This window comes from Culex quinquefasciatus, chromosome 3, assembly GCF_015732765.1.
Source record: "Culex quinquefasciatus strain JHB chromosome 3, VPISU_Cqui_1.0_pri_paternal, whole genome shotgun sequence".
NCBI classification, from domain to species: Eukaryota; Metazoa; Arthropoda; class Insecta; order Diptera; family Culicidae; genus Culex; species Culex quinquefasciatus.
The window spans coordinates 85,965,544-86,087,150 of NC_051863.1; the positions used below are offsets into that span (position 1 = coordinate 85,965,544).

A 121,607-nucleotide genomic window follows, 5' to 3' on the forward strand; every position below is an offset into this window, starting at 1 on the left:
ACCAGCTATCATGATATATTGTTTTTTGTAAATCATCAGAAATAAACTTTCAAACATTAGTCAAACCGATACAGTCATAATTTCAAGAGAGAGAAAATCCTATTCATAAGATTGCCATATAAAAACAAAAACCTGCTAGCTTCACAAAATTTTTTTTATGAACGTAACACATATAAATTCATAAGGTTTGCTTATGGAAAAATGATCCATTCAGTACTCCTATGAAATTTATATGGTTTTTGTATGGAAAATTTTTATATGGTACACACAAAGAAAAATTACTCTAAATTTAAAAAGATCGTTCGTTGGATTAAAAGTTCGCGTTGGTGAATATTCGTAGAAAGTTCAAACTTTTCAATTTAAAAGTTGGAAAGTTTTTGATACTACCATGCATTTATGGAACAAAATCGTTGTATTGGTAAAAATATTTTACTTTTAATTGGAAAAGAAACCTTTTATGGCAAGAATACACAACATTTAGCACTACAGGGATAATTTCAGAAAAATGTGCTTGGTTTTTTACATTTATTTAAAAAAAAATTAAACAGTATGTTAGAAAAACACTTTTTTTGTATTTAACGATTCTCCTCTAGCTTCTGCTTCATACGGTACGCCACCGGTCACTTCCGAATACCCCAGGCTGGACGGTTCCGGATGGAGGCTTCGACGCGCGACAGCAGTGTAACACGATGGTCACGTTTCCGGCCTCAATCAGGACAGTCTTGGAGGAGTTGGCCATTGATTCGGGAAGGGTGGTCGACGTTTCCCGGCTGGAAAGTAAAGTGCCTGAACGGGGAGTTCCCGATCCTGGAAGCGCATCCGGAACATAGAGTTGATGAGGCCCTCGGAACGGAGTTCGATTTTGAGCAGCTTCGAGAATGACACAGATTTTTTTTGGCTCACTGTCCAGATTCATTCGGCTGAAGCTGCGCCGTCGAGACGTGAGTGTTTGTGGGCGGGAAGTTGCTAAAAGAGATGGAAAGTAAGTGAAGTTGGCTAGCCACTGCACACATTCTCAATACTCACCGGTGCTGTAAACCGCCGGCACCGAGTGCAACATCTGCGCTGACCACTTCCGATTATGTAGCTTTTCGTCGTCCTCCTCTTCGTCGGAGGCCCATCGTGAAAATAAACTTTCGCGTACTTGTCCAAAAACCGGAAGTTAATCTTCTTCAACGCAATCTCGTTGTTCATGCAACGCTTGGCAGCGCCATCTCCTCGATGATCTCGCCCCAGTCCTCACGCGAATTGACCTTCAACCACCAATCCCGGGCCACCACCACCCAATACAACCGGTGCGAATCCACATTCCTACCTCTCATCCTACAAAAACAAACAAAATCAATCAAAAACCCCACAAAACACCCAAGCTTCCTTCTTACGCATTCCGGCCGTGGAACAGCTGCAGTTCCTGCAGGAAGCCGGCCTTGTCCTTTTCGAGCACTCGACCTCGTCCCGCTCCTGCACCACCCTCCTTCGAAGGCGTTCCGCTGCTGCTGTTTGGCTCACGAAGGTTTCCGCGTCCGAGTCCTGGCTGCTGCCGCGGTCGGCTTTGCTTTACGTCCTAGACTCACCAGCACCACCGGACCCACCAAAGTGTTTGTTTACATTTGCGACTTAGGCGTACACGGTTACACGAGAACGTCAAAATGAAAGAAATTTTACAGTCGAATTAAAAGTAAAAACTTTTAAATCAGTGAGCAATGAGATTTTCAAAAACTGTAGCAGTAAAAGTTTTCATTTTCAAAACAATGTAGCAAATTTTAACAACTTTTTAATTCAAAAGTGAGTTACTTTTGTCATTACCGTAATATTTTTTTTGTGTGTATCCTTATGGCTGGTAAAGGGTATTTTGGCTGAGTGTACCTGAACTCAAAAAATCGTATGAAAAGTGGGATTTGGAACTAAAAAAATCATGATTTTTGATAAGGGTGCTGGGTGATAAGGGATTTTTTTCTATTTACGCAAAATCCAGATAACACAGATCTTTGTAAAAAAAAATACACAGATTGTTGAACATGTTCTGTCAAAACTGTGTAGTTTAATATCACAGTTCTGTGTAAAAAGTTACACAGATTTTCGTTCAGCCTCCATTTCAAATCTGGTTAAAAAGTGCAACATTGACGGAACTTGGTAAGATTTTTCTGCTGGTTGTTGAAAAAATGAAGGGCTTTCGGTCGCAGTTAAGATTTGGTAGTTTACCTGACAAAAAATATGTTTATGCTGTTGCTGTTGAATTGCGGTGTAACTGCAAAATATAAAAGAAAAGAACAATCCTTGGAACAATCACTTCTGCTGGACAGATGTCTCGAAGGATGGAGGTTGGCATTCCTTGAGAAGGTTTGGTATCCAACGCAAACGGCAATTGCCGATGTTCACTTATGGATTCTCCTGTGGGAACCACAATCTACCGAAAACTGAATCTGATTCAATTAACAATTTGATACGGTTCTTCATTGATCATGCTGTTGCGATTTTGTAAACACATTTAAATAGGTCTAGGCCGGAGTGACCGGTAACTTTTGATGAATCTGTCTGTTTGGCTTATAAATCAATAGAGTTATCTACGTTCGCATGTATTGCGTGTACGTACACGAAATAGATTGAGGTTAAATTTTGTACCGGAAAGCAAAACAAATGATGTGCTAGTGTGCGTGAGCTCGGGCTTAGATAACTCTATGATTAATTAGCACCAGATGCACATTCCAGCACGAATACTACTGAAACTGCGCCCGGATGCCACCACATATTTAGGCGTGACGGCAAAGCTGCATGATTCGACCAAAGAAAACATCAACCCATAGCACGGCATCAAGTCTCCAACACCAAGCATTTCGACGGTAACATTTCAAAATGCATCATCCCAGTCTCGACGTTCTAGCAGGATTCTAGCAAAATTCTTAGAGAGCTGGATATTCTTAGAGCATTCTAGCAGAAATGTTCCACCGTTCTAGCAGAATTCTGAAAAATCTCTGCCATCAGCATTGCCTGTTTATTAGTGTGGTTCATGGCCCCTTGGAAATGCAAAAATGTCAGCTAGACCGTTGCATTGTTGATAAAATCATTGGTCTATGTCTACAGAAGCTCCCCTGAAATTTTCAGCCAATTTGGTTCAGGATTCATTGAAGCTCTTTAGCATTTAAGTTTGTATGCGATTTTCATAGAGAATCTTCACCTTTTTACATTTTCTGACCGCAAAAATCATCTACTGAACCAAAATGTCTGAAACCTAAGATATATATCAATTATAATATGGGGAACAATTTTCTAGAACACCCCAAGTTGATCTAAGCCGAACTGACTTAGTTATAAGTGGATTAAGTGAAGTTGTCGATGTTGTATTTTCCAAAGGGCCTCTTTCGCCAAATTTTCACCTGATGGCTCACTTTGATCGATGGCAAATCGTTTGACAACTTGTTTTGTTGTTGATGTCAGAAAAAATCGGAATGAGGGTTTCAACGTCTGTGGAACGATTTAATAAGCTTTCTTCCGTCTTTTTCAGGTTCCAGCTGGATATGAGCGTTTGGCCAGCATCGAGCAACAGTTGAACTCGATCTGTGAAACACGACAGATTCAAGGATATTTGATCAGCAGCTTAAACGGGCCTTCTTTAGTGAAGAAGGTGGTGTGTTTCGTGGTGGTTTGTTGAGGTGCTGACGTATTGTCACAAGCTCAATCGATGTTCGCGCTCCGGCAAAGTACGGACCGCTAGAGGAGCTTCAATTTCACGCTTCCGCTTCCACCCACTGGGTGGGGGAAAAGCGGGGCGAGGTCGTTTGGCTGATTAGTTGCTTATAGTTGCGCCTGCAATCTACGTCACCGGAGCAGTATTTCTTCTGCATTCTTTCGTGCCGGATGTACTTAGGGACGGCCAGCAGGCGTTACTAACTTTGCATATTCCCTCCTTGTCAAATCGACAGACCAATCTTCTGCTGACCCGGACATGTCGGAGAGGGTGCCTCCTTTACGATGATGGCTAGTCGACTGAGGATTGTCATCCTTGACGGCTATGGGCCGGAGAAGCGCCAACAATGGGGATGACATTATGAGACGTGGACACATGGCGGGACGGGACTCATACTGCTTAGGCTGACCAATCCGGGTGCACGCACGCTAACATAATCGCCTGGTCCCGCACTTCCATGTGAAGTCGACCTGCACCTGCACTATAACGTGCGTGAACTGTCCACGATCGAGGGAGTTGATGTCGAGGTAGGGACAATTGTACGACTCGTCTGCTCATGGTACTAGGGATCTTGATGACCCACACATCTTAATATTCTAGTCAATCTCTGTCATGCAGAGCGTCAAAGTTGACCGAGGAGCGCGCACGGACGAAAATGTTTCTAAGTTATGTGCACAAATTCTAAGTGTAAAAATAGGAATTCGGTGCCCTCTCCCCGTGCCATACCTTCACACTAAGGAGACCCGGGAGGCGGAGTCTTGTCGCAAAAAGAACGATACACGCCTGTGGTTCCGTTGACGAAACCGCAAGGTTTAAGAGGGCACCATTATAAGGTGTTACGTCGATTCCGTATGTGCACATAAAACTGCCACCTGACTATCAAAATTATTTTTTTTATTTATCAAAAGGCATCTTGGTGAAAGGCGCGGTCCGAGTGGACAGTTCACGCACGTTATAGTGCAGGTGCAGGTCGACTTCACATGGAAGTGCGGGACCAGGCGATTATGTTAGCGTGCGTGCACCCGGATTGGTCAGCCTAAGCAGTATGAGTCCCGTCCCGCCATGTGTCCACGTCTCATAATGTCATCCCCATTGTTGGCGCTTCTCCGGCCCATAGCCGTCAAGGATGACAATCCTCAGTCGACTAGCCATCATCGTAAAGGAGGCACCCTTTCCGACATGTCCGGGTCAGCAGAAGATTGGTCTGTCGATTTGACAAGGAGGGAATATGCAAAGTTAGTAACGCCTGCTGGCCGTCCCTAAGTACATCCGGCACGAAAGAATGCAGAAGAAATACTGCTCCGGTGACGTAGATTGCAGGCGCAACTATAAGCAACTAATCAGCCAAACGACCTCGCCCCGCTTTTCCCCCACCCAGTGGGTGGAAGCGGAAGCGTGAAATTGAAGCTCCTCTAGCGGTCCGTACTTTGCCGGAGCGCGAACATCGATTGAGCTTGTGACAATACGTCAGCACCTCAACAAACCACCACGAAACACACCACCTTCCTCACTAAAGAAGGCCCGTTTAAGCTGCTGATCAAATATCCTTGAATCTGTCGTGTTTCACAGATCGAGTTCAACTGTTGCTCGATGCTGGCCAAACGCTCATATCCAGCTGGAACCTGAAAAAGACGGAAGAAAGCTTATTAAATCGTTCCACAGACGTTGAAACCCTCATTCCGATTTTTTCTGACATCAACAACAAAACAAGTTGTCAAACGATTTGCCATCGATCAAAGTGAGCCATCAGGTGAAAATTTGGCGAAAGAGGCCCTTTGGAAAATACAACATCGACAACTTCACTTAATCCACTTATAACTAAGTCAGTTCGGCTTAGATCAACTTGGGGTGTTCTAGAAAATTGTTCCCATATTATAATTGATATATATCTTAGGTTTCAGACATTTTGGTTCAGTAGATGATTTTTGCGGTCTGAAAATGTAAAAAGGTGAAGATTCTCTATGAAAATCGCATACAAACTTAAATGCTAAAGAGCTTCAATGAATCCTGAACCAAATTGGCTGAAAATTTCAGGGGAGCTTCTGTAGACATAGACCAATGATTTTATCAACAATGCAACGGTCTAGCTGACATTTTTGCATTTCCAAGGGGCCATGAACCACACTACTGTTTATATAGTCCTGTCAACCTGTCAAACAAAAGACTATTGTGATTTCAGAAATAAATCGAAATAACAGCGCGAGTGTGTTTCATCTCGCGAAGCAATTTTGGGTTGTTTCTTTTCTGAGTGTATCTCAAATGTCACATTCAAAACCAAAACAAAATTTCGCCACGGCACCAAACTGAAATTTCGCAAGTGGAGTTGCGAAGACTAGCGCCGCAACCAAAAAGGATCAAGGAACCGACCTCAAAGTTCTGCCAGGAATCGCTTTATGGGCGTGAATTTGATGTATAATTCCATGAAGTACAGCCTAAAAAGGCTGATTACGACGAGTTCGGGTTTCAAAAGGTCAATCCAAATTTTATATTTTCATGAGCCCACCAAATCAGCAACCGGATCAACTCGTGACGGTACTAACGGACCAGATTGACGGTCACTCGGTAATTTTGTTGAGGCTAGATAGCAACCCAGCCCAAGATTGTGACTGTGATAATGAAAATCGAACACGTCTAGCTCGCTTGGTTACTCTCACAGAATGAGCCTTTATTCTCTCTCTCGTTGAACCCGTCAATCAGTCCCGTATACACTAGCAGTACAGAAGCATTAGCATTAGAGCACGTTACCACATCTCCCCCTTTTTAACAACTAATAATAGAAAGAGCACCTCCCAAATTAATAATCAAAAACACAGTCCTTGAACCTATTCGGCAACTTTCGTGGGCGTTGGTTTCGGAGTTGCTGTGTTGGTTCCTCGTTCTCCGGATCTCTCTGCCGGCTGCTGCATATCTGCCAAATCCAGCTCCTCTACATCTCGATCCACCTCCAACTCTGGATCGATCGTAACCACCTCGCCTCGAGGTACCGCTGATGACCTTTCGTCGGCTGGTAGCTTCTTAAGATGACTGGAGTTCCGATCGTAAACTCTGCCAGTTGTCGCATCCTGCACCGTAACTCGAGGACCTTGTTTGTTCAGCACGACCATTGGACTCGGATTGAAGTTCGTAGTAAGTTTGTTCCCCGGTAGTAAATTCTTCATCAGGACCTGGTCTCCAGCAGCTAGCGATGATGGTTTTGCTTTTCGCCGCAGATCTTCTTTCTCCTTACCATCTTCCTTCATTTTTGATCTCGATCTCTGTAGTCTGTAGGGACGACAGAAGCCGACGTATCTCGCAGCGATGGAAGTTTCGTACGGATCGTTCGACCGTACAACAGCTCGGAAGGAGTTTTTCCGGTAGTGCTGTGAGGGGTGGAATAATACATCAACAAGTACTTTCTGAGTTCCTCCTTCCAGTCCTGCTTCAATCCTTGGCTGATTTTGAGCCGCTTCATCATAGATCTGTTTTGGCGCTCAGTAAGACCATTTTCCTGAGGCCAGTATGGTGTCGTTCTGTTGAGGGTGATGCCGCGCTGCTTGCAGTAGTTGTCGAATTCTGAACTCACGAATTGCCGACCGTTGTCGAGAGTTATACTGTTGGGATAGCCGAGCCTTACGAATATACCTTCCAACTTGTTGACCGTCTCTGCAGCAGTGATCTTTCTTAGAATCTCAACCTCCTTATAACGGCTGAAATAATCGACCACCACCAGGAGGTAGTCTCCGGAAGGTAACGGTCCAAGAAAGTCGATCCTAACTCCTGCCAGGGGCTTCGGGGAGTTTTCTTCTTTGCATCGGTTCAGGTCGTTCGCTTTGACTCACTAAACGACAACCTTCGCAACGGTCCACAAAACGCACCACGTCCTGATCCATCCCGGGCCACCAACAATTGTTCCTCAACTTCTGCTGCATCTTCGTTTGACCCGGATGACCTTCATGACCTAGTTGCAGCATTCGTTGTCGTAAACTTCTCGGAACAACCAGTCGCGAGCCTCTCACCACTAGATCGCCAACCTTGCCCAGTTCCTGCCGAAAGGCATAATACGGTTTGACATGTTCGGACGAATAGTTCCAAATTCCTCGGTCCAGGCAATCCCTCAGTTCTATCAGCTCCAGATCCTCGGTAGCGACCTTCTCCACTTCGCCCAGGTCGATCGCAGCAAGTTCCAAGACATTTCGCACATAAATCTCCGAGTCAGAATCGAAAGGGTCCGTTTCCGTTGGTACTGATAACCTCGACAAAGGATCTGCGATGTTCGATTTACCTTTACGATAAACTACTTTGTAGCTGAACGCCTGCAGACGCAACACCCAACGCTCAATTCTGAGACATGGAGAAGAATCTGGAGAAAATATGGCTTCAAGTGGCTTGTGATCTGTCTCCAGTTCAAACCGGATGCCCAGTAGGTAGATCTTAAACCGCTCCACGGACCAAACCAACGCCAACGCTTCCTTTTCCGTTTGTGCGTACCGCCGTTCCGTCTCGGTTAAGCTTTTACTGGCGTACGATACCACCTTCGGCACTCCTTCCAGAAATTGGATTAGAACTGCTCCCAATCCAACTGGAGAAGCATCTGCGATGACCCGCGTCGATAGTTTTGCGTCGAAATGGGACAAACTGCTCGGTCTGCCAATGAGTAGCAGCAGACGATCGAAAGCTTCCTGCTCGGCTGAACCCCACTGAAACGCCACGTTGTTTTTGGTTAACTCTCTCAGCGGAGCACTGACTGTCGCGAGGTCTGGAATGAACGCACCAACGTAATTGACGAGACCGAGGAAACTTCGCACTTCCTCGCCAGTGGTCGGCGTCCGGAAATTCCGTATAGCTTTAACTTTGCTCTGAGCTGGGGACATGCCGTTCTTGTTGAATCGATGTCCCAGGAAATCAATCTCGTACATCTTGAACGCACATTTGTTCTTGTTCAGGAGAATATCGTTGCTTTTTACCACCTTAAGTACCTCTTGGAGCGCCACGTCATGTTCCTGTTCAGTCTTACCGAATACGATGATGTCGTCAATGAAATTGACCGTGTTGCCACAACTTGAGAACAACTGCTCGATGATCTTCTGAAACTGTTCCGATGCGCTGCTTATGCCGAAGAGCAACCGCTTGTACCTGAACAGCCCCTTGTGCGTGATGAAAGTTGTAAGCGGCTTGCTCTCGTCCTCAAGACAGAGCTGATGGAAAGCGTCCTTGATGTCCAACCGGGAGAAAACTGTGGCACCGTTCAATTTCCAGCGTATATCTTCAATCGTCGGGAGAGGATGTGTTTCTCGAAGAACTGCTTTGTTTACCTGGCGCATATCTATGCACAGTCTGATGTCTCCACTGTCCTTGAGTACAACCACCAGTGGAGACACCCAAGTACACGGTTCCGACACTCTCTCGATAATATCTTTGGCCAGGAGATCGTTCAGCTTATCTTCCACACGTTCCAGCGTGGCAAACGGAAGCCTTCGTAGTCGCTGTGCTACGGGTTGGACGGACTTGTCAATCGGAATACGAATTTTAACTCCGCGTATGCATGGGAACGGCCTGACCACATCGACTTGGTTAACCAATTGCTGTCGACTCGGTAAACCCACAATGAGAACGCCTAACTCGATCGCGGTTTTCTTGCCTATCGGAAAAGCAATGTATTCATCTTAACTGCCAAAACTAACCTAAAACAAAGCCGCAAAACTTACCTAGAAGTGGCTGAGGGCCACCTACCACAACATAAAATCGCGCCACAGCCTTAAGCACCTTGCTCCCATCGGCAATAGAAATTTCTGCGTCGAACATCTTGTTCACTGTCAGACAATCTTTCTGCGCGTAAGCCTTGAACTTCCTGTCCGGACAGCGTTCCGACCCGATTACGTCTACTCCATTCTGGATCATCATGTTCCATGTACGATCATCGATTATGTTCGATTGGACGCCCGAGTCAATTTGCATTTCTACCAATACTCCTCCGATTTTGGCCCACACCAACTCATCTGTGTCGTTCGCGGATGAAACCATTTCGACCAGCTCGACTGGTTCCTCGGCTGGGTTGCTATCCTCAGTGTCGTCAATCGCATGTACGCGTCGTGGTCGATAACTGAATCTACCCGTCCCGCGGAAAGACTTGGCAGCCGGACCACCTTGAGGCTGCATTGGCTTACGCTTGATAGCTTGCTGATTCCTTACTGGAACAGGACGGTGTGAGAACTGACTTTGGGGCCGCCGGAAGCACACAGCTCGGAAATGACCTCTTATCCCACAAAGTGAACAAGTCCTGTTCCACGCTGGACACTGATGATCGGATCCGTGTTCTAGCCCACAAAACTGGCATGGAGTTTGAATGCCCTGAACGGCCTCTGGAGACCTGAACGCACTAGAACCACCAGCATGTCCGCTCATTTGATCACTGGCGGAACGAGTTGTCTCGTACGCACCGATTTGTTTGACCACTTCATCCACTGTCAATTTCGTTTCTTGAAGCAGTCTTTCGCGAAGGGAGGCCGGTACAAACTGAAGCATCTTGTCGATAACCGCAACACATGAGCTTTCAAGGCCGGATTTCCCGAAATCACACTTGCTGGCATGCGTTTGGGTACGCATCAGAAACTTGCTCATAGGCTCCCCATCTTCCGGTCGCATAGCCCAGAACAAGAACCTTTCGTGGGCCTCATGACGTTGCGGTGCAAAATAATCCTCGAGCTTGCTGATCGCCACCGCATACGGATCGATTCCTTTATCTTTGTCCTCCTCTACGTCAGCACCCGGAATGTTGAAAAATATCTCCTGCAGCTCAAAACCACCATGAGCCAACAGCAAATCTTTCTTGTCAGTAGATTGTGTCACTTTCGCCGCACGCAAGCATATTTCGAATCCTCTTTTCCAGGTGTGCCATTTACTCCGACGCTCAGCGAGCGGAACTTCCGCGTATGTGAACTGTGGCAAATTTCCGAAACCTTTTCCGCTATCCATAATGAACTTGCACGCGGAAATCCGAATAGAACATCTGTAAATATTTCCATTAGCAAACCTTTCACCGCGTCATGTCGCGTAGCTTTCTTACCTAACCGCAAACAAGCTGCGTAATCAAAACATCCCGCGTCAGGCCGCGTAGCTCATTTCTCACGTCTCAAAAAGCTCTCCGCTCACTCGCCGCGTAGCTCTCCGCTTACTTGTCGCGTATCTTTTCTCTCGCTCAACGGAGCTTTTCTCCCCATCGTTCCTCTCTCACTCACCGCTTGCTTGTCGCGGCAGCAATCTTTTGTCTGAAGGGACGCTAAAATCGGAACAAGTTTTTTCCACTTTTCCCGCAATATTCCCACTCCAAAAACCTACCTCTTTCACATCTGTGCCGCGGTCACTATTTGTCCGTCTTTTGCCAATCGTCCAGCCAAAATTTTTTGCAAAAATCCCGTCCTCGAACGCCAATTTGTGATAATGAAAATCAAACACGTCTAGCTCGCTTGGTTACTCTCACAGAATGAGCCTTTATTCTCTCTCTCGTTGAACCCGTCAATTCAGTCCCGTATACACTAGCAGTACAGAAGCATTAGCATTAGAGCACGTAACCACAGTGACCAAAACTTTTGATATTCTGTGTCTCCTCCTAAAGCTGGAAACAAACTCAAAATCATCACATGACCCAACGAAAACAATTTGGATGCTAGTTTGAACCCCTAATGTTCCGGAACATAAGATTTTTATCACTAATTAAACATAATTGTCCCAATTTTTCGTAAATCCAAGTAGAACTCCACGATTTTTTTCAACGACTCAAGCAAAACCAAGCAATCAAAACAAAAAGCTAACACACTGATTCAAAACAGTTTGACAGATATTTCGCGACAGAAAATCGTCGCGAGAGTTAAACTCGCTTAATTCGGTTTAGTGCCGCAGCGACAATAACTGGACGCACTCAATTTTCACACTAAAATAATCACGTAGATATTTGGCCGAATGGCGCACTCGAGTCACGTTGAAATTACATTTCAAAACACATAAAAGCTACATGGATAAACCTAGTGGAAAAATACTATATGGTTTTTCACGTAACTTCAACGTGAAAACATTTTTTTGCCAGTACACTTTCACATTATTTTTACGTGTGTCACGTAAAAACGGGTCTAGCGAGGGAAAATCGTGGTTACGTGATTTTTCAGGTAGCATCAACGTGTGGATTATTTTGTGTGTCGGTAAAGAAGTAGTAAACAAACCGAAAATAGAACTGGGGTAGGAGGATGAGAGAGAAAGAGATAACATCATTTTTGCATCTCACTTTTTTTACGTTTTGCAGGGCCGGATCAACAACAGTAGGGGCCCAGCTGTAAAAAGAAATATAAAGTCTAAACTCAGCTGCAAATCAGCTGTAAAAGCGCATTTCCAGCAATTTCCATAACAATTCAGCTGTTATTTACTGCAGGCAAAGCGCTGTTAGTGCTAGACAATTACTACTTTTAGTGCTGATTGGTTACTTGGGACATCGACGAGAAATACCCTATCGCTGGCTCCGATGGAACTATCGTTCCAACCGGAGACACACGCACACGAAATTGCTGTATAGAGGTTTCTACGTGCGCATGTATTGCGTGTACGTACACGAACAAGATTGAGGTTAAATTTTGTCCGGCCAGCAAAATCAAATGGTGCGCTAGTGTGCGTATACGAAACGTCATAAACTGTCATAAAGCTCTATACATACACTGGAGCTCACGCATACAAATGAACTCATTTCTACAGGGCTTAGGGCATCTCCAGCGCTGGGGTGCAAATCAAATTTGCACCCGGCTCATGAATACCGAGATCAAATTTGCCACCTTGAAAAAAATCCGTCATCCCCACCGCTAGGGTAGCAAATTTGCCACCGAGACAAGCCCACCGCGAGGGGCAAATATGGGTTTTTATCATTTTTTGCTCTCGTTTACCTTCAAAATCAATACTTATGTGTTGATTCATGCCTAGAAATGCTAAAAGTTCATTAAACTTTTTAATCCTATTGAAAATTTCAAAGAATTTCATTTTTCAAAAATGTCGAAAGTTAAACCATTTGCTACCCGATTTGATTCCCACCTAATTTGCTCTCGAGTTTGCCCCCGAGTCTCCCACCGCGCGTAGCAAAGCAGGTATCAAATTTGATCTCAAGTTCATCTGTAGAAGAAAAATATGTGTCGGTACCTGTCGGGTACTCATTTTCTGATACCCGACAAGTACCGGCAAGCCGGGGCAAAGTTTTGAATGCGTGTTTCGGAGATTTTCTATGTCTGCTCTTGTAGGTGATTCGAAAATTCAAAAAATTCTAAAAATCCAAAATTCAAGAATTCAAAAATTTAAAAATTCAAAAAATTTAAAAATTTAAAAATTCAAAACTCAGAAATTTAAAATTCCAAAATTCAAAAATAAAAATTCCAAAATTTCATTTTTATTTTACTTTTACAAAATTTTAATTTGAAAAAATAATATTTTTTCAATTATTTTAGGCTGTTGCACATATTTTTCAAAGTTTATGTCGCCCCGGTTAGAAAAACCAGGCGGCAAAAAAATATGTTTTTCAAAAAACTTCCAAATTTTAAAGGAAATATAAGTCCATCCAACTGAAAACAATTAGAAATGCATTTTCCTGCGTTTAAAATCATATTTAGCATGTCTGGATTCGGTCAAAAATATTTTCAATTTTTGTGGAATTCCAATGCACAGCACCGCAAAAAGTATTTTTTTGGCGAAAAAAAAAATCTCTTCCCCCCTTTTTTTTAAATTTATTTAAATTTTTAAAATTTTAATTTTTTTTAAATTTTTAAAAAAAATTTAATTTTTTTTATTTATTAAAATTTTTTAAATTTTTGATTTTTTTATTTTTTTTTTTATTTTTTCTAGATTTTTTTAATTTTTTTAATTTTTTAAACTTTTTAATTTTTTTTAAATTTTTTAAATTTTTTAAATTTTTTAAATTTTTTAAATTTTTTAAATTTTTTAAATTTTTAAATTTTTTAAATTTTTTAAATTTTTTAATTTTTTTAAATTTTAAAAAAAATATTTTTTTTAAATTTTTCAAATTTTTAAATCTTTTAATTTTTTTAATTTTTTTTAATTTTTAAATTTTTTTAGATTTTTTAAATTTTTTAGATTTTTTAAATTTTTTAAATTTTTTAAATTTTTTAAATTTTTTAAATTTTTTAAATTTTTTAAATTTTTTAAATTTTTTAAATTTTTTAAATTTTTTAAATTTTTTAAATTTTTTAAATTTTTTAAATTTTTTAAATTTTTTAATTTTTTAATTTTTTTAATTTTTTAAATTTTTTAAATTTTTTAAATTTTTTAAATTTTTTAAATTTTTTAAATTTTTTAAATTTTTTAAATTTTTTAAATTTTTAAATTTTTTAAATTTTTTAATTTTTAAATTTTTAAATTTTTAAATTTTTAAATTTTTAAATTTTTAAATTTTTAAATTTTTAAATTTTTAAATTTTTAAATTTTTAAATTTTTAAATTTTTAAATTTTTAAATTTTTAAATTTTTAAATTTTTAAATTTTTAAATTTTTAAATTTTTGAATTTTTAAATTTTTTAATTTTTTAAATTTTTAGTTTTTAATTTTTTAAATTTTTTAAATTTTTAATTTTTTAAATTTTTAAATTTTTAAATTTTTAAATTTTTAAATTTTTAAATTTTTAAATTTTTTTATCTTTTAAATTTTTTTATTTTTTAAATTTTTTAAATTTTTTAAATTTTTTAAATTTTTTTAAATTTTTTAAATTTTTTAAATTTTTTTTATCTTTTAAATTTTTTTTTTATTTTTTAAATTTTTTGATTTTTTAAATTTTTTACATTTTTTAAATTTTTTAAATTTTTTAAAAATTTTTAATTTTTTAAATTTTTTTTAGATTTTTTAAATTTTCTAAATTAAAAAAAAAAATCCGTGCTTGATTCGATTTTCCGTGCATAATTCCATTTGATGCGGTAGCAAACAGGCAGAATACCGGGTAGCAAAGTGAAATCCCGAAGAACTGAGAGCAAATTTGCTACCGCGACAGGTACCGCGATGGGGTTGACGTCGGGTGCAAATCTGGAGTTTTTTTTGAAAAGGACCTATAAACCAAATTTTCAATTTTTGCTTTTTGGGTGTTTTTAGAACCGCCTTGAGTCAGGGATATTCAAAAACACCCAAAAAGCAAAAAATAAAAATTTGGTTTATAGGACCTTTTCAAAAAAAACTCCAGAAATTAGCTTTGCTTCGATGTTTGCACCCAGCGCTGGAGATGCACTTACGGACGAGAGAATTTCACGATTGCTCTTTCTCTTGCTTTTTGAGCAATGGGACTGGCTGTGTGAGAGATTTTTTTTTTCCGTCTTACGCATCGGTTTGTTGGTTGCTCGCAAGGTTGCTCGCTATTTCATCGGCGTCGTTTTCGCTTCGCTCTCTTGGTGCAGTTTTGGGAGAACGCCGAAAATTTGATGATTTGAGTGAGGGAAGACATCTAAAAGCCCTCGCCATCGGCGAGGAAACGAGAAAATACCATCCCTGAAGTGCAGCGGAATTATCTGCCACGGAAGCTGCTTGACGACCTTCCATCTGGTCTCACAAGAGTACATCTTCTTTGGCCCTATGTGTACAATTATTGTTAATGAAATGTAGTCAGTTTCAAACTTACAGTAATAAATCTTTCATGATGTTTCTTTTTCCTTTGCATCGTAAAAAATATTGTTTAAATAAATTCAAAGTTCAAAACAATAACTAAATGTAATTAGTTTACCCAGATTCTGTGTAATTTGTTACCCATATAATGGGTAAAATTTTACACAGATTGCTGTTTCAAAATTACAAAGATTTGACAGACATCAACGGCTGTACACAGTTCTGTGTACAAGCATATATACACAAGGTTACTGTAGGTACTGTCTTACAGTAACCTTGATATATACACAAGGCTTCTACACGGATTCTGTGTATTCCTGGTTTTGGGTAATCTGTGTCAAATTTTACACAGATCTGTGTTATCTGGATTTTGCGTGAAGGATTACTGAGTAAATTTTATTTCTTGATACACTTCAATCGTCGTGTAACTGTTACTTTGATCATAACATATGGCTGTCAAAGAGAAAATCAGAAAATCTATTCTGTTATCAATTTTTCTGTAAAATCGAAGGAAAACAGCTTAAATTTTATTATTAAATACGTATGGAATCGATTGACATTCAAATAAAAGGTAAAATTGTGCTTTACGATCCACTGTGATGTGAATTCTGGTAAATATTAAACTTGATTGTTTCCATCTACCCCACCCACTTGAACTAAAAATAAATGCTTCATAGTGCAGCAGTGTGTAGTGATGTCAAATTTTTGTGTGGTCGCATCTGGAAAATAAATCTGATTATTACTTATCGCAGGACTATTTTTTGTTGAAAACTAGAAAAAATCGTGAGCCTGGCAGTGTAAAGTATCATAAATTAAATCGCTTTCTGGTTTGCGTATCATAATAGTGAAAACATTGACGCAATTTACCGAAGGGGATGGATAATTCTTCTGTAGACCTTGTAGCTCAGGTGCGTTCTTCGGGTCGCAGCGGCAGAAAAATATGCAGTGCATCAACAAAATATCCGAACACTGCTTCTTATTTCAAACCTTCTTTTCAAATAAAAAAACAACTTTAGGTAAAAGCACACTACATTTCTTTCGCTGAAATTCAGTAACGTTTTACTGAATTTTGGTCACACTCGTCAAGTACCAGTTTTGGTTCAACCATATGTATGGTAGCGCTAAGAGAGTTTTCCCAGAACGCGGTTTGATTTCGTTTAATTTGTAATTTTTGTAATTTTGTAATTTGTTGATTTATTTAGTACGATAACTTGTTAGTTAACAATTTTGTTCAGGTCAAGGAAGACACTTTAGGAAATAGGAAAATTACAAACGAAAATAAGTTCTATTGTTAAGTATATTTGACACATTCCGCCGTGACGTTGCAACGCTTTGACTTTTCTTTTTTTAGTATTTCGGCTGTAACTCAAAAAATACATAAAAAAGGTATATATGTTATTACAGATTCGGAAAGGGCATTAAATTTCCTATAAGAAGCAGTGTTGAAACATTATTTTAGGTCAATATTCTATTTTTGAGAGGGGAATATGTAGCGTGACGTTGCAACGCGTGACTTTTTCTCAATCCTGACCCAATTTATGTTTTGCCATTAACTCTGCTCTGTTAAACGGCAAATTTTGAGTTCTCCTTCCATTTTTAATGTAAAATTGACCAACAAATCGAATGCAATCATTAGTTTTACGAAAAAATCAAACCTCGATTTTTAAAGACCACTTACATTTTGTGACGTTGCAACGCTTTGTTTTTGAAAACAGGGGTTTTCGTTGCGTTGCAACGTCACGAAATTTTAGTTTCAAAATAAATCGTAGTTTTTGTTAGTTTGAACAACTTTAGGTTAAGATTTTATTATAAGACATTAATACACAGTACAAGGACATGTGAATTGACTGGCCCGCCCATGTAAGACCCTCCCCTCCCCTATATCGCTTTCACAGTAGCAGTACGATTTACACAGTTTTACAATGCGTTTCAAAGTAAAAATAAATATTTGTATTATTCCATTATCACCCCCCCCCTTCTCCTCTCCTCTATCCATGTAATGGGACGTCCATGCATTACGTAACGGGGTAATATTAAGGGGGGGTCCAAGATTTATACAAAAAAAAATGTATCGGAAATGTATTCCCAGGGGGTGGAGGGGGTCTAAAAATATAAATGTTTTGTTACGTAATGCAAGAACGCTCCCTTAATATTTTAATGGTTTTGAGCAATTTACAAAACACGTGGAAAATTTAGAATGGAAGGGGGAGCTTCAAGTTTTCAGGAGGGCTGAAATTTATGAATAAAGTGCCCATATCGTGTGTTGATGGCCCCTAAGGGGTGATCTGCAAACAACGTAACTTATTTTGTTGACTTTTGTGCTTTTTAAATAATATTAATCATTTCGAGAAAAAATTTAATCTTGCGCTCCAATTAATCGCCGCAGAAAGATATCGTCGCAATGGAAAATCTATAGAGAAGGCTTCGACAAAAATTTTAAAAACATGTTGATTTTCAATCTGAAAAAAAAAAATCGTTGGGACTTTTGGTGATGGCTGTCGGTTTTAACTGACTGATCTTTGGTGACGGAATCTGCGGTTCTGCGACCTTTGCGGCCGGCTTGTTGGCATCCGTACAAGTGCCGGAATCTGCGACCTTCGCAACAAGCTGTGTCGTTCCGTCGAACGGAGGCTCAGCGGGCGTTGTTGGTTTCGTCGGGCAGGTTCCCCCCTCGTTGGTGAACCAGCTGCCCAGGCATACGCTAATCGTGGCATGCCCCGAGGAGAACCTCCATGAAGGTTACCCGGGCATGGCCTTCGTTTCATGCATACACTTATGGTTCTGGGGTCTATATGACCCAGAAATGTTTTTGGCTTCCAAAATTCGGAATCTCAACCGATTTTGGATGTCTTGGCCGCAAATGAAAGGTTAGGATGTCTTCTTTGCGATTCTGACTGGCAGAACCGGTTTTGGTCACTGTGGCAACAGGGAACCTACTACGACCGAAAAAAGTCATTTTTGAGGACCCGAATTTGAGGACCTGTATCTCCGAAACGATAACACCTAGCGGATTGCTTCCGGTTGCATTTGACGGGTTATTACCTCAACTTTAAGCTCCCGTATAGATAATTTTTCCAAAGTGCAACCCGTGGAATATACTAAAACATGATTTTTACAGCTTTTGTTACAAAATCAACAGTGGGCCAATTTTTTTCAAACGGATTTTTTTTTTTGTAAATCATCACATAGCTACACTACATACAGCCCCTGATAGTTTGAAATCGGTTCCAGCCAACTGTGGCCAATCCGGAACCGGTTCCAGGGAACCGCAAAAACGGTTCCAATAATGTTCTAGCTAGAAACTCATCATGTTGAATATTAAGCTCCGGAACCGGTTACCCGTGACCACTGGAGGACACTTCCGGAATGTGCGACAAATCAAACATCTTGGAATTGCAAAATATAATCATCTGTAGTAATGCCGATAGGCTGGTCACTCTGGAACCAGAAACAGGTGGCCACTGGTGAACACGCCCGCGTTCTGCCCCATTCGACCTGGTACGGAAACCGACATTTTTCTTAACATTTGTAAAAATGTGACAGCAATGGAAAGTTGAAATCAACACGGTTGCTGCGATGAATTTGAAATACGCTTGCGCTCCTATCTTTGAGACTAGAGACCCTAAATAGGGAGACTGGTCTAAGCTGGCTAAATCGATCTAGCAACGTATGTTTTGAGCTTGGCAACACTGATAAGTTTTGCTGGGCGTAAAGGCAAATGCTCGTTTGGATACGTCAAACTCGTGTCTGTTTGGGTACGTCAAATTCACTTCGACCAGTCTCCCTATTAAGGATCTCTATTTGAGACCCCTACAAGAAAATCACCAAAACTGATTTTTTCTCAATACGCGCAATATTTGAGGAAATAATAAAACTGTTTGCCTGCACAACATAACATATTTAATTGCGAACAACTAAACGATGCATACAACTTATTTAGGTAAGGGTTCGTCCAACAATAAAGTGACAAAAGTTTGTAAAAAAACAATCGAATCACGTGATTTTTATTGTTTAGTGAATTTTAATGTAATTTGGCCTACGTAAGGGTGTGGGATAAAAAAATCGTTGCGTTGTATTAGAATGAACCCTCACGTAAATCAGTTTATCATAAAGGAGCCATTCAGTTACCACGTGATTACTTTTAAGAAAGTTTTAGAATTTTTACCCTGGTCTATCGGTCTATTTTGATTTGTTCAACAAGTTTCATAAAATACCTACTTTTATTCGAGTTGCATACAAACTTAAGTAACGGAATTTGTGAATGACCCATGTACAATTCTTCTGTAAATATGTTCGGAAACATTATATAAAAAATATATAATATTTAGTATCCTTTTATTTTCAAAAACCAACTACGCATACACCTTTTTTGCCATGTGACTAATATGATTTAAAATTTCGTGACGTTGCAACGCAAACTTAAACCTGTTGTAACTTTGGATCTAGACAACCAATTTAGTCGCTCTAGGTTGCATTTGAAAGCTCTTTCCAAGTACAAAGAGCATCCAAAATATCAAAATGATTGAATGTTTAGTTTTCTGTTGGCATAAACAACTGTCCCTTTTTCGTGACGTTGCAACGCAATAAAATGGTAAACTTACACTAGTTCGAAAAAATACTTAACTTAAGATAAACTGCAAATCCATGACATTTCCGTTAAGTACATCTAAAAACCTACAAAATGCAATCAAAAGGATAATTTTTGGATTTTATTTCGCTGAAAACCAGGAGTTTTTAGAAAAATGTTTTTAATCGATGATTTTATCACGAATTGATGCAAAACTTAACCAACTTGTACAAAATGATATTCAAATGATCAATTAATGAAAACCATGATTTTTGAAGCTTCAAGTAGTCTAGAATCGAGGAAAAATGTCCAAATAGCTCATACACGCTTTTCAAAAATTCATCCCAAGGTGTACATTGCCGGAGAATGTGTCATTTATAATATAGCATTACAGTCTCTATTACAGTACATGTTGATAAAGTATTATAACTATATTAAAAACTCATCTGACTAGTAATTGAGTTATCTAAGCCCGATCTCACGCACACTAGTTTACCATTTGTTTTGGCTGGCGGGTACAAATTTTAACCTAGAAATCCATCGTGTACGTACACGCTATACATGCGCACGTAGATAACTCTATGTGGATGTGGATTACTCGTGCTCCTGCAAAAAAGTATGAGTATAGAAAGTCCTGCAAAACCCCACCTCCAACATTCTTACTCTTCGTTAGATAAGCGTTACTTTTTTTCATAACTTATTTTTATTAGGTCCTTTTAATTTAGGTGTTGCGACCAAGTTAGGACCGAGGAACGAAAATACAAAAAATAATAATAAGAAGATGATCATTTTCCCGCGCCATGTGTCAACAAGTGTGAGATCACATCAATCTGTTCCTCGGGTTTCTTGCACTGCCTCAAGCGAACTCTGTATTCTTGATAAATGGCCCACAGCTTCCGTTCACCTTGTTGCTCCTTCGGGGTTGCACCGGCGCCAGCGCCAGTATTTTCACGACGTAGCAGAAGAAAATCCGCAGCGGTAAACGCGGCTCCTGCCGGAGTTTGTTTGTCCTTCTTCCATGCTGGCGGCTTTGGCTTGGACGCCTGCTGCCTCGACTGGATGAACTGCGCATGTTTGGGACAGCTGCGGTCCAGACCCTCGTAAGATCCAGAGCAGTTGACACACTTCTTGGCTTGATTTTCTTCTGCTTTGCACTTTTCTACGCTGTGGGCACCCCCACAGCTGCTGCATCTGGGCTTGTGATGGCAGTTACTGGTTCCGTGACCGAACTGCAAACAGTTCTTGCACTGGGTCACGTGCGGTTCTTCGTTCCGGTAGGCCACCCACCGGACGACGACTGGTCCCACTTTCTTCACCTTTATACTCAACTCCTTGCCAACCTTCTGTGGGATCGAAGCAAGCCGTGCGCGCGTCGTGACGTTTTATGTTTTTGCTCCGCGTTTTTCGTTTCATTCTTTTAGAATTTGAAAATTGTTATTTCTAATTAAATTTTAGTTTAAAATTGTGATTGAATGGAAGTTCTCTTTTAGAGTTAACTAGAGTGGTCGGTCTTTTACTTTTGTGAGTGAATTGTTGTAGTGCTGACGGCCGTTTTACGGGCTGTTCCGGTTGGAATCCGGTTATTATTGTTCAAGTCTTCGATGTTCTCCGTGGTCATATCTAGTCTTGCGTGTAGCTTCTGTGAGGTTTGCTTTTGATGTGTTAGTGATTTTTAGAAGAGGATGCTAATTCGTGCATTTATGTAATAATTTGTAAAAAAAAAAACATGAAAAAGTTATCTAAGGCGAGTGAGCGAAGTCTACGGAAGAACGTTGCCTGGGGTGATGAGACTTGGTCAGCTTTTGCTTAATGCTGAATGGCGACAGTGCAGCGCCTGCTGGGATTTCAAGTTGTCAGGCGATCAACTCTGACCGACAAAAATGGATTATGATGGCAGATCGATTGATAAGCGGCTTGTGTATCCGGCGGCTAGTCGCTCATGGACTTGTGAGGTGTTTGTTTCTGAAGCAGGTATGCCAAAACTCTTTATATTTACTCCAGCCTTCGCCGGCTCGAGGGACAAAAACTTTCATTAAGATTTGTAAGTGCCTACTTTTCGTTTTTTTTTTTGCGACGAACATTTAATGTTGGTTTAACAATCTGCTTCCTTTTTCAAATAAACTAAATCATTAGTTTTAAATTAAGCTCTCCACTCTATTTTATTCTCATTAAACATTCTTGTTCACAAATTTATTTTCCTTTCTTTGCACTATTTTGCTTTTATTTTCTTTCATTTCTGTTTTGTTTTTATAAATATATAATAATTCAAATTTTCAACTCAATAGTTTTGGATCCATCTGGTGACTTCAGTTAACTGATTTTCTAAAAGAACTCTATCTAGTTACAAAGTAAATTATAGCATTGAGTTTTAGGAAAACTTTTGGAACCACCTTAGAAACTAGTAAAAATGGAATATATTTGATGTTATATCATGATTTTTTTTTTTAATTTTGGCATCACTAATATTTCAAAAAGTAGGTTTCCAACATCAAAAAAAAAAAAAGATTTTACGCGCAAACAGCACACTAATAAATAAAATTTATTGCGCTTTTTGAACTATTTTAGATGGCTAATTGTAAAGGATTTTACCTAGTTTCTATCGTTCATATTTTCTTAACAAAAAGTTAAATTAATTAATGCTGCCAAAATTGGAACTGTCTTTAACATAATATTTAATCTGAGCCTTGTTCCAAAAAACTATCACATTTGTTTCGATATTCCATTTAACATTCTTACCTTACAGTTTTTTGATCCAGTTACAGGATCAAGTCTTGATCAAGTTACAGGAAATAAATTTTACATTGATTTTCAGGACCACTTTTGGAGCCATCTGGGAGACCATCAATAAAAATATTTCAGTAGTTATTTCTTGTAATCTCTCCATTTTGGAATCACTGATATTTTTTTAAATAGTATTTTTCCAAGATTAAATCATTCAATATGATGAATTGCCCTTTGAAGCATTTTCAATAGTTATGAATTTTGTCTAGTTTTTGTAATATTGCTTTTTTCAACGGCAATATAAAATTGGTGCTTCCAAAATTGAGTCAGTTGAATAAATCCTTTGACCTTGACAGCTGTTTCGAAGCTTTTGTCATTTAGCCCCTTCAATTCCATCAGCTTTGGATATGTTTTGTTTCATGATCATCTTAATTTGTAAATTATCTTGTATTTGTATTTGTATAAAATTTACATCCCAAGATATGTCTGTCCATATAATTATGTTTGTTTATTTCAACTTTTTTGGACAATCTGAATCAATATGATAGAAGCTTCGAAACAATTTGTAAAGTTCTTCTGGCATATATTGATATTTGAACCATTATTTGTAATACATTATATAATTTTTTATTATTTTCATTATATTGATTATATCCATATTCCATATATTTCAAACGCCTTACCCCCCCAAAAAAAATACTAACCCCTCTCAAAAAAATATCCCAGGGCCTTCATATATTTTATGGACTGGATGAGGGAGTCGTGGATCGCCTGGCCCAAGTCACATGAGTGTCATTGTCTATTTAATCATATCATAACAAATGGTTGGATAGAGAATGATAAGCTTTTAAGGTCCTTAAGATATAAGTCGGTTACTAACCGAACCGTCTCAGTTGAAACATACTGTGGTCATGGCCAAGTCCTGCCAAGACGGGGGTACTAATACATACATACATACATACAACTCCTTGCCAACCTTCTGTGGCCGAATGGTTACGGGTTTCGCCTCATAAGCGGAAAGTCATGTGTTCTTCTCAGGGTTGCAGCCTTAGGTTTAAGTTAAGAGGTAGCAGCAACCGCATGAGTATAAAACGGTTGCTTCACGTGCTCTTCAAGCATGTGATTGATCTTGGGATATTCCTTTGCACCTCTTTCCCAAAATACTTGCCTCGTGTCTTCGCATGTAAATAATGCCCAGCTGATCGGTATAGAGGAGAAAAGCAACTCGCGGCAAAATTTTGAGGCTATGAATTTTATCAGGTATGATTTTCATAAAGTATACGCCTCCTTTTCTTTCCCACAGAAAACTGGGGACAATGTAGCTGTCAAACCAGGCCAAAAGTCACTCACAAAATGAACTTTGAGTGATTTGAGTTAATTTCTGACGCTACGATTTTCTCCTCTATAGAGGACATTTTGGCCTAGTTTGACAGCTACATTGTCCCCAGTTTTTCTGTGGGACAGAAAAGGAGGCGAATACTTTATGAAAATCATACCTGTCAAAATTCCTAGCCTCAAAATTTTGTCGCGAGTTGCTTTTCTCCTCTATTGCACTGTAGTCCAGTCGCATTGTCCAGATCAGAGCAAAGGGATTAAAAGGCTAAGCCTTAAGTTACATTATTTGAATTAAATAAATAAATAAGAGAAAGGGAACACCGCAAATATAGCACCATAAAAGACAATTGTCTTCACAAGACCCCGGGCGACAAATAATAGCTGCTGGGAAGAGCTTGAAAAATTACGATAAAAAAAAGTCCCCGCGGTTCTAGCGATACATAGCGCACAAGGCACAAGGAAAGGAGTTTACAGCATCTGGATGGAACAGCACTTTCCCTCTCAATAGGGACTGTGTTATAAATCTGGAAATGGGTCATTCCAGGTCAACTGAGTACACTTTTGGACTCGACCTTCACCGATTTGGACTAATCTTGGAGGGAACGTTCATCTATCGATAGTTAACAGAAATCCCAAGTTTGGTGCTGATTAGACCATCCCTCTATTTTTAGCACCGCACCTTTTTTTTGACGATTTTCTAAAAAAAAATTCTTTTAATCATATCTTTGCAACTATTTGAGCAAAAGACTTTCTACAGGTTGCATTTTATAGAAATTAGTCCAAGGAATGGAGCACCCGCAGTCGAGCAGTTTTTGACAGTTCGCTCCATAAGAAATACATTGTAGAAAAAAGCAAAAACTGTTCACATGGAAGTGCTCCATTCGATAAAAATAAAGTTTTAACCCTTAAAGGCCCACTAATATTATATTTTCAAGTTTTAAGTATTAAAATTCAATTTTAACCTATTCCTTATATTTTTATTTATTTGTTTGAAATAATATCACCATCGTGTTCCCCGGACAATTTTACATAATAATCAATGTAGACCTCAAACTAAAATGAACTATTGGCGAGATACAGCGATTGTACTGAAAAAAAAAAAATGATTTTGCGCAGCACTTGGATGTACATAGTGTACTTTTCAACAAAAAGGGATGAATCCCGCATAGTTCGGTTTTGATATGTGAAAAACATATTTCGGATTTGAATTCATAGGACAGAGTGCAGCGCAAAATCAAACTTTTTCAGTAAAATCGCTGTATCTCGCCAATAGTTCATTTTAGTTTGAGGTCTACATTGATTATTATGTAAAATTGTCTAGGAACACGATAGTGATAAAATAAAATCATAAGGAATTGGTCAAAACTGATTTTTAATACTTAAAACGTTAAAATAAAATATTAGTGGGCATTTAAGGGTTAAAACTTTATTTCATTGAATTCCTTGGACAATTTTCTATAAAATGCAATCTGTAGAAAGTCTTTTGCTCAAATAGTTGCAAAGTTATGATAGGTACTGGTACCACGGGGATGGTTTTTTCTGCTGCTCGGTGCGCATTGTTGTTGTTCTTGCTCTTCTACGCTAGCGGGCTGAACTTGTTGTTGCTAAGCATTTTCTTCACTTCCTGGCCATCGCCGACGTTTATCTCCCCCATAGCCTTCCTGCGGGTCGGGTCGAAATTCGCCCCCGTCCTCTCCTCCTCCTTCGGTCGCCGTCGCCGCCTGCGTTTTGGGTTGGAACCCGTCCGGTTTCTCCCACACACTTTTCTTCAAGGCCGCGTTCCAGTAGAACGGCTTTCCGTCCTGAGCCCTGTGCTCCGTCGACTTACTCCCTGCCGTCGCTGCCGTCGGCGAAAGTTAACAAAACACCGTCAAATCGCGCTAAGCTAGCTCGAAAGACGACCAAACCCAACGAAAGTTGAACAGGGAGTGTTGTCGGCGATCGTCGTCGTCAGCTGGAGCAGAACGAGACCGAACACTTCCATGGCCATCGATTCCTTACCGAACGTTTCCGCGGCCAGCGCGCAAAGGGCATCGTGCAGCGAACGATCCGCTTCGGCGAAGATCAGCTGGGTTGCCCCACGAATTACGACGGTACAGGCCTCTCCGAGGAGAACTCCGCTGAAGCGCAGTAGCGTGTCCTCGCCGATCATGACCTGCTCGATCAGATCGCAACGATCGAGACGAACCTGATCCGGGTTATCAACTTTTCCTTCATATTCTCCTTCTCGGCGACCTCCAGCTCGGCAATCTTCGCCAACGAGTCCATCTTGATGCTCGATCCAAAAACCTTGATCTCAATTCCCATCAGATCCATACAGGCGGGCCTTCAACTTTTTCGATAATGTCGGTTTGCAGCATTTCCATGATCTTAGCGTCCACCTTCTCTTCCATAGCCACCGGCACACGGAGGTACGAGATCAGTCTGGGAGGAACGCTTTTGTCAATGGACAACTTGACTTGAACGTTAGGGAACTTCGGAAACGGTTCAACCTTCGCGGTAATGTTATCAACACTGATTCCAACCTTGAGCACATGGAGTTCCTCGGATGTTCGTTTACTCAGAAGGCATTTCGTGGCTCCCTTAATGACGAAAAACTTTGCATAAGTGTGTGGCTTCCATGGGTTGACTGACACGTGAGCTTCGAACATTGTCAGCACGCACAACGAGTCCGGGCTTGCGTATGCCGTGAAGCTCCGGCTACAGTGTGACCTCTCATTGTACAGCTTAACCTTGGCTTCAGTCAGTTTATCACATCCTCTGTGATCGTGTTGATTGACGAACCGGAATCGATTAGAAATTCCACTGGATAGGAATCGATCATGCAGAAGATGTGCCCATCACTTCCATTGCTGCCAGAATCATCGACCTGTTAATCAAAATAAACGAAAACACACGCATCAGTCTCGGCTTCAATTCATTTTATTAATCGCCAACAGCAAAAACCGTTACGTCACTCACACTTTAATCACTCTCTTCCTACAAAACAAACAGTTTAACAAAAACTGCTATTCTACCTTAGAGATATCCTCGGGTTTCGGGCGCCGCGGGACCTCCTCCTTCCAAGCTTCTGCCTCGTCCAAAGCATTGGCATCGTTTTCCGGACGCCTCCATTCGTTCTGTCCACGACCGGGACACTTTCGAGCGTAGTGCCCGATTTTCCCGCACTGACGACAACGCAAACCACGTGCTGTGCAGCTGTTCGAGTTGCTGTCGTGGTTCCAGGAACCGCACCGGGTGCACACAACGCGAGGTCGACCCGTTCCAAACCGTCCTCTTGGCTTTGAATCACCACGAGAGCGACTGGGTCCAGCAGACCAACCACTTCCACGATGTTTTGACGTAGCGAGCACCTCCTCTGCCACAAATGGCTTTGTTTTCTCCTTTTGCTTGATAAGAATCTCACGATTGTTCGCGTAATTCGTCATTGCGTCCAGGTCCATGATGTTCTCCAATCCTTTGTCTCGCACTTTCTCGTCCTTGGCTGCCATTGAGATTTGCTGCAGAATTTCTTTGTCCTCTCGTTCATTGAACTCACATCGAGCGGCTTGCGTGCGTAGTCGCAGCAAATAGTGTTTGAAGTCACAGTTCGTGTTTGGACATTGTCACAGCTAGACGTGTTTCAAGAGCGAGTATCTAAAATCTTCCGATTCGTGACCAGCGTGCGCGCTGCCTGTTCTTTGTTATAAGAACAATAGTTCGTTTGGTTTCTTTTGTTATTTCGATAACGCGGAGTGAAAATGGCGGAAAGTGACCTCAAGACCAACTCCTTGAAGATTCGGTTTGCCGGCAACTGCCGAGAAACTACGGAACCGGAAATCTTTGATTTCATGCGCGGGAAGATGAAGCTGAAGGCGGACCATCTGCTGTCCATGTACAAGGACAAATTGGACGCTTCTGTGATCGTGAAGTTCAAAAACGAGGAAGAATTCAAGGCCACTCTGGCCAGGTTGTCCGAAACCATTGACACGGTGCTCGAAATAGCGTTATTATGAAAAAAAATATGCACTCCGAGATTTTGGGGTCTATCGATTCCTTACACCATAGCGCATCTCTGTGCAAAAAATAAAAACATTCGCTGATGTAGTTCTCGAGATACAGCCCTTTTAAGATGTTACATCCGATTTTTAATAAGAAAACCAAAACAATCAATACAATTTCAGCACTTTAAAGAATATGCATTTCGAGATAAAGGTGTTTTTTGCTTCATATGACTGTCAAGTATCTCTGGGCCAAGTTTCAGAGGGTTTGCTGATGTAGTTCTCGAGATACAGCCATTTTAAAATGTTATTTCCGATTTTTCAAAGAAAATCCATGAAATCAATTTAATTTCAGCATTTTAAAGAATATGCATTTCAAGATAATGATGTTTTATGCTTCATATGACTGTCAAGTATTTTGGCCAAGTTTCAGAAGGTTTGCTGATGTAGTTCTCGAGATACAGCCATTTTAAAATGTTATTTCCGATTTTTCAAAGAAAATCCATAAAATCAATACAATTTCAGCACTTTAAAGAATATGCATTTCGAGATAATGATGTTTTTTGCTTCATATGACTATCAAGTATCTCTGGGCCAAGTTTCAGAAGGTTTGCTGATGTAGTTCTCGAGATACAGCCATTTTAAAGTTACTTCCGGTTTTTCAAAGAAAATCCATGAAATCAATTTAATTTCAGCATTTTAAAGAATATGCATTTCGAGATAATGATGTTTTATGCTCATATGACTGTCAAGTATCTCGGGCCAAGTTTCAGAAGGTTTGCTGATGTAGTTCTCGAGATACAGCCATTTTAAAATGTTATTTCCGATTTTTTCAAAGAAAATCCATAAAATCAATACAATTTCAGCACTTTAAAGAATATGCATTTCGAGATAATGATGTTTTTGCTTCATATGACTGTCAAGTATCTCTGGGCCAAGTTTCAGAAGGTTTGCTGATGTAGTTCTCGAGATACAGCCATTTTAAAATGTTATTTCCGTTTTTCAAAGAAAATCCATGAAATCAATTTAATTTCAGAGTTTTAAAGAATATGCATTTCGAGATAATGATGATTTTTGCTTCATATGACTGTCAAGTATCTTGGGCCAAGTTTCAGAAGGTTTGCTGATGTAGTTTTCGAGAACTACATCAGCAAACCTTCTGAAACTTGGCTGAAAATGCTGAAATTAAATTGATTTCATGGATTTTCTTTGAAAAAATCGGAAATAACATTTTAACATGGCTGTATCTCGAGAACTACATCAGCAAACCTTCTGAAACTTGGCCCAGAGATACTTGACAGTCATATGAAGCAAAAAACATCATTATCTCGAAATGCATATTCTTTAAAATGCTGAAATTAAATTGATTTCATGGATTTTCTTTGAAAAAACCGGAAATAACATTTTAAAATGGCTCTATCTCGAGAACTACATCAGCAAACCTTCTGAAACTTGGCCCAGAGATACTTGACAGTCATATGAAGCAAAAAACATAATTATTTCGAAATGCATATTCTTTAAAATGCTGAAATTAAATTGATTTCATGGATTTTCTTTGAAAAAATCGGAAATAACATTTTAAAATGGCTGTATCTCGAGAACTACATCTGCAAACCTTCTGAAACTTGGCCCAGAGATACTTGACAGTCATATGAAGCAAAAAACATCATTATCTCGAAATGCATATTCTTTAAAATGCTGAAATTAAATTGATTTCATGGATTTTCTTTGAAAAAACCGGAAATAACATTTTAAAATGGCTCTATCTCGAGAACTACATCAGCAAACCCTCTGAAACTTGGCCCAGAGATACTTGACAGTCATATGAAGCAAAAAACATAATTATCTCGAAATGCATATTCTTTAAAATGCTGAAATTAAATTGATTTCATGGATTTTCTTTGAAAAAATCGGAAATAACATTTTAAAATGGCTGTATCTCGAGAACTACATCAGCAAACCTTCTGAAACTTGGCCCAGAGATACTTGACAGTCATATGAAGCAAAAATCATCATTATCTCGAAATGCATATTCTTTAAAATGCTGAAATTAAATTGATTTCATGGATTTTCTTTGAAAAAACCGGAAATAACATTTTAAAATGGCTCTATCTCGAGAACTACATCAGCAAACCTTCTGAAACTTGGCCCAGAGATACTTGACAGTCATATGAAGCAAAAAACATAATTATTTCGAAATGCATATTCTTTAAAGTGCTGAAATTGTATTGATTTTATGGATTTTCTTTGAAAAAATCGGAAATAACATTTTAAAATGGCTGTATCTCGAGAACTACATCAGCAAACCTTCTGAAACTTGGCCCAGAGATACTTGACAGTCATATGAAGCAAAAAACATCTTTATCTCGAATGATATTCTTTAAAATGCTTAAATTAAATTGATTTCATGGATTTTCTTTGAAAAAATCGGATGTCACATCTTAAAAGGGCTGTATCTCGGAAACTACATCAGCGAATGTTTTTATTTTTTGCACAGAGATGCGCTATGGTGTAAGGAATCGATAGACCCCAAAATCTCGGAGTGCATATTTTTTTTCATAATAACGGTATTTTGAGCACCGTGATTGAGTTTGCGTACAACAAGTACGAGTCGACGCAGGTTCGCCTGTCACCGGCAAACGCGGTGGTGAAGTACGTGCGGCTGTTCAACCTGCCGCCGGAGGTGGACGATCGTGAGATCGGGACGGCGCTGTCCAAGTACGGCCGAATCCAGTGGCTGATTCGCGAAAAGTACGGCGAGGAAACGAGTTTCCCCATCTGGACATCCGTCCGAGGAGCGTACATTGAGCTGAAGGAGGGTACGGAGATTCCGGCGTCCCTTCATGTGCGGAACATACGAGCAAGAGTTTTTTACGAAGGTTTGGTCAACAAGTGCTTCCTTTGCGGTGCGACGGACCATATCAAGGCAGAGTGTCCCGAACGGAAAACGGTTAATACCCTGTTGGATGCTAGCCGCGGTTCCTACAGGGAGCCGGGGGGGGAACAGGGGACTGGGGGGAACAGGGGTGTGGGGGGAAGTTTTGGACGACGTTTCACTGTGATTTGGTAGGAGAATAGGGTTTGCTTCTTTGCTTTTTAAACTTTAGTTATAGTTTTGTATAGTAGATTTAGTTAGTTTAGTTTTTGGTAGATTTTAATGATGAATTTCACTTACAAAATAGGATCTGTGAATTTAAATAGTTCGAATAGTTTAGTTAACAAACAGCTCTTGAAAGATTTTATTTATATTAATGATTTAGACGTTATTTTCCTGCAAGAGGTTTCCTATGATAACTTTTCGTTTATTTCATCGCATGCTCCCATCGTTAATTTAAGTCATAGTGGTTCTGGTACTGCCATTTTGATTAGAAAAACATTTGATTTCAGCAGCCCCTTCTCGACCCTAATGGAAGAATATCCTCAGTGATAATTAATCACATCAACTTTATTAATGTTTATGCATTCTTGGGAACTAACCGTAAAAAAGAGCGGGATGATTTATTTTTGGACAATATGACAATTCATTTGAATAAAGCGGGGTCCAAATTCTGTGTGGTTGGAGGCGATTTTAACTGCATTTTGAACGCGTTTGACACTGCTGGTTCGAATAAAAATTATTCTACCGGGTTGAAGCGACTAATTGAAGTATTTAATTTTAAGGACATTGCTGTTGAATTGCGCAAACATCACTTTACTTTTTATCGGGGTGACACAGAGTCAAGGCTTGATCGATTTTATGCGCCGAGCGCTTTTTTAGAGAATGTTTTAGATTTCACAACCCTCCCAGTTGCATTTTCTGACCATCTTGCGATTATTATGAAAATCAAATCTTGCAGTGATGAGTTTTCTTTAAAAGGTCGAGGATATTGGAAAATAAACAGTACGATTGCTAACGATAGTTCAGTTTCGGATCAATTTTCTGAATGTTTCGAAACGTGGAAGTTAAGACATCAGTACACCGATGATAAAAATCTTTGGTGGAACGTAATTGCAAAAAAAAGTTTAAACAATTTTATCAAAATAAGAGTTGGGAGTTAAACCAACAAATTTCTAATGAGAAATCTTACTTTTATAGAAAAATGTTAGAATGGATGGATAAGAAAAATAGAAATGAGGAAACTTTATAAGATATTAAAATGATTAAATCTCGTTTATATGAGATTGAATCGAACCGTATGAAACAATTAGGAAACAATTTAAATAATGGAAATATTTTGCAAAATGAAATGGTAAATTTATATCAAGTTTCTGCTCAAGTTAAAAGATTTCAGTCTAGTTCTAACTTAAGACTTAAAGACGGTAACATCTTAGTTGTAGACATAAATGTTTTAAAAATAAGGTTTATCAATATTATGCGAATTTATTTACCGAAGATAATAACAGTTCTCAGCAACTGAATGCAGAAGATCCTATACATTGTTTAAATAGTTCGCTAGATCAAGATGACCGAGATGACATTATGCGACCTATAACAGTAGTTGAAATCGAGGAAATTTTAAAAAATTGTACCCGTAAAAAGTCACCGGGCCCTGATGGATTAACATATGAGTTTTATATTAATAATTTTGATTCTTTAAAAGCTGATTTAGTATTTTTATTTAATGGATATCTTTCAGGTAATATGCGACCATCAAAAACTTTTACAGATGGAATTATTACGTTAATACCTAAAAAAGGTGCAAATAGTGTGCATTTGGATGATTATCGTCCGATTAGTTTGTTAAATTGCGATCTGGGTGCAGAATAGTTGTCCGCAAAGCGGCCTCAATTTAGTACTGTCAAAGCGGAACCAATTTACTGTTCGCAAAATAATACGAAGAAGTGGCAAGTATTGTGATCGATCTATAATTTATTTTGTCAGGAATAAAAAAAAGTCGATGGCGTCGAGCTATTAAGGTATTCAAAGTCAAAACATTTTAAGAAGAGGGTTGAAATCGAGATTGGTGAAACTGGCTCTGTGGCTTAATGGTTACGGCTTCTGTCTCCCAAGCAGAAGGTTCAGGGATCTAATCCCGGTCGGTACCTTTGAAATTTTTTAATCAGGAATTTGAATAAAAACTAAAATGAATCAGGTGGGATTCGAACTCACACCTTTGGATTGCTGCTGGTCTGGGACGCTAAGCAGTCGGCCATCAGAAGGGTTACACTCTAGCAGTGAATTGATCCGTAGTGTTGAAACATGTTATCTCTTCTTCTCATATTATTAAATACGCGCTGATCCCTGATTTGCCTGAGGGGATTGGAAGTCTAAATATAGATCGAGTTTCCTTCAGATGCTTGCTTCTATGTTTAGGCGGGGCCGAACAATGCCCAGCGACCTCGGAATTGGACCGCAAGGAGCTCTGTCATTCTGAAATGGGTCGTTGGAAGCAGCGCGAGGGCTATCACCACCTAATACCCGGGACTGAGATAAGTTGTATCAGCATTCGGCATATACAAAGTCTGATACAAACTATACTTTCCCATAATTTCGCTACCGGTTAGCGGGTATTGGATTGGACCACACACACACACACACACACAGGGTTGAAATCGAGATTGGCGTGATTCGTTGCTAACATTTCAAAATCGCTATGTCTCACGCAAAACCTATGTTTATGACACTTTTTGAAATGTTAGCGACGAATTATGAATAACTTTGAATGGTACCTGCCAAATAATATTGGATTATCTTACTCTGATATTATCACTGCACATCAAAGATACATAATCTCGGAACTTCCATTCGGTTGATCTTCTGATTCACGAAATTCCACCCACTTCTGACACAATTTTTCATCACTTGGAAAGCAAAAAAGGCCTCTTTTTGCCGCCCATCATTTAGTACACGAAGAAAAAGTGGGATGCACTTAATTTTTCATCGAAAACATCAACATCAACATTTCCAAAATGTTTCAAAACAATTCACTTCAGCAGCAAAAAATATGTCACGCTTGAGCTTGAACATAGCCTTCTACTTTGTTTATGTTTACAGCTGTAGTGCTGTTGTATTAGTGGGGAGCAGTGGGAGCTTTCGAAAATCACGTTACGCATTCTGTCTATTCAGCACCCAGATTGCGATTATAAATTATTTATGAAAATTATTGCTGAACGTTTGAAGTTTTACATGGGTAAATTGCTAGGTTTTGGTCAAACAGCATGTTTGCCAAATTCTTCTTGTATAGACAATTTAAAAGACATTCGCAGAATTCTCACTCGAGCATGTGAGTCTAAGCGTTTTAAGGGTTGTTTAGTAAGCGTGGATTTGAATAAGGCTTTTGATAGAGTTAATCACTCCTATCTATGGAAAGTCCTGGAGAAGTTTTGGTTTCCTATTCAATTGATAGATTGTTTGAAAAACTTGTACGCTAATGCAGCCTCTCGAGTTTTGGTTAATGGATTTTTAACTTCTGAAATAAATATTAGCAGCTCAGTACGACAGGGTTGTCCTTTAAGCATGATCCTTTTGTACTTTACATAGAACCTCTGCTTAGAAAAATTTCAGTTACTATTCCTCCCGTTTTAGTATATGGGAAATTCATAAATGTTTTAGCTTTTGCCGATGATATAGTAGTTTTTGTTAAGAATGATTATGAATTTGATAATTTTATAAAAGTAATTGATACATTTTCGAAGTATGCATCTATTAAATTAAATTTTGCTAAATCAGTGTTTCTTAGGTTGAACAATGCTAAAGTTGGTCCACAGAAATTCAAAGAGACTGAAGCATTGAAAGTTCTTGGGGTTATATTTGAGAAAAGTTGGTCAAGTACTGTGAATAATAATTATAAACGACTTGTCACTAATATCAATTTATCTATGCTTCAGCATAATGTAAGGTACAGACCATGAGTGAGCATCTGAAACAAATTCGACATCGATCGGCAATCCCGATCAATTTTTAGAACGATTTACTTTTTGCCTTTCTTACTAAAGAAAGGTATAGGTTTTACTTTAAGCCAGGACGTCATTTCCATCTTCGTAAATATGTCGATTCAGCATGAATTTTAATCGGAAAAATCGTCAAAAAATCACACTGCATCGATTTTCGACGCTTCGTCGCCAAGTCGACAAGTTGTCAAGTTGAGCTTCGAATACTGGCGCGAGAATGCTGGCGCATATATTTGCTGGCTCGACTTATACTCGTTTGTAGTAGCTTGTCTACCGATGTTTCCTACAACATGTAAGATATCGTAGCTTTTCGGTTTCTTTTGCCCTGTTTGTTTTTGCATAACTGTCCAATTTTTATTTAAAAACTTTTGTGACATAGGACATTCATCCGGCTACAATCTATTTGTTTTCCGTGGGCTCCGAAAATCGCCTAAAAGTAGACTCAATTTTTTCGTGATTTCGTAAGTTTATTTAACAGGGTTCATTGGATTCCAATAGGAGCTTTCTAAGCTTTTCATCGTTTATATCGTTTTCAAAGTTTTCAATGCTGGCGACGCCAATGGCTTTCTACCTAAGGCACTCGTGATTGAGTGTGTAGTGGTGCGGTTGTAAAAATAGCTATCTCTGACTCTGTCACATTCGTAGAAGCTGAATGGCTATCTTCCCTGCACCGTGCGGCACACGCGGTTCACTTATACCTCGGTTTTTCTTTGCGCCTACCGCGGTGTGCATTGTCACTGGCGCATGTGAAGCTTGCTATGCTCGTGTTTGTCATAAACGCTTGTTTGATTAAGAATATGTACGATTAAAAATATTCTTTTGGTGAAATTGGCGTTTTTTGTTTCTTTTGGAAATCATATCATTTATAATACTTTGCTTTCATCATAAGACTTTCTTCTTCTTCTAAACAAAGTCAATGTTATGAATTGAAAGAAGTTCTACCATCGTTATATTCTTTAGTAAGAAAGGCTCTATCTCACCCCAGGTGGGATTAAATCGGGTTTTTAAATTAGATAGGAAACAACTTTATTTAGATTTTTTCAAGGGAGGTCTTAGGCTTGTTGATCCAGAAGCAAAATATAAGGCATTATTTCTGAAAAACATTTTTTATAATTTAAATGCACATGGAACACAACTGGATGAAAGTTATTTGATAGATTTAGATTCACCGCAGAAACTTACACGTAATGCAAGGGAATGGTTGAATGAAGGGAAGGGAGTTGTTGCTAATCATAATTTAAATACTGTAAAATTGATGTATAATTATTTTGTTTCGCTTAATAGTGAATCACCAGCTATTGAAGGGAAATTGAGTTTAAAGTGGACTTTCATTTGGAAAAATTGTAGTGAAAGCTTCCTCGAAATGAAAGATCGCGCAAAAATGTTTGGTTTCGTAAATGATTTGTTACCTAACAAAGAAAAATTATTAAGTTACAATATTGGAAATTTGACGTCAGCTGTATGCGACAAATGTGGTGGAATTGATTCTAATTCACACAGAATAAAAGAGTGCCTAAGAGCAAAGGAAGTGTGGGAATGGAGTAGTCGTATTGTCCAAAATCGATATAAAATGAATGTAGTTGATTTAGAGGATATTCTTCAATTAGATCTCGATGAGAAAAGCGAATCAGAAAAGGCAGCTTTATGGCTTGCAGTAAAAACAATAAGTTACAATTTGAGAGTATCAGAACCGTAATTATTTGTTTCGAAAAAGGAAATAAGAGAGTATAGATGGAATGAGCGAAAAAACATAAGGATTATTTTTGGAAATAGTTTGAACATTTGTAAAGAGCAGGTTATGATAGTTTGTAACACGAACAATGGGTAAATAAACTATTTTTAAAAACCAAGAAAAAAAAAATAAAAAAAGGACTCGTCTGGCTTCTGCCTCAGCGAGCGGCAAATTTCGAGCTCCACCCGGTCGTTCACCATGCTGACGAAAAATTTGTCCAATCTCTTAATGGCATTGTCGTACTCAGGATCTTCTGGTGGCCTCATTGGAACCGGAACGACTTCCGGGATTATCTCATCCGGTACCGGCTTCAGGTTGTAAAAGATACGTTGCAAACCTCACCCTCCGAATGAGAGCAACCTCACGAACTTTTCGTGCTGCGTAAACACGTTCTGCATCTCCATCTCCAGCTCGAAGGCTCGTAGCCACTCCTTCCATTCCCGTCGTAAATCTTGTGAATCAACCGTTGCGTCGAACGGTGCTAGCGAGCAACGCAGCTTACTGCTGGTATCCATCTGTAATTGAACGGAACAAACAAATTTCATAATAACCAATTACTCTCATCCGTGCGAAAAGTATTTTGTCAATTTCAATGACAACTCTCAGATGATTCATCTTTACATCTGTGTCTTTAAACTTGTTCATGCTCCATCTGTACCGTCTGTGGCTGTACTGTCAGTTTCTCCTCTTTTTCTCTTTCTCCGGGCTTCATCCGGTACCGCTATCTGTATTGGTGGCGCTTCGGGCTTCATCCGGTCCCGCTCTTTTGTATTAGTGGCGCTTCGGGCTTCAACCGGTCCCGCTCTTTTGTGTTGGCGCTTCGGGCTTCAACCGGTCCCGCTCTTTTGATTCTTCTTCCTTTTCCATCCCAGGCCCCTCTAAGCCATCGAATGAAAATAAAATTCCGCAACCATTCTCCGCCCGCACACACGTCAAACCAATTCATTTCAAGAGATGAAAAAATACCTACCCTCGCCAATTGTAGAGACTCCTCCCTGGCGAGAGCTCCTCAAGCCTGCCGTTACCTGGTCCACCAGGGTCGAATGTCATCAGATGGCCAGCCGCGGCCACTGCCTGCCGAAAATCAAACTGTTCGGCGTCGGCCAGGTTGGCCGTCTTCGATTGGCGACGAGTTCCCTGACGTCACCAGCTGGTTCGGCGGCCCATCGCGTCTTGCAGAACGAGTTCATGCCGATTAGGTTCACGTACGCGTACGCATACAGCTGAGATTACCCGCCATTTCCTGATGATTTTTAAAGAATCGTTTTTAGATTTAGCAAGATTATTACACTGTCAACTTGCTTACCTACAGGGCAATCGGGATGTTAGTGCAACCGTTGAGTGCGTTTAAGCGCTCGACCAACTCGTAGTTGTAGATGGTTACCCGCGAGCCGTCCGGCGCCACCACCAAACCGTCCCCCGAGTTGAACGTCCCGAGCGACTAGTTCAGATAGGGTAGATTTCGCCGTTGCACTCCGACATGGTTTCGTTCTCCATTTCGTTCTTCATGTCGTGCGCTCCAGCCTTGTGCTGAATGATATTGGACACATGCTGGCGCAAAAAACTGGAGAAACTCGCGTGGGCGTGGGCCGTAGGTCCGACCGGAAGTCGTGCATGACCTCACAGAAGATTCGCAACAAATCGACCAGTTCGGCGTCTGAAGAGTGTGCAAACAAGAAGAAGAGCGAGAATGTTAATTACGACAGTCATGTGAAGCCGGGCTCGTAGCGACAGAGCACGTATGAGTACTCAATGTTGGGCAGTCCTTTTCGATTTGCGTTAAACTTTTTCCTAAGGGGTAACTTTTGTCCCTGATCACGAATCCGAGGTCCGTTTTTTGATATCTCGTGACGGAGGGGCGTTACGACCCCTTTCATTTTTGAGCATGCGAAAAAAGATGTGTTTTTCGATAATTTGCAGCCTAAAACAGTGATGAGATAGAAATTTGGTGTCAAAGGGACTTTTATGTAAAATTAGACGCCCAATTTGATGGCGTACTCAGAATTCCGAAAAAAATAAGTTTTCATCGAAAAAAACACTTTTTATTTAAATTCTCCCATTTTTCGTTACTCGACTGTAATTTTTTTTTGGAACATGTCATTTTATGGGAAATTTAATGTACTTTTCGAACAAAATTTTTCATTTTAAAATTTCGTGTTTTTTCTAATCTTGCAGGGTTATTTTTTAGAGTGTAACAATGTTCTACAATTACAAAAAAAGACAATTACAAAAAAAAATGATATATAGATACAAGGGGTTTGCTTATAAACATCACGAGTTATTGCGATTTTACGAGAAAAAGTTTTGAAAATGTTGGTCGTCGTTATTCATGCTCGTTCATGGTCACCCGCGACAGACACGGACGACGAAACAAAGAGAAACGCAAAAATTAACTTTTTCAAAACGCCATTAAATCGGGCGTCTAATTTTACATAAAAGTCCCTTTGACACCAAATTTCTATCTCATCACCGTTTCAGGCTGCAAATTATTGAAAAACACCTCTTTTTTCGCATGTTCAAAAATGGAAGGGGTCGTACCGCCCCTCCGTCACGAGATATCAAAAAACGGACCTCGGATTCGTGATCAGGGACAAAAGTTACCCCTTAGGACAAAGTTTCACGCAAATTGAAGAGGGGTCGGGGCAACTTTTCCCGATTTCGTGTGAGTTGATAGAGAATTACCCTTATACAAATATATTTCTTTTTTATTTGACATGATCAGAAAAGCTTGAAAAATTTCTTTGAAAATATCTTTAAAAACAAGAGGCGACAACAAATTAAATGACACCAGCCAATGTAAAATTTATGATAAGTTTTGAATTTCATGTTTAACATTATAAAAATGTATGCAACAAGTGGCAAAAAGAAGATTTTTTCAGCACGAGTCGTACATTTATCGGATAAATCTCGATTACTTTTCCAAAGGGTCTATGTACATAGGAAACTCTTGGCGCATTTGTTGTTTTGAAAAATTTATTTAGAAATACTACAAGTGCTGGAAAAATCAAGTTTTACAACAAGTTGCTTACAACATCTTTTGCAATCCCAAATAAACGCCTTTCGAATGAAATTTTTGCAAACATCCATGTGTTAAATAAAAAAAAAAGAATAATTTGAAAATTTTACTTATTGATACAAGTGCTAAAATGTTAAACTTTCACAAAAAAAAAACATTTGCAAAAAACATAAATTACAAATTATTTTTAAGTTACTACCGCCAACTAGGAAAAAACAGTCTAAATAGGTAAGTAGATTTTAGAACAATAAATTAAAAAATCGGTGTTTAGTGAAATTGTTTTGCTCTGTTCCTGTTTTAACCATAGTAATTCAAAACATCATGCAAAAAAAAAATACTAAATAGCTGTCTTAATTCGTTCCATTTGTCCTGACCACATACCAGTGTTTTTTTTTTCAACTTTTAAATCATAAATATAAGTAGATATATCAATCTTCTAAAAATATATAAAATCAAATATGAAATATTTAAAGCGCTAGGCATTTTGCAAATCGGTAAACTAAAATTTAAACAGTTTGCCCTAATAAACTAAATAAATGCTGATATATGCCGAATACAAATTATAATGTATTAAAATTATTATCGATTCTAAGGTATTCAACTGTTCATATATTTCCACAACCAAATCAGAATTTCCAGACCAAAATTTATTTTTTTTCGGGAATTCCCGGGACAAATTATAAAAAAATCCCGGTATTCGGGAATTCCCGGTTCTGGAAAAATACCTGGATTTTTGTCCCGGGAATTCCCGGGATGGACGCACTGGGCACTCTAATAAAAAGGGTGGCGTATTTTCAGTGTATGTCGAGATCCGAAAAAACTAACTGAACATTTGAAAAGGTGCTATGAAAAATTCATTTGCTGATTTGTCTCGGGACCAGTTCATATCTAAAAATATTATTCGCAGATTCTTTATAATATTTTACATCAAAAATCAAACTATTCACGACACCCAGGTCTTTTGCGGTCTCTTTTACAAGTTTCTGTTAGAACCTAGGAATCCGAAGGCTTGACTGGGGAGAGCACTCAAACCTCTTTCTACTCCAAGGAACCTTCCACACCAGGATGGAACTGACGACCTTTGGATTGCGAGTCCAACCGCCGCCAGCAATTCCATCGGAGCAGGCTTGGTTTGGTGTGTTGCTCATACTTATCCAGGTTTTTAAGCGAAGATGGCGTTCGAATGTTGAACGTCCGAAATGTCAATCGCGCAAGAGCACCAACATTAGAATGTTATATACTTGGTTATAATGTTATATACTATGTTTGAAGCACTTTAAAATGTGTTTTTTCGACTAACTTTCCAGGGTGCGGGGCAGAATGAGCCACCTTAGAAAACAAGCCATTTCATTAAAAACAACGTTGAAGGGTGATAAAAAATGACTAAAGTAACCTTTCCAACATAGTTTTCATGAACTTTAATCACTTTTATAAAAAAAAAGTCACTTAACAAAACAAACATTTTTGAAAAAAGTGTATATATGTCGAAATCAAAAACTATTTTTTGGCAAATAAACATCAAACAATTAAAAAATCAACAAATGTTGCATTAAACGTGATTTGTGAAGCTACCAGGAGTGAAATAATCCATTTAACCCAAATAATGAGGGTGGCCCATTCTGCCCCCAAGTGGGTTTTTAATTAACACTTCCACCACCAAGCCTCTAAATGATTTGAAGGTTCCGTTGTTGTTTGAGTACCTTCGTAATAGCTCCTGGTAACATTCTAAACATTGAACAAACTTTTTCAAACAATCTAACTTTCGAGAAAGCTTGTTTAAGAACCTTGAAATAAACAACATTTGTGTGGTTTTGTCAATAAATTTACATTTTTGCTCATAATTCGAAAAATACAATGAATGCAAAAGTCGTTTTTGGTGTGGTGATGTTATTTGCCGTCTTGTACAAGACCCTTGCCTCATAGTCGGTCTGAATCTATTCTAAAGTCTAAATCAAAGAATGTCCCCCTCCCCCCCTGCCCCTACACGCAATACATACGTGCGTAGATAACATAATTGAGTTAATCTAGAGTTTTTAATCGCGAAAATACGTTTTCCCCGACTCCAGTTTTTGAAATCAGTAAATAAGCCGTAAGCAAGCAATCTGTCGTGTATAAAAATTGATTTAGGTCGCATCGTTTTTTTATGGCTGGCGTCCAGTTCCACCTTAAAGTGCTAATAAATCGAAAGTTATCTAGATTCAATTTATTATTTTATATTTTTAATTGCGTTTTTTTGCAGACAACAACCAGGAATTGCTGGATATGGACTCTTTGACCGACAAATTTGAAATGGAATGTGACTCTCAGATCTCGCGAACATCTCCACCAAAAGCGGTAATCGATTCGAGCCCATTACAAACAGCAATGGATAAAAATAAAGAATGTATGTAATGTATTTGTTGGATGTCAGGGCCAAAATGTTATTAAAATCATTTTTTTCCTACAGCACTTAAGGTGAAACTATTAGTGAGACGCTCACTAAATCAGCTAGTAGAGCAGGGAATCATGCCATGTAAGTGGATAGCCATTGCTATTGCTATTATATGATTACATTAAATACTGTGACTTGTATAATTTTAGCTCCCAAAACCTCGCCGGCAATCTATGAACAAACGCGTCAGCTTGAACGAGCAAAAACAGGAGACATGCTTAAGGCTAAAATAAAACAACGGCCTGATAGAATGGAATTGGAGAGGCGGCATATTCTTGAGCATCAGGAGGGAAATATTGATCCCAGTTTGGCGGAGAAAAAGCGAATGCTAGAAAAGGCTCTATTGGTTGATCACCTGAATTCAAAAATATCGCATCGCCCAGGACCTTTGGAGCTAATTGAAAAGAATATTTTGCACGCAGACGAGCCGATTGAGCGTATTGTTAAGGAAGGTCTGGTCAATTATACACCAACGGACGAGGCTGTTTCACCAGGGCAGGCACTGCTAAGTCCCGAAAGTATGGTTTGCATTGAGGACGACTCACTGAGTTCGGAGGGAGAAACGCAACATTTACACAAAATTCAGCCTATCAACGTCATCTATCTGGCCCAGCCTCAGGCCACAATAACGTCCGAAGTTATCGCAGCGCCTTGCATTACTATCGAACCAAGCGCAGTTGCAGCAGATTTACCGAAGGAATGTTCTTTTTTCTTTCGAGCGCTTGATTCGGTCAAACCGGAGAGCTCTGAAAAATCTTCCGTAATTGCTACTGAAACCAGTAGAAAAACAATTTCTAGTAGCTCAATCAAAAATGATATTAAGGAAAAAATCAAGAAAAAGAGCAAAAATAAAGCTATTTCAAAAGCCAGATCAATAAAATTCCACGAATATAAAGGCCCGCCCAATGCGCAGAAGCACTCATCTATATCGGTGCAAAAAAGTGGCGAAACCAACTATCAGCTAATAATGAAGCAACAGTATGTTCTTGTTTTAAAAATTGCAATGAGAAGTAATTAAATTTTAATTTGTTTTCAGGTCTCTTTTAGAGTACTTGGAAGATCTATGCAAAAATCCACCAGCCTTGCCGGCTAGTTCCAAAATGTCATTTTCTGCTAAAGAAAAGGATACAGCACAAGGCGGCGAATCAAGCTCGTTGCATAAATTACCTCCCGATCCTGCGACGGAAAAGTTAAACAAACTGAAAGTTTTTCAGCTCAAACGGTACTGCAAAACTTATAATCTTCCCGTGTCTGGTTCAAAATCGAGCCTGGTGGACAGATTGAAACCATACCTGCACATGATGGAGAAAATCCCAGACTTTGAGGGTAAAGGCACCAGCGTGGAAGCTCTGTGTAGCAGTGCAGCGCACGATCCTAAAAATCAAGATACAATTGAGGAAAATTTGTTGAAAGAACAACAAAAACGTATCGCAGAGCTGCAGAGGCAGTTGAAAAAGAGTCAGGAAGAACTGGAACTGATCAAGCAGAATCAAAAGAAATCGGAGCAAGATTTTCTGACTCAGACGGTCGTACCCACGACATCGAAAGATGATCAACGTTCGGAAATAATGCAATTCAAGGGAGAAGAGATTAACATCACCCCACTTGCTACGGATAAAATTTTATCAGAAATGGACATCAAGATCACCGTGCGAATTGATCCCGACACCACGAGCACCTTGTTGAAGCCTAAATCCGAGCCCAACTTTGGCGACACTGAGATTATGGCGATCCAGCCTCAGGATGGCAAAGTCGACAGTAGTATCAACAGCGGTGCTTTCGAAGCATGGAAGGCAAATCAGCATTTGGAAGCGATTGGAAGTGCGAGTGAAACTGTGCCACACTGTAATGACTCGTTTGGCAAAATGGTAGATGATTACGTGTCTAACAATGAAACGTTGGATAAGTTGTTGGGCCAAGTGCAGCCGGATATTCCCAACATATGCAAGAGCGTTGAGCATAGCTACACGAATCATATTTCAACAGGTTCTTGTAGTCAAAACAGCAGCATGACAGCTGACTTAACATCAAATTCGCTGGAAAATAACTGTTTGCAAACACCACTTGTACTTAGCGATTATAACGATGTCGATCTTTTGGATTTTCCCATGCACATTGACGACACCTGCGATACTGTCTACTCATTGCCGAAAACTGATAACAGTGCTTTCCACCAAGCGATGGAAGTGCGCGAACCCGAGTGCAGCAGCAACCACTTGAAGCAGCTAAATTTTGAAGCGGAGATGCACACTGAAAGCAATGACTCTGAAAATAATGAAAGGTCAGAGGAGAAAAATATGTTCAATGATTTTGACGCACTTGTGCATAGTGAACCATTCTGCGACATGTTTTCGGGTGGCCGAAATGTTGGCAATCCCGACATGACGGAAGGGAAAGAGCTTACTAAAGTGTCTCACAGCATTAACGATATTAATCAAAATTACACCCCAAGCACCGCTGTTATATTGTCTACTTGCTTGCTCGGCGCACAACAGAGGCATTTAGAAAATTTCCTGATCCAGTAGCATGCAACACAGTTAAGCGCGAGTGGTCCCCAAGTGACATGTATTACGGGTCAGCCAAATACAAACCGACGCCGCCGCCACCTGCATGCATCCAGCAAAGTGTGCAATTGAACCACAATCACACCGAGTTGGTGAACATGACCGGTGATAAAATTAGCAATGGTAGGTTTAACTTCGACGGTAGTGAAAGGAATAGCAGTAATTTGATGTGTAATAGCAGCACCAGCAACAACAACAGCCACCCAGGGCAAGTAAGCCCGATGGACTTTGATAGCTTACTATCAAACATAGATCTACCAATCACACCGCAGGTTTGTGATCGAGGCATGAACGATGGAAGTCAAGAAAAAATGTTGTATGATCTACAGCAAAATGGTTTACTTGATTACTTTAACGATGATTATGGCATGCAAAATGATTCTTTCACATGTGAAATAAATAATACAAGTTACTGAAATCATGATGTTCTGCTTGCATGCAAATAGAGAAAGTTGGTCCGCTTTTGTGCATTTCCAGTTTGTGCTGCAGAATAGATTCGCAATAGATCCGAAATTCAGATTAAAATATTCAAACTACTCTTTATTACATTTTGTTCAAGAAATGAAAGTGTCAAATGTAATCTAAAACTAACTAAACTTCCACTATTCCGAGAAACCGCTCTAGCCGTGGTGTAACAATCTTTTCTAATCACTAGAAACAGGATCTGGTGCATTCATGGCGTATCCCAACTCTTGTAAAGCCCTCTTGATATCTTTAAACACCGTCGGATCCTCAATGGTGCCGGGTAGAATTACCCTTTTGTTGGCGGCAAAATCAGCCATTGATTTGCGCATCGTTTTGCCTGCCAAAGGTTTTCAGAGTTAGTAATGTTCTCATAACTACTAATAATATTACATCTATACCTGATCTAGTTCTCGGTAAGTTTTCGACCTTTCCCACCAGTCGGAACGCAGCGATTGGTCCAATCACTTCGCGAATCAACGAAATAAGCTCAACGGACAACTTGGTAGGGGTTTTTCTAACTCCGTTTTTGACAACATACAAACACAGTGGAATCTGCCCTTTTGTTGATTCTGGCACTCCGAAAACGGCCGCATCTGCCACATCAGGATGCCTTTAATGGGATAGAAGGGAATATGACACTGAGTATGTATTGCTATTTGTATATGAATGGCATACAAAATTTACCTCAATACTGCATCTTCTAAGCTTGACGTCGATATTCTATGACCGGCTACATTTATAACATCATCATCTCGAGCAGTAACGAACACGTATCCTGCTTTGTCTTTGTAACCTGCATCCATAGTGTCGTAGAATCCCTTCAGCAAAAAAAACATAAATTTGTAATCAATGCAATGCCAGCTATTAATAGACAGTGATATTTACCGGATATTTTTGAAAGTAGAGCTTTTCAAATAATTCATCGTTGCGATATAACGTAGACATTGTTCCCGGTGGGAGAGGAAGCTTCACAACGATGCGACCAAGCTCATTTGGTTCCGCCTCGGATCCATCAGGCCTCAGTACACGGACTGAAGAAAATAAAATAAAAATTGTTGAAAATTACTTTTTATCGGACCAATAATTTTTTACATTTATCTAATGAGTTGTTCTGAGTGCCTCTCACAACCCAGTAAGTATTATAGGCCTAATCGTCTTGGGGGTTAGACCTGTATCGACCCTACATTTCTCACTGGGTTCGGCTAGACACTCGAAACCAGACATGCATCGGCGCTAAGAGCTCTTTTTAACGGCAGCTTGTTTTAGATGGTATTTTCGTTTAAAGTAATGTTATGCTTGTTGCCAGGTAAAAACTTCTTGTTTTTGGCTTGAATAATGCGTAGAAAATATTGGTTCGTTGGAAAACCCGATTTTAGCTATATGAGTCTGCGATTAGCAGAGCAGCGAGTCAGACGTGCGTCCCTCAAACACAAAATAAGTGCTAAAAGTGCAAAAAATGCCTCACGGCAAGACAAAAGGCGGTCCTCACCAGCAGGATCGGCAGATTTGAAGGAGTCAAGGCTCTGAAAGGCATTTGGCGGCCATGTTTGTTTTAGAAAAACATTCAAATCTTGATTCAGAATGTTTCAATTAAAATTGGTTTTCTTTTTCTTGTTGGTAGAAGCATTTTACATAACTTGATTATATTTTAATTTTAATTTACTATTTCTGGACCCTGAATTCAGAACCATTGAATCATTGACAGTCATTGCCCCAAGAGTTAAGGACACCATCTATGCCCTTAAAGAATGCTGATGCGCTACCTGTAAAGTCAGGCAGTTTGAGCAAGGACGCTCAAAATTTCTTCTGGAAACCAGTTCGCAACCCTTCTTGTGGACGTGAGCGAGAAGGAACAATTTGAACGACGGGAAAAGATGCCACCCATTTTTGTAAAAACATCGTCATCAGATTCGGTGCGAAAGTGGCTGACCGGGTTTATCAAATCTGGTGCTTTACGAGCTTCCATTCGATGGACTCAAAATTCTGCTACCTAAAAAACTGGTTCCGACGAGTGCGGCAAAAGATTGACTACTACAGCCTTGACGATCCAGGTAAACGCCCCATGAAACAGGTCCTCCGTGACCTTTACGTCATGGATGTGAGTGTGCTAAAAAAAGAGCTCAAAACTCTTATGGTACGTTCGTTTGAAGAGCCGTTTTAGTTCAATCGAACGTCATTTGTGGAACTCGCATGAAACTGAAAAAATATCGAGTGCGGCACTAGAGTTTCAGTTCCAAGATGGCGGCGAAACTCGTGCGGAACTAGCGCGAGTTTCTTCAAACAAACACTTTGACAGCTCTGAGTGCGGCACTCAGTGTGGAACTAGCCATCAAACGAACGTACTATTTGACAGCTCTGAGTGCGGCACTCAGTGTGGAACCGGCTTTTCAAACGAACGTACCATAAGTTGAACGTGATCGAAGCCTTCAAGATGACGAGGCGCAACAAGGACATCAAGTATCGTGATCATCTGTACCTGGTTCATCTCGAGAAAGGATCGACAACGCCGTCTGAGCTGAAAACAGTTCGGGCAATTTTCAACATCATCGTGACTTGGGAACGTTATCGTCGAGTGCACCGTGACGTGACGCAATGTTCGAACTACTTGCACTTTGGACATGGTGGAAGGAACTGTTTCTTCAAGAGTCGTTATGCAACCTGCGGAGGTGAGCACAAAACTCAAGCTTGCGAGACAATCAACGAGAGCTTTGAAGTCAAATGTTTCAATTGCGGTGGCGACTAGGGGTGTACAGAGTCAAAATAATTATATTTCGTCAATATATTAACGTTGTCGTTGATCTACTAGTTAATTTATTAACGAAAAATGGTATGACCTACATTTGCACACCTTGGTTGACAGTTGGCAGACAAAAACAACAACAATTGTGGCGCAGAAAATTTTACCATCCTGAAGCATACTGTTCGGAATTTGTTTTGAAGAAGAAGTCCTGTCCAGTCACAGATTGGCCAAATCAGGCCTTAGCAAGCTTCCGCCACACTTAAGAATTTGATGTTTAGACCGGGTTTGACGGAGCTCAAACGGGAAGAGGTTTCAGGGCAGCAGATATAGGTAAAAGATTCACTTAGATCAATCGTTACCATCCGGTGTGGCTCGAGGAGGAGGAGGAAGAGGTTATGTCAACAGCTGGAATGATTATCCGGGTTCTTTCTCCAACGATGTGGATCTACCATGCTTATGTTCAATTGGGTCCTAAAATGAAGCTTAGATTGCTGATGTTATTGTTTACAGCGATAAAGCTTATTTTTCTGCGTACAATGACCCTTTGTACGACCACAAAGAGTTTAAAATGGATTTTTAAATCAATTTTGAAAAATTAAACTCGCGGTCCTTCTTGACAGAAAAGCTCTGACAGCTCGTTCCAAGGGTTCCATATTTGATCCATCGAAAAACTGTAGTCTTGTCAATTTTTTTTTTGCATTAAAATGAAAAAAAGGGATCAGAAATGGTATTTAATCGTGTTTTTACCGTTGTACATAGAAATTGAAATAGGGCTTTAGTACCCAATTTTCTTTTGTTTCGTGGTGGAAGAAGATGGTAACCGTTCTCTGTGATATTTGTTTTCATCCCGCCGCGCTAAATGGTTTTATTTGGCCGCATTCGGTGATCGGATTTGTTTCGATCGGGTATTGTGAAATACGAACGGGAGGAGATTTAAATGTCGTTGGCGAAAGGAAATGATTGTTCTTGACCATCGTTGCTCTGTGATGTGGTTTGAGGTGGAGGAGACGGACGGGCTAAATTACCGGTGGACAGGACTTTTGCAAGATTTCCTAGTGGATCGTAGCCACCATGGACATAGTTATGATTTAACATTTTTCTTATGCGAGCTGGACGAAGACAATTAAGGATGTGCAATACCGATTGCTCAGATTGTTTAGGTTCTGCTCTCTAGCCAAAACACGGAATATTTTACTTTCTGGTCCTCTAATTCGGGTCTAGGTTGTGTAATAATGCTTTTACTTTTTGCCCCTTTGTGCTGTAGAATGATATCTTGCCGCTGCCCTTCTGGTACACAGGAGTGGTTAGATTCTGTCCTTCAAGTGTACTCCGGTTCTAAGTTTTCTAGTTTTACTATGACAAATGATCATTTCTATTCTTTCGCGTTGTAACATGAGCAATTCTGGTCGTCGGGACAAGGTCCGCGCTAAAGATAATCTGTCCAATTTCGGTCGCTGCTAAATTTTCCTCCAGAATCTCCATGCTTCACCGCAAAAATTGCTTGTCATGTTTTGACATTTGCTTTGACATTTCTATATGACAGTGGTGGTGGATCAAGGATGTACATAACCAGGTGAGGTCGCGTTAAAGTATTGACGAAATATTAATATATCAACGAACTATTGTTAGTCTATCGACCAAGTTGTCCTGCCCCTAGGGTGGTGACCATTCGACGAGTTTGTAAAAATTCGGCAGCAAGCGACGACGAGGCACCAACCAAATCGTCGTAAGACACCACTAGCATTCACGGACGTGGATTTTCCTGCTTTGGCGTCACCAGGAGCGGGATCTGCTCGAGTGGTTCCAAATCTGCAGCCATTGCCGTTGAATCAGCGGCAAAAAGTTGCAGATAATACAACACCTCCTGGCTTCAGTCAGCAACAGAGGGAAAACCAACCAGCATCAACGAGTGAATGCAGTAGTGACCTGTTTTCACCACAAGAAATTCTGAACATTTTCATCGAGATGACAACAACATTGCGTGGTTGCAAAACTCGTGCGGAACAAGTAAGAACGCTTGGAGGATTTATCTTAAAGTTCGTATTTTACTCGTTCTAATTGATTGTGAATATTTCAATTAATTTATTTTTTTTAGTTTTAAGTTAGGATTAGTTGTTAAAGTGATATTTTTCTTTTTTACCCAAATGTATTTGGGTTTCAATGCAAAAATGTTAAACAATTGGAAGTAAATAAATGAATGTGAACAGTTAATAATAAAACGAAAAATACAATAAAGATGAAGAGCATTTGCCATACCACTTAGAATGTAAATGAGGGTCTAGCTCATTTCCCCGAAAATCATTTCCCCTAATTGGCCACATCCCCGAATACCACTTCCCCTAATCAGCCACATCCCCGAATGCCATTTCCTCGAATATCATTTCCCCTAATCGGCTATATCCCCGAATGTCATTTTCCCTAATCGGCCATTTTCCCGAATGCCATTTCCCCGAAGTGACACTTACGCCAATTGCCGTTTATTTAAATTTAAATTTTCATATCCCCTAATCATCATTTTCGCTAAAGCCCTTTTCCATGACTAACGGTTATTTTCTTTCTCAATTGGGTCCTGAAATGAAGCTTAGATTGCTGATATTATTGTTTACAGCGATAAAGCTTATTTTTCTGAGTACAATGACCCTTTGTACGACCACAAAGAGTTTAAAATGGATTTTTAAATCAATTTTGAAAAATTAACCTCGTGGTCCTTCTTGACAGAAAAGCTCCTACTTGACAGCTCGTTCCAAGGGGACCATAGTTGATCCATCGAAAAAATGTTGTATTGTCAAAAAAAAATTTGCATTAAGATGAAAAAAAGTGATCTGAAATGGTTTTTAATCGTATGTTTTACCGTTGTTTCGTTTTCGTTTTCGTTTTACGGAGCAAGGTGGGGGACGCGGCCTCAAGTCAGTCCAAGTCCGGTTTCTTGTGGAAAATAGGGTAGTGGCCGAACTAGTATTGCATACCAAATGAACACCACCGGAAGATATAGAGGATCAGGAGGGGGAAGGTGAAAGAAAATTAGTGTAGGTGTGAGTAGTAAGAACTTGGATGACTTAAGCAGTTACGTTAATCTAAGTTTAACACTGAATAAAGGAAATCTGAAATTATGATTCAAAGTAAAAAGGGCCGGAAGAAATTGAATTATTAGTTAATTAAATAAGAAAATGTAAATAATCGGTGATTTATACAAAGGACACCTATGATGTATTTCAAATTTAAAGGAAATTTAAAAAAAAACTGGAAACCGAAAGATGAAAACTAACTTGTCTATGGAATATAAATCTTGATGCATTTTTTTCTGGGCCCCGTCCTGTCGCGTCTGTCAGTAGTCTTATCGTACATTACAACTAGAAGCAGATGTGCAAATAAAATAGTACACTTCGACCAGTTTAACCATTGATTAAAGTCCAATCTATTATTTACGGAAAACAAACATTTATCAACAACCTAAACTAAACTTTCTGAAAGAAACTTGAATCTCAAACTCCCAAATGCCAAACATTCCTTTACCTTGTTTTTAACCCAATAAACATAACTGAACAGTTCATACTTTACAAGTTGAACACTCGTTGTTAAGACGACTATTTCCGTAGTAACAGTTCAATAGGGCGAATCTGCATTTGTAAACAAGCAGTCTATCCCCTCTTACTTGACGTGAACTGTCACTTGAGCGAAAGGGATAGACTGTCTGTCCACAAATGCAGACGCGCTCCATTGAACTGTTATTACGGATTTCGTGCCTTCCATTTCATTAGGGCACAGAAGCTCTGCAAACAAGAGTGTATCCCTATCATACATTATGTAAACTGTCATTTGAGTGAGAGAGATGCATCCCTGTTCACAAAAACCATGTGTCCCTTTGAAATGTTAGGCTCCATTTGATCGTCAAAACTCCAGTAGATCCTCGATTCGCAACAATGGTCGATACAACCATAATCCGAAAACCGTTAGTTCAACAGATTAACGAATTTTGTCCGATATCATTTCATTGCTGATTGATCGAGACTCTATGGATTTTTTTTTGACTATTCCGAATGGTTAGCATACCACATAAATTGAAATCAGAGATTCTGAAAGCATTACTTAACTCACTTACACACAGATGGAGTCTGGAACTATTAAACAACCTAAAGTTACAAAAAAATACTAACTATTCTGAGTGCCTTGCAACAAAACTAATTTATCAAAATACCGAATCCTAACCTAACACCCACTTTGAAAAAACGAAAAAAAAATCACAATGCCTAGAAGAGGCCTCTCTTACTGTTTTGTGTAAGCGTTGCTGTGCTTTATGAATTTCTACCTAAGCTAACGACGTATCAAAAAGATTAAAACCTGTTTAAAGCAGATTTTACAAACAAGAATATTGAGATGCAAATAAAAAAAATCAATACCTTGCAATTTTACATAGTACAATAGTTGTGATTTCTATCAACACAAGTATATAAATATAAAATAAATGTGTGATATATATCAACATCGGAAACCATCTTTGCAAATAGCCCTGAAACGACGGCAACGTGTGGCTCCATCTCCACAATCGTATGTTTTACCGTTGTGCAGCTTTAGTACCCAATTTTACCGAACAAACAGCTTATTCGGGTATGCTTTTGATTAAATGTTGTAAATTGGGTAGAAAAGCCCTTCGTCAATTTTTATGAACAACATGATTAAAAACCATTTCTGATAAGGTTTTTTTCATTTTTATGCAAAAAAAAGTTATTGACAAGACAACATTTTTCCGATAGATCAACTATGGTCCCCTTGGAACGAGCTGTCAAGTAGAAGCTTTTCTGCCAAGAAGGACCGAGAAGTGAATTTTAAAAAATTGAATTAAAAATCCATTTTAAATCCTTTGCGATCGTTCAAAGGGTTTAAAATAGAGCGCGCGCGCGCTCCGGGGCACCGGTCATTTCCGCTTGACCGCGTTCGGGGAAATGGCATTCACGGAAATGACTATTCAGGGATATGACTAATCGGGTAAGTGGCATTCGGGATTGTGGCCCATTCGGGAAAATGGCATTCGGGGATGTGGACGATTAGGGGAAATGGGAAATTCGGGTAAATGGAATTCGGGGAAATGACTATTAGGGGAAGAGTCTTTTTGGGGAAGTGGCATTCGGGGAAATGTCCCTTCGGTAATATGGGTTTCGGGGATATGTCATAGATTTTGTAAATGAAATGTAATTATTATAAGAAAGTTCAATAAAGACATATTTAATATAAAAAATGTGTCCTTTGATTTTGCACGATTGGTACCTCCGTTTGACAGTTCTCGTGCTTCGATTGGTACTTTTGTTTTGAGATGGCCGTTCTCTAATAAGCTCCAGATTCTCTACTCTTACCCATACACGCAGAAAAATAAGGCATATTTGAATCAACAAAACGTTTTGTTGTGTGTGTGTGTGTGTGTGTGTGTGTGTGTGTGTGTGTGTGTGTGTGTGTGTGTGTGTGTCCAATCCAATACCCGCTGACCGGCAGCGAAATTATGGGAAAGTATAGTTTGTATCAGACTTGGGTTGAGCTGATACAGCTTATCTCAGTCCCGGGTATTAGGTGGTGACAGCCCTCGCGCTGCTTCCAATGACCCATTTCAGAATGGCAGAGATCCTAGCGGCCCAATTCCGAGGTCATTGGGCATTGTCTGGCCCCGCCTAAACATAGTACAAGAACCAGACGGGTCCTCGACCTATCTTTAAACTTCCAATCCCATCAGGCAAAACAGGGATCAGTGCGTATTTATTTTTGAAAAGTAGGCAAAATATGAAAATTTCAGTTTGGATAGATCTCACAAAGTTTCTGGTTTCTGGGAGTTGTCCCATATTTATGCCGTATGCGTTCGAAATCCCAGTTGCGCTCACGAGCCTCTATCACGAGCAGCTTGATCCTATTCCTACAGCGTACTGATATGCTGGCAATTCTTGGTCAGCTGCTGCTTCAGCACGATATCCACGTTCTCCGACCAACCTCAACCGATCACAGACCAAGCTTTGCTTATTTTCGAAGTACTTTTTCTCGATCTGCAACACCTTCTCCAGTATCAGTTAAAATGGCTTGAGCGCTGCTTGATGACACTTCCAAAAATATTCTTTGGCAAACTGCTTTTATTTCTTTCGCACTATTTACGAGTTCAATACCACCCTTAGAACGAGCTAGCCCACATCACACTAATACTACTGCAAGAGCGGAGCCGCCGCGATGAACTGTCAAACCCTTGACCAAGCGGCATAAAAAAACAAAAATCGCGAAAAAACTGTCCAAATTCCCAAAATTGCAGGAAATCTTCACTTTCCACATGAAATCTACACATTGTTAAAATCTTTTCACTACTTTTCACGCGATTTACTATAAAAACTACCGACTAAACAATTCAAATCCGCGTACCGCACACCGCCAGCCTCTGCTCTCGATGTCAGGGCTGCCAACATCATCAACTTTATCTACCAATTCGTTGGCAAACTAAAATCATGGTACCGATTCATTCCAATTTAATCGGTTAGTTAGTCCATCAACTACGTAACCACCCGATTTCGTTAGTTGATGGCTCAGATTGAGAACTGTCAAAATTTTTACAGGGTGGGTGACATTGAGCTTCAAAATCCCGTCTCCTCAGTCAATTCAATACGAATTCTGACACGGAACCTAATCAGATTCCGTTTCAGAACTCGAAATGAACTGACTGGGTCTGATCGTTGTGCACCAGATACCAGATAGTGTGTGCTCAACATGGAGCGAACTCACCGAGAATGTTACACCAATACATCGGCACTGTTCGTTCGACAGCCTTCACACTCTGTCAGAGACGGATGACGATGATGACGATGACGACACAGCGCGGCATGATGACAGCAGATAATGAGCACCAACACCAAGCTCTAAAGCTAAAGCGCTTTCACACTTTCGGCCCAAATGACGACACCGCCAAGCTTTCTCTCTCATTTCACTTCACTCGCCCCTTCTCCTCCCCGCACATCCAGAGTCAACAACCCTCTACGCTTGGCTCCATATGCCTGTACACTCTTCTCCTGCTCGCCCAACCGCTACAGCAACATCAATACCTCTCTCTCTCTCTCGTCGCGTCCCGTCATCGACAAACCAATACACACATAGATGAACCGAAAGCTTCCCACCGCTGTGGCGTACACTAATACAACTGAAATGCATCGAAAAGATGTTTCAGAGCTCAGCGACGCCATTCCAAGAACCAAAACAAATTCACTGAATAATGCACTTAGCTGACGGAATTCGGCAAAAACTTCATCTTTCCCGAATGGACGGAACACTTTTTCGGCAATGAAAACACTTTTCGATCCGAAATCCCGAATATAAACGGTAAAAAAACGAAAAGAATCGAGCGCGACTTCCAGCAAGACCACGTCCGGGCAGTGGTGCCAGACTCCCTTCATGAATCAACAAAACGTTTTGTTGATTCAAAAATCATTATTTTTGTTTAATCAACGCTAAACGTCAAAGCAGCTTTTTCGAAACAACAAAAGATTTTTGTGGAATTGAGAAAATCAAGGTTTGTTTCAACGCAAAATCGGCGTTGATTATATTCAACAAAAAATTTGTTGATTCAAACCTCGTACAGGCTGATTCTACAAAACATTTTTCTGCGTGTACACAGTTTTTGTAGTATGGAAGATTTACGAGCAGATATCTTTCGATAATTCTAAGTTCGTGTTATGAGAGTGTCCTGTAATCTTAACTCAACTTCCGTGTATGTCCATCTCTCTTTTCTAATCTCAAGGCGCTCTTACAAATCCTGTGCAGAGCATTTTCTTATCATTCAGATTGCAGACATATTATCCATCAGGGTATTGGAACCATTTGCTGTTCCACATGCATATGAGCACATATGGTTAAACCGCGCCCAGATTCGCGTTACTTTTGATCAAGTTTATCATATGCAGCCCTCTCCTTGGCCCATCGAGACGTGTACCGATTTGGTAGAGCCGACCATCATAAATTGCTCTCCTTCACAACCACACTCGTGGGTTTTCAACTAGGATCTTAGTCGTTCCTCCTCTGATCGTCTCTCCATTTCCGCTGGAGAGCCGAAGTGATCTGCATCACCGTTCCGACGACCGCATTCCACTTGGCGTTGTCCACATTATCATGGCTGGTGTCACAGTTCCATCGTGGGTCACTTTTACTCGAACGGCCGTTGCCGCACAAACTCCATGCAGCTCCGTTTAAACTCGTTGATGTTGCTCGTCATCTTTGCAGCCTCTAGAAGCTGGTTGTATAGCTTAAATCCTTTGTAAAACAACGAGTTCTGCATACACGCTTTCTTCCAGTTCTGCAATCTGAGATCGTCAGCTCCTCTAGTGTCGTGCTCATGGATATCCCTTCCGCGTACCATGGCTTCCGTAAAGTATTGTGGTGCCTTCCTTTCCTTCACACGAAAAACAAACACAAGTGTTTTGTATTCGATCCGTTGCTTTACCGACATTCACTGCAAGCATTCGAACATTCTCAGCCTCGGCGTCAATCGTTCACATCTCAGGATGAGCCGCATGATTTTGCTCTGGAGATCTTGCATCCTTTCCAGTTACCGTTATGTTGCCAAAACAAGATCGATGAGCAGTAGTCGAAGTGCGGCGCGATAAGCGAATTGCGACGAACGTGTTGTACATCCAGGCACTCGAGATGAACCTCATTCGGTGGCTAAGCTGATAGTGAAGGGAGCGGATATCCGGTTCGGCAAACATGGCTGCCTGATAATGTCAAGAGGAGAAACAGCAGCGGTGGCAGTTTTGCGCAACGGACTGTACCGGCTCAAGCAACGTCGGTGGCGCTCCGGACAACAGAAGGAGATCGGTACGCAGTTTGTGGGAGTCCTGATCGAAAGCAAACGTCGGAGCAAGAAGACGAAGAAAAGGGAAGTATTTGAGTATACATTGAGCGGTGCTCCAAGTTTGGGTCAACGGAAAATGGAGGATCCCGTCCAGTATCACGAGGATGTGGTACAACCGGTTTACTTCTTCCGAGCATCATCCAAACGGCGTGTGAGTGGTCGAACCAAACGAAAGGGTCCAGTGGAGCGGAGTGAGACCGTGCCAAAATCACGTCGATTGGCTGATCCAGATGAAGAGGAAAACAAACTGTCCAGGATTCAGGAGGAGGTGGAGATCCTGACCATTGGAACTCGCAAAAACGAAGCCTGAAGCCGTTAGGGATACTCATGCGAGGAAGAGTGTTGAGGATACGCATAAGTATGCCTTGACTTGATATTGACTTAATGTAATTTGTTGAATAAATCATTCTTGTTCTGTTCGTTGCCCCTGCAAGACGTGTTCTGCCAATAGAACTGCACGATTCAAGACGCGTTGTACAAGCCGGGATGCGCGTGGTGTTCGAAGACGGGAAAGCGACAGTGTACAGTAGAGAGCCTGGATCTTATTAGAGAACGGACATCTCAAACCAAAAGTACCAATCGAAGCACGAGAACTGTCAAACGGAGGTACCAAACGAGCATAAGACAAAGGATTTTGCTCGATTGGTACCTCCGTTTGACAGTTCTCGTGCTTCGATTGGTACTTTTGGTTTGAGATGTCCGTTCTCTAATAAGATCCAGGCTCTCTAGTGTACAGTGGTTCCGAAATCGTCGCGTGTGCTACTGTGCAGAACAAGCTGTACGAGATGAACTTTCTCGCTCGGCACGGTACGGACCTGTACGGACGATTCTTCGCTGTTGTCGTTTTGGACATTTGAACGAGCAAAGCCTCAAGTGTCTGGTGCAGAAGGAAATGGTATCCGGAATCGACCTCAGTACCGTCGGGACTGACGATACCGTCGTGTGTGAATCGTGCGTCTTCGGCAAACAAACGCGGAAGCCTCACCCGCCGCGTGAAGGTCGTCGATCGTCTGTTGGTACACACCGACGTGTGTGGTCCCGTGTCGCCGGAGGGACTCGACGGGATGAAATATTTTGTGAGGTTCATCGACGACTGGACCCATTTCGTGATGGTGTACCTGATTCGCTTGAAGGACGAGGTCATGGAGTGTTTCGAGGAGTACGAGGCTTTGGTGACGGCGAAGTTCGAGCGGCCGATTTTTCGGCTGAAGTGCGACAACGGAGGCGAGTACCGGAACAAGCGTTTCAAGAGTTTCTGCAAGCAAAAGGGGATCCGGATGGAGCCTACTGTCCCCTACACGCCGGAGATGAACCCGTTGAGCGACCGCATGAACCGGTCGCTAGTCGAGAAGGCGCGGGCGATGCTTGTTGATGCTGGCGTCGACAAGAAGTAAGCCTTTCTGACGGCGGCCTACCTGACGAACCGAAACCCGAACGCTGCTCTCGAGATGAAGCAAACACCGTATGAGTTGTGGGAGTCCAAGAAGCTGGACGTGTCAAACTTTCGTGTTTTTGGCAGCGATGTGTTCGTCCACGTCCCGAAGGAGTTGCGCCGAAAGCTGGATGACAATGCGTGAAAAAAAAACGGACGGTCGTCACGACGCGCGACGCGGACTTCGTGGAGTCTGTCGCGGAGCAGCAGTAGGTCGCGCAACGCGACTCGCAGTTTGTGCCACTTGAAAGCGATGAAGAAAGCTGCGTCGATGACGCGAGCTGTGCCGACGATGGAGACGAGACTTCGGAAGACGAGTTCAGCAATGCTGCCGATGAACCCCAAGCTGAGGAAGCTGAAGGCAGCGGCCGACCTCTAAGACCGAAGAACCCTCCCGCTTGGCACAAGGATTTCGAGGTTGAGTACGCCAGTTTTGCACTCAACGCGATGAACTTCATCGAGGACATCCCGAGTTCGGTCCCTGAGCTGAAAAAGCGGGACGATTGGCACGAATGGAGAGCTGCGATGCAAGACGAGATGAACTCCATGAAGCGCAACAACACCTGGACGCTGGTCAAGTTGCCTGCAGGACGCAAAGTCGTTACCTGCAAGTGAGTGTTCAAGGTGAAACGGGGCGACGCTGAGAAACCGGACCAGTTCAAAGCAAGGCAAGCGTCCCGAGCGTGGAACGACCGATTCCATGGCTACATCAGCAAACTCGGATTCGTCCGGAGCGCCAACGACATGTGTCTCTACACCCGAGGAGCTGGAGACAAGAAGCTGAGTCTGGTACTGTACGTGGACGACATTCTACTGGCCGGAACGTCGTTGAAAGAGCTGGAAGCGGTCAAGCAGAAGCTAACCGAGAAGTTCGAGATGACGGATGAAGGTGAGATCAAGCACTTCCTAGGAATGCGCTTCGAACGCGACAGGTTGAAAGAAGTTCTGAAGATCAGTCAGCGCGACTACTTCGATGGTCTCCTGAAGCGTTTCCGGATGAAAGACTGCAAGCCGAAGTCGACACCGATGGAGCACCGACTGAGGCTGGTGAAAGGAGAGGGGAAGCAGAGAACGTTAAAGCCCTACCGTGAGCTGGTTGGTTGTCTGACGTACGCGTCCCTCACAACAAGACCGGATCTCGCTGCGGCCGTGAACTACTTCAGTCAGTTCCAGTCGTGTCCAACGGATAAACACTGGGTCAATCTGAAGCGGATGCTGCGGTACATCAAGAAGACACTGGACATCGGTCTGGTGTACAAGGCCGTGGAGAACCCTCCACTGCTGGAAGTCTACAGCGACGCTGACTGGGCGTACGACACTACCGATCGTCGTTTGATCACGGGCTGCGTGGTGAAGCTGTTACTATTGGCTGGCTGACGAGGAAGCAGCAGACGGTGTCTCTGTCGTCGAAGGAGGCGGAGCTCGCGGCACTCTGCACGGTGGCGTTGCACACCGTGTGGACGATACGCATGCTGGACGATCTGGACAAGCCAGTGGACGGTACGGTACCGATGTTCGAGGACAACCAGTCCACGATCGATTCCCGAGACTGCAAGCGCCTGAAGCACGTCGACACCAAGTTCCACTTCCTGCGGGAGCTGGTGCAGCAGAGGACGATCGAGATCAAGTTCGTGCGCTCGGCGGAGCAACAAGTGGACATCATGACCAAAGGTCTACCGGCAGCTGTCTTCAAGGATCTTCGCGCCAAGCTTGGATTGGAGGAGACATGCTGTGATTGAGCAGGGGTGATAAGTTGGCAACCACCGCACTCTGTTCGCCCCTACGACGCTCAAGCCCACTGGGCACACGCGGGCTGCTGCTGTTTGACAGCTGCACTTCCGCTACCAGTCTGTGACAAACTTTTACGAGAATACACGCTATTTTTCTTTTCGCTAATCCTAAACCGCGTGTTTGTTTATTCCAGAGTTCGGAAAATCACCCACACTCACAAATCGAGTAGGCATCCTCACAGCAAACCAATATCTACCAATATGTCTTGCCTAAGAACCAGGACACACCAGTGGAGCCTCAGCGGCCGCCGGTGGCCCTAGCCTAAAGCTGCCCAATGCACTGGATAGGCTTTTCTAAATTTTAAGTAATTTTTCAAGCCAAAGCCACCGGCGGCTACTGCAACTTCTTCGGCATGTCCCGATTCTGAAGCAAAACATATTTGTACAACTGCCGACGACCGGGAGTGGCCACTTACCTCAGCAACACGGCCATCCACTGCTGGTAAAGCTGTTAATCCACCCGCAGAGGCATCCCCCGTCTAAACAACCGTCGGTAGGATAAAACTCGCTGATAAAAAAACAGATGAAAATCAGGATTTGAACCACTGTGATAAAAAAAAACTTCTAATTGATAGCACTGCGCCTCTACCATCAGGACTACTTTTTCGCTGTTGAGTGAACAATAAAATCACCGATGTAGAGTTTGACATCTCAAAATTTGTTTTTTAAAATAGTCCTCGTGAGCCCTCAAAGCCCTTTTTGTGAGTAAATGAAGAAGGCCCTCACACTCACCAAGAGTGTTGAGTAATTTACTCGCAGGTAACTTAGTTTTTCCTCATGGTTGAGTAACTCGTGAGTGAGTTTCCGAACTCTGGTTTATTCCGGCCTCCCCGAAACCTCTTTAGAATTCCCCTCTTCCTTTTTTTGGTGCACGCTGGTTGGTTGAACAAACTCTGTGGCTTAATGGTTACGGCTTCTGTCTTACAAGCAGAAGATTCAGGAATCAAATTCCAGTCGGTACCTTTGAAATTTGGATTTAAGAATTTGAACTTTGTATATGAACAAAAACGAAAATGAATCAGGTGGGATTCGAATTTCACCAGTACTATGTTCAATTCGACGACAACGGCAATGTGATTCGTCGATCTTACGACCCACCGACCCAAACGACCTCCGCCACTTACGACCCACCGACTCAAACGACCTCCACCACTCCGAATTCACCTACCATCGAGCTCGCTATGGATGTTTCGACAAGCCCTGCGAGCTATCTACAGACCAGCGTCGAGCATCCACTGGAAGCCGAATCTGTTCTGCCCGCTGCTTCCGCTGATGGTGGAATCTCATCCTGTGCACCTTTGCCTGCAGTTCAACATTTTGTCACAGGTAATTGCACAAATTGTATATGTCCAGCCGAAGCTGGACAAGATACCGCACTGCCTCAAGGAAATTCCGCACCTCCCACAGCTTCGAACACACCTTCATCTCTCGAAGCCGACGCTAGCCATTTGTCTGCAAACCACTCGACGCAATCAGTTCCAGCAAACTATTCGACGCACCCCGGTGCTTTCGGGACCCGCTGCTCATCCAGCGCCGCAACTGTCACCACCCTACCTGGATTACCGACGCCGAACCTAGTCGCGCCCTCCGCATCTTTAACCTTCCGTGCAGGTAATGCCCGTTCGGGTATATGTCCGGCCGAAGCCGCAGGTGCTGCCGCCCCCTCATTCGGTTTCCAAAACGTTCCAGCAAACTATTCGACGCAACCCGGTGCTTTCGGGACCCGCTGCTCATCCAGCGCCGCAACTGTCACCACCCTACCTGGATTACCGACGCCGAACCTAGTCGCGCCCTCCGCATCTTTAACCTTCCGTGCAGGTAATGCTCGTTCGGGTATATGTCCGGCCGAAGCCGCAGGTGCTGCCGCCCCCTCATTCGGTTTCCAAAACGTTCCAGCAAACTATTCGACGCAACCCGGTGCTTTCGGGACCCGCTGCTCATCCAGCGCCGCAACTGTCACCACCCTACCTGGATTACCGACGCCGAACCTAGTCGCGCCCTCCGCATCTTTAACCTTCCGTGCAGGTAATGCTCGTTCGGGTATATGTCCGGCCGAAGCCGCAGGTGCTGCCGCCCCCTCATTCGGTTTTCAAAACGTTCCAGCAAACTATTCGACGCAACCCGGTGCTTTCGGGACCCGCTGCTCATCCAGCGCCGCAACTATCACCACCCTACCTGGATTACCGACGCCGAACCTAGTCGCGCCCTCCGCACCTTTAACCTTCCGTGCAGGTAATGCTCGTTCGGGTATATGTCCGGCCGAAGCCGCAGGTGCTGCCGCCCCCTCATTTGGATTCCCAACCGTTCCAGTTTTTCGTTTCGGATCCACTACCAACCGGCAATCTGGCAGCTCTCGATCAGCGTCTGGACAACCACAAGCTCACAATGCCTTCCAAACATCACAATCAACATTGGCTGGGTTCCATCTTCCTGCAGCCAACAGAAGTACGGCATTTTCGCTTGCTGCCAACACTAGAGTGCAACCAATCAACAACAATCCACAATCTGTGCCACAACAAAAGCTGCTCGTCCCCGGAACCGGAAGCAGCTACAGCCCCACTTACAGCCCTTCCTACAACCACCATTAGTTCAACACAATTTGGCTCCTCCTCTTCAGCAAACTGCCCCGGCTTTTACCTGCAAGCATTTCTATGTTAAACCGTTTGACCCCGCAACAACGGCCGAGCAAATCGCTAATTACATCCAAAGCCGTACCGGCTGGAGCTATGATAACTTTAACTGTCAACGACTGACTTCGGAGTCTCGTTCAGACTCTCGACCACTAACATTCGTGTCGTTCAAAGTTACCGTACCCGATGTTGTAGCTTTTACCAATGTTATTACCAACTCAGCATTCTGGCCCGACTTTGTTAGCGTCGATTCGTTCACTTCAAGGCGTCGTTCATAGCAATCAAAGCCCTGCTCAGCTCTCGCTTCCGTAACATCGAATACCAGACGAGACATTCTTTCTGTTTACTACCAAAATCTTGGCGGCCTGAATAGTTCCTTAGCTGAATACAAGCTCGCGTGCTCCGATGCTTCTTATGACCTTTATGCCTTTACCGAAACTTGGTTACAGTCTCATACCCTATCCAGCCAGCTATTTGATGACACTTACGAAGTTTACCGGAAGGATAGGTCAAGTTCTACTAGTTCGAAATCCAGCGGGGGCGGTGTTCTTCTTGCTGTACGCAAAGAACTTAAACCACGTGAAATGAAGGTCCCCGACACCTCCGAAGTCGAACTCGTCTGGGTAATTCTCCCTTTAACTGAAAAATCCGTTCACATTTGCGTCGTTTATCTTCCACCGGACCGTGTCAACGATTCTGAGCTTGTCGAGCGTTATACCCAGTCCCTCTTGTGGGTCGTATCTAAATTGAAAGCTAATGACAGTATCTGCGTCCTGGGCGACTTTAATCTCAGCTGCCTCAAATGGATTTCCGACAAAGATGGTTCTCTTTTCGTCGACGTTAGCAGGTCTACCGTTAGCACAGTGACAGCGCGCTTTTTGGACGACCACCATCTGGCAAATCTTGCTCAAATTAGTGAAATCACAAACGAAAACAACGCTTTGCTTGATCTTTGTTTTGTCAGCAACGATGTTACGGAATATTACCGAGTTTCCCGCGCGCCTGCGCCTCTGGTAAAAGATGTTCGGCATCATCCTCCGTTGCACCTGAGTATTTTCGATAGCGCTCCCTGTAAGTTCGCCAATAGTAAGACTGCTGTATACTACAACTTCAAAAAAGCTGACTACATTGGAATGAACACCTTCCTGAACAACATGAATTGGGAGGAACTGCTTGCATCACGGAATGTCCATTCTGCTGCGGAGGTTTTTTCTCACGTTCTATTGTACGCAATTGATCAGTTCGTCCCCAAGAAGTGTCGGAAACCACCTGTCACTCCGGAATGGTCCACTCCTGCTCTCAAACGACTAAAATCCTCCAAACGTTCTGCGTTGAAATGCTTCTCGAAGTGCCATTCTAGCTTCTACCGTCTCCAGGTCAACAACATAAACAATCGGTACAAGCACCTTAACAAGAAATTGTTTCTCGCGCATCAGATTAGAGTTCAAAAACACCTGAAGAAAAATCCTAAAGGGTTTTGGAACTACGTGAAAAAACAGCGGTGTGAGTCCGGCCTTCCTAATTCCATGGTTCGTGACGGCGTCGATGCAACAAATACGAGAGAAATTTGTGATGCGTTCCGTGCCCAATTCTCTAGCGTGTTCACCCATAAAAATCTTTCTGAACAAGAAATATCCAACGCTGCGGCTCGAGTTCCAGAATCGCTACCCATCCCTTCGAACGTTGTCATCTCGCACGAAGACTTTAGAACTGCAAGTGCCAAGCTAAAATGCTCCCACTCCGCCGGACCTGATGGTATCCCCTCGGTTGTCTTGAAAAGTTGTTCTAACAGCATTTGCCTTCCTCTAACAAAATCTATAACATGTCTCTTAGCTCCGGGGTGTTTCCTGACCGATGGAAGGAGTCATTTGTTTTCCCGATATTCAAAAAAGGCTGTAAACGAGACATTTGCAACTACCGCGGAATTGCAGCCCTCTGTGCAATGTCTAAACTTTTCGAGGTTATCGTGCTTAACTTTTTTCTGCATAACTTTTCTTCGGGCATTGCTTACGACCAGCACGGATTTCTCCCCAAACGGTCAACTAACACAAACCTTGTGACTTATGTTTCCACAATACAACGAGCAATCCAAAGTGGGTATCAGGTCGATGCGGTCTACACCGACCTCTCTGCAGCTTTCGACAAGATCGATCATCGAATCGCAATCGCAAAACTTCGACGTATTGGCTTACACGGGACTTTCATTGACTGGGTTTACTCCTACCTAACCGGAAGATCGATGCAGGTAAAAATCGCGGATTGCCTTTCATCGCCATTCCTTGTGACATCCGGGGTACCTCAGGGCAGCCACTTAGGTCCATTTATATTCCTGCTCTATATCAACGATGTCAACTATCAACTTCGGTGCTCGAAACTTTCTTATGCTGACGATTTCAAACTGTTCACTATCATCAAGAAACCCTCAGACTGTCGCTTCCTTCAACAGCAAATCAAAGTTTTCTCCGATTGGTGTCAGCTGAACCAAATGGTGTTAAACCCCACTAAATGTTCAGTTATAACGTTTTCACGGAAGAGGTCGCCGGTCTGCTTCGACTACACACTATTTGAAAACTCTTTAAAACGTGATCGTTGTGTCAAAGATTTGGGTGTCATGCTTGACGCAGAACTTTCATTTAAGGATCATGTGGCTTACATGACTTCTAAGGCATCCAAACTGCTCGGTATGATCTTCAGAATGACTAAGTACTTTCGAGATATTCAATGTTTAAAAACTTTATATTGTTCACTAGTCAGATCCACCTTGGAATACGGTTCTATCGTCTGGGCGCCATTTTATGCTAACGAGATAAATCGAATTGAAGCTGTTCAACGCAAATTCACTCGATTCGCATTGCGCTACTCTCCCAATCAATCTTTGGATTATGCCAGTCGATGTGATTTCCTTCATCTTGATTTTTGTCTGTCAGGAGAGATTTAGCGAAAACCGTGTTTGTTTCTGATCTGTTGAGATCCAACATTGATTGTCCTTACTTGGTCGGACAACTCAACATCAACATTCGCCGGCGAACACTTCGCTCATTTGCCTTTCTGACCCTACCCTTTGCTCGCACCAATTACGCCTTCAATGAACCATTCTCCAGCATGTGCAGAGTCTTCAATCGGTGCTACTCGTCTTTCGATTTTAATTTGTCTCGTCCTGTTCAAAAACTTCAATTCTTGACGTTTCTCCGAGAAGAAAATCCCCGACCCCTTAACCCTCTAGTTTAGGTTTACACTTGTAGCTTATTTATTTATTTATTTATTTATTTATATTGTATGTAATTTTCGTTAGCTTAATAGGTTAGTTTAAGTAATTATGTAAAAGCCTTTTTGTCATTTGGACTGTAAATCTGTTGACAATAAAAAAAGAGGTTTTGTGCCTATTTGAGAAGGACCCATCGGTTGGCGATCCACTCAAACGGGCTTTTCCCTCCAAACAAAACAAAACAAAACAAAACAGAACTCACACCTTTGAATTGGTGGTCTAGAACGCTAAGCAGTCAGCCATCAGAAGGTTTACACTCTAACAGTGAATTGATCCGTAGTGTTGAAACATGTTGTCTTCTCATATTAAGGTGTAACGTGCCATCATCAAATATGGCGAATAAACATGGTTGATGAACTGTCCTGTTCCACCTTTAAAATGATTGGTTTTTTGTTCCCCCTTAACTAGTGGAAAATTGGTACCTTTGAGAAAATCGATAGTTAATCTCAAATGTGGAACGCAGCATATAATGTAAATTAATCGTCGTTACCAGAACAGTTGCGAGAATCAAAAACACAAGCAATCACGTACAAAACGGGTATTTTTTCCACACATTTTGCCTATTTCCCATACAAAAATAACACCACCGAAAAAAGTCAATTTTATTTACTTTACCTCAATAAATTGTTGATCCCCAAACGTGCTGCAGCCAGGAGCGTCTGCTGATCACCACAAATTTCACCTAAACGGACAATTTCGCGAAAATCGTCCTCCTAAACTTGCGAGTTGAAAATTTCCGCGAGCAATTTTTTCTCTTGTTTGACACGACCAGTTACATTAGTATTGGTAATCATCATGATTCCAATCACATCGTGTTGCCAGAAATTGTATTACGGTATTTGGTAATTAATTATTTTGATACTGATATTGGTGAATACTTTGTCTTCCTAAAAGTCGTAAAAAGTCTATAAAATTAATGATTTTTTTTTCGTATATAAAAAATTCATATAACGAGTATAAAACCAAACAAATTAGTGGAAAATAATTCAAAATAAAAGTTAATGCTAAAAGCCAAGCTTCCCATGCGCCAGTGCCAACGCACACCGCGGGTTTGGTTTTCTAGCTTCGGTACGTGCCTGAACCCATTTGTGTATTGGTATCTTGGTACATCGTACCAGCGCACCACGACATTCTCGGCTCGCCCCATCGGTTTTGTGTCTGGCACTCACTCATGGCATGAACTCAGCGTGCCGTGGTACGTGTCGTGGTATTGAACCCGTTTTGTACCGCCAGCGCGTACCACGGCACGTACCTCGGTTCGTAACGAGTGAAGCACCTTGGCTCATATACCGGGTTCATGCCATGGGTGAGTGCCAGACACAAAACCGACGCGGCGAACCGAGAGTGTCGTGGTGCGATGAACCAAAATACCCTCGGTTTGTGTGAGTCGGGTACGGGTGTAAACCGAACAAAGCAGGCGCAAAGCAAACCCGAGGTACAAGTGAATCGCGTGTACCGCACGGTGCAGGGAAGCTTGCTAGAAGCTCTTTGAATTTTGGCAACACTTTTCTCTGACAGGCCCGGCCACTTTTGGCACTGACAGCTCTGTTTGTTTTCATTCTTCAAATTCGTCCACGAAGAAAATCTTCCTTCTCGGCGGAGCTGACCAAACCCATCTTCCGCTGTGCTTTTTGGCATCAATTGCTCCTACCCGGCACCTGTCCCAACTGCTGCGCGGCCACTCAAGGAGTGGGAGGTGAGTTTAGATTTATTTTTGTAGTTTTTTTTTTGAAGAGTTACGAAAGTGGTTCTATTTTTAGTGCACTATCTGGAGCCGGATAGCGTCATCACGGACCTACCTGACCCGAACCGGATTTTTCGGCCAGGATTGAGTACTTTTGCTACCGGGGGAAGACAAGCAGCTGGGGCGGTTGTTCCAGACGATCATTTTGCACTTTGAGTGCGACCATGACGATTTTAGCCAGTACGAGGGCGGCAACCCGGAGGAAGTCCGGGCGCATCACGAAACGGAGCAGAGTCTGCTTTCGTTCAACTTCCTGTCCAACAGCCGGAAGAAGGTCATTAAGCTGGATCCGTTCAATCAAAGCTGCATCGGGGTCGTTTCCGGCGAGGCGTGCGTGATTCGGTTTGAACCTGATCCGGATCGACTATTGGCGGATTATCCTGCTTGCGGCGGGGGTGTTTGTGTTTTCGTCGGCGGTCAAACTATTCTGCTACATTTGTGGGATTTTCTTGAGCATTTTCGCCAGCTTTCCGTGGTTGTCTATTTGACCAGCAAGATCTTCCCCCGGAAGCCGATGATGTACGGCGTAATGCTGGGAGGATGGACGCTCGGGTTCTACTTTGCTGTTCGACAACTTGCGACTGATCTTTGTCAAGTACCAGGTGTACGTGTTCTGGTACGTCCTCGTGACCGGATTCATCAGCTTCGACGTGTGCTACCGGATGGGTCCTCCAAAGAACCAGCGCAGCAAGGACCTCATCAAGTGGCGCTTCCGACTGGCCGCGATCGGCGCAATCTTCTTCTCATCCGCCTACCGAGAGGCCACCACCGGATTCTGCATCGCCCTCTTCATCTGCTACTACTTCCCGCGAATCCTCCTGACCAGAGTCAGCTCCCTTCACCGGCGTCGATTCCCGCCCAAACGACGCCTTCTCACCGTCGAAGAGTTCAACGATCAAGGTGCCCGCAAAACCATCAAAGCCCTCGACGAACTGTGCGATCGGCCACGAATGGAAGCGTACAGGTAGCAGCAGCAGCTGATGGTACAACGAGCTCCCGTATCCACAGGACTAACCGGAAGTGACAAGGCATTTGCTGTTGACCTTACCAGCCAGGGCGATTACGACTTTGTAATAATGATCACAGTTAACACTCCAAAAGTTTATTTTTTAGTCCATGCTGGCTTCAGAAAATGACAGTTACAAAACAAGTGAAATAAATGAAAAATATTATTATTGTTATTAACATCAAACGAATAAAGGGTTAATTCATTAAAAAAAAATCGAAAAGATTTGTAAAGAATTCCATAATGGAAATTTAACATCATACAAAATTAGCCTCTTTCAAATGATACTGCAGAATGTTTTTATTTCTACAAAACCTCTTTTGAAATGTGAAGCGAGATTTTTTGCGTACACTACTACCACTATACGGATTCACTAATACTAATTCATCAGTGACGTCATCGATGATGATCATCAAACTAACACTATCAAAATGCACTAATACATATAAAGTCAAGATTGCCTTCACGTTTCACCTTAAATACGCGCTGATCCCTGATTTACCTGAGGGGATTGGAAGTCTAAATATAGATCGAATTTCCTTCAGAAGCTTGCTTCTATGTTTAAGGCTAGTATGCTGATCGGAAGGAAAGGGGTCAAGAAACAGCTTTACGAACAGCATAACAAAGGAGAGAGAGCGATATCTTGGGACTTTTCTTCACCCTCTCTGACTTGCTTGCGCTGCCGCTGCTGCCCATTTGATTTTTTTCTTGACCGGTTCCTTCCGAAGTGCGTATACCGCTTTAGGCGGGGCCGAACAATGCCCAGCGACCTCGGAATTGGACCGCAAGGAGCTCTGTCATTCTGAAACGGGTCGTTAGAAGCAGCACGAGGGCTATCACCACCTAATATCCGGGACTAAGATAAATTGTATCAGCATTCGGCATATACAAAGTCTGATACAAACTATACTTTCCCATAATTTCGCTACCGGTTAGCAGGTATTGGATTGGACCACACACAAACACACAAACACACACACACACACACACACACACACACACGCTGGTTGGTAAGTAGCTCTAGACAGAAATATTTCGGTAAACCCCGCAAAATGTCGGGAAAGAGCCCTTCTTTCACCGTGCTAAATATCAGGCATACCGAATTTTTTATCGTTAGTTTGTTTTAAAAAACACACCGTGAACTGTGCTAAAGGAATCCGTGTACGAAAAACTAAACCCAAACTAAAAAAATCATTTTAACGATTTTAACTTAAGATTGATTCCAGTGGTTGAAAAATGCAGGGATTAAGTCTCCTTAAAGGCACTTTTTTGAACTATTGATTGTAAAAATAGTAGGACGACTAATTCAACGGCATATGCGTGAGGGTTTTGTAGTTGATATGTTTATCAAACAATTTATGTATAAAAAAATAATTGTTTTCGATGCAAAGAACAAAGAGGGAGGTTTTCAACAGTAATTTTTAGAAAAAAAGTGAAAAAAGTGAGTTTAAGTAAATTTCACACAACTTTCTAGAACAAAGCTGTTTTTTCTCACGCTGACGAGATACAGGATAGGGATCAAGTCTCCGCACTATACCCTATTATTCGGCAAATTAAATAGTTTAGTTACTTGCATTGTGTTCATCTGAAATTTTTTATGAGCACAATAGGACACGTCACATTAATTGGGTCAACAATCTTCTTGATTGAATTTCAAATGTTCTACAGTAGTTGTTCGGTAACTGCAGTACAAAGTAGCCCAGTCACCAAATGCTGCTCGCTAACTGGGCTGAACGAAAAATAACGAGGGGACCACCGATGCATAATATTATCCTGATGAAATATAAACATAAAAGTTACTCAAATGTATTTACAATGCTTACTTTTTATTATTCTTTAATTGTGGCTTGAAATTACAAAAAGTTTGAAAAAAGATTTTTTTTATTGAACAAGATTTTTGCATCCATTAACCCCTCGGCCATATCGGTTTGTTTTGGTTTTTTACGTTTGTCTCCTTTTTAACTGGGCTACACTGTCCATGTTCGCATAAATATCCCATATGCAAAAAAAACAGCAAGCTAAGAAAAACGCATGTGAATTTGTTCCACGCATAAGGCTACGTGTTAAGTTTTTGCGCAAAAACTGGATTTCCTCCTGATTTCTAGAACAAAGTACTGGATCACAGAATTTTTGAGTTTTTTTTACCCAGAAGGAGGGTAACCGTCTAAATTAGAGCAACACATGCCTCATGGTGAGAAACATTGGAAAGTGATAAACATTGAATAAAGAAGATAATTAGTGCACAGTGCACAATTTTCTTCTTTATTCAATGTTTATCACTTTCCAATGTTTCTCACCATAAGACATGTGCTGCTCTAAAGTACTGGATGTTATAGGCTTTTCTGAAAGAGGACACGATTTTGAACCAAACTGCATCAATAACTCAAAAACGAAGAAAATGCATATGGGACGTTTATGCGATCAGGGGCAGTACAGTAGCCCAGTTACCGAACAACTACTGTACATGGATTGAAGGGTCGTTCTGCCCTGGTGTAACGAAACGCAAAGTTTACCAAGTAATATACTTACTGTCGTAGCCACAAAACGGAAGTCCAGTTGTAAATGGTGGAGGATTAAGACTCTGTGCAAGACCAACGCATGTTGCAGTGATGGCTGATCCGGTTTCCGTTTGCCACCAATTGTTTATCACAGGGACCTTGAAGGTCTTCTCAATCCAACTCTGTAATGAATAAAAATATGTGTAATGAAATTTGTTTCATTTGCTTGAGAAAAAAAAACGATTGAAGGCGTTTAAGAGATCATTTCCATTTTCACGACAGACGACTTAAAAAAATAACGATAATGATTCAATACCTTCGTTTCGATATCGCAATGTTCTCCTGCGATGAAGATGGTTCGCAGAGAATTTAAGCTATATTTCCGACCGTATTTTATTTCAGGGTCAGTTCGTCTTAAAACCCTGAATGACGTTGGAACTGAGAACAACGCTGAGACTTTATGTTGCTCGATTATCCGGAAATATTGTCCTGGATCTGGTGTACGATCGGGTTTGCCTTCGTACATCACACTTGTAGCTCCGAAGAGTAAAGGACCGTAGCAAATGTAAGAGTGTCCAACAACCCACCCAAGGTCACTTGCATTCCACCATACGTCGTCAGGCTGAACTCCGTAGATATGATTCATGGTAAACATCAATGTCACCAAGTGTCCTCCAGTGGGACGTTGAATTCCTTTGGGCTTATCTGTAATTATTCTGTGTTATTCCAAGATCAAATTTATGGAGTAGACAAAAACAAACCTGTTGTACCAGAGGTGTATAAAATGTAGAGTGGATCATTGGCTTCAACCGGAATACATTCAACAGGATCATCCAATACTTTCTCCCAAGCCACGTCCACATAGGAGTCAAGTTCAGAAATTAAAATGTTGGCTCTTTGAAATATAACATTCTTATGAGGTTTCCACTTGGACATTTCCAGAGCGTTATGTAAAATATCAAGATAATGAATTATTTTGTTGGGCTCGATACCACAATTGGCGGCAATAATAACTTTAGGTTCAGCATGCTCGATGCGTGTGCATAGTTCACTGGCAGCAAATCCTGAAATATCAACCAGTATTACCATGTAATCATTTTTTTTGTGAAACACAAGTGTTCACCTCCAAACACTACCGAGTGAACAGCTCCTAATCTCACGGTTGCAAGCATTGCCATTATAGCTTCGGGAATAAGTGGCATGTATATCACAACGCGGTCTCCTTTTTTTACTCCCAGCTTTTGTAAACCACCGGCCAATCGAGAAACCTAGGGACAAATATTTAGGAGGTAGTTTTTTTGTAGATTGTAGAGTTCTAGAGCTCGTATTGAGGATGAAACTTTCAGCGTTTTTGTGTCTATAAATGAGTTAAATTGTCATGCAAAATATGAGCCCTCTTCGATGTGGGTTAAAACTTACATTGTAGTTCGAGGCAAAAAAAAAAACTCGTAAAACTTGTTGAAATTCAACTGTTTTTAAGACATTTGAATGGTTTTTGAAGGACTTCAAAATTTTCCATACAGATTCGAGATTGGTTTGACTTTTTCTAGTAGCTTTTACAAATAACTGTTTAAAACTAATATTTTTAACCTCAGCATCTTTTTCCAACAGCCTCCAACAATCATACTCCCTTAGGTCAAATGTAAGGGAATTCCATGGGATATAAGCCTACGGTATTCACTTTTTGGCCAATTCGTCTAAATCTCAACTTCGATGTTAATTTTACACCACTTCCTTTTAGCTTAGAGGGCTCATATCCGGCATGCGTTCATCTCATGTATAGACAAACAAATGCTGAAAGTTTCATCCAAATCGGGGCACCTCTAAACGGCCGGTGACAGACTCTAGAATTTCTCCCTTAATTTGATTATTTTATAATTTTATAATTTGATCATAAAGTTAGTATTCTGACTTACTTTTTCAAACAGCTCATTATAAGTCACTCGACGTACAGTGTTTGTCATTGGGCTGTCATGTATCAATGCAATTTTGTTTCCTTTATTGTTCAAAATATGGCGATCGAGCACATTGTAACAAGCGTTCAGCTGTCCTCCAACGAACCTATGGTGCAGGACGGTATATCAAGTCATAAACATATTTTTTTCGGTTAATTAATCATAATAGTAGTTTATGCAACAAGTTGCAAAAAGAGGATTTTTTCAGCACGAGTCGTACATTTATTCAACGAGGTTCACCGAGTTGGATAAATACGAAGAGTGCTGAAAAAATCAAGTTTTGCAACGAGTTCCATACAACATTTTTTGCAATTCCAAAAACACACACTGAGTGAAATTTTATGTCAAATTTTCATGTATATTGTCAATAAATCGTTTAAATCAAAAAAAATGTTGAAAAGTTTTACTTTTCGAAACAAGTGCGGAAAAGTTCAACTTTTCAGCACCAATTTGAGGGCTGAAAAGTAGAACTTTTCAGCATTTATTTTGAAAAGTGTTGTTATTCGATTCTGGTATTTTTGGTACAGAAAAGTAGGCTATTTCGTCGATCAAGAATGACAGGAAAAGTAAGTAGTTTCACGACGGAATTGCAAAAATGAGATTTTTAAAACATTATATGTTATTGCTATTTTATCTTGCGTATCTATGAAGAACAGAAACAGAACAGAAAATACAACATCTGCCAATGATGACGCAAAAAGTTTTGTCTGTTGAGAATATCAAAGCAGAGTGCAAATAAATCACCGCCGACACGTAAAAAGCGTGAAACCCCCTGAGATACTTGATAGAAAAGCATGTAAATATTGCAGACCAACCGAAACTTATCAGATACATACATTATGCTAGATAAAATCAATGTTACTTGAAATGTGTGATAATGCAACAAATTCAGATTAATAGCGTTTCGATGTTAGGCGCTATAGATTATTTGGGCAATGCACATAGATAATTTATTAAAAAGACACAACACTGTTTGCCAAAGTTTGCCAATCATGTTGTAATTAATACATTTTTGCAATTTTCTGAGATTTCGGTCATCCGATTTTTTGTATTTTTAATCATTTATAAGAAATAAGTGTGAATTACCAGCGATTGGTAAAACAATGGTTTTCGTACGTACAGCTACAACGGCGTCAAATGTCCAATTTTCTTAGCGTCGAGTTGAGGCGCGAACGAAGAAAACTGGATAATGTCTATCGTCAGTTTGATATTATTTTGGGAGTCAGTTTTTGCCTAGCATATGTCAAAGGTAACTTATCACAAATCTTTGAACAATCCCAGTTCGGTATTTCATTATTATTTTACTGGACATTATGACAAGAACAGTATTGAAATATTAGTGTGGCACACACAAGTGCAAACTTAAATGAATAAATATTTTGGGCATCTTGATGAGATGTGGTTGAAAATTAGACATCAAAATAAGACGTATCCTTATCAGAGGTGACATTGGGTCATACAAAAATGCTTAAATTTGTATGACTCAATTTTGACCCCCCAGATCCACCCTGTAAAAAGTTTGACAGTTCTCAATCTGAGCAATCAGCTAACGAAATCGGGTGTCTTCTAAAACGACCGACCAGTAAACCTACTTAATTGGATTGCGTCGATGACAACATTTCAGTCGATCTACTAATCGACAAATTAAATTGGCCTTAGTCGGGAATGCACGGAAACACACTAAATTGGTCAAATAATCGACCAATGAAATACGTTTTAGTGTTATTTACGAAATGGACTTAGGCAAAATATTTTCTCCGTTATCTTGAACAGGAATTCCTGCAATTTTCAATCATGAAGGAAAAAGTAGCTTGTACAAAGTTTGGTAAGTGTTTTTCTAAGTGTTTCAATAGCCACTTTTAAGAAAAATAGGAAAATTTTATTGTTTCAAGTCGATATTAAAATGTTTTGAAGGTGGTGAACCAAAACATAGTTTTGAATTAGCAGTCACAGCAAAAGGCCTGGCGCTTCGATGGACTATCGGTGTATTTACCTAGATCTTTTGGGGTAAGTTTTAATTATAAAATAATCAATAAATTTTAGTTACAAAACATTCGGAATTTTGTCCGAAAGTCCTGAAAAAAAAACAATAATTTCTAGTTCGTAATTATATTTTTAGGTCACTCAACTAGCTGCCGAAACGTTGTAGGTAAGTAATCCATTTCTTTGTGACAGCTAATTAATCAGCCGGTTCCATTAGAATGCAGAAACCCGGATTCCTTTTAATCAACCTACAAATCGGCCAACTTCGTATGGTCGAGTTGGCTGATTGGGAATACCGATACGTCGGCTCACGTCTGGGTTAAATTTCCATAAGCGTATGTTGCAACATCGACCGATTAGTCGGTTATTTCGTCAGTCGATTCATCCGACTAAACCCGATTATGTTTTAGGAATAGTAGGGTTTTTTTTCGACAGGGCTGTTTTATTGAGTTCACGTTTGACAGAAAGTATCTTTATTGACAACCCGTTCCAAGTAGAGAGCCTGGAGCTTGAGATGTCCGTTCTCTAATAAGCTCCAGGCTCTCTAGTTCCAAGGAGACAATAGTTGATTTTTCAGAACATACACAGCAAAAAATCCGATGGTAAAATGCCTTTGTGAGCAAAAGCATGTAACATTGTATGAGAAAAGCGTGTCCCCAAAAACACGAAGTCGGGGAAATCAATGTGCTCAATTCTCAAATGATAGATAATCATGTTAGAATCAACTCTCTCATACATGAAAACTTTCGGAAAAATCGTTTCTACAACTTCAAAAATCTGCTTAGAAAAAATGGAAAATCGATTTGTCCTTTTAAAACCATGTTTTTTACTTTCCCGGTATTTCGAAAAATACGAGTTTTTGCTTTATTTTTTTTTTCATTCTTTTCCCTCGGTATTGAACACAAAAATTTCCTCATCTGTAAAAATACATGCATCTTGTAGAAAATTTTCCGCCAAAGATTTTTGTCCAAGCAACCTTTAAATTTCATCAACTCTGAGATGAGATATTGCAGTTTTTGTAAAGAAAGAATATTGAATTTCTGAAAATGTTGAAATTAATCATCTTTGGCATACAATATTAAAGGAAACTAAACCCTAATTTGTTCTTTTATTACGTAACGCAATTAGGGGGTTACGAAAATTGGGGGAGGGGGTTGTGATGAAAAATTATGTTACGTAACACAACATTACAAATTTGCAAAAAGACCTAGTGTTACGCGTTACAAGGGTGGTATGGAGGATCGCTCATCTGTTACGATTTGTTACGAATGGGGTCAAAAATCCAAAAAAAAATGCGTTACGTAATCAAATAACGCTCCCTTAGGCCACCTGGTGTTGTTTTCTCATGGCACATTACGTGCTAAATCAATGAATTACTTTTAGTAAATAACTCATGACTGGGACGGGACGGCTGGATAGAGTCTTCTTTTTGAATGTTTACGTTTGTATTCTTCTTCTGTTTTTTTTTGCAAGAAAATTCGTGTTCGAATAAAAATATCAAGTCTGACCACCCTCCAGATTGTGCCGGTGGCCCCGGGGATGTTTCGGAGGAGGGACAATTCCGGAATTGTGGTCCTCCGGGCATGATCGGTTTTAATCTTTAAGATGTTCAAAGATAAACAAGACTATTGACATTTTGAGATCCATGAGTGATCTGACTACCCTTCAAAAAAACGAAACTATTGGCACTACGCCCTAGAGAGCCTGGATCTTTTTAGAGAACGGACATCTCAAACCAAAAGTACCAATCGAAGCACGAGAACTGTCAAACGGAGGTACCAAACGAGCATAAGACAAAGGATTTTGCTCGATTGGTACCTCCGTTTGACAGTTCTCGTGCTTCGATTGGTACTTTTGGTTTGAGATGTCCGTTCTCTAATAAGATCCAGGCTCTCTACTACGCCCCCCGGGGCATGGCCTTCCTCTAACGTGGGATTTCTGCTCCAGCGCCTCTGACGAGACAGGAGAAACCGGGACCGACGTTTTACTTCACCATCCGATAGAAGCTCAGTGGATAAGGCGGGAATCGAACCCGCGTCTCATAGCATCATCGGGATCGGCAGCCGAAGCCGCTACCCCTGCGCCACGAGACCCACTACCCTTCTACTCTCAGATTGAAACCTAAAAATTATAACAAGTTTTGACGAACATCCTGAAAATTATTCAATTATTATTCATGCATCATTACAAAACTCAGTAGGCAGTGCCTATCATGTGAAAGGTAATTAAATTAAGAAATTTTGCAGAGAGGCACTACACTGAAAGAAACCAACATAGCAAAATGAAATGCTTTTTCACGTGAGCTACTCCAAAAACCAACACGATAATTTCACATGCTTTTCCTCTGACTCTCAAATGCTTTTCATGTGAGATGGATGTGGAAATCACTCAGAACCAGCTGATCGCTCGCAAAAACAAATTCATTCTCATTTCGCATGGTGTTCACATGAGATGCAAATGAATTGCACATCGACTCGCCCCAATCGACTTGTCCATTGATTTTGAAATGAAAGTCACGTGAGATTCAAATGAATTGAACTTCGATTTGCTCCAAGCGACCTTTCCTTTGGTTTTGAAGTGGGAAGTCACGTTAGAATCATATGTTTATGTTTTGAAAGCTGTAAGTCGAAAAAATCGGTGATTTCGTAAAGTAAGATGGCGACAAAGGTAAATGCTCATTGTTTGAGCTCTAAGTTTAAAATACTTTTTTGCAATAAAAATCCATCTGTATTATGTGTAGAAATGGAAAAATCATGGTAGGTACTAACAAACCATTATTTATAGTACCGGTAATTTATAAAATAGATATTTCATCACTTTTCCAGGGCATAAAGTTTCGGAATTAAATTTTTAGAAAAAATACGGCCAGCCGAGGAAAAAAGACATTCTGGGACAAGTTCTGCGAGCAGTTTCCGCCAGTGCTGATTCCCGCGATGGCCACATAGTACACAACCATCCTGGCTGCTACTCCTATGCGGATTGATGCTTTTTTACGTTGACAAAAAGTGGCCAGGATCCACACCGCACCGTCATCGTCATTAAAAATTGTAGAAAACAAAGAAGACCAGTGTCGTGATTATTTTTTTGTTTTATTGCATGAAATTTAAAAATATATATATATAAATTTAAAAAAGCAATAAATAAATTTTATTGCGACCAAAAAATCACTTGAAATTGAATGGAATTTCATTTAACATTCACAAGAGCATCATTGCAATTTCAAGTGTATCGACACGTTAAGCTCATGTGTTTTTCTATTGATTTTACCGCGTCGCGAGATGAGAACTTTCGAAGTGATTTGCACATGACATTCACATGCCAAGTCGTATGGGGCAGATTCACGTGTGAAACATGTGATATTGCTATGTGCCTTTCTTTCAGTGTATTTATTTCAGGAAATTGGGCATATCTCTGCTTATATTGAACCAAAACTGATACTTTTTCATGGAACTTGTGTAGAAAACTGTTCTCTACAATGTGATTGATTCTAAAATGTTTTAAAATGTAATAATGTGATGTGGCAGAGGATTGAATAAAATATTTTTGGAACCTATTGGGTAATAAACAGCACATTTATTAAATAATCCATGTTTTGCATTGTTTAATGCTCAAATTCGTATCCGGGCAATGTGTTGCTGTAATTTCATGACAAATGGTACAAAGAAAAGATTTACTTTCGGTCGTATCGGGGTTTCCAGCTTGGATTTTGGGGTAATTTCAAAGAAAGCTAGAAATCTGGTAAATTTGGTTCGATTTTTTTCGGTGGAGGTCAAATTTGGGTCAAATAAAGTTGGTTAGAGTCCCCAAGGCATATTCATAAGATGTTTGAGCGATATCAACATGAATGCACCGATTCTGTGACTTTTTTGAACAAATATCCCATAAAATCGAAAAATAATTATCATTAGCATTAGCATTTTAGGATGCCCTATCCACGAATGGCTCCACAACGCTTATCCCACTGTTTGTTCTGCTTGTATTAGAATCTCATCCGGAACAATCATCCAACACGGGAGATACCATGTCTTCATCTTTTGATGAGTGTGTAATACTACCCAGGGCATAAGGGGGTCCTTGCCGGGTCTAAGCTATCCTTTGGGGAGCGGAAGGAATGTTAGTAAACACCTATCTAAAGTGCGCAAGGATCCCTGCGTCACCTTGGTGGTATAGATGTTTGTTAGAGAGCCTGGATCTTATTAGAGAACGGACATCTCAAACCAAAAGTACCAATCGAAGCACGAGAACTGTCAAACGGAGGTACCAAACGAGCATAAGACAAAGGATTTTGCTCGATTGGTACCTCCGTTTGACAGTTCTCGTGCTTCGATTGGTACTTTTGGTTTGAGATGTCCGTTCTCTAATAAGATCCAGGCTCTCTAATGTTTGTAGGGAGGTCTTGGATTCATTGTTAGTAGGATAAGGTAAACCCTAGGAAAAAAAATTGAATTAAAAATCCATTTTAATTCCTTTGCGGTCGTTCAAAGGATCATTGTACTTAGAAAAATAAGCCTTATCGTTGTGAACAATAATATCACAAATTTAAGCTTGATTTTAGGACCCAATCACAGTCCAGACTCGATTATCTGAAGCCTCGATTATCCGAAGTTCGATTATCCGATGATTTGTATGGGACTTCGAATAATCGAATCAAGAACAACTTTTTTTTCGTTTTTTTTCTTTTTCTTGTTTTAAACATCAAATTTGAGTACTGCGACCCCATTTTAGTCAAAATTGAATAGTTAATTGCCTATTAAATAATAAAATGCTGCCATATTGGCATTGGATTTAAAAGTTCTAAATCACTTTAACGTAGTTTAGGGGACATACGCTCGACAATAAAAAATTAGGCATCAACAAAAAATTTTTTTTCGTGATTCGATTATTCGAAGTGAAATTTGTCCGAAGCCTTCGGATAATCAAGTCTGGACTGTAGTAGATTTTTTTTTGTTCAATTAACATTTGTATTCAACCGCATAATTAGATGTTGTTTTTTTTTAAATTGGCAAGGAAATTTGTCTTTTTTCGAATTTAGTCAAAGAACCCAAAAATCGGACAAATAGCTACATAAGGCTGGTACAAATCTTATTTAAAGTTTTTGTTGATTATACTTTTCGCCAAATCCCAAACCAGCAATGTGAATGAAATGATCACTGTGTACGGGGTTCTGTACTACGAAAATCGCACGGTATGGTTTTTTGAATTATTAAAAATAACAAACTTCTATTGCATTATTATTATCATGTCTATAAGAAAAAAGTATTTGTTTTGAGAATATATGTATAAAAAAAGTCTGTAACAGTGGAGGATTGGCAACGCTGCCAACAGGTCCGGTTGTCGTCGCGTCGCGCTCCTTCCCAATCAAACAGTTCTCCGCTTGACGGGTTCATTCCGCTTCGAAAATTGCTTCGAAATTTTCTAAACGGAATCTCCGGTTGGGCTCCGTTTCAATTCCGTTTGACCATTTTTGCACAAGGGCGACACCTGCTGGTGTACGGCAGAACCTCGATGACACTTCGCCGAAGTTCGCCGAAACGGTTTTGTTGTTGATTTTTTGTCAAAAATGTGCGAACTAAACGTCAAAGTGTTAAGAAAAAAGAAAGCCCGAAACTTGTTCAGTCATGTTCAATTTTCATTCGCGTGCTTTTATTTTTGGAAGAAATCTCGGATTGTCTAAATTATGGGACTGGTGAGTAAAAATTAATGCTGCGTTTTCGATAGTATGAAATAAAAGATTTATGCGAGGATTTATGTGTATTTTTTTCCCCCAGTTTTCAAATCTGGCTCGGCTGGAGGAACTGGCCGACTTCCTGTACTCGTTTTTTCGGGTGTTCATCTCGATGATTAATCAAAACGCAGGTGAGTCGTAAAGTGCCCTCAGTTGTTGGAGCTACTCCATTCCTCCTGTTCCGGCCTCAAGGGTTCGTGCAACCGTTGGTAGTTCATATTCCGGAAAGCCTGCTGTAGGTTCCGATCATTCCGTCGACATTCCGTACTATCGGCGGTAGCGGTAACATCACCTCAACAAAACTAATTATTGATTTCTTTCTCCTTTTCCAGATTCAAGATAAATGTCCAAAGCCTCATTTTGGAGGTCCAGGCGCTTCTCGTGTGCCCCGTCTGGATCGTCTTTGCACCATTACAGTGGCCAGCGGGAATCGTCCGCTGTTTACATGACTTCGTCGTCGTCATCCTCTTCAGCAGCAGCGGCCTACGCATGTTGGGAAGTTGTGGCATGTCGGGAGCAAGTAGCCGCATGGCCTCACGCTTACGCCAAGAACACGTCGCGGGAGGCAGTAAAATCAAACCAACCGAACTCACCGTTGACGCTGCTGAAGCACCACTCCAGGTGAAATTCAACGACGTCTTCGCCAACACGCTGCTGCAGCACAATATGACCAAGAACGAGAACGTCACTCCACGACATCTACCGACAATCCTGTGTCCGTCGAGGTCAACTACGGTGGAGGTGCCATCCCGAGCTGTGTGAACGTCTCAACGCCACTGGATCCGGGAATGCAGTCAGCGTTGATGCCAGGTACCTTTACATCTGAATTTACTTCCTCAAACGATTTTTAAAAACTTAAACATTTTCTAGGGACGCTGACCATCGTACCACACAGAACGATGGAGAAGGCGCCCTTGAAGAAGGCCTTGGTGCCCTCCTGCTTGTTGATCTTGACCCAGCAGTCCAGCGTGTTCTTGTACATGATGCCGGCCTTGGCACGTCCCGACTGCAATTCATGCGTCGTCGAACGGTTCCGAGATGACACCGGACAGCGTCATCACAACCTGTGCAATACCCCACGAGACGAAGATCGAGGTGTTTTTCGAGTCGGGCAGCATTCCCTTGGCGGTGTCGAAGCAGTAGATGATGATACCCTGCACGGACACGTTGAAGCCACGGTACAGATCAACCAAACCGTCGGACTTGACGGTCTTCTTCAGGCAGTAGACGAGACCGTTGAACTGGCGCTCCTGGCCGACGCGGCCTACGTCAGCGCCCAGACGGGTACGGGCAAAGTCCAGCGGGTAGAAAAAGCACAACGAGGTGGCTCCGGCGGCACAACCGGATCGGAAGTTACCCAGGAAGTAACGCCAGAACTGGGTGTTCTTGTCGACGCCGCCCAAGAAGACCTGTTTGTACACATCCTTAAAGGCGAAGTTGAGCGCCTGGGTCGGGAAGTACCGAATGACGTTGGCGAGGTTCCTCTCCAGAACGCTCCGAAGCCCTGCTCCTTCGGGATACGAACGAAGCAATCGACGATACCTTTGTACTGCTTGTCAGCGGCGATCTTCTGCGAGGCGGCCTGGAACTGGAGCAGCAGTTTGACGCGCTCGATCGGGGCGACGGCGGCGGAGATACCACCGGCCAGGAAATCCTTGGCGAAACCGTAGGGATCAGCCTTCTTACTCGACAGTTTGATCTGGGTTTTTTTTTTAAATCACAAACTGACAGAGCAGGTCCTAAGTAAAAGTGAGTCCTGGCCGCGGAGCTTCCGAATCGTACGGAAGGCACAATCGATGAAGGTCAAGGTTCACGGCCCCAGAATCCAACGATGTCTATGTAGAAGTTCCGATCGATACAGAGGAAACGGAGTGTACTGAATCGCTATATGTTATAAATCAATATGTTTACTGTTAATCTTTAGAAAAATAAAAACAAAGGGGAGCCGGGGTTGGGAAGCGTTTGATTTCACGATGAATTATATTTAAATCAAATAAAATCAGCTGCAAATGAAAAAAGAGTTGAATAATTATTTTTGGTTGAATCCAAAACAAAAGAAGAAAACCAGAATGAAAAAAGAAGAAGAAGAAGAAGCTGTCAAAAGCAACCCGTCCATTCCGTTTCGATTCCGTTTGAATTCCGCTTGAACCGATTTGCGGCGAAAACTCAAACGGAACCGGTTGTTGCGTTTGAAACGGAATGCGGTTTAGAATCTAAAACGAACACTGTTTAGAATTCGAATCGAACTTTTTTCGCTCAAGCGGAATTCTAAACGGAATTCAAACGGAACGCTCTGAGTGGGTTGGTTTACACTCATTTTTCGAGTTTATTTTGAGGGTTAAAATTAAGAATCTAGTGTCGATCAATTTGTTTTAATGTACTTTAACAGAGGAATGAACAATTTGAAGGATTTAGCAGTGATTTCAGTGTTTCGAAGTGGTTTTTGTTTTTGCTGCTCGGGGAGTACCGGCCATTTTGCGGGAGTTGACTTGCAGCGATATGTATGTGTGCGCGTTGGTGTTTTCAGGTTTTCGAGCTGAATTATTCATAAAAGAATGAAAAGTTTCGAGTTGTGTTGCAGTTTGTAGCTAAAGGGTTGATTAAATAGATTTTGTGAAAAAGTGCCTTTTACATGGTTGAGCAAAGTCTCATCCATCCTTGGTTTTCGATGACCTTGGGAATGAAAGCTTTAAGTGTGAAAGAGAAGAAAGAGGTGACGGGGCGACGAAAGGTTACAGCTCATCGAGGCTGAGTGCTTTGTTCCAGTTCCAGCAACCACCACGCCACTGCGCTCGACGGTGGAACTAAATAAATGCAGTGATGCCTTCTTCGTGGAATCCCGGTGAGATTGTTCCAAGGAAAACGATTGTTGTTGTCGAAGTCTCGTTTTTCGTTTAAGAACTAAACAGGGAAATAAGTTAACCCACTAATATTTTAGTATCATCATATTTTTTAAGTTACTCAGCATTGCTCCGGAAGAAGCATTAAATATAACTTTAGTGTAGATTCATTTTGTATCGTCGTTGATTTGTGAGTTTGTTAAATCTTTCCACAGCCGGCTGTCTAAGATTTACCTGCTATAAAATAATTCCTTAATTCCTTTAACTAAACATTAATTTTATCGACAGCAGCATCCGGTTACACGCTTTGAGAATATGTATAATATATCAAACAACTAAAATTTAACAAAATGGCAAAAGTCAGTCCGCAATTTTCGCACTCTTCTTACTTTACCAAATCTTTTCCTTCTCTTTCTAAATCATATCAGAAGTTTTAAGGTATCTTTGTATGGACTGAGCACTTAATAGCGTATCGATTTCCTTTCAATTCGTGTTTATTTCCTTAAAAATAAATAAAGTATCGCTTCAACTTTCAGTACTGACAATAAATAAACAACACTTTAAAATATTGGTAAACCAATACATAAAAATCTTAAAGGTTAAAAAACAATATCGGTTGCATCAATTGGTGAAGGTACTACAAAAAAAAACAGTTGAGAATAGTTAAAATGAAAACTCTAAATGTCATTGTGTGTACTCTGAAGCCGGCTTTATGAGTTTAAATATAACAATCTAATAATAATGCTAATTTAGCACAAAAACCCAAACAATTAAACCAACATACATATCACCCGCAATACCTTTCGAGGTATATCCTAGGGTCCTACCTTTCTACTAACATTGAGTCCAAAACCTCCCTACAAACATCTATACCACTACGGTGACGCAGGGATCCTTGCGCACTTTAGATAGGTGTTTACTAACATTCCTTCCGTTCCCCAAAGGATAGCTTGGACCCGGCGAGGACCCCCTTATGCCCTGGGCTGTATTACACACTCATCAAAAGATGAAGACATGGTATCTCCCGTGTTGGATTATTGTTCCGGATGAGGGTCTAACACAACCACACCAAACAGAGGGATAAGCGTTGTGGAGCCATCCGTGGATAGGGCGTCCTAAAATGCTAATGCTAATGCTAATGCTAATATGTATAAAAAAAAGTCTGTAACAATATTCATTGTATTTGAATTTGTATTGAATGCCCCCTAAAATGCTAAGTCTGTTCTGATTGAAGCCAAAAAGAAATTTAATCATTCAAGGCCAATACGAACCTTTAAATATGTTGTTTGATGTGATAAAAATTGTCATCATATTTTTTCTTTTAAAATGCTATTTCCCCGAACGCGGTCAAGCAGAAATGCTCGGTGCCCAAGAACGCGCCGGGCATTTCCGCTTGACCGCGTTCGGGGAAATGGCATTCAGGGAAATGACTATTAAGGAATATGACTAATCGGGTAAGTGGCATTCGGGATTGTGGCCCATTCGGGAAAATGGCATTCAGGGATGTGGACGATTAGGGGAAATGGGAAATTCGGGGAAGTGGCATTCGGGGAAATGTCATAGATTCCATCGGACCGATGACCTCATTTGAAGTTGTACTTTTATCACATGAAACGTTTAACTTAACTACGCAGTTTGCGCGCGTTATCAATCTCAATCACACAAGATGGAGTCTTTAGCATCCCCCTGATTCACACCTTTCAAAAGAATGTTCTTATTGGAACTTGCTCACCCCCCTGACTGAAAAGTCCGTCAGACGTCTGTCGTTTGTCGTCCGTGCAATTGTACGACGTCGCACGACAATGTCGTGCGACTTTCGCGCGAATGTCATACGTTTTTGCACCAAAATGTCGTATTTGTCGTGCGATCGATGATCGAAATTGTACGACATTGTCGTACGACATTCGACCGACGTCGTACGGTTTTGTTATTTAGAATGTCGTGCTATTGTCGTGTGCTGTCATTTCGGATTTTTAGGTTATGTTGCAGTTGAAAAAAACTGTTGTTTTTTTTATTGTTTTTTTTTTATTTCAACTGTCAAAATTTCACAAAAATATTTACTTGTTCACTTAATTTCACTTGCGGATCGCCGATTCTTCTCCAACTTTGCTTCCTTCGGGATTTGCCTTGACCGCAGCTTCCGGCTTGGATGTTGGAGGCAGCATCTTGGCCGTGTTGGACTTTTGCTCCTCGACGCGCTGATCAAAACCGGATGCGACACCTTGGCGACGATCTTGAACATCCGACGGATTGATGTTTACCGGAGTACGAGAGGCTGCTTCCTTGGGTTCTACGGAAGCCACGCGGGACCACACGGGGCGCATGGTTTCCGGCAGGATCAGATCAGAATATGTTTGTTGCCTGAAAAATATAACATCAATCAACAATTGGCAAGAATTTATAAATTAAATTCAGAATTCAATAATAATAATAATAAAATTTCAAAACAATACAATTTCAAATATGTAATATTCAAATATTTTGTAACTATAAAAGAAAAACTAAATTTATTTATTCTCGTTTACTTTTACAAAATGTCCTATGTACATAGAAAACCCATGGCGCATTGGTTTTTGAAAAGAATTCTAATTGAAGACATCTTAAAAATTTAAAAACGTATAAAACTCAAATTACTGCAAATAATTAAAAAATCCAACAATATTATTATTATTTAAAAATTGTACCAAATTTGAGAATTCTAAAAATATTTAATGATCAAACGTTTACAAATTTCAGCATCATCATCTCATCATCAAATTCTAAAATTCTAAATTTCTAAAATTCTAAAATTCTATAATTCTAAAATTCTAAAATTCTAAAATTCTAAAATTCTAAAATTCTAAAATTCTAAAATTCTAAAATTCTAAAATTCTAAAATTCTAAAATTCTAATTTTCTGAATATTAAAATTGGAGAGTACCTCAATACCAAAATCATTTACTTCAATTCGTGATATTTTTAACACCTATTTTTCATTAGACCAAAAAAAATTTCAAAAGTTAATAGATTTAAAAATTTTCCAATTTTAAAATGTAAGAATTTTTAGATTTTTTTAAAAGAATTTTTAAAAGTTTAAAATATTTAAAAGAAATAAAAACTTTAACATTTTTAAAATTTAAAAAATATATCTTGTAAAATTTTTGTATTTTTTTTTGATTTTTTTTTAATTTTTAGAATTTTTTTAATTTGTTTTATTTAAAATTATCAAAAATTTAAGATGTGCAAAAAAAAGAGATTTTTTAAATTTTTAGAATTTTAAGAAACTAACTAATTTTTAAAATGCGTAGAATTTATAACAAATAGAATTTTTGATAATTTTTATTTAAAAATATAAATTATTTGAATTTTAGCATTTTTAGAATTTACAATTTTGGAATTTTAGAACATATAATTTTTAGAATTTTAGAATTCAAAATTTCAACTCGTGCGACTAACGTTTTGGGAATTTATGAACTTTATAATGTTAGATTTTTAGTATTTATGAAGTGAAAAATTTTGTATTTAAGAATTAGGGAATTTTAATATTTAAATTTTTGTCAATTTTAAAATTTTCATATTTTAGAGTTTATTTTTTTAATATTTGAAGACTTTGAGAATTTTAAATTCATGAATTGTATAATTTAAGAATATTAACAATTTGCACAATATCAAGAAATTAAATGAATTTAGAATTTTCAATTTCTTGCATTCTTAAGTTCTGGAATGCTAGAATTTTAAATTAAGAATGAAAAACTTTATAATTTAATTTTACAATTATCAAATCAAATCAGCGTTGAAGTTTTTTTTTAAGCATTATTGGATTAAAAAGTTAAGAATTTGTGATGTTCATCTAATTTTTAATTTCGATCGTCCAATCGCACTCCCAGCACACCTCCTCCATCGTTTCTAAAACATGACTCACCAGTTCCATTAGATATGGAGGCAACCTGCCGCGGAAAGTAAAACACCAAACACTAACGGCTTCCTCGATCGCAAACTGGTTCCTTCCCGTCCCGTCTTCCGGAATGACTCGCCGAGTAATCCATATTTCCCGTCCTCCTCTTCCTCCTATACCGCCACGAAGACCGCAATCTGGAATACAAGACAATTTGATTCGGTTGTCGCCCACTCCGGCCGGAACTTTCCGGCAGAAAAAGTAATTCAATCTAGAACACAACTTACCTTTAAACTGGCCAAAATCCTCCCAAAGCTTAAAACCAACAACAATTTGTTCGACTCGGTTGCAATCAAGTCCGAACAAGTTCAACTGAAGAGAACTGTCAAACTGTTTGCGTCGACGATAATCGACGTCGAATTGAAGGTAAATCGATGGAAAAAACAACGTCGGGCATGTCGAGTGTTTGTCGTACGTTTGTCGTCCTTTCGACCAATCGATATCGAAACGGTAAAATCAAAACCGTGCGACAACTCGTACGACGTGCGACATTTTTCAAACAGGGCCGCATCTGCATGCAGCTGTCTCAAACGTCACCCGGCCGCAAATCCGCAAGCCCGGAAGATACTCTGATTTCAAGCGCTCATCGCCCGGTGCAGCGCGAAGACCTGGAGCACATCAATACGCTCCCGCAAATACGAGCGTCCTCTTCCACGACGGAGTGTTGCAGCTGATGGAGCACCAAATGCATCAATAGAGATCTCCACGGGTTCTCTCACGCACACCATGATTCTGTGTTAGTATTTGTATTTAAAGTATTGTTTTGGTTTTGATCGATTGTGATTGGTTGAATTCCAAGCAGCTGATTTTGTTTATACTATTTTTACACATACATAGGCAAATCGAGTAGATCAATCGCCTGTAAAAAACAGCTGTTTACCTCGTGCTCGTGGGATAACAAAGGACACAGCTGATTGTGACAGACGAATCATTCTACTCGATTTGCCTATGTATGCGTGTCAATTTTGTTACGAACTAACACACTCTCGCGCGTAGATATCTCTATTACCACGGAAAAGGCACGCACACAATAAAACGATTACTCTTTTCCCACAAGGCCAGCACAGGGTGCACACTTCGAGCCTAGAGAGCCTGGATCTTTTTAGAGAACGGACATCTCAAACCAAAAGTACCAATCGAAGCACGAGAACTGTCAAACGGAGGTACCAAACGAGCATAAGACAAAGGATTTTGCTCGATTGGTACCTCCGTTTGACAGTTCTCGTGCTTCGATTGGTACTTTTGGTTTGAGATGTCCGTTCTCTAATAAGATCCAGGCTCTCTATTCGAGCCATGTTGGTCATCGACGAACCAAAAAGACATAAATACTTATGGTACATTCGTTTGATGGCTAGTTCCACACTGAGTGCCGCACCCAGAGCTGTCAAAGTGTTTGTTTGAAGAAACTCGCGCTAGTTCCGCACGAGTTTCGCCGCCATCTTGGAACTGAAACTCTAGTGCCGCACTCGATATTTTTTCAGTTTCATGCGAGTTGCACGCACACTGACAAATGATGTTCGATTGAAACAAAACTGGCACCGACGAGTGTGGCACTCAGTGCCGCACCGGCTGTTCAAACCAACGTACCATTATACACCTCTCTCCTCTCTTCGATGCCAACTGAGAGAGTAAACCTGCGAAAATAGACAAATCCAGCGAAAGCTCAACGCTGCTTTTTGATGGTGAGAGATTTGACAGCTCCCATACTAAATGCACAGACAAACAGACGGGACACTCGAGTGCCGAACCATCGTCCTTCAAAAATGGTTATTTCAAATGCAATTTTGTTTCGGCATCCAATCACCCGGCGCTGATGGCGCTGCTGTCGTGACAGCTCACCCGTCTTTTATCAGTGTGTGTGATGCGTGTTTTGTTTTTAAGTTGATCGTGAGCACGTGCGAGGCAGCAAATGAGAACACCAAAATTTATGGAATTCAGGAAATCTAACGGTGAATCACAATCCAGGCTTTTCTGGAAAAGGTTGGGGCAGACTTGGCCAAAGCCTCTTGCCCCAATATTAACCCGGTAGGCCTGTTCAACTGCCTGCCGATGTCGAGGCTGCTGCTGAGGCGCCCGCTACTGCGGAGGAAGCTGGATCCTGTGGTGGAGTCATCTTCTTCGGAGCAACCTGCTTATCCTTTGTGGATTGCTGCTCAGATTGCTGCTGCTGGTCGTCCATTTGGCCTTTTGGCGATGCTGCGCCACTCAATTTTTTTCCACAGTTCAGTTTCTGTGGTCCTGTTTTGATATAAATTTAACGGCAGCATTTTATGGAACCTTTGTCACTGCGCCGTGGACTCGTTCCCCGCGAATGTTTTCAAACGCTCATGTGGGGATCGATTCCGGTAGATTTGAATTGGATTTTTTTTTTCGGTGGCCACTACTAGTGTTGATGATGGTGCCAGGTGTTCGAGCTTTTGGAGAAGGAGGAATCTTCGACAGAACTTGGAAGCAACGGGGAGGACCATTGGTTTGATCTCTGTCGTTGCGGTTGTAGTTCGTCGTTGCTGGTGCTGCCACATGATTTGGCTCATGTGGTTCTGCCGTTGGAAACGGAACTAATCCACCGTCATCTTCGGCCATCGACGTTGATTTTTATTTGTTGCATCGAGTACTGACGATCAGCAACAACAAAATTATTTCGGTCAGCTGTTGATGTTTACAATCGTGATGGCTTGATTGTCTCACGCATACATTGACATGACACATGACAGTAAGGAGTTTGTATTAGTATGTTTGGGCTGCGCTTCGGCATCAGCTCACCAGGCAGCGCTGGCGTCGTCGTGATTTGGTGGTTTGATTAAGGACGATGGATTTCAAAAATAATTTGTATGGAGAGTCACGTCTGTTTGTCTGTGCTAAATGTCTCGATTTTCATACTTTTTGTTAATTTTATTTTAAAATAAAATACTTAACATATGAAAATTTTATATTTTTGGTGCCCAAAATTCCTGCTGAATCGAATGATGTACTTATCTCGATTGCAAATTTTTCGAACAGTTTTTATTTTAATAATATTCTAGACACATTTTGTGCACCTAATCAATCAATACTTTTATCATAAATAATCATTTTATTGCTTAAAAATTGAGTTTCTCTGAGCTCCCATATTCATGAAAGCTGTCATTTCTAACACCATTGGCCACCTAGCGGCCATTTCAAACTGGATTCGTCTATTGCTGGATTCCTAATTTTGTTGGGCAGTACACTGAAAGAAACTGACATAGCAAGTTCAAGTGATTTTTCATGTGAGCTTCTCAAAAATTCGACACAATAATTTCACATGCTTATCCTTTGACTCGGATATGTTTAACATGTCACATGGATGTGATATTCATTTGAAATCAGCTGATGGCTAACGAAATTTTTTTCATTCTTTTAACGTATGATGTTCACTCTGGTTTCAAGTGAATTTCATTTCGATTTGCCCCATTTGACTTTCCCCATAATTTCGAAGTGAAAATCACGTGAGATTGAAATGTATTGGCTTTGAAGGTGTTTGATGAAAAATTATTCATTCGTAAGATGGCGACAGCCGAAGGACGTGCTCAAATCAAATAATTTGTAATCGTGAACAAATTCCTAATTTTTTTGGCTTAAGAATGAAAGTTTTCGTCTAATAACTCGTTGGTAAGTAATAAATTAAAGAAAAAGTTCGAATTTACATAAATCTTATCATTTGGTGGTTTTTTAGGAAATCATGTTTGCAGTGCTGAACGAGGCGGATTCCTTTCACCGTGCCCTTGGCCACTCGATCCGGATTATCAAGGTTGATTCGGTGGGGGACTCTACTCCGGAACCGTCTTGCCCACATCAAGCTGTTGAACGACCCCAAGATCCGGTTTCCGCTGCTGCAGCGATACCACCACAAGCTCTCCCGGAAGCTGTTCCGTCGCCCGTACACCTAATACCAGAAAACTGTGCCGCCGACACCAGACGTGTACCTTTAGTTCCACCCTTTTTTATGGTGAGTAATTCGTGAAAATTCGCAAAAAAGATCGATGGTCCGTTTGGTTGTGTTTGAACTTTTTGTAATTGTTTTTTTATATCAAATATTTAAAAAAATGTATTATAACTTGTGCAATAAAGTTTATTTGTAATCGCAACAAAAAATCTATTTTAATGTGCAGAAAACTATACATGCACTTTCAGAACTCATGAATTTCACTGGAAAACCATCCCATTTATACTACAAAATCATTTAAAATTCCTGTGCATATCATTCCAAAGTCATGTGAGCTTTCACGTCAAATTAACGTGTTTTGCATTTGGATTTGCCGGTTCGTGCGATAGATTTTTTTCAAGGGATTTTCACGTTACATTCACATGCCAAGTCGTATGGGGCAAATTCATGTGTAAAACATGTGATATTACTATGTGCTTTTCTTTCAGTGTACAAAATTAAAATGACTGAAAAAACACTTATATTGCCCAAATATGCAAATATTTCACTATACGCCGAAAGCCCGCCACTTCTTCGACAAGTAGATGCACTTTTCCGATCCGAAATTTTTCAAAAACACCCGAAACCGGACGAAAAGTTCGCGACGTCGCCATTACTTTCTCTCTTCCGGCTGAGGAACAACAGTTGCTTAAAAAATCTCTTCACTCAAAAAAATCAACACGATTTTCCCCTCCAGCGGCTCGTTTTATGTGACACACGTAAAAATAATGTGAAAGTGTACTGGCAAAAAAATGTTTTCACGTTGATGTTACGTGAAAAACCTTAAAGTATTTTTCCACTAGGTTTTTTAATGTAGCTTTTACGTGTTTTGAAATGTAACTTCAACGAGACTCGAGTTCGCCCGAGGGGGACGTCACTCGGCGATAACACACTAAAACGCACAAAAACGAGCTCGAAAAGCATCAACGCTATACTCATCGTGCCGAGTTTTCACATAACGCCACTTTAAAGCAAGATATCGCAAGTTAACGCGCGTTAAAGCGACCAGCGTCTGCTCGACTTTTGAACCAGGGAAATTAATCTTGCAACCTTGCCGTCGAGAAGTTTTTGGTCATGTTTGGCAACTCGGTATTTGTTTTGGTTTTTTTCAAGCAGTTTTGATAGAAAGAAAAAATCAAAGCAAAAATTGCGATTTTTTGTCAACGACCGGAAAAGTTTGCTCCGGGGTGATCGCCTGGCTGTCCTCGTTTGTGGGGGCCATCGCGATCGGCAATCTAGTCAAGAGCACATTCGGCCCGAAGGGAATGGACAAGACTCTGATTGCGGACGGCCGTGACCACCAACGACGAGGGGACGATTTTGAAGGCGGTCGGCGTGGACATGAGTCGCTTCCAGGACGACGAGGTTGGCGATGGAATGACTTCCGTGACGGTGTTGATGTCAGAGTTGCTGAGCGAGCCGGAAAAGTTGCTCGAGCAAAAATTTCACCCTCAAACGAGTGCGGCCAAGCAGGCGGCACTTTCGGCGCTGTTTGCCACGGCGTCGCTCAGCTCGAAGATTCTGTCCCAGCAAAACTATTTGCCGGCTGTTGCTTGGAGGATTCGGTCCTGGACGAGGGTTTCCTGTTGGACAAGAAGACCGTTGTGCACAAGCCGAAACGCATCGAGAAGTCAAAGATCTTGATCGTCAACACGCCGATGGACACGGACAAGATCAAGGTTTTTGAATCGAGTATAAATAATGATGGACTCGATGGTGAAGATTGCCGAGCTGGAGGTCGCCGAGAAGGAGAAGATGAAGAACAAGGTGACAACCAGGACCAGGCTCGTCACGGTCGTTGCGATCTGTTCGAAAGTTTGCATCGATGTGATCGCCCGTTTCAACATCCACAGGACACGGTGCCGGAATATCTCGCAAGGAGGCAAATTGTTGCCCAACACAAGGCCCAACAGCAACTTCGCCCTAAAGTGGTGAGCAAACTGCACGTCAGCAGAGTGGAATTTGGAGGAGATTTCGGTAGAATTCGAGGAGGAGAAAAAGTTCATGGGTAAGTTTTTTTATCCGGCAAGTTTAAGTTTTTATTTTTTTAATTTGTTGGTAGATTCTATCGATCATTTTTGTGTCAGCGCTCAATCGACATCCTGCTAGGCATTGGCATTTTAGTGCGACACGCAGCATAACTGTCCTTTTTCGGAATTTTCATATGTGATTTTGAAAATTGTGAAATTCAACACCAATATTGCCCATATTCATCGATGAAAGTTAATTTCAGACAGTTTAGTTGAGGTTGTTGATTCAGGTTAGGCAAAGTGTACTATTTCATTGGCAGATCTGTGACAGAACGGGGCCCAGAAAAAAGATTTGTGTTCCATGATAAGTTAGTTTTCTTCTTTCAATTTCCAGTAAACTATTTGATTTGCTTTAAATTTGAAATACATCATAGGATCCTTTTGTATAAATCTCAAATTAGTTTTAGATTGAATCATAATTTTCAGATTTCCTTTATTCAGTTTTAAAGTTAGATTAACGTAACTGCTCAAGTCATCCAAGTTCTTACTACTCACACCTACACTAATTTTCTTTCACCTTCCCCCTCCCGATCCCCTATATCTTCCGGTGGTGTTCATTTTGTATGCAATACTAGTTCGGCCACTACCCTTTTTTCCACAAGAAACCGGACTTGGACTTACTTGAGGCCGCGTCCCCCACCTTGCTCCGTAAAACGAAAACGAAAACGAAAGATATTGATCATTTACGAACTATCATTGCTTCACACCATAATTCATATCGCGAAATATTTAATCAAGACTTGAAACCTAAGCATCATTTCGTTGTTCATTTCCCAAGCGTAATGTTATCTTCTGACCTATCTTCAACATGATGAACTTTAGAAATGAGGCTAAACACAAAGGATTTAAAGTTTACAGTCACGTTATGAGTTGCAGAAGAAACATTTGTTATACACTTTGTGTTAAAACTTATCTACAGTTCACAAACTCTTTTCTCAATTAATCGTTTTTGTAACAGACGATAAGGCCGATGCAAATATTTAAAAAAGTTTTTGTCCCTCGGCCCTGGCCGAGGTCAAGGGGGGGGCAAAAAAATAAAAAAATATAAAATTTAAATAACAAGCCATAGTCTACACATTTAAATGAAAAATGTGTTTTAAAATGCATTTTACACTTGTTCAGTTGTTTTGCAATCATTAGTTTTCAAAAAATCTAAGATCTGACAAAAACAAAAATTGTATCGAAAAAAAAGATTTTGCATCGAAAATTTTCAAAAAATCTTAAGATTTTTTAATAAACCCAAACATGCTAAAAATGATTTAAAACGCAGAAGAATGTATTTTAATTTGATTTCAGCTGGTTGCACTTGAATTTTCATTGAAATTTTGAAGTTTATTGTAAAAATATTTTTTTTGCCCCCTGATTTTTCGGGCCAATTTTGAAGGGGGGGGGGGGGGGGGGGACAAAAACTTTTAAACATATTTGTACCAGCCTAAAGAAATCTTTAAGCTGATCAATTTAAGATTAAGAAAACCGTTGATCATCGAATCGCACTTTAACGTCATGGTAGCAAACAAAATAGTTTATAAAGGGACAACTTATAAATCGAACACTTTTTTAACCGTGTTCATTGAAAGCAGATTGTTGCTTTTCGAAATTATCGACATTATTTCTTTCAACGCAAAATTTTATTTTGTAGTTCAATACTGGGAAGTTTCTTCTTATAAGGAGTACTACATGGCATACGAAACGAGCGGAAGCCTTCCGATTGTCGATATAATCTCCGTTGATTTCTTTACAAGGCCACCCATCGCGATATTTTGTATTAATAATAAGTTTCCATGCAGGGTTAAGAATAGTTTTAGCTAGGCTCAACTCATGTATTATTGTTTAAATAAATGTATTTGAAGTACTGTAAAAGTCGTTTAATTGAGGTAAACCATCAGAGTTGAATTGTAAAAGTCCAGTTTCCGTCATCACAAAAATCCGCTTTACATAAAGGGCATTATTTCAGCGTTCGTGCAAATAAATTTGATAAAAATTTTAAATTTTCTTACCTTGCGTTCCATCAAATGTGTTTTACGCATAATATTGATACTACTAGCTCAGTTTAATCAAAACGAACGTAAAACACATTATTCGAACGAACGCAAGACAAAAAAAAAATGAATTTATGAATAGAAATGTTTTGCACAAGCGCTGAGGAGGATCGGTATCACGGTACAACCCATTACAAATCACAAGACAATTTTGAGAAGTCGCATAAAAATCCGGCAACATCATTCTTTCTGCTCATGAATAACACGTGAAAATCCAATACTAATTACAGGACAATACGGGAAGAGTCACATGAAAATCCAGCGAAGTACATCTGATGCGCATGCAAGCTTGTTTTCTATGTGTGTGTCAGCTGATTTTTGATGTACATGAAATTCTAGTGACATCCGCATGGAAACCGGTTTGAAAAAAAAAACACATGTCTTTTCATGCAACATTGTGGTGAACAATTTTTTGAGTGTATCATTCATATTTTTGTCAAAATATCAAGTTCCTTAAATGTGACTAGGTCATACCAACGGGGTATAAACTTAATAATTCTTAACCACAAGTAAGCGAGTAGGCAAGATTCCATTCATTGTCAAATCAGGTAATATAAAAAAAACTATTTTTTTCCGAGAAATGTCCATTCCGGGAAACGTCCATTCCGGGAAATTTCATTCCGGATAATATCCATTCCTGATAACGTCCATTCCGGATAATGTCCATTCCGGAAAACGTCCATTCCGGGAAATGGAATTCCCGAAATTGCCATAGAATCCTTTCTTATACACTCAAACCCCTATGGTTTGACACCAACTGTTGTCAAACGAACGGGGTCACTTTTTAGTTTGACACCCCTTTTACACGGAGTTCACATACACTACCAAACGTTTGGTTTGATAATGTGCGTGAGCGCCGTGTAAAAAATGACAGTTCGTCACTTTTTAGTTTGACTTTGACCAACCAACGGGGTACAAACTAAAAAAGTGTCAAACGAAAAAGTGACCAACCACCGGCCAGTCAAATCAATCCGAATTCTGAAACGGAATCTAATTAGAATCGTATACAAATTCCGTTTCAAACGCAACAACCGGTTCGAACACGGAACCGGTTGTTGCGTTTGAAACGGAATTTGTATACGATTCTAATTAGATTCCGTTTCAGAATTCGGATTGATTTGACTGGGCGGGGCTTGAGTGTACAGCCTTGAACAATATCAATTATTACAAGAACGTCGTAAATTTGCCATGCTCTCTTTCATTAACGAAATTATTTCTCAACGCATACAGTCAGCAGCATTATTTTCAGAAATACGTAATAGTATTCATGAACCAAGCCGTACTCTTAGACATTCACCATTTTTTATAACAACTGCATACACGACAAATTATTTGAAAAATTCGCCACTGAACCAAATGATGCGCTTTTATAATGAAAATTCACAGTACATACATTTCGACATGTCTAAACCGGAACTAGGGGAAATATACCCATTTTAATCACACTAAGCCGTTCGACCAATTCTCAACACTTTTGCCGTTTTCCGCTATTAAATCAACATTTTCAGATGTATCAACAATGAAGAGTTGTTTGCTCACTTTAATTTGAGCTATTTATTACTTTGGAACAGTCAAAAACACTTTATTTAAGCTATAATTCATTACCAAAGTGCTGATAGGCCGATAATAGAAATAGGCTGAGAAAGGGTATAGTTCCCTATACGAAAAATCTGTACAATAGAAATAATATCTAGTATGTAAGAAAATTCGTGCTTACCATTTCATTAGGGCACAAAACTTTTGTAAACAAGAGTGTATCCCAGGGTGGCCACCTCGGGAAAAACCGGGAAAACCGGGAAAACCCGGGATTTTTATCCACCGGGAGAAAACCGGGAAAAACTCGGGAATTCGACTGACAAACCGGGAAAATATTTTAAGTTTATTTAAATTTTGACAAAAGCCCCTCTTTAATGTATTCAATATGTTCTTTTCTCAAATAGAATATTATTCCTGTTATTCTAAATGAAGAAATCGCGAAAACTAGCATTTTTTTCCTCTACAGCAGCGGTTCTCGACCACATGTACCCTGTGGGTACCACGAGCGGTCTCAGGGGGCCAGAAAAACCCCTCAAACGAAATATTTAAGAGAAAAAATAAATTGATTTGAAGCAAAAGCTAACAACCATATTTAAGGTGCAGTGAATTACGGGCGAATTATTTTTGACCAATCAGAAAATGTTTAAAAAATATTTGAATGATAAACCTATAATTTGCATTCGTTAAGAAATTTTAAGAATTTAAAATGAAGTGCACCGTTTTAGAGTTTTTTCTTTTTGTTTTTTCTACGAATATTTGTTTCAAATTTGTAAATTGTGCCATTTAATTTAAAACATTCTAAAAATCATTTTGTGTTTTGGGTATTTCAGACAGTTTTTCTAAATTAAAATTATTTTCGAAAATTTATTCCATCAATCAACTTACCGAAGATACTTAATCGATAAAAAAAAGTGTCAAGATACCGTTTTTTTATATTTGTATGGAACTTTCCTGCACTGCTGCCAAAGTGTATACATTTTTGTTTGGACTAATGATTCAAAAGACTTTTGGTTAAAAAGAAAGTACTCACCAAAAATAATAATTAATTCACAGAAATTGATAATTCTTGGAAGAATCGTTCTTCTTGAATACACAAAACCTTTTTTCAAAGAAACTTTACGAGCATTTATATAAATGTTGATAACAATGTATTTTTGCAAATCTTTTCAACAAAATTAATAAATTGTAAATGCCATTTCCTGCTTTCTAATAATAATTAATGTTATTCTAAAAAATAAAAAAGTTTATTTTTTTTATTTTTAGTTTGTAAAATCTATAGAGCATGATGATGAAAAATCCCAATCATTAGAAAAATTAGAGGTTTGGATTGGAAACAGATAAAAACGGCTTCGTTTTCAACCTACTTACTTTGAACTCAAGATATTTGAAAGCTTTCTTGAGGAACTCAAACTTTGAACCAAATGTATGCGTTCCAAAAGTAGGTTGATACCAACGTTAGCCTAAAAAAAACATTGTAATTTGGTTTAAAAACATTCCGGAAAATTCCTTCTGGTCTCGGGAGAAAACCGGGAAAAAACCGGGAAATTGAAAATCGAAATCTGGTGGCCACCCTGGTGTATCCCTCTCACACCTTATGCAAACTGCCATTTGAGTGAAAGGGATACACTATTGTTTACAAAAGTTTTGTGCCCTAATGAAATGTTAGGCTCCAATTGTAAGTAGTCTACATAAGCATGGCAGATAAACAATAAACATGTCTCTGAAAAAACTTTTTCTAGGTTCGCATCTGTATTACAATATATTGTATACGTATACGTTATGATGGAAGAGTAACTGCGTTCCTTTTCCAGAGCAATTTTCCTTCGGGATTTCAATTCCATTTGCCCTCCAGTAATAAATCCAATTTAAACACAGCTATACTTCGTCGCACACATTAATGTATTGGATTGGCTGGTCTGGTTCAAAGCAAAACTAGTATAATGTTTATTTTTATAAATGAATTGTCTCTAGCTTTCTTTGTATTTTATTCATAAATGGAAACCATTCTTTTGAAAAGTATTCAATATGATATTGACTTACCATTTTGTGAATGGTGAATTCGAATCGTCCATCACATTTTCGATTGACTTATCCCAATCGATAAGCTGTTCTGCTAATTCTCCCCAGAATGCTTCCGGTTCTTCGATCGATCTTCTGTAAATGTCATGGTACAGCGGATTTACGTTATCGTGCCAACATTGAACAGCTGAAATGAAATGAAATAATTTACAAATTTCAAGTATATGTACTGCCTCGTATAAATGTCTCATATGGGTAATTTCGCCTCAACTGTACACAAAAAAGTACAAATTTAATTTGAAATTTTCACTTTTCGTGCTGAGAATTTCTGTACTGTCCTGGGTCAGAATGTTTTGCTTTTGTTGCTTTTTGTTTTTCAAATTTCAGACTAGGGACTCGTAATCGGGCTATAGAGGACGAATTTGGATGCTTCAAATTGCAAGAGGTGGGTTTTTTGTCCTCTATCTGACCACCATAAAATTTCCCTGTGGGGGTTAAAATGGTTCCTGGACAATCCGGATTGTTTAACGTATTTGTTCCGAAGCAGTATTTTTGGTCGAAAAATGTCAATAAAAAAGATGAAATCAATGTATTTTTTGAACAAATATTGTTGAAACTTGTTCAACAGAGACTACTCTTACAACATAAAATAGAAATTATATAAAAATAGTTGTTCATTAACTAATGTTTTGATAAAAAAGAATTTTAGAATTTTAGAATTAAACAAAAATAGGAAACATACATACTTAAATTTCTTAAAAAAAATAAATTGTTGTGATCTCGGATTTTAAAATAGGTTACAATTTTTTTTAAATGTCTTGATTTTTAATTGATTTGAATGTTTGAATTACATTTTTGAAATTTTTATATTATAAATAACTATGAATTTAATTTATAAATGGTTTCCAATTAAAGTAATTTGTTTGTCGCAGTGTATATTAAGAAGCTATCCTCCAGTGAAATCATTCCGAATTCTGAAACCCAGTTAACTCAATCCTATTTCTGAAACGGAATCTAATTAGAAACGTACACCAATTCCATTTCAAACGCAACAACCGGTTCGAACACGGAACCGATTGTTGCGTTTCAAACGGAATTTGTATGCGATTCTAATTAGATTCCGTTTCAGAATTAGGATTGAGTTAACTGAGCCTGCTCATTCCTAATGTAAACGTCAACGGTATCTTTTTTCAGGCAACAAACATATTCCTATCTGATCATGCCGGAAACCATGAGTCCGCCTCCGCTGAACCCACGGAAGCAGCAACGTTATCTCGTACACGCACTTCACAAACCTACGTAATCTCGTACTCCGGTGGCCATCAATTCGTCTGAGATCCAAGATTGGCGTCGCATCCGGGTAAAACTTTGATCAGCTCGTCGAGAAGCAAAAGTCCAACACCAACATCCAAGCCGGAAGCTGCGGTCAAGGCAAATCCGAGAGCATCCGAAGAAAGCCAAGTTGGAAAAGAATCGGCGATCCGGAAGTTAAATTTAGTGAAAAAGTAAATATTATTGTGAAATTAGGTGTGTTTCAATAAAAAAACAAAATAAAAAAACAAAACAACAGTTTTTTTAACAGCAACATAACCTTAAAATGACAGCACATGACAATAGCACGACATCCTAAATAACAAAACCGTGCGACGTCGGTCGACAATGTCGTACAATTACGATTATCGATCGCACGACAAATACGACATTTTGGTGCAAAAACCAGCCCTCTGGCACCACTGTAAATGTCTAGAACGTTTGACAGTCATCAAAACCTCGAAGAGCCCACGCATTAGTATGTGTGAAGAGCCCGCCATTCACCATAAACAAAGCATTGGATAGAGAATGTGCATTGGTATGTGTGAAGAGTCCACCATCAACAAAGCTTTGGAGTATTGGTGTCTTCTGATTGTTTATATTAAAATAGGGAAATGGTGAACGCGAAAGAAGTTAACCAAAAATAATATTTTGGTGTAAATATATTACAAAATTCGGTTTAAGTGGTCACGCGAGTGGTCCTGTTAATATTTGCTGTCCATATAATGTGTGTGTATGGGGGCGGAGTCGAAGGCGCGGGATGAGCAGCCAAAGAAGGAAAAGAAAGGTAAAAAAAGGAAATTTAAAGAAAAAACCCGAATTGGGTACTAAAGCCCGACGTAAATTTTTATGTACAACGGTAAAAAACACGATCAAAAACAATTTCTGATCACTTTTTTTCATTTTAATGCAAAAAATAATAATGACAAGACAACATTTTTTCGATGGATCAACTATGGTCCCCTTAGAACGAGCTGTCAAGTAGGAACTTTTCTGTCAAGAAGGACCGCAAGGTTAATTTTTCAAAATTGATTTAAAAATCCATTTTAAACTCTTTGTGGTCGTACAAAGGGTCATTTTACTCAGAAAAATAAGCTTTATCGCTGTAAATAATAATATCAGCAATCTAAGCTTCATTTTAGGACCCAATTGACCGTGAAAATCTGGGACCGGGGATCGAAAATGTCTTGGAATCCACTCGGAAGTAAGATTCTTTTAAGAGTCCTGGACATGCAGCAAGTTTAGCATGTAAAAAAGAACATAATTTAATTCAATTCAATTCGGTTTTATTAGTGAATAATCATGTTACAATTAGTTCATTCGCAGTACATAACAGAGTTTTGGAGTTCCTTTCAGCTGTGTCTTAAATCTCAATCCATTTTGGATCGGTTATTGCTTATGAGATGACTAAGAGATTACCAGAAGTAAGAAAAAATTTAGAAAAAACTTACTGAAATTGCAAAAGAAAGGGGATAGAAATAGAAAAAGCTTAAACTAGATCACAATTTTTTTTTATCTATTGTAGATGTGCTTAATCATTAGCTCCCCGAGGGCCAGAAATTGCTCCGCCTTGTTACGGCAGGTCCGGAACCGCGTCATCATCTCACCCGCTAGAGCAAAAAACTCCGGCAAGGTGAAGAGAGTGGGGAGACTTGATCCCCGGGGACACTTGATCCCAAGTCTGTATCTCGTCAGCATGTGGGTAAAACAATTAGCTTTGTTCTAGAAAGTTGTGCGAAATTAACTAAAACTCATTTTAAAAAACAAAGAAAAAAAAATAAAAAATGTTTAGATTATGTTACACACATTATTCTAAAACAAGCTGCAAAAAACTTCCAAGAGATCTTTTTTTCTTTTTTTGATATGTAAAGAAAACACTCAAAAATTATTAAAAAAATATTTTTTATACATGAATTGTTTGATAAACTTATCAACTCCAAAACCCTTCGCATTTGATGTTAAATTTATCGTCATACTATTTTTACAATCAATTGTTTAAAAAAGTGCGTTTAGGGAAACTTGATCGCTGCATTTTTACAGTCACTGGAAACAGCCTCAAGATTAATCAACCGGGCTTGGTTTTTATACATAGTTTCCTTTAGTATAGTTGTACATAACTTACTGCAGTTTGAACCTTTTTTCTTGCTTTTTTCAAAAGTTTTTTCAAACAAAATTTCTAGCTCTTGTAAACATGCTTAATTTTGGTCTAAAAATAATATTTTAAGTTTTTAAATATTTTACTTACTAAACTTGTTATATTTTGAACACAAACGTATTGCTGTAACTTATTGAAAATTAAAAGTTTGGATGAATAAGAAACATTTTGCTTAAGATTTCTTCAAAATGTTGAAAAGGGGATCAAGTTACCCTAACATTTTTAAAATGCCGGTTTAAAATATTTTTTTATAACGCTTGGCATGATTCGAAGAGTTCATCTGATGAAATACCCTTATTAGCCAAACATAGATGAATGTTTAAGCTTTCAATTCATGCAAAAAGTTAATAGTTTTGTGAGAAATTGACAGAGTTATGTACGATACAAAAAAGGGGATCAAGTCTCCCCACTCTCCCCTAATATTGTAGTAGAACTGAAAAAATTGTATAGAAAGGTGCAAAAACGAACTCAGCAAATTGTGATTTTCAGTTAAAGTGTAACTAATAAAAGTTTTTGAAGCAACAAAAACCATACATTTTCGTTAGAGACCCTAAATCAAGCAAAACAATGTAAATGGGCCAAAGCCGAAGTGTATACAAAGAGTCTGTCCTATTCGTTCCTAATGTAAACACCACTGACGTAAGCAGAATAGACTGTTTGTTTACACTTCGGCTTTGGCCCATTTACATTGTTTTGCTTGCAATAGGGAGAATAGCAAGAGTGTGCCACTCAAGGTTTTGGGCGCGGTTCTGGCGCGGTGCCAGAACTTTTGAGCCCCGTTCATACTTTTAGACCAAATCTGAGTAGCTTTTTCAAGAGTGTACGGTTTGACGTTTTGAAACGTCACGATTGATTTGTTTATGTTTAGAATCAATCGTGACATCATCAAAACGTGGTTTCTTTCAACGTTGCCGGTTAGATTTTCTTTTGTTCGCGGAAGCGCGGTGCGGTTATTTTCGTGCAATTGATTTTTTGGTGGAAATCGTAGAGACATTATATTATAAGAAATAAAACAAAAAAGAAATATTGTTCCGAAAACGTTTGACAGAGTTGCTTACAGAAATATAATTACGTCTACTACTCACATTTGATTTTACATTTTACGCTTTTTTATTCGCCCAAGAATTAAGTCCACCAGATTTAATTAAAACTGATGTTTCGGGATTAAAGTTCAAAATTTGACTTCAAATTTGATATTTAATATTCATTCAAACATGACCTCACACTAATCCCTCACCCACTACCCCTATCAGCTATTCATACTAGAAAGAGTTGCCCCTACTGGACATCAGCCCAGACCTTAGAACAGTGAAAGAGAACGACCTGCTTGGTCTTTTCAAAACTTGGTCCGGGAAAACGTGCAATCACCCCGGCTCATGTTACTGATCACACTTAAGCTGGAGCGGTCGAATGATATTCACGTTGGGTTTATCTCCGGTTCGGTCATTTGGTTAGAAACGTGCCTTAGAACAATCACTAATTTCTTTCCTCTTTCTTAACACGATAAATCTAATTTATAAGAACCTAGTTTCCCCGCCTTCATTCCTTTTATACAACTAAACAACACACTCGTCAGTGGTTAAACTTCGTTAAGACTTTTCCAACGGCACTAAGTTCGTGGCTCTCGTAGCCGATTACACGTCGAAATTTGCCCAGAACGCGAACAAGTCGCAAACCCCGTTGTCCGTAGAAAGTGTCCTCTTGCTTACGCATGCTTTGCAATATTGATTTCACACCGGCATCCATTGATAAGTCTTTTGAGCTGCACTGGCCAAATCCGGATTGTAACAGCGTGTGGTCTTTTGGTTCGTCAACGTAAGCGGCTTTTACTTAACCCGCCTCTCCTTCCGGTAGATGGTCCTTGAACTCGGCAGGTATCTTATGGGTAGCGGAAATTTGGGTCGAGGACACGGCGTCGCGCTGCTCCCGCGGCCCAGGTCAGTCCATTGGGCACGCAGCGAAAAGTTTGTTCCTAGCACCTTCAAAAACGGCCAAAGCTGGAGGAAATTATATTTACTCGCTGTTTGTTTTGTTTTCTTCAATGACAGTTCAACTGCTCCATGCACGCTAAAATGAATTGATAAAATTTAGCCTAAAACTACCAAAGTTCCAGTCGAGGTTCCAGCACGGTGCTGGCTCCGAGCTCGAGGTTTCAGCTCCAAGCTCGAGGTGCCAGACCCGACGGAACCGAAGTGTCACCCCCCTAGGAGAATAGAGATATCCACGTTTTCTGACACGCACATTATTGGTACGTTCGTTTGATGGTTAGTTCCATGGCTTTTGATATACAGCCTTGGGTTAGTTCCACACTGAGTGCCGCACCAAGAACTGTCAAAGTGTGTGTGTTTTTTTTTAACAAACTCGCGCTAGTTCCGCACGAGTATCACCGCCATCTTGGAACTGAAACCACAGAGTAACCCATAGGGAGCACTTGCATTTAATTGATGGTTGCGTTACGCGGTGTGGTACATCCCCCCTTCAGCAACACTGTTTGTTGTCTCCGAGAAAGATGACGTTTAAAGCGTTACATTTTTTTTCGCAGCAACCAGGTGCTATATTTAGCTGTCAAAAATTTCACAATCTCTTTATCAACAATGTGGATTTTCTGACGCGATTTCTATCGCGGACCACATATGGTATCAAGCTTTTTAAGCGAAAATGGCGTTCGAATGGTGAACGCCCGAATCAAAATCACGCAGTGGTACCAACATTACGAAAAAAGTGTACCATGGCATGACAGCCGCATTTTTTCTAATGTTGGTGCTCTTGCGCGATTTTGACATTTCGGACGTTCAACATTCGAACGCCGAAACGAAAACGAAACGAAACTATTGGCACTACGCCCCCCGGGGCATGGCCTTCCTCTAACGTGGGATTTCTGCTCCAGCGCCTCTGACGAAACAGGAGAAACCGGGACCGACGTTTTACTTCACCATCCGATAGAAGCTCAGTGGATAAGGCGGGAATCGAACCCGCGTCTCATAGCATCATCGGGATCGGCAGCCGAAGCCGCTACCCCTGCGCCACGAGACCCCCACATTCGAACGCCATCTTCGCTTAAAAACCTGGATATCCAAAGTTTGGTGGAAGTGTTGGAAAAGGACCAACTTCCCAATCAAACCGCTTTCCGCTAGACGGGTTCATTCCGCTTCGAATTCCGCTTCGAAAATTGCTTCGAAATTTTCTAAACAGATTGTCTGATTGGGTTCCGCTTCGATTCCGTTTGAGCAATTTTTGCACAAGGGCGACACCTTCTGGTGTATGGTGGAACCTCGATGACGTTTCGCCGAGTTTCGCCGAAGCGGTTTTATTGTTGATTTTTGGCAATCAAACGTCAAAATGTTAGGAAAAAAACAAGTTGGAAAACTTGTTCGTTCCTGTTTTCTTTCGCGCCTCGTGTTTTAACGGAAAAACATATTTGCCGTGGAATTAATCGGACTGGTGAGTTAAGCTCGTTATAATAATATATGAAATAACAGTAACAGTTTATTTCGATTTTTTCAAGTTTTTCCCGCACACGAACAGAAGTTCGGCCACAAAGGACCTCAATCGGGGTTTGTCGCAACAGCAAGGATCGTTTCATCTCCGAGGCGTTGGAAGCGTTGCAAACATGGCGGAGCTTCCTTTTCGACATGTCCCAGAAGTCCTCGCTGTGGAACGAGGTGGCGATCAAGTGTTTCCGGCAGGTTGTGCTGGGGGACGGGCGGAAGGCGGCTTCTAAACCACCATCAACACTCGCAAGACTGCGGTTCCGGTTACCCGTCTGTCCCTGCTGCATCTGCTCAAGCAGCTACTTCGTGAAAATTCCAGCCTGACACAGGCCCGCCTCAGCCAGCACAGCGTGCGTGACCACACTCAACAAAGCCCACACCATCCTCCATGGCAAATAAGGCATCGCGGAATTTCATCGCTGGGGCAGATTAAGAGCACGGCGGTGGCGTCCACGTCGACGTCGACGGCCTGTGTGACGGGTGTAAAGTTCGAGCATCACCAGGATCGTCCTCGCACCACCGCGTCTGCTGCCGACATGAGCTTGATAGAAAGTGGCGACAACACGTCGGAAGCAACCGAAGTGGCCGCCCTTCCTCACGCTCACGACAAGAACACGCTAACCTGCGTCGTGGGAGGTACCAGACGTACAACCGGGTGGTGCAACCGCCGGTCCACAATGCTTCCAGCAGGCAGCTTCCTTCATCAAGTTCCTGATGCAGTACAGCCAGTTTGGTCCACCGAGCCCGACCCAGATCGTCAACCTAATGGAGTAGCACGACGTCAGTGGCAAGGGATCCGATAGTTGACCGGGGCCACCAACAACGACGTCGTTACGGATTGCACCGAGGAATACAGACTGTCCTGTCAGTGGTTTATGTTTATTTTAAAAGAATAATAAAAAATAAGAGGGCTGGGGGGTTGGGTTCGTGTTAGGCGTTTCAATTAGCGAGAAATTTTAATAATAATGAATAAAATTCGATCAAAATAAGAAAAAAATAGTTCAATCAACCTCTCTGGTTGAATTCAAATTAATTTTGGAATCAACCAAAACAAAAAAGAAAATCAAAAAGTAAAAACAAGAATAAGAAGAAGTAGCTGTCAAAACTAACCCGTCCATTCCGTTTCGATTCCGTTTGAATTCCACTTAAACCGATTTGCGGCGAAAACTCAAACGGAACCGGTTGTTGCGTTTGAAACGGAATGCGTTTTAGAATCTAAAACGAACACTGTTTAGAATTCGAATCGAACTTTTTCGCTCAAGCGGAATTCTAAACGGAATTCAAACGGAACGTGCTGAGTGGGAATTGAGCTGTCTAGGAACCACCTCCTCTCACTTGTGGGCCAAGTTCCGCCAAAGAATTACTTGTGTTGGATGTTTCATGCTGGCAACGCTGTGGCTCTAACTGACCAAGTTCTCCAAGAGTTGTGGTTTCGAGTAATAAATTCCAATTCCAACGGAATTCCAGTGGAATTTTCCGAAAACTAAGCTTTCTATAAAGTGAAAAATTGTGCGAAATTGTTTGGGACAGTTTTCGTACACCCAAAATTCAGAGTCGAGATAATCGTTCTCTCAAAATTTATTGAGGGCTCAGTGCCAAAATCGATAGAATAATGGTACCAACTCACACCATCATAACAAATGAGTTCATTCGTTAGTTGAATCAATAAATCTCCAACAAGTGTCATACATCGACTTCTGACTTCTCCTTGATCACCAAACTGTGGTGGCCGAGGCAGCTAAGTCATTGGATTGGTTTGTCAAAGGTCTCTGGTTCGATTCCCGTTGTCGACACTTTTGGTTTTTTGTTTGACGGATGAACTTTTTTTGCAAATGAACCTCGAGAGAATAGTTCTATCGCCCATCTCGAGCTGTGTTCTCTGCGTCCGTGAATGGTACCACTATTCTCTCGACTCGAGACCATCATTCTCTCGGACTAGCGCTGCCAGTTTTGGGTGTAGCTGTAACATTTGTGGCAGAACAATTTCTCAGGACAGATTTTGGGAAACGACGTAACATACTACTAGAAAAATTAGTAGATGGAATCTTCTTATTTCTATGTTTAATTTTCATTTATAGTCTTAATCTTGGGACTATGACTAACCTAAATCAGGTTTTCCTCTTTTTTCTTCTGTTTAATAAAAACTGCGAAGAATGCATGGCATGCGTTTGTGAGTGAAGAATCCCTGTAAGGCTCAGGGACCCCCCTTGACCACCCCCTTTTTTCTTGCCTTGGGTAGGCAATAAGACTTTGCCTGATCCACGGGCGGCAATTTGAGATAGCGAAACAAATACCCGGAAGGAAGCATAGTTTTCGTCCCACCGCCAAATCATTTGGGTAGTCCTGAGGGCACGCCTGAGGGACACTTCAGGCATAAACTGGATTTTAACTTTAAACTGCTTCCCAAGTTCCTTTAAAAAATAAAACTTGAAAGAAACAAAATTACAAATCAGTCATCAAAACCTAGCACTTGTCAAAACAAACAAATCTGAAAAATCCTGAGTTTACCATGATGAAAAATTTTCTTCATCAAACCCGTAACGCTCAAAACATAACGCTGAAAGCCGCTACCTTTCCAAAGGGTATACAAGTAACGGAGCCACAAAATTTGACTGCTTTTGTTTGGACTGTTCTCTCTGGATTACTCTGCTTATAACTTATTGAAAATTAAAAGTTTGGATGAATAAGAAACATTTTGCTTAAGATTTCTTCAAAATGTTGAAAGGGGGATCAAGTTACCCCTAACATTTTTAAAATGCCGGTTTAAAATATTTTTTTATAACGCTTGGCATGATTCGAAGAGTTCATCTGATGAAATACCCTTATTAGCCAAACATAGATGAATGTTTAAGCTTTCAATTCATGCAAAAAGTTAATATAGTTTTGTGAGAAATTGACAGAGTTATGTACGATACAAAAAAGGGGATCAAGTCTCCCCACTCTCCCCTAATATTGTAGTAGAACTGAAAAAATTGTATGGAAAGGTGCAAAAACGAACTCAGCAAATTGCGATTTTCAGTTAAAGTGTAACTAATAAAAGTTTTTGAAGCAACAAAAACAACACATTTTCGTTAGAGACCCTAAATCAAGCAAAACAATGTAAATGGGCCAAAGCCGAAGTGTATACAAAGAGTCTGTCCTATTCGTTCCTAATGTAAACACCACTGACGTAAGCAGAATAGACTGTTTGTTTACACTTCGGCTTTGGCCCATTTACATTGTTTTGCTTGCAATAGGGAGAATAGAGATATCCACGTTTTCTGACACGCACATTATTGGTACGTTCGTTTGATGGTTAGTTCCACACTGAGTGCCGCACCAAGAACTGTCAAAGTGTGTGTGTTTTTTTTTTAACAAACTCGCGCTAGTTCCGCACGAGTATCACCGCCATCTTGGAACTGAAACCACTCTGATGTGCTGAAACACTAGTGCCGTTTTTTCAGTTTCATGCGAATTCCACGCACACTGACAAATGACATTCGATTGAACCAAAACTGGCACCGACGAGTGCACTCAGTGCCGCACCGGCTCTTCAAACGAACGTACCACATGATGCTGTGTTTATGGTGTTTATACTATTTTTACGCAGACATAGGCAAATCGAGTAGACGAACTCGCCTGTAAAAACCAGCTTTTTACCACGTGCTCGTGGTATAACAAAGGACACAGCTGAATTTGACAGATGAGTTATTCTACTCGATTTGTCTATGGCTGTGTGTAAATTTTGTTACAAACTAACACACTCTCGCGCCTGATTATCTCTATGGTCAGACTTTGCTAAATCAATCTGGCAACGTATTGCGCGTATTCCCGAGAAAGACACGCGGCAAACCAGCCTCGGAACGACGCGTCGCACTTTCGGCAAATGCGCGCTGTCAAAACCCATACTGTACATTTTGTTTTTGTTGATCTTCTTCTTCGAATCGCCTGGCATTGTTGGCAGGTATGTTTTTCATTGCACCAAAAGTGCAGAAAATCGCTGGCAACAATGTCTACGGCACATTCTGAAATGCCGCGCGGCCTGTACCTTTGAAAGAAATCGACAATATGTTTTGAGCTTGGCAATATCGGCAAGTTTTTTGGGCGTAAAGGCAAATCTAGAGAATTTGGTCCTATAAACATATGAAACACAATAGCTTATTGGACCTTTGATAATATCTCTAGAAATGCTCGTTTGGATACTTCCAATTCACTTCGACCATTCTTCCTATTAAGGGTCCCTAAATTTCACTTTAAGGTTTATATTCCAGACACACGTGCATTCAGAGAAACAGTTTCACTTTTTTTTTATTGATCTAATCAATGACAAATCTGTTTAAAATTACTCACTTTTGGTACAATTTTGTATTACCTTTTTTTGAACGATCATTTTCGGGAAAATTGTTTGAGAACGTATTGAACATTTGATTCATACTTCCTTTTTTCGTTTATGTTCCACAAGCGGTAAATTTCAAAAATGTCACCTATCACATCGACTCTTTGTGAACGACTGAGGTGTAATTAAGTCAAAACCTTCTCTTAACCTCTTTCGTTTGAATTTTAAATCGAATGAAAAATATATCACACCGGTAAAATGAACTATTGATCGCTGTTGCACTTACACTTAAACGGTACCGTAAACTATAGTAAACATAGATAACCAGATCGGGTAAGGAAACTTTACTGTTGGTAACGATTTTGGACAAATATTCTTTTATATGATGATTTTGATTATGGCACAACAGCAATGAATCAGATGCTATTATTGATGTTTTGATTTAAATTCAACCAAATTCATCGGACTCTCGCTTACGGTAAAACGTAAACTTGAGCTATGGCCGATTTTCTGATTAATAGGCTCAAAGCCAAGGGGTAGGACAGAGAGAAACTGAGTGACTCAATTTCTCAAAGTTACTCAATCTTATGGGCTATCTACAATCTACAAACCTTAAAACATCTAAGTAAAGTAAAATAGATAAGTCAAAAATACTTTAGGAAAGTACGTAACTTATGGCCTATCTACAATCACTTAACTTAGAAAATTTCACTTAGCTTAGGAGTTTGAATCAATGGAAATGAATCTGATCTTCTACAATGAAAAGGAATAAAATTAGAAACTTGACGTATGGTTTGGAAAATTTCAAAATCTACGGTAAGTTGACGTTTCCATATCAAAGGTAAACAAACAACTGCATAGCAACGTATATCAGCCCAGCAAATTTTCTAAGTTGATTGTGGATGACGGCCGTAAGTTGTGTACATTTTCTAAGTTTTACTTTACTTAACTATTCTAAGCTAAGTGATTGTAGATAGGCCATTACGGTCGTCATCTACAATCAACTTATAAAATTTTCTGGCTGATATACGTTGCTATGCAGTTGTTTATTTACCTTTGATATGGAAACGTCAACTTACCGTAGATTTTGAAATTTTCCAAAACACAAGAATTTCAAAAAGCTTTCGATTTTCATTCGAGGCAAGAGCTACCCGGCAGTACGTGGCAGGACGGCATCTTGACCTCGTCCAACCTCACAGATTTTTGCTGCTCAAACGAATCAAACACGTCATCAACCCATTTTAGGCGGATCTTTCTAAATGACGCTTGTCATCTGGTCGCGCCAGCTGGGTGAACCAAGCGGTACCGATTGCCCTCGTAAATTTACTCTGCTTAACAATTACATGAGCTATACTGCCCTGATCGCATAAATGTCCCATATGCATTTTCATCGATTTCGAGTTATTGATGCAGATTGGTTCAAAATCGTGTGCTCTTTCAAAAGAGCCTATAACATCCAGTACTTTGTTCTAGAAATCAGGAGGAAATCCAGTTTTTTCGTGAAAACTTAACACGTAGCCTTATGTATGGGACAAACTTTAAATGCGTTTTTCTCAGCTTGATGTTTTTGCATATGGGACATTTATGCGAACATGGGCAGTATAATAAGTGCAAATCTTGATCTAAACAAAATTTAATTAAAAAAATCCTCCATAATGGGCGGGAAAGGAAGACTCTGGAAATCCCCTTACTCGAATACGGCGGTGGTTGCGCGGTGTATGCCGTGCTTCCGGATATCCGGGCAATTATTTTGAAAGCGGTTCCCCACCACGTTGTCGATTTTCCCGGTATTTTCAGTTCTTCCTTTGGATCACACTGTTTGCTTAGCAAATTTGCACCGACGTTACGACGGAGCTGATTCCGGACGACTTTTTCCAGGGGTTGCAATGCTACCAGGTCAGTGTTCTTCTAATCCGCACCATGATCGCCCTCCTCGCTCCGATCGTGGCCAGCACCAATCGGGCCACCTGACAGCCAGTCCAGTATTTTTTTCAAGACCCCTTTGTTAAGGGTAGAAAATTTGAAGAAAAACTTGTAAATTTCAGAAATGGGCAGAAATTTGCATTGTTTTGACAGCGTTTGGCCGGATTGTTAAGGATTACCTACAATTTCTTAAATCTTAGCTTAGATCTACCTAACCGTACACTTCGGAATGCCATCCTCCCGTTCACCTCTATCGACTTCCGTTTTCGGTTCGCCAAAGGAACAGAATCTTAGTCGGAATTGCTACTAGGAATCAGGTTTAACTTGTTCCGTCGATTCCATCGCGTTTGCGAAAATTACCGCTCGATGTTTTTTATTGTTGTGTGATTGAAATTTTGTTAGTGTCATCGTTTTCAAATGTCAGTGTCAAAACTATTTGCGTCGGTTGTGGAAATTGAGAAATTGTAGGTTATGGACTATCCACAATCACTTAAATTTGATAATTTTGCTTAGCTTAGGAATTTAAATAAATGTAAATGAATCTTATTTTCTACAATGAAAAAGTAATCAAATTAGAAACTTGACGTTTGCATATCAAAGGTAAATAAACAATCGCATAGCAACCAGCCGTCCCCTAACATGACAGTTTTCGTGAATTGCGCGTATCCACCGACAGATGGCATGTGGACCTCGTTGGAGTCCGCCCATTAAAAACGCAACTCAAAATTTGCATGGGAAACTTTTTTTCCGTGACGGCTTTCGCGGCACGCTCCCTCCAACTGTTCGAGACTAATATTTTAACGTGGCGTATCTTTAAACAAGTTTTTCTAGAAAATGATTCCAGAATGCTTATTTTGTCGTTTTAAACCGAAAGTAGGCAAAAACTATATTAATTTAAACTATTCGCCTTTTTCAAATGTTTGGCTAGATGATATCAAAGGCCGCCATCTTAGGCCCACTGGGCCCACAAAAAGAGGTACGCTCAGTTTGTATGGGAGCTGTCAACATGCTCCCGGGCTGATAGCAACGTACAGTCAAATATTTGTCCTTCGTACGGGAAATGTTTGTGATAGTACATAAAATTCAATAAAGTGCCATGTTTTATACATCAATCGACGCGGCAGAATGTCCTCTTTAGACACTGTCATTGATTTGCAAAAACTTTTCTTGAAAAATACAAAAATTGTTTACTGAAAAAGTCAAAAAGAGGTCAAATAATTGTCCGTACCCCTAGTAAAGTACCTGATCGAGTGAATTCATTTATGAAATGTTGTTTTAGTGTCAAATACTAGTACCTTTAGCCAGTTTGACAACTTTGAACTTCTGATAAGTTTGTTTAGTTAAATTATAATAAAATTGGATTAAATTTAGTTTTTTAAGTAAAACTTATCAAAACATTGTTTATAAACAACTATTTATAAAATTGCTATTTTGTGTTGTAAGAGTCTCTATTGAACAAGTTTCAACAATATTTGTTCAAAATATACATTGATTTCATCTTTTATTGACTCGACCTACTGTTTCGGAACAATACCGTTAAACAATCCGGATTGTCCCGGAACCGGTTCAGAATTTTGTGGTGATCAAATAGAGGACAACCTCCTCTTGCATTTGTTCATACAGTTTCGACATGAGTCTTAGTCTGAAATTTGAAATTTTCAAATTCCAAGCAAAACATTCTGACCCAGAACGGTACAGAAATTCTCAGCACGGAAAGTGAAAATTTCAAATTTCAGACTAGGGACTCGTAATCGGGCTGTAGTGGACGAAATTGATGCTTCAAATTGCAAGAGGTGGGTTTTTTGTCCTCTATCTGATCACCACAAAATTCCTCCGAGGGTTGAACCGGTTCCGGGACAATCCGGATTGTTTAACGGTATTGTTCCGAAACAGTATTTTTGGTCGAAAAATGTCAATAAAAAGATGAAAATAATATATTTTGAACAAATATTGTTGAAACTTGTTCAATAGAGACTCTTACAACACAAACTAGCAATTTTATTAAAATAGTTGTTTATAAACTAATGTTTTGATAAGTTTTACTTTTAAAAACTAAATTTAATCCAATTTTTAATATAAATTAACTAAACAAACTTATCAGAAGTTCAAAGTTGTCACAAACTGGCTAAAGGTACTAGTATTTGACACTGAAACAACATTTCATAAATGAATTCACTTAAATCGATCAGATTTTGTACTTTTACTAGGGGTACGGACAATTATTTGACCTCTTTTTGACTTTTCAGTAAACAATTTTGTATTTTTCAAGAAAAGTTTTTGCAAATCCAATGACAGTGTCTTAAAAGGACATTCTGCCGCGTCGATTGATGTATAAAACATGGCACTTTAGTCGAATTTTATGTACTTTTATATCACAAACATTTCGTACGGGGGTACGGACAAATATTTGACTCACTGTATATCCAGGGATCTGACACGCATGCAATTTCCTGAAGTCACCGCCAGAGGCACTGTCAATATTGTTTACGTATGGTTTTTGAAAAGGTCTCATGAAATAAATATAATTCTCAAATTATTATTTTTTTGTTAGTTTCATTGAGTTTTCACCTCAGTTTTAACTTTTTGTTTGCATATAATGCGAGATAATTACAAGTTATTCTTTTTTTCCGCATTTAACATTTATTAGATCAATAAAACAAAGTTCTACCACAGACCATTGGTTCTACTTGGCCATTCAAGCAATACAACACAACACACTAAACACGACAAACTATAAAACTAAATAGCTTCAGTTTCCTTGAAACAAAATAAAATTAGTTTGATCCTTCCAGTACGTTGTATTAACTTGAATTAAATAAATTAAAGTAACTTTTTTATCTATTTTACTTTACTAGAATGTTGTGGCAGTGCGTGGACGAATGGTTACGCTGTCCGCTTTGTAAGCGGATGATTCTGGGTTCGATACCCATCTGCTCCAACCTTTCATCGGATGAGGAAGTAAAATGTCGGTCCCGGCCTTGGTTGTTAGGCCGTTAAGTCTTTCCAGGTGTAGGAGTCGTCTCCATGCCATAAGTACAAACAACACACCAAACCAAGCCTACTCCGGTGGAATCGTTGCTGAGCTACCGTGGCCGTGAGGTTACGGGTTTCGCCTTGTAAGCGGAAGGTGATGGGTTCGATTCCCGTCTGGCTCGGCAACGTCAGATCCCTTAAAAGAGCAAATCTGCTCACTGGGAATACTGACCGGTAGGGGATGGGTTTCGACTAGCGGCGTGCTGGGTTTCCAATCCAGAGGTCGTGAGTTCGATTCTCGTACCGGGATGATGAAGTTTTTTTTAAAAAAAATCGCTGGCGGCGGTTGGACTCGCCATCCAATGGTCGTCAGTTCAAACACTGGGGTGGAAGGTTCCTTGGAGTAAAAAGAGGTTTGGGTGCTCTCCCCATTCAAGCCTTCGGACTCAAATCTGAAACGGATTTCAGTTCCAAATCTGAATCCAGTGGAAGGGAAAACTTTCACAACAATTGTCAGATTCAACATTATTTTAGAAAAAATGATGCAAGAAACAGGTCAAATATATTAAATGTATGATTCAGAATAAAATTTATGAAACTAACATTCCAATGCGATCAGATCATTCTAGACCTCTAACCTCGTCTAACTATCTCACATCTAACTATTAGCTTTTTCGATGAGTAATTAACTTTTTTTTCCTTCTCTGTCCGATTCGTTCTCCTTAACATTCCAACTCCCAACCCCTCAAAAAAGTTGGAACGGTTATTTCAACTCGCTTGTTCTTGGGCATAACTCAGCCAATCAGAACGAGTTCAACGAGAGTTCAATTCCATATGGAAATATTCTAATGGAAGGTACGGGCTAACAATCGTGCTGAAACGGATTTCCGTTTCAAATCTAAATCCAGTGGAAGGAAAACTTTCACAACAATTGTCAGATTCAACATTATTTTAGAAAAAAATGATGCAAGAAACAGGTCAAATATATTAAATTTATGAAACTAACATTCCAATGCGATCAGATCATTCTAGACCTCTAACCTCGTCTAACTATCTCACATCTAACTATTAGCTTTTTCGATGGGTAATTAAGTTTTTTTCCTTCTCTGACCGATTCGTTCTCCTTAACATTCCAACTCCCAACCCCTCAAAAAAGTTGGAACGGTTATTTCAACTCGCTTGTTCTTGGGCATAACTCAGCCAATCAGAACGAGTGATTTGTATTGCGCGTATTCTCGAAAAAGACACGCGGCAAACCAGCCTCGGAACGACGCGCCGCACTTTCGGCAAATGCGCGCTGTCAAATCCCATACTGCGCGTTTTGTTTTTGTTGATCTTCTTCTTCAAATCGCCTGGTATTGTTGCCAGGAATGTTTTTTATTGCACCAAAAGTGCAGAAAATCGCTGGCAACAATGTCTACGTCACATTCTGAAATGCCGCACGGCGTATACCTTTGAGAGAAACGGACAATAAGGGTATCTAGATAATCCTAGAACTTTGCAGTACTCGATTTGACCAAATCTGTAATTTTTGCGATCAAAACCATCGTAAAAAAAATCGCCTGTAATTCCGCGGAGGCAAGCGCGTCGATCGAGAAGGCCTAAAAATCATCAAATCCTTCATACCAGTCGAAAACAAACTATAGAATACATTTTATTTTGAGTATTCATGTCAATTTAAAATATTTTCTAAGTAAAATTTAAGTGGGAAAGGGTGTGGCGACTTGATAGTCAAAATTTTAATTTCCAAATTTCCAGTATAATTCTCCATTTTTTCCGTTCTTTTATTACGTAACGCAAAATTTGGGATTTTTAACCAAATAAAAAAACCGCACCGCCGCCGACCGCCGACTGCACCAAACTTAAAAAATGACAGCAAGAAAATCCCGGTTATTTTGTCGTACTCCTGTCAGACTTAGGTCCTTCTATGGTTACACTCACTAAGCTCCACGATCAAATGGATAGCATTTTGCTTACCATTACCATACCAGTCATTTAAAATTCAATGAGTCCAGAACTTTCTCTTTGGGAGCAGATGGGAATCGAACCCAGGACCATTCGCTTACAAAGTGAACAACAAAGCAAAAACAAGTTGAATTTTTGAATGTTGAAAATTTGGTAGGTTGAATGTTAACTCTTTTGCCTTCCTCAGTGAGGTAAGGCTATCGAGAAATTAAAAGTGAGAGTGTGTGCGTGCAACATGGATTTAAACTTTTCAAAGTGCTATGATAATCTTAACAGCAATTTCACAGAAAGTTTAACTCCATGTTGCTCTCACTTCTAATTTCTGGATAATCCTGCTCTAAAAATAAACTTTTTATTAAAAGCTCGAAGACCCACTTTCATGAATACATATCGACTCCGAATGTCTGTGTGTGTGTGTGTGTGTGTGTGTGTGTGTGTGTGTGTGTTTTTTTACAAGGTCGGAATCTGCTATCAGACACCTGAGAATTCATTTCTCAGGTAGTGGGGTTGGGAAAACAAAGAGTTTTCCCGACCCACTAAACCAGTCCTTGAAAGCCGTGCCCTTTTCCCCCGGACCACCTTTCGGTATAACTTCGGGGAGGCGTTGCATTTTCTGCACTAGTCTACTTACAGGATCCATGCCGGGTGCTAGAACCATTTCCTGTTCTACATACATATGAGTCCATGCGAGGTTTAACCGCGCCCAAGAATCGCGTTGCTTTTGATCGGTTAGTCATATGCAGCCTCTCCTTGGACCATCGAGACGTGTACCGATTTGGTAGAGCCAACCGTCACAACGTGCTCTCCTTCACAGCCACACTCGTGGGTTCTCAACTCCTGTGACCATCGAGACGTGTACCGATTTGGTAGAGCCGACCATCATAACGTGCTCTCCTTCACAGCCACACTCGTGGGTTTTCGACTAGGCTCCTAGTCGTTCCTCCTCTGATCGTCTCTCCATTTCCGCTGGAGAGCCGAAGTGATCTGCGTCACCGCTCCGACGACCGCATTCCACTTGGCGATGTCGCTGCACATTCTTCGCACCACATTATCCGGGCTGGTGTCTGCTCCGATAATGGCCAGCATTTCGCTTCGCGCTGCCTCGAAGCGAGGGCAGCTGAACACCACGTGCTCCGGTGTTTCCTCGCAATCGACGCAGTCCTGACAGAGAGGGGACTGCATGTCCGAACCTGTGCAGGTACTTCCTGAAGCAGCCATGGCCCGACAGGAACTGTGTGAGGTGGAAGGTGACCTCTCCATGCCTTCTGCTCACCCACGTGGATACGGACGGGATAAGCCGATGCGTCCATCTGCCTTTCTCCGTGGTGTCCCACTCACGTTGCCACCTTGCCAGCGATTCGGCTTTCGCAGCTTCCCGGATACCTCTCGTGCCTCTCCGGGTGTAGCGCAAGTGAGTGTGTGAGTGTGTTTGTGGGTGTGTGTGTGTGTGTTTTTTTTTTACAAGGTCGGAATCTGCTAACAGACACCTGAGAATTCATTTCTCAGGTAGTGTGGGGTTGGGAAAACAAAAAAAAAAAGAGTTTTCCCGACCCACTAAACCAGTCCTTGAACGCCGTGCCCTTGTCCCCCCGGGACCACCTTTCGGTATAACTTCGGGGGGAGGCGTTGCATTTTCTGCACTAGCCTACTTACAGGATCCATGCCGGGTGCTAGAACCATTTCCTGTTCTACATACATATGAGTCCATGCGAGGGTTTAACCGCGCCCAAGAATCGCGTTGCTTTTGATCGGCTAGTCATATGCAGCCCTCTCCTTGGACCATCGAGACGTGTACCGATTTGGTAGAGCCAACCGTCATAACGTGCTCTCCTTCACAGCAACACTCGTGGGTTCTCGACTCCTGTGACCATCGAGACGTGTACCGATTTGGTAGAGCCGACCATCATAATGTGCTCTCCTTCACAGCCACACTCGTGGGTTTTCGACTAGGCTCCTAGTCGTTCCTCCTCTGATCGTCTCTCCATTTCCGCTGGAGAGCCGAAGTGATCTGCGTCACCGCTCCGACGACCGCATTCCACTTGGCGATGTCGCTGCACATTCTTCGCACCACATTATCCGGGCTGGTGTCCGCTCCGATAATGGCCAGCATTTCGCTTCGCGCTGCCTCGAAGCGAGGGCAGGCGAACACCACGTGCTCCGTTTCCTCGCAATCGACGCAGTCCGGACAGAGGAGACTCTGCATGTCCAAACCTGTGCAGGTACTTCCTGAAGCAGCCATGGCCCGACAGGAACTGTGTGAGGTGGAAGGTGACCTCTCCATGCCTTCTGCTCACCCACGTGGATACGGACGGGATAAGCCGATGCGTCCATCTGCCTTTCTCCGTGGTGTCCCACTCACGTTGCCACCTTGCCAGCGATTCGGCTCTCGCAGCTTCCCGGATACCTCTCGTGCCTCTCTGGTAGTAGCGCACGGTGTCCTCCTCCAGTGTGATGCCGATGGGGATCATTCCGGCTATGACGCCAACTGCTTCCGACGAAATGGTCCTGTACGCGCTTGCAACCCGCATGGCCATCAGTCTCTGCGTTCTGTCGAGCAGCGCTCGATTTCGCTTCGTCCCCAGCGCCGTCCACCATACCGGTCCGCCGTACCTAAGTATGGACGTCGCGACACTTGCCAAGAGGCGGCGCCTACTGCTCCTGGGTCCAGCGTTGTTCGGCATCATCCTCGACAGTGCCATGATCGCCTTAGCCGCCTTCTCGCAGGCGTAATCGACGTGGCTGTTGAAGTTCAGCCGGTCATCCACCATCACCCCGAGGTACTTGAGCGCTCTCTTCGAGTGCACGACGTGTTCTCCAACGTGTATCTGAGCCTGCTGCACCTTCTTGTGGTTACTAACCAGCACCATCTCCGTCTTGTGGTGAGCGATCCGCAGCTTCACCTCGAGCATCCAGTTCTCGATCATTGCGATTGCCTCCATAGCCAGCACTTCGACCTCCTCGACATTTTCGCCGGTTACCGTCAGCACTATGTCGTCTGCAAAGCCAACAATCTCTACGCCGTTGGGTAGTCCCAGTGTCAACACTCCGTCATACATTCCGTTCCACAGTGCTGAACCCAGAATGGATCGCTGCGGAACTCCCGCGGTAACAACAACGGTTTCTTGTCCATCGGCAGTGTCGTAGACCAGCACGCGGTTCTCGAAGTAGCTCTTCAAGATCCTGCACAAATAGTCAGGCACCTTCATTTTGTGCAGCGCTGCTGCTATGGCCGCCCAGCTCGCACTGTTGAACGCGTTCTTGACGTCAATCGTGACTATTGCGCAGCAACGGTTCCCCCTGCGTTTTTTCCTCCGCGCTTCGTCGGCTTTCTCGACCACTTTCCGGATGGCGTCCACCGTGGATCTCCCTTTACGGAAGCCGAACTGCCTCGCTGCTAAGCCATGCTCGCTCTCCGTGTACTTGGTCAGCCGGTTAAGGATGATCCGTTCCAGAAGCTTTCCGAGGGTGTCCAGCAAACATATAGGCCTATACGATGATGGGTCCCCGGTGGTTTGCCTGGCTTCGGCAGCAACACGAGCTTTTGAACCTTCCACGGGTCGGGGAAGTGTCCTTCGTCCAGGCATTTCTGCAGGACTGTTCGAAACCTGTCCGGGAATGCTAGAACCGCCGATTTCAGGGCGAAATTCGGGATTCCATCCGGGCCGGGTGCTTTCTTCACCTTCAATCTCTTCGCTACTGCCACAAGTTCTTCGTTGGTGATCAGATGACCTTCGGCGTTGCTACCCCCTTCGTCGTTGTACGGTGTAGGAGGCCATGTCGTTGGGTCATGTCTTGGGAAGAGCCCTTCCACAATGACCTTCAGCTTGTCGGGACACGTTTCAGCCACCATCGATGGGCCTCTGATCTTCGCCATCGCCACACGATATGCGCTCCCCCAAGGGTTGTGTGTGTGTGTGTGTGTGTGTGTGTGTGTGTGTGTGTGTGTGTGTGTGTGTGTCAAAATTCTTGCCAAGTTTTCTCAGCACTGGATTAATAGATTTTGATCAAACCAGTTGCATTCGACTTGGTATAGTCGTAATCGATGTCCGGATCCATCATACAACCATAGACTAATAAAAGACTACTCAGTGGGCTCTGAACCATGACTCAACCTTTTTATGACCCCTCGGCACGGCCGGTTCACTGTCAAACATGAAAGATCGAAATGTCAACAACTGACAGCTCTGACTTTGACATGACATTTCGCGCAATGTTATTGTTTATGTTTTTGTTTTGATTTAGACGGAACTAGGATCCGGATGAGGACGATGGGCCATGTTCCGGATGAGGAAGGGATCTCGAGCGAAATCCCGAGAGTGGTCGGTTCTAGACAAGAAGCGGCTCTCGATCGAGATCATTGTGGGATGTTATTCGTCTTCTTCCCAAAAACGATCCACGTGATCACCGTCGGGTTTGCCAAGCAAAACCAGCGCGGGCCACCTCCGGTTAATACCGCTTTCCGGCTTCAGCTGAAGAAAACCGTCCTCCTCCAATCCGGAATTGTCACACTGAAAGGCAAGAATGTGCACCTACT

General features: G+C 40.6%; 5 protein-coding genes across 13 annotated transcripts; 2 read left to right on the plus strand and 3 right to left on the minus strand.

The window, feature by feature from the left end:
* Positions 1 to 393: 393 nt before the first annotated feature.
* LOC119768846 lies at positions 394 to 1,714 on the minus strand. 3 transcript variants are annotated; one of them, XM_038260285.1, is made up of 3 exons: positions 1,450 to 1,714; positions 1,027 to 1,323; positions 394 to 966 (listed from the first exon to the last, which is right to left on the minus strand). In XM_038260285.1, the coding sequence occupies exons 2-3, from the start codon at positions 1,058 to 1,060 to the stop codon at positions 602 to 604; spliced, it is 399 nt and encodes a 132-aa protein (XP_038116213.1). In that variant the 5' UTR covers positions 1,061 to 1,323; positions 1,450 to 1,714; the 3' UTR covers positions 394 to 601. The 3 variants fall into 3 exon arrangements, with proteins under 3 accessions (XP_038116213.1, XP_038116211.1, XP_038116212.1); XM_038260283.1 differs by having other exon boundaries at positions 1,383 to 1,714; XM_038260284.1 differs by having other exon boundaries at positions 1,366 to 1,714.
* Positions 1,715 to 15,715: 14,001 nt separating this feature from the next.
* LOC6046202 lies at positions 15,716 to 44,922 on the plus strand. Of its 5 annotated transcripts, none has more exons than XM_038264697.1 (5): positions 15,716 to 15,859; positions 41,749 to 41,892; positions 41,956 to 42,021; positions 42,090 to 42,918; positions 42,977 to 44,922. In XM_038264697.1, the coding sequence occupies exons 1-5, from the start codon at positions 15,832 to 15,834 to the stop codon at positions 44,463 to 44,465; spliced, it is 2,556 nt and encodes an 851-aa protein (XP_038120625.1). In that variant the 5' UTR covers positions 15,716 to 15,831; the 3' UTR covers positions 44,466 to 44,922. The 5 variants fall into 5 exon arrangements, with proteins under 5 accessions (XP_038120625.1, XP_038120626.1, XP_038120629.1 ...); XM_038264698.1 differs by having other exon boundaries at positions 15,721 to 15,899; XM_038264701.1 differs by lacking the exon at positions 15,716 to 15,859 and adding an exon at positions 16,009 to 16,196.
* On the minus strand, positions 26,226 to 27,487 carry LOC119770239. Its single transcript, XM_038264705.1, has 2 exons — positions 26,929 to 27,487; positions 26,226 to 26,780 (listed from the first exon to the last, which is right to left on the minus strand). The coding sequence occupies exons 1-2, from the start codon at positions 27,400 to 27,402 to the stop codon at positions 26,655 to 26,657; spliced, it is 600 nt and encodes a 199-aa protein (XP_038120633.1). The 5' UTR covers positions 27,403 to 27,487; the 3' UTR covers positions 26,226 to 26,654.
* A 95-nt stretch (positions 44,923 to 45,017) lies between the features above and the next one.
* On the minus strand, positions 45,018 to 110,415 carry LOC6045455 (acyl-CoA synthetase short-chain family member 3, mitochondrial). Of its 3 annotated transcripts, none has more exons than XM_038264702.1 (11): positions 110,249 to 110,415; positions 98,962 to 99,127; positions 72,854 to 72,998; positions 72,061 to 72,205; positions 71,699 to 72,001; positions 71,254 to 71,642; positions 70,969 to 71,119; positions 45,855 to 46,000; positions 45,654 to 45,787; positions 45,368 to 45,579; positions 45,018 to 45,306 (listed from the first exon to the last, which is right to left on the minus strand). In XM_038264702.1, the coding sequence occupies exons 1-11, from the start codon at positions 110,307 to 110,309 to the stop codon at positions 45,149 to 45,151; spliced, it is 2,010 nt and encodes a 669-aa protein (XP_038120630.1). In that variant the 5' UTR covers positions 110,310 to 110,415; the 3' UTR covers positions 45,018 to 45,148. The 3 variants fall into 3 exon arrangements, with proteins under 3 accessions (XP_038120630.1, XP_038120632.1, XP_038120631.1); XM_038264704.1 differs by having other exon boundaries at positions 110,227 to 110,414; XM_038264703.1 differs by lacking the exon at positions 110,249 to 110,415 and adding an exon at positions 100,236 to 100,477.
* On the plus strand, positions 67,851 to 68,582 carry LOC119770240. Its single transcript, XM_038264706.1, has one exon. The coding sequence runs from the start codon at positions 68,096 to 68,098 to the stop codon at positions 68,399 to 68,401; it is 306 nt and encodes a 101-aa protein (XP_038120634.1). The 5' UTR covers positions 67,851 to 68,095; the 3' UTR covers positions 68,402 to 68,582.
* Positions 110,416 to 121,607: the final 11,192 nt, after the last annotated feature.

Bases quoted from the DNA above. Each gene is read 5' to 3' on its own strand.
- LOC119768846 (XM_038260285.1), bottom strand. From the start codon at position 1,060: ATGTTGCACTCGGTGCCGGCGGTTTACAGCACCG. The intron at 967-1,026 runs GTGAGTATTGAG...CATCTCTTTTAG, and splicing joins GCCGGCGGTTTACAGCACCG to CAACTTCCCGCCCACAAACA.
- LOC6046202 (XM_038264696.1), top strand. From the start codon at position 21,736: ATGGATTATGATGGCAGATCGATTGATAAGCGGCTTGTGTATCCGGCG. The intron at 21,827-41,748 runs GTATGCCAAAAC...GTTTTTTTGCAG, and splicing joins GGTGTTTGTTTCTGAAGCAG to ACAACAACCAGGAATTGCTG. The intron at 42,022-42,089 runs GTAAGTGGATAG...GTATAATTTTAG, and splicing joins AGAGCAGGGAATCATGCCAT to CTCCCAAAACCTCGCCGGCA.
- LOC119770239 (XM_038264705.1), bottom strand. From the start codon at position 27,402: ATGGCAGCCAAGGACGAGAAAGTGCGAGACAAAGGATTGGAGAACATC. The intron at 26,781-26,928 runs GTAGAATAGCAG...TTTGATTAACAG, and splicing joins AACCCGAGGATATCTCTAAG to GTCGATGATTCTGGCAGCAA.
- LOC119770240 (XM_038264706.1), top strand. From the start codon at position 68,096: ATGGGTCCTCCAAAGAACCAGCGCAGCAAGGACCTCATCAAGTGGCGC.
- LOC6045455 (XM_038264702.1), bottom strand. From the start codon at position 110,309: ATGAATCAAATGTTCAATACGTTCTCAAACAATTTTCCCGAAAATGAT. The intron at 71,120-71,253 runs GTATTGAATCAT...TATTCATTACAG, and splicing joins ATTGCGATATCGAAACGAAG to AGTTGGATTGAGAAGACCTT. The intron at 45,307-45,367 runs GTATAGATGTAA...AACCTTTGGCAG, and splicing joins CTTACCGAGAACTAGATCAG to GCAAAACGATGCGCAAATCA.